General features: G+C 36.3%; 2 protein-coding genes across 2 annotated transcripts in view; both read left to right on the plus strand.

Annotated features, from left to right (window-relative positions):
* LOC129282852 (CUB and sushi domain-containing protein 3-like) overlaps positions 1–15,062 on the plus strand; it is a 16,991-nt gene extending 1,929 nt beyond the window's left edge. Inside the window, exons 2-17 of the mRNA XM_064115171.1 lie at positions 3,450–3,641; positions 4,115–4,315; positions 4,668–4,853; positions 5,007–5,192; positions 5,523–5,708; positions 6,935–7,120; positions 7,281–7,466; positions 8,491–8,676; positions 9,087–9,272; positions 9,563–9,748; positions 10,802–10,987; positions 11,392–11,577; positions 12,130–12,321; positions 13,221–13,424; positions 13,818–13,947; positions 14,766–15,062. Coding sequence (XP_063971241.1) covers positions 3,450–3,641; positions 4,115–4,315; positions 4,668–4,853; positions 5,007–5,192; positions 5,523–5,708; positions 6,935–7,120; positions 7,281–7,466; positions 8,491–8,676; positions 9,087–9,272; positions 9,563–9,748; positions 10,802–10,987; positions 11,392–11,577; positions 12,130–12,321; positions 13,221–13,424; positions 13,818–13,947; positions 14,766–14,946 — 2,960 coding nt within the window. The 3' untranslated portion in view covers positions 14,947–15,062. The remainder of the gene's footprint in view (positions 1–3,449; positions 3,642–4,114; positions 4,316–4,667; positions 4,854–5,006; positions 5,193–5,522; positions 5,709–6,934; positions 7,121–7,280; positions 7,467–8,490; positions 8,677–9,086; positions 9,273–9,562; positions 9,749–10,801; positions 10,988–11,391; positions 11,578–12,129; positions 12,322–13,220; positions 13,425–13,817; positions 13,948–14,765) is intronic.
* Positions 15,063–40,088: 25,026 nt separating this feature from the next.
* Positions 40,089–84,217, plus strand: LOC129282853 (uncharacterized). Its single transcript, XM_064115173.1, has 7 exons — positions 40,089–40,169; positions 40,478–40,643; positions 78,614–78,811; positions 80,334–80,513; positions 81,224–81,409; positions 82,200–82,350; positions 83,984–84,217. Exons 1-7 carry the CDS (start codon positions 40,089–40,091, stop codon positions 84,168–84,170), a joined length of 1,149 nt encoding a protein of 382 aa, XP_063971243.1. The 3' UTR covers positions 84,171–84,217.
* Positions 84,218–144,179: the final 59,962 nt, after the last annotated feature.

Raw genomic sequence — 144,179 nt, forward strand, 5'->3', positions numbered from 1 at the left:
TTACTTTGGGAAAAAACGATAATCTAATATGAATTCAGAAGATATTTTTTAAGTTTTCCTTTGAAATTGTGTATTGAATTACATTGTATAATATCCTTTGAAAAAGAATTCCATAATTTTGGACCAGTAAAAACAAATGTCTTCTGTGCAAACGATGTTCTATTCAGAGGTAAATGAAAGGAACTCGCCTGGCGAGTGAAGTGTTTATGAATTGTATCATTTTTTATAAACATATTATTAAAAGGTAACGGTAATTGTTTATTGATAAACTTGAACATTAACTGTCCGAGTTGAAAAGAATATAAATCTTTAATCTTCAAGACTTTATTTCTCAAAAACAGAATATTTGTATGTGCCCTGAATTCTGCATGACTAATAATACGAATCACTCTTTTTTGTAAAATAAAAAGACTATTAATTTGATAATTCGCTGCATTACCCCACGCAACAAACTTTGATGGAGGCTAACTTTGATGGAGGCTAACTTTGATGGAGGCTAATTCAGTTATTACTTGTCGTAGAAGGTTGATCAAGATATCAAATTACTCAGAATTATATTATTGATGAATTGATATTAAAAAAATGGCGATCCTATGTTGCATAGTGCTGTTACGCGCGAGAACGCGCGCGTAACCGTGCGTGCGCGCAAATTTAGAAATGCTTAAAATGACCTGAATCATACCTTACTTCGGTCAAAAAGTGATTTTGAGCATTTTTAACTTTTGACCTTTACATGACATGGACTGTTGACCCTTGACCTGAAGTTAATGTGATGTAAATATTGTTAATTTTGATAATTAATAATGAAGATAATGATTGATAATGTGATTTTACAAAATGGTGTCTAGACAACGTCCTGACGACTTTTTGACCTTGAACCTGTTTCGTACAAATGACATGATAAGGCCCCATATCTGATGATATTTTGAAGATAATTGATGATGTTGATGTGAAGATTTTGGTGGAACAAGAAAAGGGTGGAAAAATAAAAATTAAGAAATAAATAAATGAATAATAAATAAGAAAGAAAATTTGTACGAAATTAATAGTTGATCTGTCGATTGACAGATCACCTAATTAACAGATGCCTTTGAATTGTTTAAGCATATTAAGCGGGATGCTGGTTTGCGACTCCATGGCGGAGTTGATCATTATTCTGGCGTCGTTGAACATTTTATTTTCGGCCGTTGGGACTCATGAAAATTTGCAGCGCACTCTTCAACTTTAGACGTGGATATCGGCAAGCATGTGTCATTGGTTCTTTATATAAAGGGAGCTCAAGTGGTATGTCATAATTACATTTGCACATACTTGCCAATTTGCCCACTTGACAATTGACCCAGCAATGCGCGTTATTCCTTTGACCACAAAAAAGCTACACGTTCACACCATCATTTGTCAAACAGATTTGTGAAACTTCAGATGCCACAAACCAGGTGAGACCTATAAACTACAACGAAAAAAGGTAAATTAACAAAGCTACAAATTGTTCAAAAGGTAAAAGAGCAGCTCCTCTCAAATTATTTTAAACCATGGGTTTGCATTCTTCAAGTGATGATAATGTGTGGGGTTTTTTTTTTTGAGGATCGGATGCTGTTCAATCATCGTCGATATCAGGATTGTCTTGACCATATTGATATTTCCGAGTTCACGACACGCTTATTGTCCTTTACCCGTCTTGCATAGGCTTAAGAGCGAGCTCTCACAATCTTTGTCCTGGTGAGTAAGAGTAATAGTTGTCCAAGAATATCACCGAGCATTGAGAGTGAGTTTTCGTGGTTTTTCTTGTCGGTTCAACAAATGATACGCGTTAATTTAAGGAGATGTAAAAAAAAAACAGTTGTTCATTTTGTTTGCACACGAACAGAGGTGAGGATAAGGTTTATAAACTCTTTCATTTACTTAGAAATACCTGATAAACTATTTCATTCACATTAAATTACGATATAATCTCGTTCGTTGACTTAAAATTACTATTTCTGGAACCTGAATGATGTATGTTTACAAACAAACTCCAAGCATTGGTCAGATACCACATATCAGATTACGAATTCCATTCAATAGCAAGGACCAAAAAATATGCAAGTACAAGAAACATCAGAAATTATATCACCAATTCATGACAACTATTGGTGAGAGGTTAAGCGTGTTCAATATTCGACATCAGCATGATCAAAGTGGTGAAACTTGGGCCACTACTATTATGATGATTTCGAAACACATTAGCTGTATTGTGCCGCAAGTCTCAAGTCTCTAAAGTCATTCCACATTTGATATAGCTAAGGGGATTTGCAAGGATTATGTTCGTTTATATTTGTATCTACCATTGCTGTTAGAATGAGACACAGTTTGCTTTATGGTGTTTGGTGAGGAATCCGGTTTTTTATCTGCTAGTCCTCAGAACGATATCCTCAAAATAGTCTGAAATTGGTAAAAGTTCTGCAAAATTTGAACACATTCGTCAGACAGAAAGTCCGCAGAGACTGCTCCACTTAAATGCAAAGTTATTGCTTTGGTTAGATATTTAACAGTCCCCCCCCCCCCCCCCCCGCGCCCCACGAGCCACACATGTATGTCCGAAGTGACGAGATGCTTTAAATGAGATTGAAAACTCTGATACTATTCGTTCATCAACTTTAATTCCTAAAGATACCAAGCATTCTATATTGTCAGATGCTTCAAATATATTTACTACTTCATTTATTATGTAATATATCTACAGATTCAGATTCATTAACTTATTGTCCTCAATGGAATTCATTCGGTTTGCATTACAAAGTATACATACATTATTTAAAATTTTACATATATTATACCGCACAATAATATACATCATGCACGCCATATATGTCATTATTTCACTTATTATATTGTTACATTATTATATTATTATTTTACATGTATAATCACTTAAAGATTTGTTAACTGGTTGAAGGAGTGAAATTTGATGAAGTACAGGTGACTGGCGAAGTGACAAGATATGGGCTTATTCAGTGTAGTTCATTATACATGTATTTGCGGATAGGAAGCGAAACAAAGGAATTAAGGAAGTGTGAAGTACGTGTTTTCATTGACCTGTACCGTTTCCTGAGCGCATGGGTGTAGAGGGTGATTATCATTTTCTATTATCTGTGAGACATGTTTCAAGATCATATTATTGCATTCATTTGCCAGATTTGTCACTTCACCAGTCATCTTGCAAGCATAGTTTGCTATTGTCTGTATTTTTTTAGGTCACTTTCCTGCACCCACCGAACCAAACAACACAGCTGAAGAGCATGACACTTTCAATTACGGATTTATAGAATAGTTTCAGAATTACCCTATCAACATGGAATGAATTAATTTTTCTAAGAAAGTATATCCGTTGCATCCGTTGCTGTGCCCTATGAGACTTATAGCAGTTGGAAAATAACAAAAATTGTATTTTTTTCTAAATCTATTTACAGGAGCAACCAACTGTAGCGCCCCATCCACCCCAGCTCATGCACACCTCACAGACCGCCGATTGAACTACAACTACGGTGACAGGATTACTGTAACTTGCAATACCAGCTCGGATAGCTTCACCATTCAGTGCCACAACAAGGGACTATGGAGTGGACCCCACATCTCATGTCCTGCACCTGCATATGCAGTCGGTAAAATCGAAGTTCTTATTCAATATTCGTAGAAGAAAAAGCATGAGCAAGACATGCACATATCACCACATGCAAAAGATTAGCAAACAACAATTGTACTATCAATTTGTTATCACAAAAATTAGTAACAGTAAAGAAGCAATGCATTGATTATCCTCTAGGATCTTATCATTAATACACATGTAAAGCACTCTCTTTAATGTTCTTAAATGAAAAGATAATCCCATACGTAAGCTTTAATGTAGCTTATTACGGCCATAAAGTGTTCGTGAATTTAACAAAATTCATTCAACATGATTATTTCAAATAAAATATATAAATTTAGAAATGCTGTAATCGATTAAAATAATAATCATCATCTTTTTCTTCGAATCTTTACTGTGTTGCAATAAAGTGGAAGCAGTCATGTTTCTCTTGCCAGATAGACCTTGATAATAGATCATGCGTTTTGTTCTTCTTTAAATCTCTTCCAGGTCTTCCAGATCTTCCAGCCAAATGTAGCGCTCCTTTAATTCCGAGGTACTCCGCGATTCAATCACTTCAGTTGAGCTATAACCATGGGGAAAGTGTGACTGTACAATGTGACAATAGCAGTGTTCAACCCTTTACACTTCGATGTAATACCACAGGGTTATGGATTGGCCATATGCAGCAGTGTCCTCCGCCAATTGCAGGTGATTAATTACAGATCCTTCCGTCTAACACCTAAACCAAGATTGATGGAAAGGTCAATCGGTAAAAAAATTACAAGACGTCAACAAAACCCAAGTAAATTAACACTATTAATTGACAGAGGTACATTCGTTAAACTACAGTAAATACCTGATAATATTTCCTAGGATTTGCATCTTGTCCATCAATGATTTAACTTTTTACGTGGACAGAAATGTCGATAGTGTATTTCCTCTTAAAATTTTCGTATCAATTACTGACTCGAGTTGCAAGTAAAATAAATGTCCACCAGTTTAACGTCATGTAATCCTTTTGAATTCCACATGTACTTACAATGTGTATTTAACATTACAGAGCCGGTACGATGTAACAGTCCGTACATCCCGAGGTATGGGTCAATTGATAACCTTCGTCTGGACTACAGTGTTGGCGCCAGTGTAAGAATCACATGTGACAACAGTACAGACAGCTATAACATTCGGTGTAACTCTGACGGATTCTGGACGGGAAGCGTTCTTTCTTGTCCGGCACCAATTATAGGTAGTGACATGATTTCATTCAATTTCACTCGTTGTTTTGTCGTCGATGGTTTGTTTGTGGGTCGGGAGCAACGGAACCATATAATTCTTTATGTCAACTTAAGGTGATAATCACTAATTAACTTACATTTTCAGCCGTTGCTTTTTTTTTCAGACCCAGAGAAATGCAGCGCCCCTTATGTTCCAAGGTATGCAACAATCCAGGGCCTCAAAATGAGCTACGACTTCAATGAACGAATAACCGTAACGTGCGACAACAGTACTACACAGTTTACCCTCAGATGTGACGTGCATGGCCTTTGGAGCGGTCCAGTGGTGTCTTGTCCAGAACCTTACAGACGTAAGAACATAAATAAATTTGGATCTCTGATTGATTGCGTAATATTCATACGTAGAAGTTGTTTGACATATTTCTCTTATTGTGCACCTATCTGAAATATCTTGTTTTCTCTTTCTCCCCCCCTCTCCATTTTATTTAAGTAGGTATATTTTATTTAAGTAGGTATATTTTATATCGATGTCCGCTTTGTTTTGTTATTTTCATTTTTTCCCGACTTATTATCTCTGAAATGAAATCTCGTTCTTCGTGAACGTTCAACATTCATGTGCTTAATACGATTACTTTTCTTACCCTGAACCTAACACAATTTTCTGAAATGTATGTTTCCAGCCCCTACAAGGTGCAACGCTCCTAGCATTCCAAGATATTCATCAGTTCAGAATCTTCAAGCATCTTACGACCTTGGCTTCAGGGTAAATGTAAGATGTGATAACAGCTCGGTTCAATTCGCACTCAGATGTCGCACAGGTGGACTCTGGGAGGGACAGGTAGCAAATTGCCTGACACCTATAGCAAGTAAGTCTGGTTTGTGAAGAATTGAAATTAGGAATATACTTAACAAAATAACGTATGTTACATGTAAGACAAAATCGGAAAAGGCCCATGAGCATTTTTACAGTGTACAAACTTTTAACTGTGTCATTGTATTTTGGAAATCATTCAATTTAGAGAGATTTTATGATTTATATTAATTTGTATTTGTGACTTTGTAATGTTTATACACACACACTCATACCATACTCTGGTAACCATGTGGTAAATACAGGGTTACCACAAATGTTACTCACATGTGTTGCACACTGTGTTAAATAGTGAGGTTATAGTGTGGTCTTTCCATAAGTGTATATACATATATATTTCCAATTCTAATTAAAACCACGACATTTAACTTTTCTAACAGTCAATTATGTCTAAACAATAGAACTCGAACTCTTTATCACTTGGTAGCGCCCCTTACGTCCCAAGATAACAGTAACATTTGACAACAGTGCTACACAGTTCACCATCAGCTGTCACACGCCTGGCCAATGAAGTGGTCCAGTTGTGTCTTGTCTAGAAACTCATTGACATATTTGGACCAATTCAAAGTATTTGTTAAGAATTCCGAATCAAAATCTCTGCAGTTGTCCATAAAATTTGTTAAATTGCCCATTTCTGATCCATAATTCGGTATCATTATCAGATAATGGAATCATAACGTTTAATACATCCCTGTAATGTTGTTAGTATCTTAAAATATACCATGGTAGCTTGTTTATAACCCTTCAGACGCAAGACTTTGATTCAATGAAAATCCCTGTGATTCTCGTCACAAATATACGTTTCAATGATTATTCTCTATCTGGAATTCAGTATATGGTGTGTATAATGCTAATACGTAAACATACACATCAGTAGTTCAATGTTTCGTAGTATTTGGAAAAATAGAAAATGTTCTTTTTCACAAGACTCTTTATTTTGTATGAAATCCATCGTGAAGTACATGAATCGTCTGTCAGAATGATTTTTTTCGAATTTGCCTACTTATTTATCTGGTAATATTATAATTTTGGATCTTGACTATCAAAGATTTAATGTGATTAGTACTTAATACATAAATAAATGTTGTTAAAGGATTTCCATTTAAAATTATCTTATAAATTATTAGCTCGAGTAACATGTCAAATTAATTATCTAACGACTATGTCATGTCCCCATTGCATAAGACATCCTTTATTTACAATGTGTTTGTAACATTACAGAACCGATACGATGTAACAGTCCGTACATCCCGAGGTATGGGTCTATTGATAACCTTCGTCTGGACTACAGTGTTGGCGACAGTAGCAGGATCACATGTGACAACAGTGCAGACAGCTATAACCTTCAGTGCAACTCTGACGGATTCTGGACGGGAAGCGTTCTTTCTTGTCCGGCACCAGTTGAAGGTAGTGATATGTTATTCATTCAGGTTCACTCGCTATTCTGTCGTTACTGTTGATTGTTTATATGTGGGTTGGATTAAAGCTCGGACAACGGATCCGTAACAGTCTTCTTACTTCATGTCACCTGATATTGCTCTTACATTTTCATTTTTTTCCCCAACAGCTCCGGAGAAGTGCAGCGCCCCTTACGTCCCAAGGTATGCCACAATCCAGGCCCTGAGGATGAGCTACGACTTCAATGAACAAATAACCGTAACGTGTGACAACAGTACTACACAGTTTACCCTCAGATGTGACGTGCATGGCCTTTGGAGTGGCCCAGTTGTGTCTTGTCAAGAACCTTACAGCCGTAAGACTTTCATTCGGTTGGATGGAAATGCCTGCGATCGTTGACAAAATAATTGAATTCCTCTTTTTGATCCGAAATTAAGATTTTGGATAAATCGTTATCAAGTTTGATACATGGATTAAACAAACATATAGGATATGAAGATGTTAATTTGTATACAAAGCACCTTGTCACAAAACTTCTAGTTAGCTTTTATTTTCCTCGTACTAATGCATTGTTCCCATGTGACACGTTTTGCTGTTTTGCTTCTTACCATTCACTGAAACTGTTGTAGTTATAGCAGTTAAACATGAAACAAAAATCGGTTGGAATATTACAACGCTAGTTCGAAGGCACAGTGTGTTACTTTTGTAAGGATGTTATATACTTTTATAAATCTTTCGAGCAGGCAACTGGACTAACATAATGACTGAGATCTAGGGCCCACTCATTATCATTGAATCTGAAAATGGCTGTATTTTTTAATAAGTGGCTCGATTTACTGTTCCACATAAATGTTCAATGGTTATGTCATGTCACCCTTGAGCAGGAGCCGCAGAAGCGGGGCAGGGGCTTCAGCCCCCCCCCCTCCCCACTTGTTTTCCAAAACCGTGTACAAAAACGTAAAAATGACCATAGGATTGTGTTTTTGCATGGACAGCCCCCCCCCCCCCACCCCCCACTTTGAAAACCGTTCCGCGGCCCCTGTTAAGTATGTGTTTCATAACTCTGGTGGATTCTGGATGGGAAGCGTTCTTCCTTGTCCATCGCCAATTGAAGGTAATGATACTATTTCATCCAATTCAGTAGATATTTTTTCTTCTTTCTTAATGATTTATATGTGCGTTGAGGTAAAGCAGATCCATGAATACACCTTACTTTTTTGTTATCTTAGAGTGGGCATGCAAGGATACGATGACCGGGGTGATAAAAACATCTTTAAAGCGTTTAGAGACGTCGTTCCGACGTGTTAAGCGCTATGTAAATGTTGAATATCATTATCAATCCCTATTGTTTTTGTATTTTTTAATTCTTTTCTTCACAGCTCCAGAGAATTGCAGTGCCCCGTACGTCCCAAGGTATGCAACAATCCAGGGCCTCAAAATTAGCTACGACTTCAATGAACGAATAACCGTAACATGTGACAACAGTACTTCACAGTTCACGCTCAGATGTCACACCCATGGCCTATGGAATGGCCCAGTAGTGTCTTGTCCAGAACCTTACAGACGTAAGAATCTAAATCAATTCTTAATTTTGTGAAGCTGTCAAGAGTGTGTATCATAATCCCTGTGATTGTCGACAAAGATGATTCAATGTTCGTATTCTGATTAAGAATTTAGCTTTTGGAATCTTCATAACATAATATTGGTATATGAAAGAAATTCAACGCATCTCTATAAATGTATTGATATTTAACAACGTATACATTGTTTTTATATTTCATTTCAAGTAGCATGTATATCGATGTTAGATTTTTGTTCAATTTTCGGGATTTGGTTTTTTCTTCAACATTGTAACGGGTTTTTTTATTCTTATTCAACATCACTTTTTCTTAGACGTTGAACTATGTCCTAATGTTAAAATGTGTAGCAAACATGAATAGCATTTATTTCGATTTTAATCATTTTGTTTCCACAGCCCCAGTGCAGTGCAGCGCCCCTTACGTCCCAAGGTATGCCACAATCCAGGACCTCAAAATGAGCTACGATTTCAATAAAAGAATAACCGTAACGTGTGACAACAGTACTATACAGTTCACCCTCAGATGTGACGCGCATGGCCTTTGGAGTGGTCCGGTGGTGTCTTGTCCAGAACCTTACAGACGTAAGACAGTAATCCAATTATAGAAACAATCTTTCTGCGATCTACCTACTGACCTTCAGGAAAGAAGACAGTAACCAACAGTGTGTTCACGATGTGGAACGCCATGTGAAATCACCTTCACAATATCAAATTTGAGTATTTGAGTAGTTGAACTATGTCCTAATGTTAAAATGTGTAGCAAACATGAATAGCATTTATTTAGATTTTAATCATTTTGTTTCCACAGCCCCAGTGCAGTGCAGCTAACATGAATAGCATTTATTTCGATTTTAATCATTTTGTTTCCACAGCCCCAGTGCAGTGCAGCGCCCCTTACGTCCCAAGGTATGCCACAATCCAGGACCTCAAAATGAGCTACGACTTCAATGAAAGAATAACCGTAACGTGTGACAACAGCACTACACAGTTCAGCCTCAGATGTGACGCGCATGGCCTTTGGAGCGGCCCGGCGGTGTCTTGTCCAGAACCTTACAGACGTAAGACAGTAATCCAATTGTAGAATAAATCTTTCTGCGATCTACCTACTGACCATCAGGAAAGAAGACAGCAACCAACAGTGTGTTCACGATGTGGAACGCCATGTGAAATCACCTTCAAAATATTAAATTTGAGTATTTCGAAAGCATGAATCGCATATTGACATAGTCAATCATGATTGCGAACACGCTGTGAACAGTCAGAGTGTACATATGTTCACAATGTGAAAATATCTTCACACTCTTGAATTTGAGTATTTTAATAGTGTAAATAAATATGTTCGCATTGTGTTTTTTTCCAGCAGGGTATCGGCAAAGTACATGATTTCCTTGATTTTAATACATATCAGTAGTTCAATACGTCTTAGTAATAGTATTTTTATGTTAAATATATATTTATACAGAGAGGCTATAGCCCATCACGATAATTGGTTCAGAATCAAAGTTCATAATAATGACACAGGAATTAAAAAAGAGATGGGATAAAACAAACTTTCTAGTTTATTACACATATCGTCCAATGCATGTTTAAGTGATTAGCTTAATCGCTAAAAAGGCTACAGGAATTTAAATTATAAATGAATGGAGCAATCACACAGCGACACACAGGTCCCGGGGGATGTCCCAGTAGACCGGGGTTATCTGAGCACATTGTGTGTCTGTGTGTGGCCGAGTGGGGTACACGCAGACACATACCTTCTTCAGATTATCCCCGTTTGCCGGGACATCAACAGAATGGTTTGTGTGTGGCTGTGTTATTTTTATCATTCATTTTATTTTTTATGTTAATTTCCTGTAGCATATTTGTGACTGAGCCTATCACTAAAATGTATCCGTGAAGGATATGTGTAATAAACCGGGAATTTTGTTTAATCCCATCGCATTTTCATTTGTCTTTCTTTTGTCATTTGGTATTTGTTGTTTTAAAAAACATGACTAAAGTTAATATAATTTGTTTTTTCAGTCTTAAATTGAATTGATACGCTAAGACTAAGAATATCTCTGATAACTATTATCCTATCATTCCATCATTTATTTATTTTTTATTCACAGCTCCCGTAAAATGCAGCGCACCATACGTTCCACGATATGCAACAATTCAAAATTTTCAAATGAGTTATGACTATAGTGATATAATCACTGTGACATGTGATGGAAGCACCACTCAGTTTATCATACAGTGTGACACAAACGGTCTATGGAAAGGACAGGCAGTAGATTGTCGAGAACCTCCACAAGGTATTTAATGATAAATTCATCAATATTTTACGGCAGTAGTCATTTATTAGAGTTAATACAGAGTCATTGTATTGGTAATGACACTGAGTTCAGATAAAATGATAATATACTGATTTTTTTTTTCTTTTTTTTTGCAAGTTTCATTACACATTTACATTATTTTCCTTTATACCTCTTTTGAATCACAATAGGTGTTATGAAAATCATCACGTTTTTATACACATAATGTATTAAATTTTACTGTCCTTTGTTTCCCCTAAAAGTATCCTGGGCGTATTGGATCATTTCCTTTACTGTGCATATTCGCGATAACTTAGAGATGAAGACAAAACATGATACTTGGGAAATCTATTCTAATTTATATTTCATTTCACGTACATTTATTTCCCCCATTTCCAAAACAGTTCCAAGACAATGCAATGCTCCTGCTATCCCAAGATATTCAAGTATTGAGGGACAACAATTGGTCTATAATGCTAATGACGAGGTAGTTGTATCCTGTGACGGAGGTAGTTCTCAGTTCACCCTTCGATGTAACAATGCTGGAATATGGACTGGACCTACCATCGTTTGCCCTGCGCCTGATCCGGGTATGGTATCTCTTTACTACTTTAGTTGTTCCCCCCCCCCCCGAAATATAGTCATGCTTATTTTCATGTATTACTTTATAATTAATTTTCGCACAGGGCATAATATAGCTGAGTTCGCAAAGGGCGTACAGCGTAATTCTAAACCACAGAGATGTTTCTATTACAAGTGAAACTTTGAAACTTAAAGTGTTTTGCGCGCCTATGTATTGCCACCGATACCTCCTTTGTAAATTGACTATTCTACAATTTTTAGAAAATTTCAAAAATCACCAACGGTACCAATCTTACCCTGATGTAATAGACAGTAAAATATTTGGAATTATACGTCGTTTTACAAGCCCGTGGCTTAAACAACAACAAAAATGGTTTAAACCTTTAACCATTAAAATAGTAGTTGTTAGAGTGACAAGAATAAAATACGTACTTAAAATTCTAATCAGCGTTTTCACTGTGTATTACACCAAGTTTAAATTGCTTGAACAGTTGAATATAATTGTCTAGTAAACCATTTCTTTTTCCATAAAATCGTATTGGCGTTTTTAAAACATACAGGTGCCACTCATCAAACCTTCTGTAGTGCTCCGGTCATTCCCCGTCATTCAACCAACCAGAATCTTCGTCTCTCATACAAACCTGGCGATAGGGTTAACGTGACATGCGATGAAGATCATAGTTCCTTCCTCTTGGTATGTCGAGAAGGGTTATGGATTGGACAAAACATAGTGTGCGAGGAACCAGATGTAGGTATGTAAAGCTCCACATTAGCGAGTTTTTCTTACAAGATGCTGTCACAACCCTCCACCGTTAGGCAAATAGAAAATCGTGTCAGGAGAGGCAAGCAATGTATTAACTAATAACTCGATGTCAAATACAAAACTAGGATTTCAATTTACACCCCCATTTTCGCAAGAACTATTTATGATTTATATGAGCAAAAATAGATAAACATTAAATATATATATTAAATGATGACCCAACCCCGCCTTAAAGGAGAATGAAACCCTTTAAACCAGCTGAATCCATATCAAAGAGAAAAATCAAAGAGACATATTGTTGAAAGTTTGAGGAAGATTGAATGAATAATAATAAAGTTATGAGCATTTGAATATTGAGATCACTAATGCCATGTAGATCCTCCCATTGGCAATGCGACCAAGATCTGTGATGTCACACACGTACAACTCCCTCATTACTTTGGTACTTATTTTACTTATATTCTCACTTTTATAGAGTCTATCACAAGATGAGGTGTTCTCTTTAATATGAGAGGACAAGTACAGATGTTTCACAACATTATATCATTGATGAATCGTTTGTCATATGATTAGAATGAGCAAAAAGAGATGTTTTGGGGTATATTTTCAGTGTCCAAAAGGGGAGAGTTGTTCATCTGTGACATCTTAGATCTTGGTCGCATTGCCAATGGGAGGATCTCCATAGCATTAGTGATCTCGACATTCAAATCCTATTCTTGTTACACAGTAACGAGTTTTAGAAATGCCACACCAGAACAAATTAAATGAGTACTGTGGATTAACCAACTACCAACAGTTTATATAGGTTGATAAAGTGAACAACAACGTCTTTCCTATTTGACTTTTTTTCATTGTAACTTCCACTCTGGCTTCCCCACTTCTCTGTAGAATGCGACCCACCAATCATACCAGCTGTTTCATCTGTCAAAAATTTAAAACCTCGCTACAAGGTTGGCGACGAGGTCAACGTTACTTGCAACGGCGACTCTGATTGGTTCATTTGGGAATGTCACCGGGATGGCAAATGGCGGGGAAGTGCCATTGATTGCCCTATTCCAAGACCATCCCTTGGCCATGTTAGAACCGTTCCAGGTATGTATTTGATCAATACATTTGGCTTTCAAGATTATGAATTACCATAACATACCATGAATGGACATCTATGCTAAAAAGTAAATTTTGTATAAAAAATCATCTTCACTAATGAACTCTAGTAAATTTCATTGTAAATGCAATTTGTTTACATCAAATGAATATTTATTCTTCTTACATTTCTTGATATGTAAAAATTAATCCATATGTATCCATCATTATCACCATACACTTTGCTTGAAAACATCTCAATACATTTACATAATTGAGAAGTTTCGCTTTTTTCTTTACTACCCGGAAAAAGGGAAAACAGTGGTTATTTGAGTGTTTAAGTATAACATAAAGCACCAAATATGATATGGAAAAAAATAAACCTTTTGGTGTTTTGTATAGGAAATACTGCAGATAGAAAAGCTGAGAATGAGAGCACAGGTTTCTTAACTACGGCCCTGCTTGTAACTGCGCTGATCGTTTTCGTTTTGGTGCTGATGTCAATGGCAGGTCTCTCTATCTTCGTGAAACGGTTTGTATTACGCTAATTAACCTTTATCATTATACTGTATATATATATATTTTCACCCGAAAAAGGAAATTATAATTGGTATAGTGTCGAAAATATGTCTATCTGACGGTCAATCGGATCGGGGTCGCCCTAGCCACTAACCCGTCTCTGTGGTCTAGTGGTTAAGGCACCGGCGTTCAAAGCTGGGGGCCCGGGTTCGATTCCCGGCAGAGACATTTTTTCCAAAGGGTAGATAGCTCTGGGGAACCTTGATTTAAGCTACGCCTACCATTGTTCTCTTCATCCATTTCTTTACAATATTTAAATAAAAAGAGTTGCCAAAGCTGTTGTACATGTATAACTTTACACATTTGTATACGTTCCCCCTACGTGTACTGTATCAAAGCAATAGCTTTGATCCAGCTGAAGCATGGCGGCTTGTCATTGTTCGAAACCCACCTTCACCCGAAAAAGGAAATTATAATTGGTATAGTGTCGAAAATATGTCTATCTGACGGTCAATCGGATCGGGGTCGCCCTAGCCACTAACCCGTCTCTGTGGTCTAGTGGTTAAGGCACCGGCGTTCAAAGCTGGGGGCCCGGGTTCGATTCCCGGCAGAGACATTTTTTCGGCATCACCAATTTTTCCAAAGGGTAGATAGCTCTGGGGAACCTTGATTTAAGCTACGCCTACCATTGTTCTCTTCATCCATTTCTTTACAATATTTAAATAAAAAGAGTTGCCAAAGCTGTTGTACATGTATAACTTTACACACACATATATATATACTATAACGTACTAACTTTTTTTCTTTTCGTTTTTCTATTTCTCATGGCAGTCGGGTCCGTTCATCCTCAAACGAATACCTGCATGATAAAAGTGCTGACCGGGGACCACTCCCCGACGTCCCATCGGGTTACGCAGGTTACATTGCAGGTGACAAGTCATTGTACACGGAACCCTACCTCAAACCAGACCGCAACACTCATAACTACGAGGACTATGATACCCCACGTTAAGCTATCTTGCTCGAATCGGCATTGGCAATGACGATACATTGTACGAAAAGATAAAGAAGAATGACAAAAAACATGATTACAAAACGGAATATTTACACAAAGAAACATAAATGATATAAGATAAAAAAAACATAGATGATTACTTAAAATCCATTCTGTTTGTGGTGTGTTTCATTCCTACTATTCGTTTTTTTTTCTAAGGTACAAGACACGAATAAATTTTATCTTGATTTTTTTTTGTAATACATTTTAGAAGTAACTTGCATTTTGTTGCCATGTTTATGAATAATCATTTTATACATCAAATCTCCAAAATAAGCTATTTCGATTAAAATCAAAATCATCTTAATTAAATGTTAACAAGGGCTTTATATTACTAAATCAATCAAATATTAAACCTAAATTCAAATATGAGGAACAAAGACTTGGACAATTTGAATCAATATTTCATCAGGTATGCATTGAGTTGAGTCGAAAAGAAATAAATCAAACTTGAACTTGTTTTTTCCGATATAAGTGAAATAAAAACAAAATAATTACGAGTATTGATCTTGCTTTGTATGTGTGTTTGGATCTCATGTTGATATACAGACATTGTAAATATGCGCACATTAAAAAATGGTATCTGAGTATTTCAAGCGATAGCAAAAAACGATTTTTATACCGTAATGTAGAGTTATTTTCAGATGAACAGTCGTAATGACTTTCATTACATATATTCATTGCAGTTGGCTGGGGAGAATAAAAGCTTTCAGAAGATGTGTTGAAGATATCAAGCTATGATCAAACGCTTTATTGATACAGTAATGCTAAGACACGATAGTTTTATCTCTATTCAAATATTTTAGTTCTTGGTATGCATTTATCAAGCGCCTGTAACTTATTGCAATATAATTTATAACTGTTGGTATTTATTGTTTTAGTCAATATTGGTTAAAGTTAAATATTGAGTATAGTTTTCTAGAGGTAAAGGATTCAAACGATATTTAAAAAAATACTGTATTGCAAAACTATCTGGCCCATTTTAAATGTGATTTCTATAATCAGGAAATATGTTATACTTCTGGAATTGATGGAATTAAGAGAGAAACAATAAAAACAAATAAAACGAAATTGTAGTTCATTGAGTCGTAATAATCGTCGGCGTAGCTGAGTAAAATTGATATTCCCTGAGTCATTACTGCAATTGAACAATAATCAAATTAGATATTAAGTTCTTAAATTATTCGAAATCGTATCATATATATTCCGTTTCTTCACTTCTAAGCCGGCAGATGATATTAACTGAGATGTTATAATCAACAAGTCGCCAAATCCTCAAACTTTTGTTGTCAGCTATGACTCGGAGAAAATCAATTGATACAGAAATATTAACTTGTATTAATGAAATAAATATTGTAATGAAAATTTCTTATTAACTCTTTGCACGCTGAATTAATTTTTGGGATGATAATGACAATTGTTTTCTGGTTATTTTTTTTCATCAAGATTTTCATTTTGAACAATAATTGATACCGATGATTGTTATATAAATGTTGTCCAAGATCTTTTGCCAATTAATAGCTAATATGAAGTTAGGGGAGAAAACTAATTATTACGATTGTTGAATTTGATTGTACGAATGTGCGAAATAGCGACACCAGCGTGCAAAGGGTTAATCTCCTCCCTCCTATCTTTAACCCCCCCCCCCCAAAAAAAAAAAGAGTAAAAAACAATGATGACAAACCATATGTTTATGATGCCATATACTCATAGCGTGCAAAGAGACTTAAACGCAATTCCCTACCTGTATTTTCTCAACCCATTTTGGTGTGTTTTTGCAGGCGTCTTTTGTGTGGGCATGTTCTTTACTCTAACAAAACCCTTTCGTGTGTTACAAATTTGAATTTGTTGCATATTATCATATCTTTTTTACAAACTGAAGGTCAAGCTGTCAGACGGCAGTTAGGATCAACTGTTATATTTGTTTATCATAAAGCCACAAGTCAGACCCAATTAACTTATCATCAGCTTGGATTCAGTATAGAACTCAATGATGGAATACCTTCAAATATACCACCTCGATCAACATGACAACATTGTTCAGTTGTGTTTACGGAATTGTGCATCTCCGAATCTACACATTATCTGCTACAAAAACATACCAAAATATTCGTCGGATGCCACAAACCAGGTGAGACGTTTAAAGACGATGTTGTGATCGTGAACAAATAAGAGGAACACTCTTGGTTCAATCTCCAGCAATATAATATTTAGCTTAAGTAATATCATGACAATGACAATGACAATGACATTTGACAATGACATTTATTCCCATGTCATCCATAGAGTGGGTATTGGAGAAACAATCATACAAATGTACAAAATCATAAATAGTACTTTATCAAGTAATTTACAAATCATTTAGAGTACATTAAAAAAAAAATTAAAGAGAATACAAATTTTAGCATTAAAACTAATTGTATAATTACAGTGAAAATAATACCCTGAAGCTTCAAAATATAATCAAAGTTCACTTATGATTAAAAAAAAAGAAAAAGCATAGTAACGACATCATAACATCGTTGGATATTAAACCACAGCCTTTAAAAAAAGCTCAAAATATTATATTTCGAGCGTAGCAAAGTTTAGAAAAATTTGATAATTAGGCCTTCAGTTGAGATAATGGATTAATCAAAGCTTGAAAAAAACCCAGCTTATTAACATTATAATAAGCATAAATATTTGTCTAATAGAAGGCAAGTAATGGCATCAGCATATCATTGGCTGTTATACCACTATTCAATTAACAGCTCAAAATATTGAATTTCGAGCATAACTTATTTAGAAACGAAGCATAATTTTCTTGCAAAATTGTACAAGGTTGGAACGGACTTCTGGTTTTTCAGAGTTAAATAGTTGATTCATTTTTAGTGTATTCGGTCTTTCAGTGTAATATCTTTTAAGATGAAACTTTCTTTCTTTAGCAAAAGAAGGACAAACGAATATATAGTGAAATTCATCATCAATTGATTGAAGGTTGCATGTACAAAGCCTCATGTTTCTTTGACGGTTTTCATATCTACCTGAGGTAATAGGAAGACGATGACAAAAAGTGATTCTATCTTTTTTATTCATATTGATGAGGTAACTTTCTAGACGAAGATTTTCTTTGCATATTCTGTAGTTAACACACTGAGAGTTTTCGTTTATGAACGTAAACCAATTTGGCAACTGTGAATCCTTTATTCGTAGATCTACAGCTTGCTTTACCCAACATCTGCTCGAGGAATCAGAAATGTCAAATAAATTCGTCATGCCCAATCTATCAAGAGTTGGCTCTATCTTTGTTAACCAACTTGTCTGATATATACCTTGATCAGAAAGTATCTTTACAATCTCGTAAATCATACCAGACATTTTTGTTTTACTATTGTGAACTAATCCATACCAGAAGTTTATCATTCTATTCTTAATATATTTATCTAACTTGAATCTTCCAAGTTCGCCTAAAACCATGCCGTTTGCCGTTGATTTATTAACTTTAAGAATCTGCTTGCAAAATTTCATGTGAAACACTTCTAGATCTCTAATCACATCAAAACCCCATATTTCTGACCCATAGAGGAGTATCGGTAAAACAAGTTGATCAAATAACTCAATTTGGATATCCACTGGTAAATCAAGATGATAAAGTTTTGAGCTCGTTTTGGGCTGATTTGAAGCTGGTTTATCATAGTCCTTTATGTCCTTTATACAAATCCGATAGAATATGTAACAATTCAGAAAGGCTTGGTCGACGTCAAGCTCTCTAATGTATGTGGAATAACCTGTACTTTTCCACTGGATGGACTTCATATTGGGCTAATCTTCTGAAGCCAACAATCATTTATCATCAGCTTGAATTCATATCGGCCTTACTCTGACGACGAATCATCAAACCCTATCAATTTGATTAAAGTGTACAGCTGCAATTACTAAATTATGCTCCTTTAAAACTGCACGTATTCTTCATACTCAACCACTTATCAAGCATTCCTCGGATGCCACAAACCAGGTGAGACGTTTGATATTGTTTCAAATATACATGTAAACATTATTCATCTAATTTTTAAACCGAAGGAGAGATCGGTTTTAAAACAATTTCTGGACTAAATATTCCATGGCGTATTCCCACTTGCCGAACGCATCATACTGCAGTTCTCCCTTGGTCTCTGAAGAGGTTCTTTGCAGTTTCGGTCGCGTTTCGGGGTGCAGTTTACCGATGGTTAGAACTGCGAGCCAACCGATATATTGACAAGCGCCTGCTGCTTCGTTAGCGAGTTGATATAGTTGTCTAAAACAACATGAATCCCAAAACGAATGAGTGAATTAATGGGGAATATCGAACAATGTTGAAATATTCTGCTTGTGGCAAAATATTATTACGATGATGGACAAGATCTAGACAAGTCAGGGCAAAGAATGTGCAATATGATCATGCGCCAATATTGTAATTTGAACCAAAACAATGCCACTGGCGTGATACTCTCATATGATCCATAGAAACGGGTGAATGGAATATTAGGTGGCAAAACAAAAACGTAACGATACATTTGACACTTGCCAGAGTAGTGTATGTTTATTGTTCATTTGTGTTGCATTTCACGTTATCTAATGTATTCTTATCAAGTTCTAAATTAATAATACCAGAGTACCTTTTTTTCATTTCCTGCATGGATGCTACGGATTATGGATTTCATAAGGGTATTTGATCTAGGTCACTGGCGTTCTTGTTGTCTTCTTGACAAAAGAGAGAGAAAAAGATGTGGATTACTATTCCTCCACATGCATGATCATTCATATCACCGACTTATGTTGCAAGATGGGTATAGTGGGTATGTTAAATTACTTCATACGTTAACTAAAAATACATTGTAGATCACCATCAATAATAGAGAGCATGGATTAGACTATAAACCTATAATACCCAGAAACTAGAACGTTTTAATAGGAAAAGAATTATATTGCTACTTGGTAACATACTTAGCGTGGTAAATGATATGGTGTTTTATCATTTAAGTGGGCCTTTATTACAAAACTTCACAACTCAGAATGTTGCATTATTCTGGGCAAATTTGAGTAGTTTAGGATTTGAGTTCGCGCTATCAAGGCTGCTTGTCAGTTTCTCTTTTATTCTAAAACATATGTTAACAGTATAACCTTATTTGGTAAATCATCTTAGTTCACAATGTCGTGATTGTCTTTTACATTGATTTTGTTCATTCATCAAGTTAGTTTATGCTCACTGCACGCTTAAGGCCATTCAGATCATCGCTATGAATAACTTCTAAGAAAAGAACATACATATGTGCCAAAGCGACGCAGTCGGGCTCAGGTGACAATTCTTAACCATGGCGTCGAAACCGATGTCATATTTGGAAGCCGTAGTGAAGATTTATTATGCTTAAAAAAACTTCGGTACTGATTTACATTAAATTTTATGTTTTATTTCACAATAAGGAAGAACTAATTTGTTGATATTTTACTCTCAGGTATGATTTATCTTTAACCATAGTTCTGTTTTGACATCAATCAGGGATTCTGTACTGAGGGTTCTCAAAGCCACAAAAAACCCTTAAACCTTAGGTCAGCAAGACAAACATGTATACTCGATTATCAAAATGGCGTTAGATAAAAACTGATGACACCTTTGCTTCTACGATAATTGCGACGAGCTTAATTTCGTCTAAGATGTACGGTTAGGGTTTGGGTTGCAATAGGGTTTTATATTACGGTTAGGGGAAAGTTAAGGGAAGGCATAGGGTGTGGTGTTTACCCTGGGTTTACCCAAGGTTGAAGTTGGTGCTTTGATTAGTGTGTGGAAGTAAGAGCGGATCAATTGTCCCCGGAACAAATGTCATGGAACCGATAAACTCTGTAACCTATGGTGGCGGTGTGTTTAGCTTGCATGCTCCATATCAAGGGCTTTGAGTAAGTAATGAGTAAGTAAACACTCCCTAGAATATATACTTATTATGCCAACACATTTGAAATCATGAAAGAAATGACACGACTTTATATTGATAAAGCTGTTCTTTTTTCTTGAATCAGTTTCATGTATGTACCAAGCTTTTGAATACAATATATATGTATATATATATATATATATATATATATATATGAGGTCAACTCAAAAGATGACGCAGGATACCATTCTTAGCTTTAGCTTTCGTCTTTACTAAGACTTCGTCAGAAGCGGTCTGAAAAATACAAGAAGATACATCATCCAAGTTTGGCTTATAATCACAAATTAATGCACATTAATGAATTACCATCAAGTTAAATATATTCCATAGTCTCAGACATATGAATGAATTGATAAATTAATTAATAAATAAATAGCAAATAATTAATTCGATTAAAATGATAATTATATAAATGAAGAAAACATACCTGTAATTACAGCAGACTATTGTGCAAGTAAAGTAGGATGCCTACCTATCCTACATGTATCTCGTTCTTAATGAAAGTGTCACAAATTGCAAATTGAAAATAATGGTTGCTAGGTGGTAAAAACGCATTGGTAATGCGCATATAATTCATGTCACAATGATTATGAATATTCATGAAATAGATATTGTATGCTGGAGAATGATGAAGAAAGCATTGTTTCTTGCAAACATTTTGGTAATTAGTAATTAAATCTCTATAAAACGATATAAATTTTGAAATCAAATCGAGATTAGAAATAAAATTGTTGATAATTCGCATAATGACCAAGAGTCTCACTTCTCAAGCTTGGGTAACCTAGAAAGCACCTAACAGATACATAAGAACAATTATCATTAATTGATATCAAATTAGTGACAGTGATTTAAAAAATGTGACACAGGATTGAGGTTAATTAGAAAATATTTATTCTTCTACATTGATGCCATTCGGTACAAGTGTCCTAAGGTTGTATCCAATATAAATCTCGTTTGAGTATGATTGATTCCTGGTGTTTTCTGACAAGTTCTATTCCTACAATTTGAATGTCATCTGTGGAATGAATATTAGAACTGAAGTGGGCAGCAATTGTGGTTTCCTTGCGTCTACTTGTGATATGTATGTACAATCGTGTGTTGCACAGTCTTGTGTACAGTGTATTAGTAGTCTCCCCGACATACCGTTTGTTGCAGAGTTTGCAAGTAATGAGATATAATACCCATGAAGATTTGCAATTGATTTGCTGAGTAATTGGGAATTTCTCTCCTGTTACTGTGCTAACGAAATATCTAGTATTCAGCATGAATGGGCATTTGGATGAACCCATGTGTTCACTTGGAGTGTTTTCAGAGTTGGCTGAAACACGGGACGATACTAATAAGTCTTGAAGAGAGCGGCATCGTCTAACTGCGATTAGGGGCGGTTCTGGATTTTTTTTTTTTTCACTTCAGATTGGTGAAGAATGTCCATGTGTTTGCGAGCAATTTGGGCAACTTTACACAGGTTGGGGTGATAGGTGAGCACAAAAGGTGTTCTCTTCGTTGTTTTGTCTTTCTTCTTGTAATGTAAGAGGTTTTCCCGAGGGATGTCTTTAGCCTTGTTAATGGCTTTGCTCACTGAATGAGGATTGTAATTACGTTTCTGGAGATGTTCTTCATGTTCATGCAGATCTATGATTCTAGATTTGCAGTTGGCTTCTTCGGGACAAATGCGCCTTAATCGGATTGTCTGGCTATAAGGAATGATGTTGAAAAAATGGTGTGGGTGAGATGAATCGGGAAGAAGATAAGCATGGGTGTCTGTCGGTTTGGAGTAGAGAGAAGCTTGAAGAACGTTCTCTTTCATGTAAAGTAGAACATCAAGGAAGGAAACTTGATAGTTAGACGTTTCAAACGTGAATTTGATTGTTGGATGGAATGAATTGGCAGCTTGATGGAAATTTTTGAAGTAACTCCCTGTTTCCAGACAAGAGAAAATTGATATAATCTATGTATCTACACCATGATGATATGTAAGGCTGTCGTGGGACTGAGGAGAGGAGCTTCTCTTCTAAGTCTGCCATAATATATTGGCATAAGAGGGTGCAACTTGAGTGTCCATGGCCGTACCTTGGTTCTGAATGTAGAATTCCCCAGCAAACTGAAAGTTGTTCAATTTCAGAATTAGTTCAAGTAATCGAACCATACCACAAGGAGGGGGGTTGCTCGATCTCCGTTTTTCAAGAGCTTTCTTACAGGCTTGGATCCCATCTGCATGGGGGGTGTTGGTATACAGGGATTTGATGTTAGCTGAGACCAAGAATATCCCATTAGGAATTAGGCCCTCTGAGTTTATTCTGGAGATGTGTTTCAGAAAGTGTGTTGTGTCTTTGTATGGAAAACTTATTTTGTTGTACAAATGGATGCAATACCGCGTCAAGAAAGCGATACATTTGAACAGTAGGGCAAGAGTATCCTGAAACAATTGGTCTTCCTGGATTGCGGACTTTATGTATTTTGGGCAAAAGTACATCAGATTTGCTAGGGATTAGTAATTGTTTGATGTCTTTTGGGACATTTATGTCATTTAGTACTTTTTTCACTTGGTTAAAATGCTACATTTTAGGATCACTCTCAGTTTTCTTGAAATGAATCCAATTTTTTTTTTATAAAAAAGTGATTTTTTCTTTGCCACTTTTATTCACGTTTTAATGCGAATTTCAAATTTTCTTTGGAGTCATCAGAGACTCTAAAAATCTATAAGGTATGAGACAGAAAACTATAGAATTTATGAAAAATCGTCCTAACCTCTTTTGACAAAATGAGCTCTTCAGAAGAGTTTGGTTACAAAAGGGTAAGGTCCACTCAAATTTTTAAAACTATTATTATTCTACCATATTGCAATATTCTTATGCGAAACTATATTTTCATGATACCCTACCATGTGAACATATAATTTGGTATAAAATAAATCTACCTGTCTTCATATTTGTTTTAATATTCTTTTCCAAAAAATATTTGTGAACCTAATCCCTTTTGAAAAAGGTGATTTTTCTTTGCCATTTTTGTTCGCTTTTTAATAAGACTTTCAACTTTTCTTTGGTATTATAGAGCTACTAAATATCAATACATTGAAACAAAAAATCAAATTTGCTGAAAAATGGACCTAACCCCTTTTTTGCAACTGAGCTTAACCGAAATATTGCATTATTGATAGGAAATATCGGGCAACTGGGAAATTGTATTGCCTTTAGCATTCATGGTATTGTAACATATAGTGGATGAATAATAAACTAATACGGATATAACAGATCATATTTGACCTCTAATCGTGTACTCCAACAACAACAAACAAATAAATAAACTGCACTGATACGCCACTGTTAAATGTTTTAGTGAAGAACCATCAATTGCTCGTTATAAACTCGATTATACAGATTGGTCTCAGCACAAAATTGAAATATCTTGTTTTCAGGGGGTCTCGATGCCAACAGCTTAATTTCACCAGAGCAGCGGAAGCTGATATTTCCACTCGTTTCTATGGTACATGTCAGCAGGGGCGGATCCAGTATTTTTCGAAGGGGGGGGGGGGGCACATTTTCCCGAGGGAAATTTTGATAAGCAAATAAAGTAAGGTTTTAACCAAAAATTAAGGGTATTTCGTCCTCGACAAAATTTGACAAGCAAAAAGAAAAAAAAAAAGTGTTTAACCAAAAATTAATGGTATTCCGTTTACGGCAAAAAAATGACAAACAGAAAATAAAAAATAAAAGGTCTTCACTTTTAAAAGGGGGGGGGGTACACTTCTGTTATAACGAAATTTTTACATTACAAATTTTAATTGTGCATCTCAAAGGGGGGGGGGGGGCACGGGCCGGCTGTGCCACCCCTCCCCCTGGATCCCCCAGTGCATGCCATGTTACCCAGACAGAGATAAGGCGAAAACAATCAAAATAATGTAGTCATCAAGCTATTAGGTGGCATTTGGTACAATCTGTACTATAATGCCTGGTCTACGTCCAACTGGGCTACGTATTACCTGAAACCGTCGAATATGTGTCATAGTTGAGATTGTAGGAAATCAATTATTGGGAACTCTTCATAGAAACCATCTATTTTCATATGAACCATGTGTAAAGTTGCGCTTACGGTATTACAAAACTACATAATATTCTTTAACGTCAAGCAGAAATCAAGCATTCGTTGGATGCCATAAACCAGGTGAGACGTTTATCGAATTAATTTTAATTGTGGGCGGTCTTGACGAAATCAAAACGAAAATCATTATCTGATGAGCGGGCGTTCTTATAAAAGTTCGTTAAATGGTAATTGTGTCCAGAAGCATTTCTTCAGCGGATGAATCTAATCCATGTTTAATCTTTGTTCTTCGATTTAGTTATCGGTCGTTTTCTTTTCATATAACCGCTACTTAAACATACATGGTGTATGCTGCAGCTGACGTTTAACTTCTTGTTTAAGTCCGGTAAATTTGCATCGCTTTAGGGAATGTCGTTTTGAGGATAGGCCTACTAAGGCTTGTAAGATTTCATAGAGCCTATGCTCCTATTTGTATTCAGTAGCTGTGGATCAGAATGAAGAACGGTACTGCTCTGATAAAAAAAAATACTCATGATATCGAATCCGATCATGTCATCAGATCAAGTGAGAAGGCAATGTCTGGTAGCTTTAGCGTAGAATATTAGATTTTCAGTGGAAAATCGTTCTTGTCCCTGCAGGTGGCAAAGAAAGATACGAGATGGAGAAATTTTGGGAGCCCTGCGCATTCATAAAGTAATCTGCGACGAGGGCTCTTGTCTCTGTCTCGTACTTCAGGGCTTTGACGTTTGGTCTCCGTGTGCTTATACGAGCGCTAGATCGAACATGACGTCATCCAAGATTTAAAAAAATGGATGAAGACGAAATTAACATCCGAGGTATCAGGGATTCAAAAGATCTTGTAAATCTGTAAGTTACTGCTTGTTATCTACTATTTCATTAAATTTCACGATTCTAGTTTCAGCCCTGCACAAACGGAGGGTAATTAATGTTCTATTTCGATATTTTTGGGGGCTTTTGCGCCTTGCTTCCACGGTCAACCTCCAGGATTTCATATTGCGACAGCGGTCAGCATGACAGCCTGACCCCGCCAAAGTTGTGCAAGTATCTCTTTCGAGGTGCACTAGCTTGCATCTCTCCCCCAAGAACACGGTTTGCAATGACTTTTAACGAAATAATTTAAATTGAACGATTCATTATCTTTATATTTTGAATTGTCTGAACCCTGAAGTTTATTTGGTATAAATTATGTCATCGCATACGTAAAATCATTTTGAGTACGTGGAAAAGTGTTATAGAAAATGTACACAAGTAGTTGCACCGTGAAATCGCCCGAAATGTCTGTGTCGTGATGGTCCGCCAGACCCCCCCCCCCCCCGGCCAAATAGTGGGCCAGGGCCCACTCGCTATCGCGTCTTCCGTATTGTGAAGATTTGGAGTCAAGTCTTATTACTTGTCGGTGGAGACCAGAATAATACATTTTGCTGTAAGGGTGTTTTATTATTAATCTCGTAAATTGCGTGCAATCGCAGACCCCCTGATTGAATCTGCGATGGGATCTTATCGGCTGTGTGTGAAATTGCCGCCAAGTGGGAGCGCAGCCCATGCATAACAACCACTCCAACTCTCAAAAGGACAGTAGAAACGAAGCTGTGGAATTTGGTCATATCTGCTCTATTATCATTATTTTTGGTCTGCGTACGAATGGGTATACATGTAGTGTCTTGATGCCGAAGAATAAGAGCCATATTTGGGATTGAAGGAGCTCAATTATTTGGAAGTATATGTAAAAAACATATCTTCTGATTTAACTCATGTGTACAGTTGCGTTTACGGTATTTGATAACTACACAATATTCTTTAACGACAGAGAGATACAGAGCTTTCGTCGAATGCTCGAACCAGTTCAGACATTCCTCAAATTAATGGTGAAATGATACAACCTCAAATAAATCGATACATAACTTAACCACAATAAAATAGAAATAAAAGTTAAAAGAGGATACATAATTAGACTAAAATGAAAAAAAAATCAGACAATCTGACGATCCCGTATAAACAGTTTAAGTTGCTAAAGGCGTCAAGCATTAGCCGAGTACGGACGAAAAAAACGTGTATCATTGAATGACAAGTTAAAGTGATTGGTATCCATTGGTTTGACTTTTAAAAAATCTGAGCTAGAAGGTCGCACTTGTCACCCGTGTATGTGATATGTTACAAAAATGAAGCCCAGAAAAAATTGCGTTCGAAAAGAATTATTTAGTGCTTCAAAAATTGAAATATAAAGTGACCAAAAACACCATCTTAATTTCATCCCATACACTTATGTGTACTATCTAGGCGTCTATAATACGCCTATTTACAAAATCGGGGTTTGCCTTGTAGTTTTAGCTTTTCATTCTCAATAATGGTTGTTTTCAGGGTGTATTAGTTCTAATACATGCACTTGTACACATGTTTCATCTTGGTTTGAGAATTTTTTAAATCAGCTGCTCACAAAGTTAAACAATACCTTTAACTTTGTTAGTTTAGCTCCTATTAGGGTAGAGGGTAATTTACAATGGTTACAGTCCAAATAATTGGCCAACTATGCAGAGTCCTTGGAACGATAATTGAAATAGGGGGTGTTGGGGTTCCGTTCAGTAGATTACCACAACCTGTTCAATTACATATGCAGAATTCGAGTTTTTTCTCAATAATAAAAACGTGTAAAAAGTAAAAATAAAAAAATAAAAGATACTCACAATGTTATTTATTATAAGCTTGCTTAACCAGTCGAGTTTTCAGGTCGAATATCTCAACATTTTATCCACTCTCACTTCGCGTTCGCTCTATTTGATTGGTGAGAAATATATATCATAATCATGAATCACTGCAAGCAGTCCTTAATATGTCCTTTCTCAAATCAGTTAATTTGAATAAGAGTTTTATACAAAAATAGACAATATAAATAGTTAATGCTTCAAAATCATGTTGCATTTTATATTATTTAAATAAAGATGTTGATATCAAGCTTCAAAATATATTGAAATCCTTTCATGCGAGAATTCTGTTATACTTTACTGATGCCAACTCTTAGTGCACATAATGAATGGTAAAAATGTGATAGTGGGTTCGTTGTGGTCTAGTGGTTACGACTCTCGGCTTTCAATCACACGGACGTTGGTTCGAATCCCAGCCATGGCGTGTTTTCCTTCAGTAAGAAATTTACAGAAACTGTGCTGCACTCTACCCAGGTGAGGTAAATGGGTACCCGGTAGGATTTATTCATTGAATGCTTTAGCCCCTATACATGCTATATGGCGGCTCTGCCACAGCCGGTATTAATATGATACCAAGTATCGAACGCAGTAGAGTATATGCAATTATAGTAGCTGCGCTATATAAATGTATCATATTATTATTATTATTATTATTATTAAAATTATTGTTATAATACAATTATGGAGACATGAGCTGATTTGAAACAACTTTAATATACTCCGTTATGTCCTGTATAAGCCCGCTAGAATATGTACAGCAAACCAAAAGGCTTGGTCGACGTCAATCTTTCAAATTTATTTTTAATGAATTGTACTATTATGATGGGTGGTCTGTGTCTTCTTGGGCTACTCGTCTGAAGCCGGCAGTCATTTGTCATAAGCTTCAAATCATTTTGTACTACTTTTGATGACATATCATCAAACCCTATCGATTTGACTAAAGTGTACAGCTGCGTTTACCATGTTTTACTGCATTAGACTCCATTAAAACTGCACGTATTCTTCACACTCAACCACTTATCAAGCATTCCTCGAATGCCATAAACCAGGTGAGACGTTTGATATGTTTGAAATATACAACACTTTTTATCTTCCCATATAACTGAAGAAGATGTTCTAATAATTTCTTAACAAAATATTTCATGGGTATTCTTCACTTGTCTAATGCATCATTCTGCAATTATCTCTTGGTCTCTAAACGAGAATGAAACATCTTGGAAGTTTCGGCTGCATTTCGAGTTTTAGTTTACCGTTGGTTAGACATGCTCTCCTAGACCGGAATTGCAAGTGAAACCATAGATTGATAACCGTCTACTGGTTCGTAAGCGAGTTGAAGTACGTAGTTGTCGATACTAATATGAAACTTAAATCCAATAACTGGATTAATGACAGGAACTGTTAGATGACTTTTAAATATTCTGCTTTTGGCAAAACATTAATATGATTGACAAGTACTACATCAATTAGGAGAATAAACCAATCATTCCGAATGTACAATATGATCATGCGCCAATAAGTGTATTTTGAATCAAACGATAATTCCACTCGCATGACATTCTGATGATTCACAGAAACAGGTAAATGGAATATCTCCTCTAGGTGTTCTGAGTGCCGAAAGCCAAAACGTATCGATACGTATATTTCATACTTACCAGACTAGTGTAGGCGTATTGTTCGCTCATGTTGCATTCCATGTTGTACAAAATGGGTATAGTGGCTGGTCATTGTGATTTAAAATTGAGTTTGATCTGATTTAAAACTGGTGTATCATAGTCCATTATGTCAATTATAGAAGTCCGATAGAAGATGTAAACACATAACGATGGCTTGATCAACGTCAAGCTTTCAAATGTATTTGGCATAAACTATACTATTCTACTAGATGGGCTTCATCCTGGGCTACTCGTCCGAAGGCGGTAATCATTTATCATCAGCTTGAATTCATATTGGCCTTTCTCTGATGACATAATCGAACTGAATAAAATTAACTCAATTGTATAGCTGCGATTACTGCATTATCCTCCGCTAAATCTGCACGTATTCTTCATACTCATCCCCTTACCAAGCATTCCTCGGATGCCACAAACCAGGTGATACGTTTCAAATATACATAAGATCATTCCCCTTCTATCCTTAGAACTTTAAGAGCGATCGATTTTAAACAAATTTCTTAACTAAATATTTCACTTGTCGAATGAATCATACTGAAGTATTCTCGTGGTCTCTGAACGAAAATAAAACCTTGGCAGTTGTGCCTGCATTTTGTGATTCAGTTTACCAATTGGTAAAGATGCCCACGTGGACCCACATACTGACAAGCGCCTGCGGGCTCGTTGGCGAGTTTAAGTACGTAGTTGTCGAAACCTATTTGAACCCTAAAACGTTGAATGGCTTTTTAATATTCTGCTTATGGCAATCCCAATGGCATGATTTTTCTCAGGTGATTCACAGAAGCGGGTAAAAGGAATATATCTTTTAGGTGTTCTCGGTGACACAACATAAAACCTTACGATGCATGCATTTGACACTTACAAGACGAGTGTAGGTCTATTATTCACTCACGTTGCATTCCATGTTATCCAAAATGGAGGTACATGTATTCTTAACAAGTTTGTTAATTGATTTAAATCTCCATAAAGCATAAGAAACTTATTTAATTTTGTGCATGGATGATATGAATAATGGATTTGATAAGGGCATTTGATATAGGCACTTGCATTCGCTTTATCTTCTTAAAGAAGAAAAAGAAAATATCTAGGACTAACTTAAAATATTCCATATGCATGATCATTCACCTCAACGCCAACGACTACTGTTGCAAGATGGATCCAGTATGTATAATGATTCCATACATTTAATACATATATTTTTTTGGATCACCATCAATAATAAGAAGAATGAATTAGACGTTTGATTTATTCATACTCATAAACTAAACTGTATTTAGGTGAAAAAAAAGTTATTTTGCTACGTGGTAAAATATTTTGGAAGGTACGAAGGTATTTACCAGTCAATTAATATGTTAACATTCAAGTGGATTTATATTGCAAGAATACACAGCCTAGAATGAATAGCCAATATGTTCTTCACTGGGGTCCGTATGACGATGGGCTAGCACAAGACCAATTATGGTAATAGACCGGTCATTTCAAATTACAATATAAATAGGTTGTTTTTTGTGTGTATGTGCATTGTCTACAATTGATTCTGAAATGTTTTATAGCAAGGTTAACTGAAATCCATTGCCACCGGGGACACCTGCATAATAAAGCATGATTTAATGGGTGAAGTGCATTGGGAAGATAATTATTTTGCTTATTATTGTATCATCCGATAAAACATATATCTGACTATGAATAAAAAGGATGTTCCCATCAAGTTTTGAAATTATTTAAGATAGTTTTATAGCATTGAAAACTTGTTTTACTTCATGAATGGGTGCTATGACGAAATGAACATATATAAACATGCGCCCACGAGATGCAAGCCGGGCTCAAGTGGCAATCCTAAACCATGACGTCAAAACGAATAACATGATTTCAAAAACGTAGTGAAGATTTATTACGGTTAATAAAACTTTGATATTGATTTTGAAAAAATCACATGCCACTTTGTTTTCTTTGAGGAAGAACTGACTGGTGAAAAATTTACTCATTAGCATATTCGATGGAATGTTAATGATCGAAGAATAAACTTGCATTTGCACGCAATGCTCCACAAAACGTCTTCGCATGCAGAGGGCAGACGGTCAGGAGCGATGGCGGTCGTAATGCTTAGTAAAGCTTCAATATCAATTTTTTTTTTATGCCACTGCTTTCTTTAACGAGGAAGGATTAATCGGTAAACATTTTACTCATAAGCAGATTGGATGGAATTTTAATGTTCGAATCATTATAAAATTGCATTTGCACGCAATCAACCCTCCCCAATACGTCGTCTCCTATAAGTTGTATCACAGGCAGATGAAAGAACATTTGCTTTCATTTCTTAAAACTGGCAATTTAGACGGGTCAATATATGGTTTGACCCGGAACAAATTGCAACAAATGATTTTTCAACGGTATTTTGTACTATTTGACCTCAGGAATAACATACTAAAAATCTACCAAAATCCGCATCCGGGAAAGTGGTTATTTTCAAGATGGCATCCAAGATGGCCGCCATTCACTAAAAATTGATATAACTCACTCATTATCCACCCTAGAATCCTATTTGGGTTCATATTCCATGGTCCAATGGGTAAAAAAAATTATTTATACAAGTTAGAGTGAATATTAGCACTCCAGGGTACCAGGAAAATCCAAGATGGCGCCCAAAATGGCTGCCGTAGTCTAGAAAATCCACAATTCATCTATTACTTACTTAAGTGGCTTTAATTTGGTTTCCATCTGATTGTTTTAATGATGAAGTAGTACGTCGGGGCAAGTTACAAGGACAGCCAGTGGTCTGGTGTGTCCAAAAATTCAAGATGGCTTCCAAAAATTGAGTTTAAAATGGCTGTTAATCCTTAAAATGGACATAGCTCATATCACATCCACCTGAGAGATATGATTTTGGTGTCTAGACCATGGTTTCAATGGTCAAATAATACATTGGGACAAGTTACAAGGACAGTCAGTGGTCCGGTATGTTCAAAAATCCAAGATGGCTTCCAAAAATGGAGTAAAAAATGCTGTTGCTACTTTAAAAAATCCCAACATAGTTTGTTCAATATCCGGGAATATGATTTTTTGTGCCTATACCATGGTTAAATGGGTCAAATAATAAATTGGGATAAGTTACAAGGACGATTGGTGGTCAAGTATGTCCAAAAGTCCACGGTGGCTTAAAAAATAGTATCAATTAGCCGTGAAGGTATTTAAAAATGGACATAGTTCATGTTTTATTCGTCAAGGGCTTATGATTTTGTTGCCTATATCATGGTTTCAAAAGGCAGAAAATTAGTTACAAGGACAGTCAGTGGTCCAGTATGTCAAAAATCCAAGATGGCTTCCAAAAATCGGAGTCTAAAATGACTGCTGTTACTTTTAAAATGGACATGGTTCACTTAAAATCCACCTAGGAGATATGATTTCGGTGTCCACACTATGGTTTCATGGTTAAAATAATACGTTTGGACTGGTTACATTGATATGCAGTTGTCCAGTTCGCCTAAAACACAAAAGGTTTTTTTTTAAAGGAATCTAAAACGACTCATATCATTCAATAGTGGTCAGAGTTCTACAATATTCATCTGCAAGAAATAATGTTGGTGTCTAAATTGTGGTATGAAGGGTCAAATTATACATTCGGACAAGTAAATAGGATGGTTAGTACTCCATTTTGTCAAATAATCCATGATGGATTCTAAAATTTCATCAAAATGGGTGCTGTTACCAACTCATGAAACAATATGATAACTTGTCCCCATGCATTTAAGTGTAGGCACCAATATTATTTCTAACAGGTAGATATTTTATGTAACAGTAGTCACTTTAGAACCCATTTTTTAAGTCAACTTGGATTTTAAGGCAAAATGGATAGCTGCATATCATGGTAACCAGTCCCAAAGTATTGTTTGGCCCTTGAAACCCTAGTGTAGACACCAAAATAATATCCCCATGGTGAATTTATAATGTTCTACATCCACTTTTAAGTAACAGCAGTCATTTAAGACCCCCATTTTTAAAGCCATCTTTGATTTTTGGACATACCTGACACCTGACTGTCCTTTCAACTTAACCCAATGTATTGCTTGACCCTGTAAACTCTAGTATAGACAGCAAAATCATACCTCCAAGGTGTATTTATAATAAACTATGCATACTTTTAAGTAGCAACAGTCAATTTACACCCCATTTTTTTTTTAACATACAGACGACTGACTGGTCTTGTAACTTACCCTAAAATGAGCTATGCCACTTTTAAGTATCAACAGCCATTTAAGAATCAAGTTTTGGAAGCCATATTGGATTTTTGGTCATACCAGACCACTGACTGGCCTTAAAACCTGTCCTTATGTATTATTTTGGCCCTGAAACCAGTGGTTTAGACACCAAAATTGCATCTCCCATGCCGATATGAAATAAGCTATGTCCGCTTTAAGTAGCAGCAGTCAATTTAGAATCAATTTTTGGAAGCCAACTTAGATTTTTTGACCGACCAGGCCACTGACTGTCCTTGTAACTTGCCCTAATGTATTAATTGATCCTTGAAACTAGTGGTTTAGACACCAAAATCACATTTCCAGGCTGATATGAAAGGAGCTTTGTCCGTTTTAAGTATCAGCAGCATATTTTTAATACCAATTTTGGACGCCATTTTCGATTTTTTTACATACCATACCATTGACTGTCCTTGTAACTTATCCTAATATATTATTTGACCCTTGAAACCAGTGGTTTAGACATCAAAATCTCATATCCCAGGCCAAAATGAAATGAGCTTTGTCCGCTTTAAGTATTAGCAGCCGTTTCAGAATCAATTTCTAGATTCCATCGAGGATTTTTGCACATACCAGACCACTGACTTTCCTTGTAACTTGTCCCAATGTATTATTTGACCCATTTAACCATGGTATAGACACAAAAATCATATTTCTGGACATTGAGCAAACTATGTCTGTTTTTTTTTAAGTAGCAACAGCAATTTTCGACTCCATTTTTGGAAGCCATCTTGGATTTTTGAACATACAGGACCACTGACCGTCCTTGTAACTTATCCCAATGTCTTATTTGACCATTGAAATCATGTTCTAGACACCAAAATCATTATGTCCCAGGCGGATATGAAATGAACTAGGTCCATTTTTATTATCAACAGCCATTTTAAACTCTATTTTTGGAAGCCATCTTGGATTTTTGGACACACCAGACCACTGGCTGTCCTTGTAACTTGTTTCAATGTACTATTTCACCCTTAAAACCATTGAATAAAAAAAAAAAAAAAATTTAGATGAATTGTGGATTTTCAGCCTACGGCAGCCATTTTGGGCGCCATCTTGGATTTGCCTGGTACACTGGAGGGCTTATAATTCATTCTAGCCTAAATCAATTTTTGTACCCCAGACCAGGGAATATGAACCGAAATAGTATTCTAGGGTGGATAATGTGTCAGTTGTATCCATTTTCAGTGAATGGCGGTCATCTTGGACGCCATCTTGAAAATAACCACTTTCCCGGATGCGGATTTTGGTAGATTTTTAGTATGTTATTCCTGAGGTCAAATAGTACAAAATACCGTTGAAAAATCATTTGTTGCAATTTGTTCCGGGTAAGGCTATTTTTGGTCGTATATTGACCCGTCTAATTATAAAACGTGGTGAAACGTATGCGGGAAAAGGAAGGAGCCATGGGCAGGTCATGAATACCAATTGCAATGTCGTCCTTCCTTGCTAGTCAATATATATATGTAAAACGATCCATCATTTGTGACTGCTCTGGTTCAAAACTGGACTCTGATAGTCCGTAATACCAATCGATATAAAATCCACAGGTTTGAAATGTAATTGGAATAGACTGTTCTACACTTCTTGGTCCCAGTCTTCCTGGGCTACTCGTCCGAAGCCGGCGATCATTTATCATCAGCTTCAAATCAAATTGGCCTACCTCAGATCACATTATTGTATCAATTTTACTAAAGTGCATCTATCAATGCTACGATTATAGCAAGTGTAACCATTAAATCTGCACGTATCCTTCATACTCATCCTATTACCTAGCATTCATCGGATGCCACAAACAAGGTGAAACGTTCGGAATGTTTGAGATATTTATGTAGGTCTGCGTAGCAGCACTCGTCTACTCGAATTGAAGGAGAGGTCGATTTATTGAGAAAATATTCCATGGCGCATTCCCCATTTGTTGAATGCATCGTTCAGCAAATGTCTCCTGGTCTTTAGCACGAACCATAGACACATTTAACACACTCCTAGAAGACTCGAATATATTGTGTGACGCAGTTTGTAGATTATAATATATATTGCACGTACATGAGGCAAATAGTGTCTGTTTGGACCTTAACTTCGAACAAGGAGATGTTTGGCAAATGTACCAAGGCCCGTAAGTAATCAAAATTATTATATAGTTTACGAAACTGAACAGAACCCTAGAAGGTTGATGAACTGAATAACCCGATAAATGACAGGACATGGTGAATAATATACTTTGATCAATAAAGTATCAAACTGGTGGAACATGCTCTGATTACAAGTAAGCTTGACTGATTTAATGGTTTGTTGTGTGGAATGCCTGATAGTCTTATTTCTAGGTTACAAAGAGTCCGAAATTCGTGTGCAGGACTTGTCTACCGTGTCCCAAAGTTCAGTTCCACTACACCTCTTCAAAGTGAACTTCACTGGTCGCCTGTACGTCAAATAATTTCATTCAAAATTATTTTAATTGTATATAAATCATTAATCTGTCAAGCACCACATTACATTACAAAATTACTCTAACTTAAAACCCAATCACACAGTCAAAGCTTGCGAGGTTCCACAGATAAAGTATTGTTCCAGATCCCATTTCATGAAGCAAAAGTCACACGTTGTGATCTTGCATTTGCACTTGATTCCCCCAAACTATGGAATAGCCTGCCAATTGACATAAGAAACTCTCCATCATTGACTCTCTTCAAATCAAAATTAAAAACATATCTCTTAAATAAAACAAATGATGTGTAGAAACAAGTAAAAAAAAAAAAAAGAGCTCTAAATATCAGATGCGCTATACAAATTAAAGTAGTATATATATATATAGTTTATTACATATATATATATAATAGATCCAGTTGATGCTATGTGTATCAAATGTTTAGTATAAGCCTCAGGTTTTCGACAATCCTTCGTCTTCTTCTGGAGTAAAACATTTGGTTGGCGAAAAGCATAAATATATGTGTTTTGTTATCAATTGAGCCTAAAATGTGAAAATTATGATATATACATGTGTATGCATATAAATGCATTTATTTGTTGTCATTCACAAATAAAACATCTGCCTTTAAACTATTTCTCCAATTATAGTTTAGCATGAATTCAGTATGTACATGTGCTGAATATTTATAAATTTTCTACTCCTGCTAATTGCCGACCTATTTTGAATGTCAGTGGCGACTTTGCAATCTAATATCAGTTACTGGTTCTCGATCACAGTGTGTCCGTGTCGTTGGCTTTAATCATTACACCACCGTGACCACGAAACCATTATGATAGTGTTTTATATGAAGCTCACATATAAGGCGTTAGGTTTCCTGTTCTATTGGTACGACTGGTCTCCGTCCAACTGGGCTAAGTTTATGTGGCAAGATGTGAAATATGTATTTAAACTTTGATTCAAGGAGGGTTAACTAGTTGGATGGAAGTCTTTATACATAGCGGCTCACGCGATTTGACCTACATGGATAGTAATGCTTATGGTATTGCGGACCACTAAAACTGCACGTATCGTTCATTGTCAAGTGTAGTTCAAGCATTCGTCGGATGCCACAAACCAGGTGAGACGTCTTACCATTGAACCGCTTACTTATAGCAGTAATTGCAATGAATTAATATATTTTTCAAAATTGCATCAAATGCACTGTTTCACTTTGAACAGAGCAATATTACGACGTAAACATGCTCACGGACCTCGTGAAAACCTATGTCTGAATCCGAATTGAGGTTAAGACTTTTCGATATGTAAAGCATTACAATGATGAAATGAGTTTCTTATCTTTACCACGTTTATGTATCGATATTTGCCAAGGTATATATGTAACGAGCCACCCCCAAACTCGCAATAAGTCGTCGAAAATTATTTATTTTTCAGTTTAAAAAACACATTAGAAGCTTTTGACGTGCAAAACAATAGTCATCAACCCAACACAAGCATCTGATTGGATGCTGAGGAAACTAACAGAGAGACTTAAAAATAAGAAGATAGATAGAAGAAAACAACGTTTCGAGTTATGAGTTCACTCAAGCGTCAGATAAGCAAAAAAATTGTGTCAAAGAAACCCTGTATCTTGTTTTCTGTTCATCTTTACAACTTGGAATTTCTACAATTTAAAGAAAAATAATTCCTTTTTTAGATAAGCTGTTTTGCATTTCTCTTTTATTTTTGAGAACCAAATCTCTATTTTCACTATTTGTGACTTTCCCGAGCGATATATTTCCCACTCTTGGGTTAGCTTGTCGCATAATAAATTATGATAGGTCTGTATAAAAACACCACCCTATATGAAGAAAACAATAATCATTAATCAAAAAAGTTTTATATTGTTCGATGTAAGAATGCATGAAGCAAAACGTAATGCAAATGGGCATATGGCAGGAGATTCACTCTGTTCTAATTGTTAGTGCCTCTTCAAATCTGATGTTTAGAAATTTTAGAGTTGGTGCTATGGACATTCATCATGCCGTACAGATCATTGGACCTAGCGAAGGCCGTGACTTCTTAAATGTGTTCGTTTTTCTTTACTATTTTACAATGTACCTATCGCAATAACAATTCAAATATGTGATTTCCATCATATTATAAGCTACCATTGTACGTCACAACTATCATAACCATTACTACTTGAAGGATAGGACTGCTGTGTCTATAAGATTCGTATAATTTCTAGAGACTAAAAGGGACTGCAATGCGACTATCATGTGAGCTGTGCTCGGCGCATGGTCTGGCCGATGCGGTACTTGCGAGCCGAAAGAAACAACAATGTGTCGGATATCTGAGGAGTCCATAAACATTATAAGAACCGATTATTAATAAGACTAAGTGTCCAAAATAGTGTACGTAAGACGTAAGATTAAACGGAAAAGCTAACCTTACGCTTGATCTAAGCTACCAGGTTAGGCCTAGAGATGTAGCTTAGTCCCGACGTGACGAAATAACGTCGTTAAAAGTAGGAGTGGAATAAGTATTGTTAGATCTAGCCGAACTAACTGTTAGTCTTAGTTAGATCTTGCCTCTTTGCGAGCATACTTAAGGGTTGAATACGGTTCATTTTTTACGTCTGTAATAAGTGTCCTTTCAATTCTTTCCAATAATGTGTTTATATTCAAACAAAACTTGATAAAATATTCGGGATAGAGCGTGCAGACTGCAGAAGTCAGAATACATATTGTTCCATCGATACCACATCAACTATTAGTGCACGCGTTTAATAAGCATGTAAATGGGTGAGTTGTTTTAAAATATGTGGCAAGTGGCTTTGGAAGAAAATCCGTAATTGCTGGGAAATTAGCAAAATAGGGACGGAATTCCATCAAATGTCGGGTATTTTTCCCAGAAATATTAATCCACTGTCCCATACATGTTTTTATGTGTCAATGATCATCAGAATGATCGATTTTCAGCTCAAATGTAATGATTTCACAAAGAAAAGTTCATTTCTATGTACCAGATCAAGATGTGTGATAAATGTGACAATTGACCTTGATTTTAAAGACTTTCTCAAGAAATAATTGTTTGCTGCAATTACTGTATTTTACCTTTAATCCTATCAAGAGTAGTGTGTTTTAGAAACAAACGAATTCGTTTGGCTAAATATTCAATACAAAATCAATGCAGCCTTGGCCCATATGGGGGCCCTCGCTTTGGAATTCTCTCCTTTCACAGATCCGCAAAAACAAATTCAAGTGCTCAAGACCTGTGGGTATTTTGATATTTGGCAGTTTTAACTGTGGAACGTCATTAACTGGGGTTGGGTAGAAAAACAGCCCCATAAAAAACAAATAGATAAAGATTGATAAATAAATGAAATAAGAATACAAATAAATATTTCAAATAAAAATACAAATAATATGAATACAAATAAACAAATATGCCAATAAAAGTAAATAATGAATAAATAAAATAACACATACTGATAAATACATTGATAAAAAGAAAATAAAATAAGGACCCCATTATGCCATATAATTGAAGTTTGCGCTGTTTGATTTATCATAGAGAGACCTACTTCCTAAATTAATGAATTCTTTTTTTTTCTATATTTCAAATGTAAAGGTCGTGGATTGTCCAAAGTCCAGGCGAAGTTTAAAAATTCTGGAGCGAGAAATCATTTCAAAGTTTTACTGAATATATAAATTCTTATTTTTGCAGATTAAATGTTTCTCATGTGATACGTACGTCTTTGCGATGGCTAATAGATCCGGATTTTTCATTCATTACTTTAATTTTCGGGGGAAAAATAACTTGGGACGTTTACAATACGTAGAAATGAATACTTATTTAGGAATTAGTCTCTGGAATCGGGAGTTGGGGCGATGATGAAGCTTTGGAATTACCTGTTCTACAATTACGTTTGGTCTTCGTCCAACTGGGCTAGCGTACTGAAGCCGTTGACAAACAGGAACCCAATTTTAGTTTAGGAAAAATGGAGATGGAAGTCTTCACGTATAGCAGCAATGTCGGTATGACCTACGTGTACAGCTGCGCTTATGGCATTGCGGACCAATAAAACTGCTCGTATGTTTCAGTGTCATACAGATGGCAAGCATTCGTCAGATGCAACAAACCAGGTGAGACGTTTTATAGAAATGGCTAAAACGTTATTGTTTATGCGACTGTTCACTCAACGAATACCTAGGATGAATATACAAAATTACAACGATAGCAAAAATGAGCTCAAAAATGAACATGAAAGGTTGTAATACATCAACCGAGAATATTATTCACGTATGTTGAATCTTGCATTTGTTCCATCGATAAATCTGTATCATCAGCTGTCCAGGGTAGAAGTAATGGTGACATTGAGTTCGCACATGATGTACAAGTCAAAAGCAGCCAATTGTGAAAGTAAAGCCTTCATGTCTTTATTTTGTATCAGGTGTTTGTGGTTGTATCTTTCATGGCAGTGGTGAATGGGATCGCCATGGCACGGGAATCAGCAGAAGAGCTAGATGCTGCATGTGTATCTGGAAGTCTGTTCCATATTGGGATGACTGGGGAAGAAACTAAAGCTATAGCTAATAGTCTTGTCTGCAGGGAAGTCGGTGGGAAGGAAGTGGATGCGTAAAAAAAGTCACGTAGTCGTGTTGAGATTGGTTGGATATCAGGTGGAAATGGAGTATCCACTGTGCCCGTGTTCACTTTGAAGAAGTTCTTACACTGGGAAAGTATTCTTCTGGAAAGTATTCTTTACATTCTTCTTGGGTCTTCCAAGCAAGTTGTAATATCGCATTTGTCATACTTGATGTTCTTCTGAAATCTTGGACTACAAAACGTGCTCCTTGTCTCTAGATGCCGAGTTGATATCTCTTTTTTGTGTGGCGATTCCATGCGCCTGATGCATATTCACCTTGAGGTCGCACTAGGGTCTTGTATGCAGCATTCCTTACTTTTCTGCTACATGAACATGAGCCAGTGTTTCTCTTGCGGATCCCGTATGGCATTTTTGTGTGTACTTTAAACCAAATGTATTTCTAGGTGGTTTAGTGTGTCAGAGCTCGGGGTATAGTACGCACATGGAGTATAGCACATTTCGAGACCAAGATGGGGCATTCAGAACGCGCCAAATTTACGCTTGGTGCATTGTTATTGCTTATAATGACATAAATGGAGCAGTTGCTCCTCATTGATTTCGAAAACTCTACAAAATACAACAAAAGCGTGCATGAAATATTCAATTTCACTGTAAAAAGTGAAATTGAACTGCCCCAATTACAAACTCGATCACGTCGATCCCTCGCTTCCAATAAACATTATCATTTTGTTCCTGTATATCAGATCCCTTAAAACATTGCTGTTCCTATCATTATGAACCCACATACAGAGCGTCCAGTTGTGACAACTTCGAAACTAAACGAAACGTCACAAACCTGATAGCATTATAATATTTTTATGAAATAATCATACCTTGTTACCACCATTGTCCTTTATCAGTGCTGTTGAAGGTCATTGACTGAATGCATTGTATTCATAATATTTATGCTGGTGTTGAGTGCAGCGTTTTACTAATTTAAACGAGAATTCTATCAAGATTATTACGTTTTATAAACTAATTGTTTCATTTGGCTTAATATTTGGCTTAACAAAGAGGGGTGGCTTTAGTCCATATGGGGGTCCTTGCTTTGAAACACACCCCTTTGACAGATCCGCAAAAGCAATTATTTTTAATTGCTCAAGAACTTAAGGTATTTTGATAATTTGCTGGATCTTTAATTATATGTCCTTTCGCATTTATTTTTTTGGATATGAAAGAACCACTTTTTGAACATTGACTTCGGCGGACCCCCCAAAAAAAAATTTAATAAATAAAGCATAGGAATACTTAAATAAATAAATAAATGATAATAACTCTAAATATAATGAAAATAATAATAATAACATGTAAAAACAAAAATAAAAATAAAAAAGTAAAATTACAAATAAGTAAACAACCAACCAACGAAAAGAAAAAATAATAGTAAAAGTAGTGTCACTGAAGGTATGTTTTGTGATATTTGCAGATTTAATACTTCTTATGTCATACATAAATGTAGGCCTATGTGATGGCTAATAAATTCGGATTTTCGCTTGAAAACACTTTACGAACAAAGATAACTTTGGACGATTACACTATTTAGGAATAAGTTATAAGTCTCTAGAATCGGAAGATATGGCGCTGATAAAGCGTTGTAATTACCTGTTCTACGATTATGATTGGTATCCGTCTCACTGGGCTATGGTACTAAAGTCGTTGACATACATGAACACAATTTTGATTCAGGAAATATGGTGATGGGAAGTCTTCACGTATAGCAGCAATGTCGCTATGACATACGTGTACAGCTGCGCTTATGGCATTGCGGACCACTAAAACTGCTCGTATGATTCAGTGTCATACAGATGGCAAGCATTCGTCAGATGCAAGAAACCAGGTGAGACGTTTTATTGAAATGGCATTAGCGAAATTGCAATTGAAAGGTTATTGTTTAAGCGACTGTTCACTCAACGGATACCTAAGATGATTAGATGCATATACAAAACAAGCACAATAACATAAATAAACTAGAACTGCAATCGTTTCAGAACGATGTGCATGCATTGACGCCAGTGAATTTCGAAAGATATTACTATAAGCAACCGATTAAAATATGAGACCAAAATTAATGAAAACGAGGAAGTTATGGCAATTCTACATTTTGCAAATTTTCAATAGAGGGTGCTATTTTCAAAAGTAATGGTCACTGATGCGTAAAAAAACAAATTAATTAAAAAACATGTTACCATTACCAAACCCTGAAAATGTCAGACCGAAATAATTGAAAACAAGAAAGTTATGGCAATTTTACTATTTTTGATTTTTCAATAGAGGGCGCTATTTTTTTAAGGTAATGGTCACTGATGCGTACAAAACATGTGGATTATGTGGAAAGATACAATTAGCATACCCTGGAAATATGACACCAAAATGAATGAGAACAATGAACTTATGACCATTTTAACATGTCTTTAGTTTGCAATAGAGGGCGCTATTTCTAAATGTAATGGTCACTGATGCGTAAAAAGAATGTGGATTTTGAAGGATGATATCATTAGCCAGCCCCGAAAATATAAGACCGAAATGAATGATAACAACAAAGTTATTGTCATTTTACTATTTGTTGACTTTGTAATAGAGGGTGCTATTTGTAAATTTAACGGACACTGATGCTGAATTGTTGAAAGGTGATACCATTAGTAAAACATAAAATATGAGACGGAAATGAATAAAAACAAGGAAGTTATGGCAATTTTACGATTTTCCTAATTGCATTTCAATAAATATGAACATTTTGAACGTAGACTAGGGCAAGAAGACGGCATTTTGAAGGGCAAGTCGTGGTATCTATACATGTATGAAAGAGCAACTCTTATACCCCTTTCATAAACCCATCCTCCAATTAGCCGCCTAAGAGTAATGCGGATAATTCAATAAAAATTGCGTTTACAAACTCCGAAAGTAATCCGCACTATTTTTACGAGCGACCGTCCTGAAAAAGGCGGATAATCGTCATGGCAACCGCACACACCCCCTACGATGGTTTTGTTGGAAAAGGGTGACCTTGTGACCGCACCATGGCAATTATCCGCATTACTTTGGATTGCGTTCATAAAGTCAAAGTCTGGTCCCGATGCCGCTATTATGCAGATAATTGCAGCATCAAAATAATGCGGATAACTCTGGTCCTCCTCCGATTTTACGACCAAATTATGCTGCTATTAGCCGCATAATTGGGTTTATGAAAGGGGTATTAAACAATCTACTGCAATTTGTTAGAAGTCGGTAGCATGCAGGATGCGGGAGTTAGGACAAGATTAGTAATGGTGCAAATTAACTTGAAATGGACAAAATGGCGCCTACACTGTCATGCATAAATGATTTTAGAAAATGAAATAGGAGGTACACGATAATGCATCATGGACAACATGTCTACCAAATCGGAATGAATTTGGATGAGAAACGGAGGCAGGGGAGGACTAACAAAAATTGCATGTTAATCAAAGTGGATTTTGGTACATTTTGCCTTCCATAGGAAGTTACATTCTCGAATCAAACAGATTTCGTCCATTTTAGACCATATAGCTGCTCATACGTTAAGTTCGTTTTGCCTGAAACCGATGCCATAGACATTGTGTACAATTATGTGGATAATGTGTGCATTGTGAGCAGTATACCATGTGTTCAGATTGACTTATCTTGAAATATTATGTTGTAACCTATGTCGTATTTGGTATCACTGGAAAGAGCATTCCAATGCGGTGACATTGATACAAATTTTATGCAATCAATAGACCGGAAGTAAATGCCATATAAAGAAATACATTAAAAATGAAAGTTTTGCACAATAATTTTAAGCTGACGTCAGTTTTTTGTCAGTTTCTGTTACAAAAGGTTGACGAACGGTTGAAGTATATATCAATACTCATATTTATTTATTTATTTATTTATTTATGTCTGATATTTTGACAGGGTAGCCCATTCACCAATAAGTAGTGGTCTTCCATGGGGCCCTGAATAACAATTAAAATATTTACAAAATGCATAATGTATGTACAGAATGTTACAGCATTAAGATTCACATAAGGATTTGAATGTAAAACGAAACATTTACAAACTTAGCAGCAAACAAAACGCAGACGGGCACTCGTTTGACGTAAAATAAAATATCAATAAATCAAATTAACTGAGAAGGACATCTTAAAAATACTGATAATATACACCAAATCATCAAGGTCATGCTAACACAAAATAAGTACAACAGTGGATGTTCCGCAAGTTATTTATAAATTACAAGTTCTTTTAAACATTCTCTTAAATGAAATGACAGAAGGAGATGTTCTAATTGAATTATCAAGCTTATTCCATTCAAATATTGAAGATACGATTGGACTACACTTATAACAATCAGTGCAAAACTTGGGCACGCGTAAATATCATCTGTCTCTCTGTCTGGTATGATGTTCATGTACATCATATCTGCCAAGTTAGAAAGAATAAGCTTCAATAATAAGGAAATAAGAGCAAGTTGAAGTTGTGCTGGCATTATAGTGCATTTTTGCATACTTTGCTGATTTTCGGGAGAATTTTTCAGATATATCGTCAGTGATAGGGTATATTTTTCTCCAAATGGCATGAAAGGGCATATTTTGAACACCCTAAATTCAAAAACAGGTACGGGTTTGGCCATGCCTGACGCAATGACGAGCATTCAAAGGTAAGCTTTTTTGAAACTTTAGAGGGCGCTCTTTCAATAACGAATGAACAGTGATGCGTAAAAACTGACTGGTATGTATGATTTGGTACCGTAATCAATTCCTAAAAAATATGATCTCAAAATGAATAAAAACAAGAAAGTTATGGCCATTTTACGATTTTTTGAAGAAAGGCTAATTCGGATTTGAATTTAGGGTATGAAGATAACATTTTAAAAGGTCAGGTTATGCATCGCAGATGATGGAGCAACTCTTTGACTATCTATAGGAATTTGTTAGAAGTCTGTAGCATGCAGGATACGGGAGTTTGGACGGGATTAGGAATGGTATGCAAATGGACTTGAAATTTAAAAAATGGCGCCTTCACGGTCATGCATGAGTGATTTTGGAAAATGAAATATAAGGTGCACAACTAGGTATGCTGGAGACAATGCCTGCCAAAATTGGATGAATTTGGATGAGGGACGTGGCCTGGGCAGAGTTAACAAACTCTATGTGTTAAGTGAATGGGGTTTTGGGCAAAAGAAGAAGAAGATTGCGGAATAGGAATACGGAACAACAACAATACATTGTCGCCATTGATGGCGTCAATGCAATTAACGTACATGGATGTTTTTTTTTTTTATATTAGTCACGTATCTTGAATCTTGAATTTGTTGCACCGATAAATCTATATCATCAGCGTCTAGGGTGGAAGTACTTAATTTATATTTACTTCATGTAGAAATAACATTTGTATTTTTACATTAAACAGTTAAAGGACGTGGCAGTTTACTTACATTGCAGAACTCAGCCATGAATTTCTTGCCAAGTTCAGCTGCCTCTGCATTATCACAATTGGCCTTCGTCTTCATGGTCTTGGTATGCAGTTTGAGGATGTCCTTTCAAGGATCATCTGAGCTGCTTGCTGCGTCCACATCTTTTGGAATGTCAGTTTAGTGAGAAGAAGTCCAAGTAAACTCTCTTGCTTTGGGTTTATCCTATGATTATTCTTTATCAGTTTAAGTTGCCGAAAACCCTATCAATAGCAGCATTCGAAGAGGGAAACGATAACAACACACCGATGACTTTGTTCAGATTTTGATACACATTATTTCCATAGACATCGCGTTGACTGAACTCAGTTTTCCAGCATTCAATCACAGCCATGGTGTCATTCAATGTAGGATTCAGAGTGCATCCTCCATTCACTGTCCACTTCTTGTTTTACTGCCACTCTTTTACAATTGGGCAAATGATTGTACGGTAAAATTGGGGTTCAGGCATTGCAGGAAGTCAAGTTCATGTAGGTTATTTATAAAACCTCTATTGTATTTTACAGACACGTTCAATGAAAAATTTCTTGCAATGGATTTTTAAGATATTGATATATGGATGGTTTGATCCAATATACTCACTTATTATTGGATGGTGCTGGCTGCATTTACTTTACTTTATACTGTATATACTGTATACTTTACACAGGGGAACATGATTGCTTTCTCCTTTACATTCACAGTTAGAGGGTCACTGTTTATTAGTTAGCTGAGTTGTAAGATGTTTGCACAAAGGGCCGCAAGCAATTATAAAACTTATTTCCTTTGTGTGTGGAGAGGTGAAATCTCGCTCTGAAATGTTTTGTTTTGTTTCTGTCTTTTCAGTCTACCTAGATTAAAGCTCATTATTTCCAAGAAAGCAACTACAAATTTGTTGTTCAGGTTTTATCAAAGATGGCATCATTGGTATCAGTTGGATCCTCCAATGAAATTCTCTGGAAATAGAACATAAGCGCGTCGAATTGGTCAATAATTTTTCATGGATAGCTATCTTGTTTGTCCTGCTCGAGAATTCGGTGCTTCTCTGCATTGAACTGTAGAAGAAATCATGAAATTCCTTCAGAGCAACGCAACGTTGTGAGGACAATCTAAAATGCGAATAAATATTCCTACACAGGCCTTCAAAAGACTTGGGAATCTGGAAAGATGCATGGGAGGCACAATGCTGGATGAAGTGGCAAGAACATTTGACAGTTATGATCTGTTCGTGATTTTACCTTAGCAGTTGTGAAACATACCCCAAACATAACATTGCATGTATCGGCACAAAATCCAATGCTATTTTCCACGTGGATGTCCTTTTCTTGCAAACGCTGAGAGACGTTTCATATATAGTATCTGCTTTCCCATCTGGCAAATCAATGAGCTCAACAAAGAAAGTATTAAGAGTGAAGGTTTCTGAATCAAAGTAAACTCCAACCCCAGCCATCTGACTCATTGTAGACTTGTCAGTTGTTTCATCTATAATTAATAAAAAACACTATCGTCTTTCAATTGCTCATCTTGTTCATGCACAGTATTGTAAAGACATCGCATCTCCCGATATCGGCGTGTGTGTTCATTGTTTTAGCAATGGGTAGCGAAGCCTCGGCATTGGCCCGAAGTTTGTTTACGTGTAATGACGTAACTTTATCAACGAGCTATCTCTGCGCAGCATGTGTTTGCTTCATTTTCACCAAAATTAACTTTCTTATATTTAAATGCATAAAGACCACTCATCTGTTTATGATTGAGGACATAGGATGTTTGTTCCAATTCATGGAGTAAAGCACATTTCGGGACCAAGATGGGGGGTTCAGAAAGCGCCAAATTACGCTGGATGCAATGATATGTCTTAAAACGACATTAATAGGCCAATTGCCCCTCGGAATTTTTAAGACTTTAGAAAATACATACAACACCCCAATTACAAACACAGTCGCTTCGCTCCCTCGCTTTCAATATCCATTTTCATCTGCTTTTGTATCTCAGATCCCTTACGCCATTGCTGTGTAAACATTATGAGCTCACATATCGAGCGGAGCGTGCAGTTGTAACAACGTCGAAACTGAACTGAACGTCACAAACCCGATTACATTATAAAAAAATAGGACATCATCATTTCATGTTACACTTGCCCTTCCAGTAATAAAAATAATATCTGGATTTATATAACGCTTTTTTTTCCTGAGGATACAAGGCGATTGCTAGTATTACCCCGGCGTTAGCTCCAGCTACCATGAACGGGTTCAGTGCACGCTAGGAATTAATCCTACCGGGTACCCATTCACCTCACCTGGGTCGAGTGCAACACAGTGTGGATAAATTTATTCCTGAAAGAAAACACGCCATGGCTAGGATTCGAACCCACGACCTTATGTTTGAAAGGCGAGAGTTAGAACCAGAGAGTCAGAAGTAGTGCATTTAAACGCCATTGACTAAAGGCGCTGTACTATGTATACTCATTCTGGCGTTGAGTACAGCATTTGACGGATCAGATTTAAAATCTAATCAAGATTATCAAGATTAATGTGTTTTATAAACTAAAGATTCCGTTTGGTACAGTAGGCAATACCGTAGGGGGTACTTTGGCTCATTTAGGGCACGGGGCCATCTATTTGGACCCCCCCCCCCCCGAATTAACAGATCGGCAAAGGTAACCATTTTTAGTTGTCTCGGCTCGTTGTTCTCTCATATTTATCATTTAAAAGGATATTGAACCACTTTTTGGACGTATGAAACAACCCCCCCCCCCCCCCAAACAAAATGATAATAATAATCGATTGCCTAACGCCTTGGCAAAATTTAAACGTGCTGGAGCTAGAAAATATGTTTCTGAAACTACGGAATGTTTTGTGATTTTTGCAGATTTAATGCTTTTCACGTGATACATACATGTAGGTCAGTGTACAAATTAAATCAATTTTTATTGCCAACCACATTATTGGAGTTTGTGACACATGCTGTAATCTTGGTGTGTTTCTCGACTCGGTCTCGAACATGATGATGGGTAACTCTTATCCAATACATCTGTACAGTATAACTCATAGGGTTCACACGCAAATTTGTTGACTCGTGACGCAAAAGAACAATTTGTTCATTCATTGATCTCAACTCGTCTTGATTTCGACAAATTCATTCACTCTTGTTTAACTTCCCCAGCCCTAAATTATTACTGCTCACACCTGTTCATAAATATGTGTATTGATTGCCCATGACTGTGCTCCACAGTTGAACACTGCTCTCATAAACACCTACACACCATCTCGGCTTCTACGCTCCAGTGACTCCGGTCTTCTTTCAGTTGCAAAATGTAAAAAAAAGGGGGAAAAGTCATCCATCTACTCTGGGCCCACGCTATGTAATTTCCTTCCTAGAGAGATTCAAAGTTTGTCGAAAGATTTCAGATTAAGCTAAAAACAACTCGTTTGTATCATTGGTTTCTGTGTTTCTTTTTTTATTTTGTTTGTTCCTCTTCACTTCTGCGCCTTGAGCATCTAACGAGGTGAATTTGGCGGCTAATTTATTGCATTCGTTACTGTTATTATCATTAACAGCTAGATTACAATTTTATTAAGAGCACTTTCTAAAAATGAGACTATTACAATATTTATGAACTAATCCCTATTTAATAATTAGTCTCTGGACTTGGGAGGTAGGGTTACGGCGAAGTATTGTCATGGTTGCAATTACCTGTTCTACTATTACGATTGGTATCCGTCTCACTGGGCTATGGTATTGAAGCACTTGATATATACGAAAACAACTTTGATTCAGGAAAAATGGAGATGGGAAGAATTTACGTATAGCGGCAATGTCGGTATGACCTCCGTGTACAGCTGCGCTTATGGCATTGCGGACCACTAAAACTGCTCGTTTGTTTCAGTGTCATACAGATGGCACGCATTCGTCAGATGCAACAAACCAGGTGAGATGTTTCATAAAAGAGGCATGATCAAAATTGCAATTTGCGTTTACTCAAATGTCATGCGTAGGATTTTGTTGGTAACAAAGCTATCTAGTACACTGTACATAAGGCAAACTCCGATTTAAGCCGGAAAAAGACCACTCTATGTGCCCAGAGTCTTTTTTATATATTTTGGTCACAATTATGTATTGTTGATCACTTTATGTTATGGCACACAAGTCCTTCTGACAAAACCAATGTATAATGCATATTTGTAGTGCATAGGGAGAGAAAAAACACACACACATACACAACATCAAACTGGAGTCATAAATATTTTTGCGAAATTTAGAGTAAGATGAAGCTAAAGCCATGAAAGTTACCTGTTACATTCATACGGTTGGTATCCGTCTACCTGGACTTCAGGTTGAAGCCTTGGAAATTTTCAAACAGCTTTGACTAAGAAAGGTTGACTAATTAAAAGTCTTCACATATAGTAGCAGCGATATCCGTATGACCTACGTGCAGAGTTGCGCTTATGGCATTTCGGACCACTGAAGCTGCATGTATGGTTCAACGTCAAACTATTATCACGCTTTTGTCGGATGTCACAAACCAGGTGAGACGTTATACAAAAATGTAATCATGATGGCGGGCTATTATTCAAATCTGCCGTGTAGTTTTAATGCTGGATTAAAAAAAAAGGTGATGTCGCTTTAATACATTTTAATACATCCATTGCATTGTTCAGATCATGTCAGAAGGTAGAGCTCATGTCTGTTGAAAGACTTGTAGTTACAGGTTGGGGAGTACTAAGCTCGTATAAAAAGCTTACATTGATATTTTTCGCCACACGAAGAAAGAGAGCGAGTGCTTCATATTTTCTGCTCCCAAAAAGGAATTTACTTTAATATTGCTTGTTCTTATCCACTCAGTCTGGACTATACATTTGAAGGAGGTGGCTCTGCTCGAAGCACTGATGCTTTACATTGTTGTGGATATGCCCCAGCATCTCCCTAAACGGGGGACAACGTATGCTAAAAGAATAACCTATCTCTCTAAGTTCCAGATTACCAATACAGCCCCTAAAGGCGTTGACGACGTTGTTAGGAAGACTCTCCAGATTTTGAGGCGTAGTCCCATGAGTTCCAGCTATGAGGATTCCAGTTTGGTTGAGAAAGTTGCTTGAAATGGGAGATCTGCTACTGTCGTTGTTACCATGGCGGGCTGTATGTGCATTTAATTATCGAATGTATAGCCTGTTCACGAAGAAAAGTAGAAGGAAATAGGAGTTTGTCTTATGCTCAATAGAAATCTTTAACTTTGTGAATTTGATAGATGATGCTGTGTAGAATCCACATTATATTTTTCTTCCAAGACTTAGTTTTAGTGTATCACGATATTTGTTTACGTTCTGGCGTGATGCCATTCTAATGGACTAATTTGTGGACTCCAATGTTTTTATTTAGAGCGTGACGTATAGAAAAAAAAAACCTCTTCACAATCCTCATTAGGTCTGAAATATACATATATTGGCGGGTTCCCGGTCAGTCGCATTACACTTTTACGATTCATTTTTAATACTTGGTGCTGTCAATATTACAGGGATGAGACTTTTTGTCGAGTTTGTATTGTCAATTTATGGAAAAAAGTTATTGATTCTTTTTCGATAGTTCTTTCGAATCAAAATACTCCAGTTTGAATACATGCAAAACATTGCTTACGGTCATATAGAAGTTAAAAAATACATTTGTAGATACAGAAACTCCGGTCAGTCGCATTACGGTCAATCGCTTTACACTGTGTATGGCACCAATTTTTTTTTTCATTTGTTTTTACCCTCCCCGCAACTTATATTTGAAAATTTCCTTTCAATGTGATGTGAAATGATGACTTTCAGATTATCCAAATGAAAATATTACAAATAAACAAAAGTTTTTGTTGGTTAATTGAAATTATGTAATATGTATGTAGACATGTGATGTACATGTATATATTGGACGGCATCTCCTTCATTGTCGTTGCCTATTGTCTTGCGAATTCCTAGATAAGTAATATATTCGGTAGAAACGGTTCACCTGTCTCCACAGAGAGCACCAATCTGGAAATAATTAACAGTATTATGGGTCTCGAGGACGGCCTCGGGTCTGCACATTCGTCCTGGGGGGCGTTTCATGAATCGGACTTGTCGGACGTTTTATCCGACAAGTCCTCTTTTATCCGACAGTTACCATAGTAACAGTGCCTCACAGCCAATCAAAATCAAGGAAAGATGTCAGATCTGACAACTTGTCGGACAAACATCTTGATGAAACGCTCCCCAGGTCTTGTCCTCGAGAATGGAGGATATTCCTCGTTCTCGGCCTCAGACGCCATCCAACGGTCGAGGCCTGGCCGAGGCCGGGAGAATATTGAGAAATGCAAATGCCGATTGTTGTAAGTTTCTCAAAAACGAAATATTATTGAGAGAGAGAAATGGGGGGGGGGGGCGATAGTCCATTGTCGAGTACGCCCTTCTTTTTTGTTCTTGATGTCGTGACGAAGACTTTGCAATACACGCGCGCATGCAAGTATAGTATTGAAAATAAAAGTTTTGCACGTGCACCATTTAGTAATTACAATTTTTTAATCTGTAATTGGTATTATAATTTCCAAATTTTCGTTCAACTTTTCTCGGTGTCTTGAAAATGAATCAAAACAGCATTTGGTTTTATATATTTTTTTAATTTGATTTATTGGTTGTGAAAAAATTAAATATTAAACTAACAATCTCTGGCAATTGTAGACACAACAATTTGGTACAGGGGTGGAAGTTCAAGGCAAGGGAGTGCCACAGTGGAAATGGGGCTCTACTGTCACCCCCCCCCCCCCTTCCCTCCAGAAATTCAATGATAAATGATTTAAGTTTCAAGTTTCAATTAAAAAAAAAAATTATCAAAATTCATCATATTGGATCATTCTCAATTTTCAAACACTTATATTGACAGTTACAGTGAGACACAAAGTTACAAATCAAATATATAAATAAATAAAAATACGAAATACAAAAAAAAATAAGGTTAACAATTTTTATGTGGAGCCCTAAAACGTATTCGATAATTATTCAAATCAATATTTTTTTTTTATTTTGAAAGTTTATTTGCATGATTTTTAAATATGTAAATTATACTAGGCTCAACTCCCTTAAATATAATTAAATAAAACAACCTAGCAAAAGGATGATGATTATCACGTGTGGGAGGAGTGAGAGTCTGCAGTGCAAGACCACAACCCCATCCCTAAATAAAAGAATGATTGCAAAGGACAAATGTTTTCAATTTTAAGATTAGGATATAAACAGAAATATCGTAGTTAAATCGTTTATAATACTGGTTGACGCTCTAATGGTATAATAATTCAAAATAAATAGAATTTGATGATGAATATGTATATTAAATGAAATGAAATTATTAATTAAATTATGAAATTAAATTGAATTAAATGGAATTATTACATGAAATTGAATGAAATGAAATGTATTATTAATTAAATGAAATAACTATAACACAAATAGACTATCTACCCCCCACACCCACTCAAATTGACAAACGCATAAACGTTCAAATTTCATAACTCGTAGCATGTGATGAATCATGGGCGGTGTGCAACGTATTTTCGGGGGGGGGGTGGAAATGAGGCTAATCAGGACACGTATGCGTCTAAAGAGCAATCAGATGCAAACAGGTATATTCATCAAACCATCATATTTCTTGCCCGAGGTAGCTGTGCATTTCATGGTATTGTAAGTAATTGTCAAGCCATTTCTGATTACTGTATGTAAATATATCATGTCACATAAAAGCTCGATCGCGTTTTTTTTTTATGAAGTCATAAAACTTGCTTTGTGGTCTATTCTGGCGCTATTTACAAATTTTAATCATTTGTAGTGTGTATGATAATGTAAATATATACTTTTCTCCTTGAAATGAGTTTGTTTGAGAAGAAAAAGTGGTCGCCGGGAAATTCCCTCACGAAAATTAAATTTGCACTTTTTATCGCTTTAAAATAACATGAACATAGGGTCGTGTCATGGAAAAAATGGAGAGGCGCCTTTTTGTTTTGCCTCCACGACGGCACTACCTGGTAAGAGGAGGTATGCCCTTTTAGGCATATGCTGTTCGTTAAATTGTTTTTTCTCCACTCACCTCTTTTAGATTTACCGCATTTGCTTATTTACATGTATACTATGGTTTCTTCATAATACACCCCCTCTCTTCTATATTTGCTTTTACCTTTTTAGGCAATTTGCTTCCTCTTTTTCACATATACAGTTTTTTATTTTTTTATTTTTATTTTTTTCCTACTATATAGTCTTTTGTTTTTTCCCGTCACACCTAGCGGATTACAATATCAGTTACACCATATGTGTATTTATATTTTTTCATATACATTTCTTTTTTGGATACATTTATATACATATCACTTATAGATACATATTTACACTTACCTTCTTCTCTTAGTTTGTTTAATGCTTTATCATATATGCTTATATGTCTTTTGCACGTTATCAGTTGTTCCCCATTCTTTTCCTTTTTTCCCCCACTCTTATGTACTAGTTTATTATGCCTTTCTTTGTAACCTGTTTGACCCACCTCTCACTAATTCTCTTGTTATTCATCCCATTATCACTGTTTTGTTCCAGATCCTGTTTGATGTTGCCTGCCTCATTATCTTAATCCCTCTTGGCTTGAGGTCTTTTACTGGCCTTACTTACACTTACTTCCCTTTGTGTCTGCCTACTCCTTTTCTTTCATCCCCTTCACTAACCCGATTAGTCTTCTCTACTCACTAATGCCCCTTTTGTCTCCTTGTTTCTAGTGTTGCTGTAGCTTGTTTGTGGTCTATATTATGGTTGTTCCACTTTATATGTTTGTCATTTTGCCTCCGACGAAGATTCTGCTAGGATCGAAAGCTTAGGCCCCTTTTTGACTTTCTAATTTACTCCATTGGCTCTCTTTTATTAGATAAGCAGTTTTCAGCAGCTTCTTTTTGCCGTTAAATATTATCATAAAATTCTCCAAATTGTGTTCCCTCTTTATTGTTATATACTAATAAGTTTTTCACAATATAAAAAAAAATCAACTGCAGGGACGAAAATGCGCAGATTAGATAAAATTGCAAGCTCACAAAGGGCACATTTTCTTAAAAAATAGAAACAATTTTTCCGTTTGGAATTTGTTGGGGAATAAAGTGCCCCACCTCCCCCCTGCCACTACATAAAGGAAAGGAAGCTAATTGCAATTAACTTACATAAACAGACTGTAAAGTTGGAATAAAAATGAATAAAAAAAGTAATTAAGGGCATATTCAAATGATGTAAATGATGTAAAACACCTATTACTGAATATGTTTGTACTTTGCAAGTCTAATTAGGTTCGAATAATTAAATAAACTATTTATTTATCAATCAATAATATATAAATAAGATTTTAGTGCTTCCAAAAGGAACTGCTTCGGCAAACATCCTACACATAATATAAAAACAACTTAACGCGCTCTGTGCGTTTGTGGATTCCGGCCTTGGCCTCGTCCTTGTCATAGATTGGTCGTCCTTGGCCTTGTTTTTTTTTGTCCTAAGGCAATCAGCAATTGCTTTCTCCTTGTCATTGGGTGATCCGGCCTTGAACTGGTCCCGCTCTTGTCCTTCGGTGATCCGGCCTTGGCCCTAACCTTGGCCTCGGACAAGCCGGCCTCGGACACAACACTGATATTGAAGGTGTAGTTCCATTGTTAGCGCAAAGCAGTGAACTTTGTAGGAGAGTGCAGCCTTACAAATTACCTGACGGTTGACAGATAAAATACCATAACCAGCCATAAACCCAATAATGTATAAATACAAGGAGAGTAGAAATGGCATTGGAGCTCGCTGGGGACATTTGGAGCTTCCTGTTCTAATCGTCCATTGGTCTCAAGCCTTCTGGCTTCTAGCATGAAAGACGTAACGCATGATATGTTTGATTCGAAACCCTTAATTATGGGAGGTCTTTGTACATGGCAGAACTTTCGGTATGACCGACGTGCACAATTGCGCTTTTGGTACTGTGTACTGCTAAAGTTGCACCTATGGTTCACGGTCAAACATTATGCAAGTTTTCCTCGGATATAACAAAGCAGTTTAGACGTATTTTGTAGTAAGGCGTTTTAGGTCAAACCCGAGATTACATAGATATATGCACTATCTTTCCAAGAGCTTGAACATCATCAAGACATATTAGTGCAGGATAAATGTATGGTAATACTCGTCTACAAAAATAGATGATACAAAATGAAATTAAAGAAGGCAGCGGGCTTTGACAAATCTTTACCCCTTGTTTCATAGCCCTTGAGAAATTGTCATCATTTATGGATTTCACATGTTTTTGTTGAATTGAAGGAAATGAGGAAACCGTCTAGACGAGTTTTAATGCAGCGAGTTCCGACAAACTGTAAGATATATTTTGTTGTTGAGAATGATCCTAAACAAAACTTTCTTTTGGCTGCCATTCAGTTGCAGTTTTTGTTGATATTAATTTGTTGTTGTATTAGTTGTTTTGTATATGCAAAATTCCAAAGTACCCTTCTCGTTGTCACCGTCTACCATGTCTCCTTCTTAATGGTCATCATAGTGGCATAACTGATGTTATATCCTACATAAATTAAATCCTGTATGCTGATTGGTTTACATAGCATCATGTGACCAAACATATTCTCCCTATTTTGCGATGATGTCGAAAATGAAACGCCCACCGAAGATAATGTGCTATTCCGTGACGTCAATGATGGAATAGTCGACTATTCCATCATTGACGTCACAGATCATGATGGCGCAAGCACTAATACGCATTCCGCGCACTGAGCGCGTAGCTAAGCGCTTCAGGAAAAGTAGGTCAGTTAGCGCCGCGGCGGCTGGTTTGGTTGAGATTAAAAAAAAAAGATGAATAAGATTACAAGAACAAGATTATAAAAGATCTATTGCTTATTAAAGTAGGATATAAAACAAATATACCAGGCCTTTATTTCGAAAGTATAGAGGGAATTATTCATCCTCGGTTGTACTGGCAAAATCACTATTTTTCCCTCGGGGCTTCGCCCCTCGGGAAAAAAATAGTAATGCCAGTCCAACCTCGGATGAATAATTCCCGCTATACTTACTCAAAGCCTGGTATATTTGTATATTAATTTGGATGAATAGCATTGCCACATGTGTCAATGGATACACCTAAAATCATTATCTGTATTGTATTTCGTCCAATAGGTACAATGATTTGGATGAATAATCTACATGATCTGAAACGTATTAAATTACATCATGCAGATTTGATCAATGCCCTACGTATATATGGAGATGGATGTTTCTTTTTTAGCAGCATCCGTTGACAACGAGGTATGATACAAATCATGAAATGCCATAATTATCAGATTAAAGTTAAACTCGCTGGATGCACTTGAAGCTACCTGTTCTATTGGCCACAATTTGTATCATTCTTTATGGCTTTCCTCATTAAACCTGTATAACTTTTAGAAAATGGCCTATGTTTCGATTCGAGAACCTTAGTTGGTGTGAAGTCTACAGATATGGCAGCACATACACCATGACCTGGGTGCACAATTGCGCTTATAACATTGCAGACAACTAAAAATGCACGTATGATTCATGGTCAACCACGTTGCAAGCATTCGTCGGATGCAACAAACCAGGTGAGACGTGTCGGTGGATCACAAGTCAACGTTGAAATTAAGATTACATATATCATATGAAATTTATTTGAAGAGTTTGACTCTTTTATCAGAAGAACACCATTTGAATATTTAAAACTTGACTTCTAGTAATTCAGGGAAATGCCTGCCACCTGTAACCAAAGCGGAATGTCACGTGGAGTATTATACAGCTACAGCGCGCTGTCTTGGTGTAAAAGTTTTAGTTATTTATTTACGTATGTATATGTCCTCTTTTGTCGCAATATGGCTTCGGACAGGATATCTATGGATGGCTATCTATCTATGGATGGCTCCCAGTTGCTGTTCCTGTCGACTATGATTTTTTGAAATGAAGAGCATTACATAAATCCAAACGGAATGCAAGAATGTGTGTAGCAGCTTCTTTGTTCTCGACATGTGAGATATTTCCTAAATAAACCAAAAGTTCCAAGTTGATACTGAATACACTGAAACAAACTAGACACTTAATTTGACATAGATGAATCATACAAAAAGTAACTCCAAGATTGCTACACTTTTTGGTTACTTTAGGTACTGAACACCCTACCTTTATGGAGCACCCATTGCACTTAAATAACGAGAGTCCTAGAACCAAGTAACATGAAATCATAAGCGTGATCACATCCTGTCTAATACGCCATTAGTGTATTATTCTTCATTTTTGTCGCAAAACCTGCGTTTCCTTGACCAGGGGGGTATGATCTATACAATCAACCTTATCAGCGCAAGTGGTACTAAACAACAGAGTGCTTTTGTACAGCATGCAATGTTGCAAGGGTTATGTCATGATACAAGAATATCCACGATGATGATTCGTCATGCTCATCGTGTGGATATCTTCCTTTTAGTGTATCTGTTGTCTACCGTTGCACATCACCTGTACCAAATATGGATCACAGAGTTCACAATTTAATAAGCATTCGGAATAAATCACTATCACAAACTTGTAAATAATCTTGTGTTACATAACAGCAATCAAGATGAAAAAAAATGTGGGTAATGTTTATTTCCAAACATATTTGCAAATTATTAGATTACTAGTCTATCATGGGTTAAGTCGTAGACAGCACGCATTAATTTCCAGAGTCCCTAAAAACACATTACCCTATCCACAGGCATGCGACAGTTTCGATTTAATATCCATCTTTCCCCATATCATCCCTGATTTGGTTCCCTTACCGATGATGTCTATGTGTTGGCAATTCTGTTTGTATCCACAAAGATTGTGTGGTAGCATACTTATCTTAGCAATTATACTGTGGTAGGTCTGTTAACATCATGACTATTTCCAAAACTGTCGTCAATATCAAATTTTGATAGCCTCCAATTCCCAAAACAAGGAGTCTGTATTTGACGGTAATTGCAGGGAGATGTAAACTGTACCATTATTGGTGGACACCGTCCAATTGGGCTTCTCATTTCGTTGAATCCTGGGATATATTAGAAGTCAGCTTGGTTTTATGGAGCAATTGATTATCAAGTTTATACCAGCTCGACCGGTATGACGTACGTGTATAACTGTACTAAATAATTTGCGAATCATTGAATATACACGTATTACTCATCGTCATACCGTTACCAAGCATTCCTCGGATGCCATAAACCAGGTGAGATGTTTTGTGGATTTAGACGGAAGATAATCCTGTAAAATTCGAATCAACGTCAACTATTCATTACGTCAATTGTATATACTAGGATATGATTTTCTTGTTCATAGATACAATATTTGGTGAACATTAAGCTGTCTGCCGCTGTTATATTATATGAGATCATAGTATATTATACAGTTAAGTTCCCAATACAAAAAACGATTTATTTCATACATTATCCATACATTAATATTTTTTTTATAATAATAATTGTTTTAGAATGAGGTACCAATTTTCGAAACGTTTTGTATTATTAGCTTTTATTATTTTGCATTTACTACTACATGCCACACCTGATTCAATATGAGGCTTTGTCTACGTAAATTTCAGCATTTTGTTTCCACTAAATTGTACTCGATTGCTTCCATATTTGAGGCATTTTCAATCTTAAGTCAGTGAGGATTGAGAAAGCTTAACTTGTAAGACCCTTTATGAATACGCCAGCTTAATTTGTATTTAAACTTAACGTAGACTTTTACTTTGACTATTAGTCAAAATTTAAAGCTATCTGATTTGATGGTCAGATGGCCATCAAATCATTAGGTTTTATGTTAAAAACAAGATGACCATCAAATCAGTAGAAGTTATGTTAAAGACAATGTGATGAACCATTTACACAGTTACAATCGGACAAGATTATGAGATTTGATAGGTTTGAATTCATTAGAACTCAAAATTAATCCTTAAACGAGGTATGTGTAAGATTTGATTCAACTTGAGCCTTTATATTATGTCTTAATTATCCCTTGGTTTTTTTTTTCGAAAGCCCCAAATACAACATACATCCAAACAAAGTTTTAGCCTGTAAAAGGGTAATAAGGGTAATTATAAACCCTCTCATTGACGTATTTCATGCACTTAGGAAACGGGTACTTAGGGTTCAACTTAGTGACAAAGTTAAGTACAACTCTTTATGGTAATCATGAGTGAATTGATGGTGATGCAAATGTGATGTTATTGCGTTTCAAATGTATGCAATGTATGACATACTAAACATGATAGTCCCGACCTTTCGTTGGAAGAACGCGAACGCTTATTTACGACGTTAGTTGATTTTGGAAGAGACTTTTGGGCCCGTCGTCATGATCTTAAAACTCTGTCCTGCAATGCAAATTGTGTGACATGAGATTTTTTTTTCGTTTCGCATCTGGAATGGAAACATTCAATTTGCGTTTCGTGCGCAAAATTCTGGTTGCTACTATGGTAACAGCGATATATCCGATTTAGGACGACTTTCCAAATCCACATTTGGTTCCTCCCAGAGTTCGAGAGACCGCCCGGGGGGGGGGGGGGCACTTTAATTTCAGAGTGGATACCAGGCGCAACAACGCGTAAAAAAGGAAAGAGTGGGTAAGTACGTTACGTATAGGCTAATGTAACGTTAAAAAGGTGTCAAAAACGATGATTAAAATACTGAAAAAAAGAGATATATTTCCAATACTTGTAGGGTTTCACAAGCCAAATAATTTTTAAAAGATGCATTTCATAATCTGGAAAAGACTTGCTTCCCTTGTTTAGAGTACTTTTCGAAACCCCATGGTCGTGCCTGGTATCCACTCATCAATGGAAGTGGTCCCCCCGGAATTTTAATCTAACCCCCATTTCTGGGGAAAGTAAAACATAATACCCTTTACATCGTGTGCTAGAGGCGTATCGTTTGTGTAGAAGGAGTGAACAAAAGAAACAAAAAGAAACCCGCATTTTCAAACGTATTGCATACGCTGTGTACATATGCGAAATGGGTTCGGCTTGAAAGGTGATCTGACCCATGGAATCAATTGCCATTCATCCACCAATAATCCACATTAAATGCAATATCGATTCGATGGACTGTAATGATCTATATCTAAGCCTTAATTTAGTAAGTTTTTCCTCACTCAATATGTACTCGATTTGTTTGAAAAACCACTTTCTTATCCATGTCATAATCTATTGTAGGTCCTGCATTTCGAATATCTCCAGCCATCAGTCGTAATACATGCATGTATGGCGCGCGGGTGTCGCGGGAAAGAATTTTGCACACGAACAGCAGATCTGTATGGCCTGTAACCCCCCTGTAACACAAAGCTTAGCATTGATTGTAGAGCAGTTCTCTACGTTTGATTGTATTGACTATAATGTACAATCAATCTTAAAAATCAAGTGTATGATTAAGCGTCAACTTTTGTGTTAGGGGACCCTAATATTAGCGTCCGTGAGGATTGCGAAAGGTGGCAAGTATTGCCTGTTAAAGAGGGAGTGAACTGACTAACACTTTGTGCTGTCTCTCTTTGACTGTTTGTTACAGCATAATATACTAGTCTTAAAATATAACTTTGCGATAAATCTTAGTAATACAGAAAATAAATTAGCCTATAAGTTATTTTTTGTAGAGAAATTAATAGTTTTTTTTTAAGAAAGGTACATGTTCTGCTAATTGGTAACATAATTATTGCGATATGAATGAATTCAGTTTTTCATTGATGTGTTATCATTCATATATACCTTTGCTACAAGACTACACTGTTCAGAATGCTGAATTATGGGTAAGGACCTTGGCCAGGTGTGAGGAGTTGAAAATTTGAGGTGGTGCTGTTAATGCTACTAGGCCGTTCCTTTGCCATTTAAGATGAAGTGTTGACATAAAATACCAAATAGATTTATAGCGTGTTAATGAGATAGATTGCTTGTAAAAATGGTAAAGATAAATCTGTACGAGGCTAATGGAGTAGCCTGATCCTGATTTTTGGGGTCCGACTGGTCTGGTTACCTGAAGCCGAAGATCATTTTTCGTCAGCTTGTATTCGTAGATATCAACTCGTGGGATGAGCATAGGCAGAACAGCTCGCATACATAAATCATTGTTCACAGCAAACGTTTAGCAATTTGAATACCTAAGCAATTATTATATGTAAAAACAAGGGGAAAAAGACACATCGACTTTGAGTATATGGGAATGAGACTTGTGACTAGGAGTGCAAATTTATGAGAAATTAGATAAAACTAATTGATATCATATGAATAGTTGTTGATGATAGTGAATGTCACATGAAATATTTTCCCTCCGAAAAAATGGCATTCGGTAACCAAAAATAGTCAACTAGATATTCTTCATTTGGGCAACAGCTAACGACCATATTCCAAATATTAATAAGACTGAATTCTCGCACATTTCGCCTGAAAACACAGGCGAAATACTCACAATAGTACATCGTAATAAGAATAAGGAAATAACATCTGAACTTCATAATCACGTATAAGTGTATAAAGAGAGGAGATGTTGATGATAACAACTACTTATTTCGTAAGCACTTCATCCTTTCTTTTTATTCTTTATTTTAAGAACGTGGTAATATGAATAAGGAAATAGTAGTAAGTATAAACACGTTTGATAAACAAAAACGAAAATGAATAAAGACTCTATATCATTGACTTGTTACAAATGTAATCCAAATTATGGTATGCGAACACCCCCCCCCCCCCCATGTAACGAATTTGGGAGGAAGTTCTTTTCTGCAAAATTTGAAGAAAAGAATGTTTCAGTATATTTTTGTTACAGTGTATTTCCATAGCCATTAGTTCACTTAAGTTTCATTTTAATTAACCAATGATCCCCCTATAGCGTGCATTTTATTTTACACAATCAGTTGCATTACGTTAAGCGTTTTGTTACGCGGGTTTCTTTTATCATTATCTCTCTAGAACACCAACTATTTTGGCGACGCACACAATTGCTAAATTGAAATTAAACAAAGTCAAGAAATCGAATTCGACGTTACAAATGTTTATTGTGCATTATAAGAATTTCCCGCCAAAGAAATGACCGGAAGTACTTGAATCTTTGGCAATAGTCATCCCAGTACATTGAAGAGTGTAGTTTTGTAATTACTCCTCTTTATTTGAATGACAAGTACTCTTACGCTGACATTGTAGTGTTTGTTGGAGGGTAGCAGGATACAGATCAAAGCATATGATACCTACTTCAACTCTTTAACAATAAAATTTGGCACGTAATATTAGCTGGCTCTGAAAATTATGTGCATAGTATGTCTCACAAGAATCGGATTGAAATGACGAATTGCAATTGATTCGAATTTTAAAAAAAAATGTCTTTTTCGACAACCGAAAATGCTCGCGACTTAATGGTGTTCTAAAAGTTTTGTTTTTCTATTTTGTTTTTATTTATTTTTTCTAAATATATATCGTTTGCCAATTTGCCACATCATTCGATATTAGAATGTATAGCTTTCTTTCAGATCACCAAGTGAAATAAGCCTCGGTTATTCGTCTGACTGATTATCAGTCCAGTTGCATCATCGATCTCCAAACAATTAGTTCATAATACAAAATGCTTTAAAAGTCCCATCACTGAAACGAACTTTTTAAATAAAAACGAGGTAAACACAAAGTGAAAAAATGACACATTGCTCATATGATAACATACTGTAGCTGCCTGCCTTTAACCATAAACGAATGGAAGAAATGTTGACCGCTTCCACATATCCACGGACAATTTGGGAATATACCGAGAGGAAATTTTCGTATAAGGCAGCTCAGCCAGTAAGACCAAAGTGCGGAACTGCGCTTATGAGTTTCGGAATTAATTTGATGGCCTGATTTAATATTAATACAAATGTATTGTATCGGATGCCACAAACTAGGTGAGACGTTTTTAACGTATTTTCATTTTAAATTTCTATGTTGACCGTCTACAATATGTTTGACAACTATCACTGTACTTAAACAACGCCTAGCACTTACTTTATCAGAACGCAGCATAATCACCTTGTAATAGTGCACATTGGCGTAACAGGCTGGGGGGCAGGGGGCATGCTGCCCCCTTGCAGATTTCATCGGATTAAAAAAACGGGGGAAAAAAGGAGGGAGAAAGAAAGGGAAAGGGGGAGGAAAGGAGAAAAAAAGGAGAGGAGGAAAAGGAAAGGGGAAGGGAAAAGTGATATTTTTTTTTTTTTTATGGAAAAGGAAAAATAACGGGAAAAGGTACGAAAGAATAACATTTGACAAAGAACAAATCATTTCGAAATAGGCTTATGTAATGCAATAGCAAGATGGGAAATAAATCAAAAGATGGCAAAATGGCAAACAATAGCGGTAAACGAAGGTAGAATAGAATAAGTCAAAAGTTAAATTAAAAAGCTAAAAAAGGGACAAGACAAAAAAAAGTATTACCGGGCTGCCGAGGATTGAAAATAAAGAGCGGGAGGAAAGATGGATTGCAGACAACATTGTATAATCTTGCTAGATTTTATGCAAATAAGCCACCGGGGCTATGCCCCGGACCCCACGCAGTAGGGGCTCTTCATCTATTACCATCAAATGGCTCTATAACGCCCCGTTCAATGACGTTCAATCACTGGCGTACAAGCGGGGGGGGGGGGGGGGAATAAAAAAAATATAGGAGACAACGTATAATGAAATGGATGGAAACAATGAAATGTGAAATGTGTTATTTGCTGAATATAATGAAAAAATATATCACATATTTAGAATGTAATTTCGATAGGCATTTTTTTTCCAGCTCACTTTGCACAATGGCGACTTTTAAAATAATGACAAATAAAAATATTAGGACCAACATGCAGTGGATGTAGGATGTAAATTTTCCCACATTGCTATGTTTTGCCCCCCCCCCCCAAATATATTTGGTTCATTACGCAACTGGGTTGAATAAATGTGTTGTGTTAAAGCTATGTTCTGTATATACCAGCGATTTGATTAAAATAGCGGCAATCTGCGAGGTGTGAATGGCTTTGATATCAAGAAGTTCCGGGGGCTCCGCCCCAGACCCCAAACGCATAGCCCTGCCGTGTATGAGTATGGAAGGGTTGGGCCATTGGCCGCCAAACGTTCTACAAACAAGATCCCTTCCCAAAAAAAGGAGGAAAGAAAAGCAAAAGAAAAGTGTACGATATCATTTTATTTACTGAATATAATTTCAAAAATATATCTCAAAGTTAGATTCTCATGAAGAGGTGATTTTTTTTTCTCGCTCGCTTCGCTCATTCGGAACTTAAATTAAGTAGCTGTTTAGCACATGTGTGATACTGCCCCCCTCATTTTTTTTTACTCTTCACGCTACTGCCGCAAATAATCCTGTTCACAGTTTCGTAAAGACCACAAAAAAGGAATGGAAAGAGAAAAGACTGAAATATATTTTTTCTGATATCATATCAAAGTCTATCACAAAATTGGATTTTGTATTAAAAATGTCAAAATTTGTGCTCGCTCGCTTCGCTCTCTCGCAACTTTTTTTTCAAAGATAAATTCTGCCCGATACGCAATATCTGGCCCTCTCAAAATAGTCGCCTCATTACAGCATTACGGCTGTTCATACCAATTGAGCTTTGTGGCCCAGTGGATTAGTCTCCGGACTTTGAAACAGAGGGTCATGGGTTCGAATCCCAGCCATGGCGTAATTTCCTTCGGCAAGAAATTTATCCAAATACTGCTGCACTCAACCCAGGTGAGGTGAATGGGTACCTGGCACGAATTTATTCCTTGAAATGCGTGTGCGCTGTAATCTTAGTTATTACGGCTGCCAAGCTACAGCTGGGGTAATAATATCCAAGTCCTTTGGAAGCGCATAGAGACATTGTTTATAATTGTGAATTTGTGATATGCGCTATACAAGAACTGTTTATTATTATTATTATTATGATATGACCGGGATTTTTTTTGCTCTTGACCCCACCCCCCCCCCCCCCTTGCCACCGACCCCTGTTACGCCGCTGAAAGTACATCAACCTGATTAGGACAAAACGTAATTATCATTACACGGAAATACATTGGAAAAACATTGGTATTTGAAGGGAAGTATGGCATACCTTCCAGAAGTCGTCGGGTGGATTCTATACTAACAGTAGAGGGGTAGTGTAAAAATAGGTACATCCATCTGTGTTTTATCATTATTATTAATTTTTGCACCTCAGCTACAAACCGTTTATCGTGTAGGCTATGAATATACAGGAGAAAGATTGGGCCTTGTGAAGTAGATCTACTCATCGGCCATATTTTTTTAGGGGGCAATTTATTTCACAATTACGGTTTGTAGTATAACTATACTTGTAATGCTTATTCTGCGAGGACATAGTTTAATACTGAAGTTACCTTGGATCATTTATATCCACTACAGAAATTTAATATTTCGATGTTTTGAATAGTATATTTTAGTATTTTTTTATATTCAGAAAATATAAACAAAAACCATACAAATTTATTTAAGAAGTAAGAAAACGAGTTTACACACATCACAAACATACGCTATCATGACTATTCAGCCAGTAGACATGTACAGGGGGCGGCAGTTTAAACGTCGCATGTTTCGATTTCTTGTAGTTATCTGGTTATAGCCTTTACAAACTAAATGACGTTTTAATATGCACTCAGTTACGTTATTAAAACTTAACTTATGGTATCCTCTGACATGTTATTCCAATTGCGTAGGCGACGTCACCATGGATGAAATATTATTCGTTCGTGCGGTTTATATGACAAACATTTATTAATATATTATCTTTATGCAATAATATAAACTGTATAGTGTTTATAAGGAAATATAAATCTACAAATGACATAGGGCCATTCAGTGAGGATTTCGAGATAAAAGCAATACATTTCAAATATCTTGTCTTAAAATTAAAAGAAAATGTAGGTCATTATATTTTCTACTAGCAAATTATTTTATAATTTCGATGATAACATTTAGTAAGACAATGTTCAAATCAAGTCAATCTTTCAAATGGCGGTTGGGGCAAACTGTACTATTTCATTTAGACTGGATTAATTGCACTGCATCGCTTACCCAAGCCAACATATGACATGTATGAAGTCGAGTTACTGTAACATTTCACGTCTCAAATTAGCGGCACGGTCATTATGACCATAGTGGAGCGTTGTGCTTAAATAATTGCTGAAACTCCAATATCTGCTCGTATTCTACAATCACAAATAAATACTAAGCAGTCGTCGGATGCCACAAACCAGGTGAGACGTTTAACAATAAAATAAATATTTGCATTGCTCGACACACTTAAAATAAAATGTTCACTACTTAGTAAACCGACATCAATTTAAATGTGTGAAAATCGAGTTGGATGATATTAGTTGAGCAGCTTAAAAATATATAAGTTCCCTGCAGCTGCCTTACCATTAAAAGAAGTTGTCAACGTTTAAGAAATATATATGTTCAGAATAAAACTTAGGTATTTAGCTCTGAGCACTAAAGCATTAACCGTTTTACCATGGAAACAGGCCAGTTATTCAGGCGACTGCAAATGTCTGTACGGATAAGTTAACACACACAAAAAAATAATTTTGACATCCGATCACAAAATTACTTTTGGTATAAGAAGAGACCATCCTACATTGCTCTACGTATTTAAATCTAAAGTCCATTCGAATACACATTGCCTGTCTGCCACTGCTACGTGCATGACGAATGTGTTGCCTTTCTGGGTTCGGGCTTGACTATCCCTACTGGCAAGTCTTCGAGAAATCCCAACTAAATACTATTCAATTACCATCTTTGTCTTCTTATCATGTATATTGCAACTCTAGAAGGGAGGAAGCGAAGTCTGTTTTGTACAATCACATATAGCGTGCGTAACCCAATCTCATGCATTTTTGGGGCGGTTTTTTGTGTGTGTTTTGGGTTTTTTTTCGGGGGAGGAGTGATTATTTGTTTTTGTTTTTTGTGTTTTTTTTCTCTCTCTCTCTCTTGTATAATAATAGACTCCGCACAGGAAAAATTGATAATGGTAAAGAACCGATACAACGAAATGCGTGAAAAAGAGGAAAACTCGACAACCATTCTTGGAAAGTGGCGGCACCAAATATGAGCCCAATTTCATGCATATTTGTGGTGGTGGTTTGTGTGGGTGTGTGTGTGTGTTTTTACTTCGGAGGGGGGGGGGGTGTTTATTCCTTTTTGTTTTATTGTGTGTATTTTTCTCTCTTGTATAATAATAGACTCCGCACAGGAAAAATCGATAATGGTAAAGAACCGACACCAAAAATGAGTGAAAAGAGAGAAAAACTCGACATCCATTCTTGGAAAGTGGCGGCACCAAAAGTGAGTGTTAAAAGTAACCCGTCGTTTACACACGTTGTATAGATATTACAGGGACCAGTGACAAATGATTTCATTTGAATTGATATTAAGCTTGGTAAAAGTAAACTTATTGATCTTGAAAACGGCCGATGGCAGGGTAATGTATTGAATTTCACAATATTTACCCATCCTACTTTTTTTAAGGAAGCATTATTTCCATTTCATCTTTGATTAGCTATCATGATCAAATTTCACCCCCCCCAAAAAAAAAAAAAAAAAAACAAACATAATCGCAATGTTCCTGCCTACTAGTTTGTCATGGGGGCTCCTATAAAGTTTCACACTATTTTCGATACACTGAAGATACATCTGAGTGATCTACATTTACTGGAAGAAGGTCAGTATATCCTACACTTTTGCACGGATCCTCTGGAATGTTATCCTATACCTACTTGACAAATTCTGATAATGCATCGCATGTGGTATGTACGTAATAAGCGGACATCGTTGACAAGTTTGCCAAAGTTCAATAAGAGGTATATGGCATTTTTATTTAGTCTTCATTCACCAATATAATTGTCAAATTGCAAAGAAAAAATAATACTTATTAGGTTATAGTCTTACCATCTAAAACACTGAGCTATTCCGACGCCTTGGAAGACAGGATATGGGCTGATTCTGCCCCACCTCTAAGGATCTCGGCATAGGATAGTGAAAAAATTGGCGCTCGCGCTACCCATGGCATAACGTAAAAAAACTCTAAAATCTAATACCTAGAGAATTTTCATTGTTAATTAATTATGGGAATTTATGCGTCAAAGTTTGTTCTGTCTAACTGAATAAGAACCCTTATTTATTATTACTTACTGACTCTATCAGATTGTGATTTGATGTACTTAAACAAATCTATTTGACGATTATTTTCTTATGTATTCAATTGTTTTTTTTCCAAATTTATCATGTCTCTATGTTTTTCGAATTGTTTTAATGGGAATTGTCGGGTTATTTATTCCGATCGTAATCAAGATTAAATTTAAAGAGTTAAATCAGTCAAAGGTGAAATAATGATTTATTCTTTAAAACGCTGAATTGCATCGGAGTTAAGCACGAATTCGTGCTCTTGGGCAATTTTGGAGTTTGATGCACTTGCGAAAGGTTGTCGAAACCTCGTACACGGGGGTCGCAAAGTTGAACTCAAAATTTTCGCGAGACATACAAATAAAAAGTCAGCGAAAGCGCAGTCAAACAAGAAAAATCGCAGAGAATCTATTTTGAGGGGATGATACAACCCTGCTGTATTATAAGGATTGACGCCAAGATCAGTGTGACCGAAGTGTTCAATTGCGTTTACATGGTGTAATACAATATAGCCAAGCAAAACTGCACGTATCGTTCAGTGTCACAAAGATATCAATCTTTCATCGCATGCCACAAATCAGGTGAGACGTTAAAGATTATACCAACATCTTTGTTTTTGTTTCGAACACCAAGGGTGTTTTCATTTTGTCAAATTATTTTTACCATGATTTGTCATTGATTAAGTGTGAGAACTTGTAATGAGCGGCTGCTTGTTGAATTCCCGCGCGAAAGACGCGGTTCTGACTTTTGACAAGGTACACTGTAAAACTGTGGTGTTAAAACTGACACCAGTTGTATATAGAGGACTACACCATGAGGTGTTAAAATTACACCCTATAGATTGAACATAGCACCAAATAGCGTAAATGTAACAACCAAAGGTGTAGTAATAACACTGTCAATTTAACACCGGAGTAAATTAACGTGTGTGGTCCTCTATGTACACAGGATAACACCACAGTTTTTGCTGTGTACCCTAGGCTCGAGCATGGACGGCTCACAACCTGAATATAACAGTCATAAGACTAATAACCCCACCCCTAAAAGAGACTAAATTTGATGACTAATTTCATGTAAATCTTATTCTCTCTGTTCTAAAATGGGAACATGCAATTATTCTACAGTATGCTTATATATTTGTATTAATCAATCTGGAAATTAAAAAAAATATTGGAAAAGTAATGTATTTAATGCATTGACGATACCCTAGCAAGCATGATGGACACAACATTACCAGCTCCCTTGACTGATGATTATAAAGGTAATTCGACTGTATAAGTGTCGAATACACTAGATTGCACAAGACGCATGAACAACGAATACGTCGATAGTACGGTTTTAAGAACTTTGTTGGACTTTTTGTGGACTCAACAGAGTTACAATTGTTGGTGTATTCACCGAGGCTGTTCCACATTGAGGAGCGTCCATGCACATTGGATCTTTCGCCAATGACTATTTTGCTAAAAATTGGAACTGGGAGAATTCGTTTTGAGGGAAAATATAACAGTAACATCCGCAGCCCTTCGAAGACATCACATCAACTTCATATATATGTTTCTAAATTTCTTGTAAATATAAAACTGTGAAGCAAATCATTAATACATAGGTACATCCCAGCTCAAACAGTCTGACCAAAGTGACCACTTGCGCTTACAGGATTGCGGACAACTCAAAGCTGCACGTTCACTTCACTGTCAAACAGATTCCAACATTTTTATCAAATGCCATAAACCAAGTGAGACGTTTGCATTATTGAAATAATATGAACTTCACACGAATGGAATTTAAAGGAGAATGAAACTCTTGGAGCAAGTTAGCTTTTGTGAAAGCAGAAAAATAAAAAAATAAGATCAACAAAAGTTTGAGTAAAATAGGACTAGCAATAAAAGAGTTATGAGCATTTGAATGTCGAGATCACTAATGCTATGGAGATCCTCCCATTGGCAATGCGACCAAGATCTGTGATGTCACACACGTACAACTCTCCCATTTGGACACTGAAAATATGCCCCAAAACATTTCTTTTTGCTCATTCTAATCATATGACAAACGATTCATCAATGATATAATGTTGTGAAACCTCTGTACTTGTCATCTCATAAAGAGAACACCTCACCTTGTGATAGACTCTATAAAAGTGAGAATATAAGTGAAATAAGTACTAAAGTAATGAGGGAGTTGTACGTGTGTGATATCACAGATCTTGGTCGCATTGCCGATGGGAGGATCTACATGGCACTAGTGATCTCAATATTCAAATGCTCATAACTTTCTTATTATTCATTCAATCTTCCTCAAACTTTCAACAATGTGTTCCTTTGATTTTTCTCTTTGATATGGATTCAGCTGGTTTCAAGGGTTTCATTCTCCTTTAATAATAACTGCCATATAAAACAATTTGGGATATTTGAGCCGATTATGTAAATCTACCCCAAATAGATGACTATCCAATCAATGAAGTCTAGTTTTCTTTTCTTTTTTTTCTTGTCAAAAACTTCCACGATGTGTGTGTGTGTGGGGGGGGGGGGGCAATTACTTTTCTTAAATATTGGAGATCCATATTCCTTTGGCGTAGATGCTAAAGTTGCAATTCATATCCTCTATGAGTGGGATCGTTACGTCACCAATTGCCGCTTTATTAATTCAGAAATGTAATGAATGATGCCTAATGTATAAAACTGGCTGAAACATATTCGCCACACTGCAATAAATGAAATAAAAACAATAATTTTTACCTCATTGGTAAAAAGTGCTGATCGTTTATATAAGCCACTGTCAGTTGAGGCTTTCAAACTACATTCTTGTAAGCCATATCACTGCCTTTCCTCCTTTGTTTGATGTGTGTGTGTTTATATATATATATGTGTGTGTGTGTGTGTGTGTCCTCACGTTTTGTGAGGACGAAGTGTGTGATGTTATAAACTAAACTAAGCTTATGCTCGAATTCACTTTATTTGACATGCTTATTCTTTGTAATTTAATGGTTGAATTTAATAATAATATTTAAAATTACACTTCGAATGTAAATATTTCACTCTACCTGTTTCTCTTTTGGTTTCGTCAAAGACAAAAAGAAATAGTATCGGCGTTTGAAAAAATTCATAACATTGTTAACATTACGTATTATGCTTGATTAACCTTAGGGAAGTATGCACATGGAAAATCTGCACTTGCTTTTGAAATTCGTCGTAAAAATACATAGTCCCTCCCCACTGGGCATTTTACCTGATATTACCCGGGTTGTAACAGGTAATAACATGAATATTACTACGGTAACAACAGTGGGTAATAACAGGGAAACTGTTGACCAATCTTTCCCTGTTATTACCTGAACCTGATATTACTCTATTTACACACTATTTCTCAGTATGATGTAACTAATATTTTTAGCATTTCCATGATATTACCACCTGATATTACTCCATTTACCCAATAACCAGTATGATGTTACTAATATTTCAAGAATGTTCATGATATTACCACCTGATATTACTCTGTTTACCCAATTAATGTGGGGTCATCAAAAAAAAAATTAGTAATTGAAGCACATTTTTACAACTCCTTACTCTAAGCCATATCATCTTATCCTATCCTAAAATTTTACATCCTAATCCTATCCTACACCTATCCACCGAGTCCTGTCATTGACTTGTGTATATTGAGCGAGTTTACAACACTTGACAAATTATGGTTAACAATTATTTAACACTAAAACATTTTTCTAAAATTAAATGTCATGATTGTGAATAATATGATATATAAACTTATCTGGGTGGAATCATTGCATAAACATAGACACATTAATTATTAGAGCAATATTAGCTTTAAAAAAATCAAAAATTTGTAGTGTAGTAATGAATATTCATGAAAAACTAATATTCCCAGCATTATCCTGATATTACCATCTGATATTACTTCATCTACCCAATATTAATCGTTTCCATCTGGGTCCTATCTGGGCCCCATGTTGGTTCAAGTAAATTTGTTTCATCTGGGTTTCATGTGGGCCCATATGGGACCCAGATATCCCAGATAAGAACCAGATCCTGATACTTAACTCTCTGCGAATGGAAGCGTTTCAACATTACCCATTACCCCTTATCGACCTGTTGTAACTCGGTAAAATGTCGGTTTCATCAGGGTGATAACAATAATTTTTTGGAATTGAAGATCTCGCTGGGATTGCTGTAAGATTATTATTACTCAAGTTTACAAGGTTACAACAAATCAAGCCATTCATCATTACCATATTACCCCTCATCACCCAGTTGTAACTCGGTAAGATATGGGTTCCATCGGGATGATAACAGTAATTTTTTGGACTTTGAAAATATCGCTGGGATTGCTGTAAGATTGTTGTTATCACTAAAGTTTGCAATGTTATAACCAATCAAAGTCATTCAACGTTACCCTTATTACCCATCATTACTCTGTTGTAACTAGGTAACTGTCGGTTTCATCAGGGTAATAACAATAACAAGTTGCAACAGGAATTATAATTTTGGTAATAGAGTGGTAATAACGGTAACATTTGGAGTTACTCAAATTTCCGGGTGATATTACCGGTAATATCCGGTAAAATTGGTAATTGGTTACAATTTGCCCAGTGGGTCCTTAGAAATGTCTGTTAAAAAGCAACCTAATTTCTTTCATGTGGATGTGATCATAGAATATGGTAGGTCTACTTGAATTCCAGGTGTCTTCAAATTTCATGAGTTTTCTAACCTGACAGTAAAGTTTTTCGTGATCAATTTTCAATTTTTATGAATTTTAAAAATAACGCTGGAAGTGAGAGTTAAAACTGCAAACCTGTTTGCTTTTTAGCCGAGCATCTTTTGAACTTTCATCGTAAATGTCGTTTGGAAATCACTGTTGATGAAGCCCTTTTTCAATATGCCAGCGCGTTCAATATGACCAAAGCAACTAATTGCGCTTACGAAATATGGCATCTGCACGTATGCTTCATTGACAACCAATTATATAGCATTCCTCGGATACCACAAACCAGGTGAGACGTTTCAATCAACACATATGTTACTGCAATAATTACTTTTACCCATGTCGTCCTTTTCTGTAAATTTTAGAATGTTCAGTCTCCTGCCCTTTCACCACCAAAGCACAAGGCTGCTGCTGTGTTTGTTTGTTTGTTGTTGTTTTTTATATTGGTGGGCTCCCCTGTTCCCAAGTCAACGCATACGAAGGTTATCTATTGGCTTACGGGAAAAATAAAGTAATAAATACTATATCTTATCTCCCCACTTCTTCTCTCCTCCGTCAAATTCGTTATTCATTCTAATTTTAATTTGGTATACCTTTAAACGTTGGTGGGGCAATAATCACCTTGGGGTGTTTTTACCTTTCGTCCATGGTGGGGTCTGTATTTAGACAATGTAGTACTCAGATTGAATCAAATAAATTAAAGCAATGTACTGGCTAACATTGACTAAGTTTGGTTTACATGGAGGGCTAATTTGCTCCTGAATCTTGTTCAATTTCGGGTAAATATGCTATCACGTGGGGGGGGGGCGATAACCGCGCCGAGCCGCAGCTTGGCAAGGTTTTTTTAGTTTACAAATGTGGACCCCTCCCCATTCACGCGTGACATTCAACTTGCAAGCTTCTTTCACCCCCCCCCCTCTCTCTCTTTACCCAATGTAAGGCAGCACACCCAATCCAAATATTGAAATGTGTAAGCCGGATCCAGGCCGCTAATATATTAGCCTGTGCCACGTGGTCTACAGGTCTAAGGCTCCAAAATAAACTTTTTTATTCTAAAGAGCAATGCCAATAATAAGGGCACTGTTTTATTTGGCGACGTCTCCCCGGAGAACTTACTTGATGTTTTTATAAAAAATATGATAGTCGGTGTCGTCTTCGTTCTAAGGGACTAATGATTTATGCATCACACAATCATAGTCTTTCACTGCATTTTTTCACCGTCTTCGGCACAGTTCTATGCAATGTCATTGCTTTATCTTGTTGTATTTGTACTTGCGAGTATTGTCACTATGTAGTTCTAAAAGTGGAATATCAATATATAAAACCACATTAATCAAATACAACTTATGTTTGTGACATAGACATAAATGAGTGCCGAAATAGATACATCGACTAGTAAAATGTATTATCACAGACTGATGAATACACACACACACACACAGAGACAAAAACACGACATTAATATAGAAATATGCAATGTCAGAATCTCTGTAGAACCCAGTGATAAACAAGAACAGCAACCAATGAACATATTTTAGAAAATGATAAACCCCATAAACCCGGGGATATTCCTGAACAATATGCAGGCTTCGTCGAGGTCAAGCTAAGAGTGGCAATTGAAAGATTATAGACATATTTGTCATGTTCATGGAATTCTACTATACTATCCGACGTACTTGTCAATGCTAGAACTGTAGCACAATGGTTGGATCTTGACTCAAATATCCCAGCTCCGTCAGTATGACCAACGTATCTAGGTGTGCTTACAGAATTTAGTGGCACCGAAGCTGCACGTATACTTCAGAGACAAAAATAGTATTCTTCGGATGCCACAAACCAGGTGAGACGTTTGCATCATTACGTATTAGTGGCGTTCAAGTGTCTTCTTCAGGAGAGCGAAAAAGCAAAGCCTGGAAATTGCGTGTACTACTGTATATATGTCAAATTTTCCAATATTATGTACCTGCCACATACATGTAACAGATCTACACAGGTCATCACACAGTTTTCCCTTCGGAGCGATGATGTATTTATTAATATTTTAGCTGATTAAATTGTAAACCAGAACGTTTTTTGTGCACCGGCGCACAATCAACTTGAATTGTCAAACGTACATGATAAATCAGAGTGTTTGTTTTCCTTCAGAGAGTCAAGCAAACTAAACTTATTTATTTTACCGAAACTTGTTATGTCTTCATTGTGAAATGCATAACACATTGGCCTCATTTCTCATTTTTGTTGAGGGCTTATTCAATTTCTTCATTAATGTGTTTCCGTATTTAATGCATTTTGTCTTAGTTATATGTATATGATGTGTTTCTCCTTTCCCTAAACCCCATAACCCATAAATTTGTACTTTCAATAGCATTGTTGTATAACCATATGTGCGATACATGTAAAGTTACTGATATATATAAAGTATGTTTATTTCGAGATAATGATAAACAGATTCATCCTTTACACATTTGCTGTCTATCAATTGTCAAACGCGCAGAAAGTACTCTAAAACGCAAAATGATATCCAGCTTGTAAGTTAAGTTGCATCTTAATACATTAATATGCCAAGGACGACTTTTCACATTTTGTTAAATCCGTTATAATATACATACTTTACTTTGGAGTTAATGTATTTGTGTATGTGAGCGTGTGTGCAGGTGTGTTTTAGTGGGTGTGTGTGCGATAGATGAAACCATGATTCAAGAGCTGTATTGACGAAATCGAGTGCATTCAGAACTCAATGATGCGAACTTAGAGTGAGTATCAAGAAAATATCGCATATTATATAATCTGGAAAAGGGTGTTGGTTTTGAAAGTGCCACGTACCCTCTGGCAGCCGTGGCGCAGTGCGTTAACATATTCCATAGCGACAGCTCAGGCAAAGGTGCACACTCGAATCACTATCAACGAAAATTCCAAGTGAACGGCGGATGAAATTTACAAGGTGAGACGTTTGACTGAGAAATTCAAAGTCTAGCATGGGATGCACTGACTGGCTGTTCGCACTCATTACACTAAAATCATGTGCTTTTTTAGAACATAGCTTATCTGCAATATTTGTTATGCTATTGAAACTAGAGAAAAACAGATGATAACGAACAACTAATGTTACGACGTGTTATCCAAAGTTTGCTCACGATTTCTGAAACCATAGATGATCGCCACAACCAAATAAACGGCACCGACGCAGTGACACCAAGTCATTCACATATATGTGCACACCCACATGAACACACGCAACCCTACCCGCCTTCTTCTGAATAGGGCCTCTTGTCCTCCCCAGTAGGCTAAATGTCATGAGTTCTCTCGTCCCTCTTATCGATACTTTGCAGTTCGTGTAGGTATAATTTGATAATAGTCCAATCAATCCATCCCATATTTACGAATCTATGTAACGAAGACTGCCCCTGCCTCCTTACATAGAAGGCAACAGTTTGACTTGATGTTGAATACCATAATAATAAAGAAACCAACAACTCTAACATGTCTAAACAACATTTATGCCACAATTTGAAATGTAGGCAGCATTCACAGTATCCGTAATACGTATATTCTCGTACAGGTTTTCGTTTGAAGGCTTGAATTAAAATGAGTGGTTTTCAATTTAAAAAAAATAGCTACGACATGTATACATCTATAATAAAAATATCCATTGGATAATAGAGTCCCACCATTTATTTAGATTTGTTTTTGCGTTTGATACTTATTTGAACATTATAAGTTAGTGACAAGCAGGAGGATAATGTTTACTTCTTGTGTAGACTTGTTGTTCCTTTTCGCCCCCCCCCCCCTCCCCGAAAAAAAAACACTTTCCATTGGCTCTATAACATGGGACTTTTTTCAACTTTCAAATAGTATGAACTGGTCGGCTTCGTTGGCAGGCCTATATGTTTAAAGTACGTGGCAGATGACATCCCATAGGGTTTTATTGTACAATCTGAGACTTGGATAACTTGCACTACCGTCGAATTTATTATAAATATACGGAAAAAAAAATGGCATATTATTTCTGTTTTAGCTTGGATTCTAGTACACTTCTCGTAACAATGAGCAGGCGGAGTTGCAAGAAATTGCAACGAAGAGAAGAGCGTTATCTCTTTCCAGCCAATGTGTTCATATGCCTTATTTGCCTTATCTGCTATAAAAGTCATTTGTCTTTATTTCATCTACTAAGTATGCACAAGCTTCCAAAGACATGCTTCTCTGCACTTCTTTAGAGTTTCAAAATTGGCTGGCACTTTGGTGGAAAATTATCAATAGCAAATGCACGAAAAACCTTTCAGTTTATATTTTGTGATATGAAAATAACCATAATCACAATGTGTACTCCTCTTTAAACATTTATTATTCCAAGTGAAGTGCATTAAGGAATTACGACAAAATGCAAACATACACATAATATATATATATATATATATATAATGGTAATTGTGATATCTTGGGGGGAAATGTTGCAGAGAAGCATGTAGGAATGGTTTTGTGAAAAAAAAACGATACTATTATGATCCCCAGTAAATTATTCCATTACGTTCGCATTGCCAACGTTGTAACTTAAGTTTTCTTTTACAATGGGCAGGTCACCTCAACTGCAGTACACCATACGTTCCAAATCACGCCAGAATCCAGGATCCTCGCCTGAACTACCAATTCAGAGACAGAGTGACTGTGACTTGCGACGCCGACCAATCTAGCTTTACTCTGCAATGTCATAATAAAGGCTTGTGGAGCGGACCAGACGTATCTTGTCCAGTGCCTCCAACATCACCATCAAAAGGTAATCCATCCTTGATGATTTCCATGTTGTCATGCAAATGAATAGTTGTGATATATATAACACTATTTTTCACTGGTCTATAACATTGTTATGTAGTATGAATTTAAGTTCCTGTTATCCTTTCAGTCTTTCACTTTCACTTGTTTACAAACTCCCCCAATGTCATCTAAGAATTCCACAACTCCCAATACCCTTTAAATCCTAAACCTTGACCAGAACAGACAAACCCTCAGTGACGTCAGCTTACTTCAAGAAACAAAAGTTCTAAGAAGTATGACTCACATTTCAAGCCAGTCACTTGCACAGAGCATCACCACACCCCTTATACCAGAGAAAGTTTGATAGACAGTTACCTGTAGATCAATCAGAACAAATTTAGATCACTCCCACCTTAAATTGTTACACCCCCAAAACTAATGATACAAATAAGATATCTTGATTACAGAGATAGAGGATAATACTAGACCCACACTCATCCATATAGACTGACTGACTTCAAGACTTAAACGTCCATCCAGTATTTATTTCACAATCTCAGTCTGATACTTCTATTTTTTTTTTATCGTCTCTTGTTATATCCGAATCTTCATGTACTTCGGACTGTAAACTGTAAGTGATTATTAAATACCCTGTGATTTGAACTGTATAACTTTCTCCAAAGTTTCTTCATTATTCTTCCCTTCTAAATTATAATTACCGATCACAACACGACAATATGTTGCACTAATCTCTTTTAACATTAACAAGGAAATGAAGAAAATCAAGAGTATTTTATATATATATATATATATATATATTGCAATGTAGTTGAATCAACAGTTCAATAGCAAGAGCAATTTAAAATGTTATGCACATTGTGAAACCTTGTCAGGAAGCAGTGGATACTTTACAAAATGAGATCCCAGAAACAGACACTGTATATAAGCACACTTTTGATATTATCAATGCATTTCAAGTACATTGCATTATATCATAATTGAGGTATTAACTATTATGATTGTATCTTGCATCATGTGTTCCTCACTTCCGAAAACGTCCTCTTGGAAATATGACTCGGCAGGATGATGAGATAAGGAAATTGCACGTGAATTTAAGTTTATATAGCGGATTTAAATATCATGTTGGAAGCAATATCAACAAAAGTTTTGGGGAGGTCACTCCAGGGTTAAACGGCTTCGGGGAAAGAAGGATTGATAATGACATTCAAGTAAAATAAAATAAGTTGACCATGGAGCCACTGAAGTCATAATCCGTTGGTTAATCGAACCATCAACAATTTAATATTAAATGAATTACCCTATCCTTCGCTAGAAACACACTGATGCCAAGGAGACAAAACTAACAATCTAATTGATGAGCCTCTTGATACGCCATTTGTCTTTAATGCACATGTGTCTGAATCGTGGGCGACGACTAGCTAATGACTATAGTGGATTTTTGATTGTATGTTTTGTATGAATTATTTATAATAATGTTCTACAGCCATATATACTTTGATGCTTATACAATTTTACCAAAACAGTGCTCTCCTGCAATGCCCCGGTAGTGCCTCCCTATGCCACCATTGGGAATTTTCGACTATCCTACAAGCCCGGGGACAGATTGAATGTCACGTGTGATATAAGGGGAGAACCGGTTACATTGGAATGTGATGATGGCTTATGGACAGGACAGAATGTAGTGTGTGATTCACCCGCCCCAGGTAAGTTCTTACATGAAAATAAAACTATTTACTTGAACATATTATGCACACACACCGAGGCATACACACACACTTACGAACCTACACACAAAGGTGTTGTGGCTGAGTGAATACGACTACGGACTATCAACCAAGCGGTTTGGAGTTCGAAAACCACCACAGCTCTTGGGCCCTTTGGGAAGGCGTTTATCTACATACCCCACTTTCCAACCATGTGCAGTAAACGGGTACCATGCAGAAAGTTATTTATCAAATGATTGAGCGCCTATATAGGCAGCCAAGTTGAAGGCGGGATAATAATGGCATCATTCTATAACAAGGGTCCGCTTGGAGTAGTGGGCCACTTTGTAAATCTCTACAGAACAGTATTAGAAAAAAAAAATTATTTCTTGCGGGCTTCCTTTTACACAGATATGATTTTTATTTCACTTTTATCTTGACATTGGAATGTCCTATCAAAATTATGCGGACATTACTATATGTATTTAACGGCTTATTTATTATTCTTCATAATTTATTATTATTATATATATAATTACATATATATGTGTGTATATATATATGTATGTGTGTGTGTGTGTGTGTGTGTGTGGGTGAGAGTGTGTGTTTGTGTGTATGTATGTATGTATTTATAATACGTTTTGGCCCCTAATTGCTTAAGAATTACAAAAATCAGTTAAATGGCAAATTTACATTTATTTAATTCACAGCGTGCAATCCGCCGAACATTCCTTCGATCTCATATATTGAAGCTGTTAAACCACGCTACAAGAATGGAGACCAAGTGAATATTACATGTAACGATAACTCTGAGCAGTTCGTCTGGGAATGCCAAGAAGATGGTTTGTGGCGAGGAAGGTACATCACATGTGCATTCAATGTAACACCTATTGCAGGTAATTACACACATAAAAACCAATGTCCGCATAATATTTCGAACTTTAGCAATAGTTTTGAAGAGCAGTTTAGTTATGACTATGGCAATGTGACAAGCATTCAACCTGATTACTTATTTTCTCTAAGTTATCTCCATTCTTCCTACAATTAAATTCATATTTCAATTACTAAGGAAATACCTGAATTCTTATATTTAATCCCATGGGAAAAACAACGATATAAACTAGCAAACAGCACCGAAATTTAAGTAACAATTTTTGCTATACTGTAACTGTATCTTAACAATCATTGCGAAGGAAATGATTGATAACTAATAAGTTGACTCTGGTTATTTAGTATATCTTAAAATAATTGCTATGAGTTGTTACAATCCTTCTGCAAGCCGAAAAGAACATGAATTGATGGGCTGTGAGAGGGGCTGCATTGTCTAATGGAGGCACTATTGAACTTACCTAATGCAGTGCAATGTAATAGTAGATAATGTTGAAACGAATATTATTGAAGAGATGAAATGAGGGTTTTGCACAATCAAACTTAAAAACGTTCTTTAACATTGCTTGCATTAATAAATCCTGTATTTTGAATGTTTTTATCCTTAACATGTCATATTAATGTATTCGTTGCCGGTTTTTACCTTTTTCTTTTTTAATAACTTTTGAGAGGGAAATTTTGTGTATTAATGCTGACTCATGGACATTCTGTTGGCAAATTCATGAAAAGTTCAACACGTAGATTGCAAGATGCTAATTAAATTTGTTACTTCGATTTTGCTTATTCTAACATGTATAGGTCCGAACCCAGGACCTCCTGCGCCAATAAGAAACCCACCAAAGGAAGTCAGTGGCAGAGAGTATTTTATCACCGGCCTACTTGTAGTAGCTGTCATTTTGTTCGTTCTGGTTTTAATGAGTTTGGCGATGTTCTTCATTTTCGTTAGGAAGTGAGTTTTTATCTTGTTGTTGTTGTTCTTCTTTTTCTTCTTCTTCTTACTAGTATGAACCTTAACCTGATCTTGTTATCTGCGTACAATATGATATACAAATGCACTAAAAATAAAAAATAAATATATATATATAATCTTGATGAGCAAGGACCTAAACATTGCGTGGGTGCTTCAGTGAGTAATATAATGGCGAAGAAGCTCAAAAAGCATTGAAGCTAGAGACGTAACCTGGATTTCTTCAACTTTTATTAGTACAAGCTTTCGGCCATTTAGTAGGGCCTTCTTCAGGTATCTGAAGATGTAAAAGACATAATGGCTTTACAATTACCATGCATATATTTGAATAAATTTACTAAATATAGGTATATCTTAAAAGAAAATGTTTTACATCGGTAATGTTTAATTAGGATTATTATCAATTAAGTTTACGCAGATTTTTATTACAAACATTTTTGTGAAAGTATGTAGACATATTGTGTTATGTGTGCTGTATAATACATATATCCCAAAATGTATAATAATACATATATATATATATATATACCGTATATACATGCATTATGTATATGTATATTTATAATGTATATTGCTAATTGTTCATATTCTTAGATAACTTGTCTAAAACTTGGAAATGCGGCAGTTGTTAGAGTGCCGAGTATGAAATCTTAACATCGCTTTTTACAGAGTACTGTCTCTTATACGATAAAGCTCTAGAATGTAGTTTATTCTTTTAGAATTGAATCATATGATATCATTAATGTATCCTTACGAATGAAAGTATTTTTCGTTTAGATAATTTATTATCTACGATTTCAAGAATAACAAGGAACTCTTATCTTACTTGAAGTATACACGTTATGTGCAATACGTAAAGACATGCTTTACTGTATGATATTCATTATGTGATATGTCTCCATCGAGATTGCCTCGAACACGCTGAAGGTGAAAAACCCACCTACCATCACAACCATCAAGGATGATACATATTCGCCCTTTTTTTTTTTTTAATGAATGTAGCAGGTGTTAACTTTTCAGTGAACCCTTCATGCACTGGGGCTTCTGTAACTTGGGAATGATGTTGATTGTCATATAAGTCTTTCACGAAGCTATTCATATGTTACGCAGGAATTTGAATACGACTGGTAACCACTTTTCGTGTCATGCACTATAAAATAAGAACAAAAATTGTGTTTGATTATGAATTTTTAAGAGCTTGTTTAGTAAATGAGTTATACGTGATGATGTTCATCAGTTGGTTTAATCCACATAGCTCGACATGTGTTCTTAGCAAGTGCTGCAAATAAGTTTTCAAAAGCTCTGATACATTACTTCCTCTTGCCGCAGTGCAAGATACCCTAAATTTGCTTTTTTGATATCAAAAGTTTAGTTCACTTTTTCCCATTCCTGTCACGTTTTGAATGAATGATCAAGCATTTGGCTACTACTAATGAGAATTTTAATTCACAATGATCATGTTTTACGTTAAGATGATGGGGAAAATTTTCAGAATCTGAATAAGAACGTACGAAACTATTGCCAGCCGTCCGAAAATTCGTGCTTAACTTACGAACAGTTTTATCATAAAAAAAAATCATATATCTTTTTTTTTCTTTTAAATCGTATAATTCAGTCGTGGATACGGCTTGGCATCACCATCAAAAGAAGCTCTCAGTGAGAAAGCTCGGGGACCTCTGCCAGATGTTCCGGAAGGATATGCGAATTATGTTGCTGGCGAACAATCACTGTACGTTGAACCTTATCTCAAACAAAATGGAGATCCGAGCCCCAGCTACGAAGTCTACGAAAAGCCTGTTTGAAACAATTGGCTGACCTTATCCTCTTGTTGAAAAATGTACAGAGACATCAGGCAGAATTCGATTTATGTTTATCAATAGATACGATAAAGGAATCCCCATCACCTTCGGATTATTATGTTAATACAATACCTAATATGTTAGAAACCTCTGTCAATACATTGAAGCATACTATTTGAAGCGTGTGGGCTTTTTCAGTCTACAGTATGTTTCTTGTACAACTTATGATTTTTTTTCCTTAGGAGTAAAGAATAGGTTTGGTTGATGTGACAACGTTCGTGTTGGTAATAACGTATTGATCATATTTTACGGTATTAGTAAAATCATTATGAAATTTTGCTTGATTTATTTTCATTATTTAAGTTTCGTTAATGCGTGTTCTCCTTGTAAGGAAAATTCTTTCAGGTAAATCCAATTTTTGAAGGTTTTCTTTTTACATCTCGCCGCATGTTAGAAGTTGATGTGTATGTTTGTAGCATCTTAAAAGAAAATCAAGTGCAACGTTTACTTATATTCTCACGGTAATTGTCATAATATTCATGAAGTATATTTTTTATAGTTTGCCAACCTTCTCTCATTATCTATTTAAACAACATTTTAAATACTACTTTGATGTGGAAACATGTCGTAATCGAAGACTCTCTGTATGCCTCTGAATATGAAAATATGATAGCACAAACAAGAAGTCTCCGGGCTACTATTGGGATTTCATAGATTATTTGATTGACTGTCTGTGTATTATAACGAAAAGATAGGTTTGTAAGAACAAGATATGAATATATTCCAGAATAAATATGAAATGTAAATTAGAAATGTGCAAGTTTGTTACCTGTCTGCAGTCCTAGTTCTTCATGTGTTGGAGTGAAACACGAATTCAATCGTTCGTATACATACTGTAACTCATCAGCCAACATGTTCAAGGCGCTTGCGATCCTTCTGCGTTGTAATAAAAAAAAAAATAAGTAATAACAATAATAATAATTTATATATCCTCAAGCAGAGCACGTTCTTGGATGTTCCGAGGTACTTACGTTCGTATGCACAGTTCTGCAAATTAAAGTTTCATTACTTATCTATTTAATTGTTTGTTTGTTCGTTTCAATTCCCCTTTTATTAATTGTTTATGATTTCCTCTAGCCTTTGAATTATAAATGGCTAGAATAAAATAGAACCCACAATCGTAGTAATGCGAAGCGGGATACGAGTAGTGTAAATGTGTTTGTTTAATAATATGTCACACTCCTTCAGTTTGAAAAGATATGTATCTTCAAATTACCCTGCAACCCAGATTCAATTTGATGAAGCAAGCAATAAAAATTACAAAAAATGAAAATTTCCTTCATTCTACAAGCTCTTTAAATGCAATAAATATATCAACTAATTTCACTTTTGTGAAACTTCCTAGATAACTTCGAGAGTCTTGTTTGGGCATTAGAGAGTTATCGCTCCACAACCCACGACAAAGTCAAGAAAGTATAAAATGTAATGTCAAATGCCCTTCATGGCAATGGGCAACAACTGAAAGGTCTTTGTCGAAAATTGGTCAACCAAAACAAAAAGTTCCGTGTGGGACTCTGGACAAATTACATATTTTCAATTTTTTGATTAGCTTCGAAACTTTGGACGAAACTATTATTCTGGTTCACTAAATTTTCCACAGAGACCTCTCAGCTGTTTATTGTCATTTGGCGGGCCTTTCCAATACATTTCAAGTGTTCTTGAATATGCCGTGCGTCGCGGACCGAAAATCCCCTAATAGCCAGATTACGCTACAGGAGAGCCAAATAATAACAACCATGAAAAATATAACAATACTGATCAACTAAATCGATGTCCTTCCTGCGCATGCAAGCAAGCTACCATCTAATTTTCATTTGTATTTCCATGACGTTATTCAGACGAAACAGCGTTTGGTATTGTATGTAAGCGAAACAAAACCCCTTAACCTTGTTATATGTGTATGTTCGACTGATTTGTATTACAGTGTTTGGTGACTTCATGAACCGTTTTGTATCATTAAGCCCCGATAGATTAGCTTGAGATCTTTCATTTTTCCCCTACTTGGCAAAGTCGTGTTTCACCCCAAATATTGAGTTGCAAGGACTGGCTCTTAACGTTTTAAGCAAATGGCTATAGATCTGATGATAATGTTCATAATGCTGACAAAGACGGTGAGAGCGTTAGGTTAGTCATAATATTGGCGTGACGAAATATATATACATATATATATATATATATATATATATATATATATATATATATATATATATATATGTATATATATATACAAAACTAGACAACAACGGATAACGTGGTTACTTTGTATATTCCAATGGTACTGTTGCATAATAAAGTTTATACTAATACGATTGACAGTATACATAAAAATATTGGCAATTGCCAGTGACGTTCTAATAAATTCAATTCAATTCATCATGATACATTGACAAAAAATGAGTTTATTGCATTTCAGATCAAACAAAACCAAGCTTTATCTTGGATGTAAAGTAACAACATATTACTAAAAATACACTATAAACTCTTTTGATTCGATATAATATTGAGATAAGTGGTTCTAAACATATTCTCTTAACAGTTATAATGGTTAGTAAAATTTCTAAATTGCTTTAGACAGCTTAATTCATTCAGATAGGGTTAAATGTACTAGCATAAACAAATTGCCTAAGAATTTGCCTAAGACAAAATTGATGAAACATTACTTATGGTGATTATAATTATTATTAAAATGTTAACAGCAAACACAGCAATGAAAATAAATATTATCCCAATTTCATGATAGGAAGTAAAGGACTTCGTCACTGGTGTTGTCATTTTAACCTCATTATCATTATTTGCTCTGACATGGTACCTACGATATCCGTATTAAATAAAAAGTATTGTACGTTTTTCAAAATGACTTAATGTGACATTCCTAATCAGAACCCAAAGGTTGTTTTTGTAATGCTTTTATTATGGCACACTATTCGAAAATCGTGTGTATTATGCGTGTATTTATGCTCAGATACTCAGATATATGGCAACATAGAGCAAAGTAGTATGTTAGCTAAAAATGGAAAATAACCCTATTAATAATTTTGTCACTCTACATGAAGTTTATATGAAATAAATTGAATGCATATTAAAATCACTTTAATTTGTTATTTTCTTCTTTTTTCCGGTGTACATTAATGTATAGTATAGTAGTAGTAGTAGTAGCAGCAGCTGCAGCACCAGCACCAGAAGCAGCAGTAGTAGCATTAGTAGTAGTAGTAGTAGTAGTAGTAGTAGTAGTAGTAGTAGTAGTAGTAGTAGTAGTAGTAATAGTATAGTATGCATGTAGTAAATATTCAAAACAAATCAAACACAAACAGTGGTACAAAGCATAACATCATAGAACTCAGAATGATAGGTTTGGGTCCCCAGTGAAGCATAGCTTGTTGAGCATGTTGAGGGGGCCCCTTTACATAGTGGTATATCACAAAAAGTAACATATTTTCAATGAGTATAATTTAAGAACAAATGATGTAAGAATATAATAATAGAGGGGGGGTTATAAATTATTTATGTTTCTGTTTGCCCAGGGTACCAACCTTAATGAAGCAGGGCGTTCCCCGAGCATACTACTACCTCATCAAAATGGGTCTAATATTGTGAATGCATCAACATCGCTCAGGAAAAGACTCCGCATCAAATAAGGAGGCGCCCTAAGGAAACCGAAGCACCGCCCTTTTTTACTCCTGTATAGACAACCTCTGATATTAAATGCACAGATGTAATTCCCTCCCCTTTACACACAGGTGTACGCACAAACACGCACACATCCTAACACACACACACACGGAGACCTCACTCATTGCAATCTACCTCATGATTTAAACAGTCAAACCAGACTCCAATCTATCAAAAAGGGTGTTTTTTACACATTTTTTTTAAATCGAGACAGGATCAAGTTATTTCTAACGTCATGGGGTAATTATTCCATTCTTTGACACAAACTATTCTAAATGAATTCAAAGATTTTGTTTTGCTAGTGGCTGATGGATAAGACATCCTTTTCATGAAATCATAAAAAATAGTCTGCGAGCAGAATACATTTTATAATAGACCATGGAATCTGTTTCTTCTTACTAAGAAAAACACACGCAGTCATCGTGAAAAATCCAGGGATTCAGTAACCAAGAGTGAAATTCGTGTAGATGAGGATTCTTCACTCTTTGGTATCGGTGATGAAATCCGATCAAAATTTACGTAATGGACAGCTCGGTTCTCGACAAAAAGGCAGTTTTTCATTGCCAAAAACAGACAATTACAGCAAAGGGCATCGATCATGTCGATGTTCCGCTGAAAATACTTTCAGTGGGTAGTGGGATTTTATCCAGTTATATTAGACCTTGATGGCTAGTACTTTCCAACATTATTAATTAAAAAAATCAGGACATGAGACAGCGACTCCTCGGTTTGTTCCCGATAACGTATTTCCTACCAGTGACAATAATTTCCTCTCGACACATTCTGAAAACAAGAAGAAAACAAAGAAAACAAAACATCGTGTACAAATTCCTCCTTTTCTCGGGGGGGGGGGGTAGGCCTCCACTTCAAGGCTATTCAAAAAAGCCATACTCATTGACAAAGACATGAAATTGACTGATGCATCAGCCAAAGATTGCGCTTACCCTTCATTGGCAAAACATGGAAATATGACATTCGTGCTGTCTATAAAATCAATAAGTTGATAAATTAATCGTTTGAGGTAAAATTTAGATTGCAATGAAAAAGGTGAAAGGCTGCTTCCCCATATTTGTGTTATTGGTATGCAATAATACATCACATTTTTTCTGATCGTTACTCATAATCACCTACCATCTTGGATGGTAGCCGAGTCTCTGTAGGTAATTATTAATCTGTCTTTAACATTGTTATATACCGATGGTGATACCAAAATGAATAATTTCGCTTAGTAGGCACAACCCTATTTTACCCAACCAACAATGTTTTTATCACTTTCACAGTATTATTTTAAGAACAGTTGATGCAGCATAAGTTTTTTTTTATACCACAACAAGTAGAGCAGGCATTAAACTCACCTACGGACCTGATAAGTATTCAGGCTCAGTACAGGTCAAGCTAACAATTGGCAATTAGATACGTTGTAATAAAAACAATTTGTGATCTTTTTTTCTCTCTCTTATGTCTGTTCATCTGAAATAAATCTCAATCATTAACAATTGGATTTAATTAATCTATCTGGATGCACTGCATAACTACAAAATAACTTATCGTCCATTCATAAACTTTTGAAATTATTATCCGAAGCAAGACTTGCAAGTTTCAAGTGAAATTGGTACCATAATAAGTATTCAGACTTGGTCAGTGTCAAGCTAAATCGGCAGTAAGACTCCAATAGCACAATAACATCATGCCAAGAAAAACTTTGGAAGAAAATTTGACCTAATTTAGATCTGTTCAGTAACCCAAGTGATGCAGGCATTAAACTCATCTACGGACCTGATAAGTACTCAGGCTTGGTGCAGGTCAAGCTAACAATTGGCAATTACGATACGTTATGATTATCATGATTATTAATGATCAATTTTGTTTCTTCTGCCGTGTCTGTTTGTCTATTATAAGTCTAATAATCTAGGTTAGTCCGTAGAATTGAAAACTAGCATGCAAACAAAACTTTGCAAATTCGAACTTAAAATTCTACCACACTCATCTAGAGTCCTGATAATTATTCAGGCTTGGTCTGGGTCAAGCAAACAAATGGCACTTTAAGTAAAATAATACAATTACATCGTGACAAGAAGAGTGTTAGATTAGTATGAGACCTTAGTTCAATTGCCTGAGTAAACCAAGTGAAGCGGGCATTAATCTCATCTACGGTCCTGATAAGTATTTAGGTTGGGTCCAGGTCAGGTTCCATGACAATTGCTCCGCCGACATCTGCTCCGCCGACAATTGCTACGCAAAATACGACAACTGCTCCGCCGACAATTGCTCCGGACAGTTGCTCCGCCGACAGTTGCTCCGTCGACACTTGCTCCGCCGATATTTGCTCCGTCGACACTTGCTCCGCCGATATTTGCTCCGTCGACATCTGCTCCGCCGATATTTGCTCCGCCGACAGTTGCTCCGCCGATAATTGCTCCGCCGACATCTGCTCCGATTTTACGACAATTGCTCCGCGACAATTACTCCGCCGATAATTGCTCCAATTACACGACATTTGCTTCACGACAATTGCTCCGCAGTCTATTGCTCCGCCGTCATGTGCTCCGATAATACAAATTGTTTTGTTGTTGTTTTGTTCTTATTATTTTTATTCATTTATTTCATTCTCCCCTATCATCACAGCTTTCTGCTTTAAAAAAAAAATTGTTCTCCCTGCCGCCGCCACTTGACAAATTGTAACTCAGAAGGGGAATGACACACTCCCCATTGAAATTGTGAATCTGGATTTTTGTTCATATATATTATTATCATTGGTTTCAATCCGGTCTTGAGCGGGGAGAGAATGGGGGGGGTGCTGGACACAATATCTCTTACATAGGTTGATCCAGGGGAGGGGCCGAGCCCCCCCCCCCCCCCCCCATTGGCTGAACAAAAAAAAAGAAAAAAGGAAAGAAAGAAAAAAAAGATGGAAAAGATAATAGTAAAAAGAAAAGGAGGAATAAAACTTAAACAAATGCCCCCCCCCCAAGGAATAAGAATTAAGAATATCTATCCCTCCTTTGTGCTTATCCCCCTTTTCTATTTCTTTCTATGTATCAGGGGCCGCGGAACCGGGGGCTGGGGGTCTTCAGCCCCCTCCCCCCACACCTTTTTCCAAAACCGTGTACAAAAACGTAAAAATGACCATATGATTGTGATTTTTAGCATGGTCAGCCCCCACTTTGAAAACCGTTCCGCGGCCCCTGTGTATGTCATGTAATATATCAAGTTTACTTTGCAATATATATAAATATAATATATACATTTGTAAATTGACGTCTTCATCCTGTGCGCATGAAAGTACGAATAAATAAATGTCGCAATATCGGAGCAATTTACGGCGGAGCAATTGTCGCGATGCAATTTTCGGCGGAGCAGATGTCGGCGGAGCAATTGTCGTATAATCGGAGCAGATGTCGGCGGAGCAATTTTCGGCGGAGCAGATGTCGGCGGAGCAAATATCGGCGGAGCAGATGTCGACGGAGCAAATATCGGCGGAGCAAGTGTCGACGGAGCAAATATCGGCGGAGCAAGTGTCGACGGAGCAACTGTCGGCGGAGCAACTGTCCGGAGCAATTGTCGGCGGACCAGTTGTCGTATTTTGCGTAGCAGTTGTCGGCGGAGCAGATGTCGGCGGAGCAATTGTCGGGTCACCCCAGGTCAAGCTAATAAATGACAGTAAGGGTGTTTTCTTAATGGTGATCACTTTTGTTTCTTCCTTCCTGTCTGCTTATCTGTGATAGTTTTCTATCACTAAATAGTGTAATTTGATGCACCTGTCGTCACAGCTACAACATAATCTAGCGTCCGTTTATGAAATTACCATGCAAAACAAGGTTTAAAGGTCCGAATGAACATGGTACCATACTCATCTACGGTCCTGATACATAATCTAGCTAGGCCCGGGTCAAGCGAACAAATGGCAGTGAGACTGTAATGGCACAATTACATCGTAACAAAAAGACATTCAGATTAGAATGGGACCTAAATTAGATCTGTTCAATATACCAAGTTTATCGGGCATTCAACTCGCCTACGGACCTGATAAGTATTCAGGCTTGGTCCAGGTCAAGCTAACAAGTGACAATTAGGATACGTTATGATGATTGGTGATATTTCTTTTTCTTCTGCCGTATCTTTTTGTCTATTATAAGTCTAATAATCTAGGTTCAATCCATGAAATCGGAAATTAGCATGCAAACCAAACTTTGGAAGTTCGAAGTGAAACTGCACCATATTCACCAAATGCAGTGAGACTAAAATGACACAGTTACACGGAAGAGCTTCTGACCAGTGTGAGACCTAATTTGAATGTGTTTGGTAACCAAGTGAAGCGGGCATTCAACTCGTCAACGGACCTGATACATGTAAGTATTCAGGCTGGGTCCAGGTCAAGCTAACAATTGACAGTAAAGATACTTTATGATTGGTAATCAAGATTGTTTTCTTCGGTCATATCCGTTTATCTGTGATAGTCATGATAATTGAGCATCTAAATATAAAAACGGCCCAATTCCAATTTTAGGCGAAATTGGCCCCACCCACAAGTAACGTGAATATTGATGTTCATAAAAATGTACACTTAAATTTGTTTCCTGATGTTCTCTGGTGTCTTTTGGCCCAATTTAGTTGTTATTGCCCAAATTTGAAAATATCCACCTTTTTTCGATTTCTCGACATAAATTCCTATGGACTGGCTTTTTTATATTCATATATACTCAATTCTCTGTCAGTGAATATCTTCATTTGATACATCTATCGCCAAAACTAGAAAACAATCAGCGTCCATCTACGAAATTGAAAATTAACATAAAAATCAACGTTTAAAGATCCAAGTGAAAATGGTTTCATACTCATTTACGGTCATGATAGACATTCAGACTAGGTCCGGTTAAAGCTAATTAATGGCAGTTAGAATAAACTCATACAATTTTATTTCATCTGTGATAATTCTCTGACAGTGAGTAACTTCATACTCAGTAAAGATCATACTTGTCTACGGTCATGGTTAGAATTCAAACTAGGTCCGGGTCAAGCTAATTAATGGCAGTTAGAATAAACTACGTTCCCTTCACCTCGATTTGTGAAATTGGGGTTTTTTTTTTTTTGTATATCAAAAGTAAATGGCATTAAAACTATAAAAAAAATTAGCAATAGCAGACACAACCGCAAATACATCTTAAGAGCTTTACGTTTACCTTTGCATGGTTGAATGACATGGCGTTCTCGTATTTATCATTGTTTTCATTGTGTAATGAATGCATACATATATATATATGTATATATATATATATATATATATATATACAGATAACTTTTTCAATCGTGCGGTATTGTTCCTCCTATGAATATGTTCAATTAACAAATGAAGCGGGCATTAAACTCTTCAGCGGACCTGATAGGTATTCAGGCTGGGTGTCCGTCAAGCTAATAAATGGCAGTTAGAATATTAATCGCATTGGTCCAGACTTCAACAAGTTCAAGTTACCCGATCATACACAATCAATTGTTGTCGTCAGGAATGTCTGCAATTACTAATTTTAGCAATGATTATTTTCAGTTGCTTGCTTACTTTATATATATATATATATATATATATATATATACATATAACTTTTTCAATCGTGCGGTATTGTTCCCCCTATGAATATGTTCAGTTAACAAATGAAGCGGGCATTAAACTCTCCAGCGGACCTGATAAGTATTCAGGCTGGGTGTACGTCAAGCTAACAAATGGCAGTTAGAATATTAATCGCATTGGTCCAGACTTCAACATGTTCAAGTTACCCGATCATACACAATCAATTGTTGTCGTCAGGAATCTCTGCAATTACTAATTTTAGCAATGATTATTTTCAGTTGTTTGCTTACTTTTTATTTAGGCATATGCCCCCCCCAAAAAAAAAAACACAAAAAAAATTGATAAATAAATAAATGTAAAATTAAATAAATAAATAAATAAAAATGAAAATGAAAAAAAAAAAACATGACCAAGAAACAAGAGAGAAAATGGAAGAAAATGAAATAGAGAAGGGTGACATATAACTGTATAATTTTTAATTAACACAAAATTTGATATTTATATCAACCAGTGTAAAAATTGTTGCTCTCTCGCTTCGCTCGTTCCCAACCTATTAATGATCCTTGCCCGATACGCTATATCTAGCCCCCCTCATTTTTTTGGTAAAGTAAAGGCTATTTGACCTTTACGATATTCAAAATTTAGGAGTAAAAATAACTTCCAAATTCCAAAACTCCATTAAATCATATTTTTATTATCTACCACATATCCTATATTATTATGATTGTTATTGTTTAATTTTAGATTTCAGATAAATGGATTGCAATGGAAGTCGAAATCCTCTTGAAACATGATAACGACTCTACCACGGACCTGGTTATTCTTTTTCGCGTTAAGCAAATATATATTGTACAAGAAAAGTTTCAGAATTATCAGGAAGGAAATTCTGAAATTGACGTATATTCAAAACATGACATGAGAAGGATGTGAACGAGTCTTTTGACAGAAATTAATATTCTTATTTCCGGATCAGAAATCAATTTGATTTGTATATCGCCAAATCAACCTCCCCCCCCCCCCCCTCCATCCCTCAATAATGGGTTGCTGTAGTTTTCAAGTTTCACTAGATTGCGGCTCGTCGACGGACCTAATCATATTCAGGTTTCGTAAACGTATTTCAAATGGCAGTTGGGGTTGTTAGAATGGCTGATTTTCCTGATCTCTTAAGGGTCATGTCCGTTACTATGGTAACATCTCTTAGTCTCGGGGATCTCAAGTGGTGGGAACTTCTTAAATATAGCCGCACGTACACTATGACATTAGTGGAGAATTGCGCTTATCGTTGCAATTCCAGAAAATGCTTTGTCACTTGTATCAACATCTTTGAATCATCGGATGCCACAAACCAGGTGAGACGTGTTTTAGCATAAATGAGAGGTCACTAAATAGCGCTGACAGCGTGCGTTCGGTTTAAACATGACCAACACTCCGTTAACATGCATTGGTTAAACGTGCTTGTCTGAAAAAGTGCAATTTGCAGGCGATCTAGTTATTGGGCCTAAAGATCTCGAAATTCCAAGAGTCCCCTACTTGTTGGCACAACTTTGTCTGGTTGCTTGCCGATCTGCCGATCACACATGATAAATCTGAATCAATATCGCTGAATTGATGATGGCAGACATTGAATGTTGTTGAATTCAGCATCTAAATGATTCTCGTGCTGAGATGGACTGAAAACAGTAAAATTGTACTTTCTCTTCTTAGCATTTAAAAATAAAATTTGAAAAAAAAAGCATGGTCGACAAGATTGTTAGCCTGACTTTGCATTTTATTGGCGAAATAGTAATCAAAATCGTGTTCGTATGTGATGAAAAGGGAAGCGTTCCATCACAGTTGGTTGTCCGGCAATTACTATTCCCCGATTTTATTAGGCTAGATATGGTGCACAGTTCTTATAGGAACTTTGGGATAAACATACATTTCAGGTAAAATTTTCGATGTCCTCCAGAACGCTCTCAAGAACACCCTAGGGTCCGTATCACTTGAAACGTTTATGATATGCTACTGATAGTAAGACATTCAGCATCACGTACCCTATGACCCAAGTGACAAGCTGCGCTTACGAGATTCAGAACTCTAAAGCTGCTCGCTTTTGACTGTACAAGTATGTAAATACAAGCACAACTGTTATCAAATACCACAAACCAGGTGAGACGTTTATGAAAATAAATGTATGTATCACTAAACACGTGGCAGAGTATTGAGTGGCATTTGTTCTGTTAAAACATCACCTATATCCTATCTGCTTTGCTTGTCTGGTGGAGTAGAATAAAGTCAACGATTATACTTTTGTCAGTTTATAGTTACAAAGATGCAAAAAAATTGTATACATTTAGTTTAACTTGCCCATCGCAGACAAGGTATGTGGAATATCAACACCTCAATCTCCCTCAGATTCAAGATCTGTGCCAACGCTCTGAATACACGTACGAAGTTAAATATGCAAAAGTATTCTTTCACTATGCCATATTTATCAGAATATCAACACTAAAAAATTAAATTCTTGGATAAGACATACCTTTCAGGAAAAACATCCGACATATCCTCAAGAGCGCTATTAAGTACTCCATAGGGTCCATAACACATTAAAAAAGGTAAATGATAATTATGTTACTATAATAGTTAAATATTCAGCATCACGTACCCTATGACCCAAGTGACGAGATGCACTTACGGGATTAAGAACTCCAAAGCTGCTCGGTCATGACTGTATTAGTAATTAACTACAAAACAATTGTCAAATGTCACAAACCATGTAAGACGCTTATCAAAAGAAATTTATATATCTAAACACATAACAGAGTCTTGTAAAATTGGTGGCATGTGTTCTGTTAATACTTCACCTACATACTGTCTGCTGTACTTGCCTGATGGAATAGAAGAATGCGAATGATTAAACTTGTGGCAGTTTATAGTTACCAAGGTTCAAAAGGAATTTCTACTTCATTTATTAGTTCCAACTTGTCCATCGAACCCAAGGTATGGATCAGTACGGCTTAAATGGTAGATCTTGCGCAATTCTGTTTAGGTCAACACCTCAATCTATACCTCAGACTCAAGTTCTATGGCCCGCGCGCTAAAATATACTTACGAAGTAACAAAAATACCCTAAAACATTATTTCATTACCCTCATATAAATATCAACTTAGTAAAAGTCAACATGTTTGCCTGATCTGTTATTAGATTGACGAAATACTCCGCTGTCATGATGTAGTCAAGCAAGCTATCGCCAACCTTTCCTGCTCAAGAAATTGCATGACTGTACGCAGCAGAGAGGGAGGGGCAACCACCTTCCTTCCCCTTCCGATTTTTTTGGTAAAATTTACATTTTTACAGAATTTGTTGGAAAATTCCACCAAAAGTGTGCACGAAGTCCTTAATTTTGACTTTAGAAAGTGCAAATGCCCCTTCAGGACAAGCTCAGTCGCTTTACTCACTCGCTTTCCAATTTCTTCGAGAACTGTTACCATCTTCCCCTCCCCCGGGGGAAAATTCTGTGTACGGTCATAGTTTGTAACGGAGTTGTTTTTGTAAGGGTTGAAAAAAAATGAAGAGGGCCAGTGTGAAGTTTTATTGGAATGTCTCTTAAATTCAGCAGCACGATCCCTATGACCAAAAGTGACAAGATGCGCTTACGGGATTGGAAACCTTAAAGCTGTTCGGTCACTTCTCCATACTCATCCAAATATCAATCATTTGTCAGATGCCACAAACCAGGTGATATGTTTGAATGGAAAGTTGAGGAGACCCTTACATCACCCTTATGAACACTGAAAATGTATAATTATGAGTCATCATATGAATGTTTGAATACGGTTTTTTTAACATTGAATGCATCCACTTTGAGTCCCTTAACATTCTGAACTGTGATATCATGCATATTGCCAGTAATGGCAGAACCTTGTAGTGAAGTTTATAAAGAGTGGTCAATATATTTGCCAAAGCGTTGCATTATCGATCAGCAGTATCGAGTAACTTTGTAGGGTTTTTTTCTGTCAAGTTCGTAAAAAAGAGAAATAGGCTGATGTTACTTCTTTTCAACTAGATGTCAGTTGCGATACTTTCAAGTAAATCAGGTACAGTATATGCGGCTCGTCTTTGGCCCTCATCGTTAATCAGGCTTTGTAGACATCAACATTACCAACTTGTTGAGTTTCGAATGGTGATGCTCGCGGGCATAACGGTGTTCTGTGTTTAACCTTTTCCTTTCTCCTTCATCATTTCACTTTGAAGATGTAGTATTTTGTTTCTTTGAAAAAAAAATTAATATTCCTCCTCATATTCAATTTCTGTACGAATACCGGTCCGTTTTCTAAATATAACAGAGCCATCGTAAATAACTTATAGGATATTTTTGCCTCGCTCCTCAAGTGAGTGAGTAGGCTATCAACTATCCATAAATATCTTAAAACAGTACGAGAAGCAATACCAGGTGATTTGGAATTTGAAAAATATAACCCCCCCCCCCATTAGATACGATGATGAAAGTTTTATCATCTGAAAAGTGTGGAAATATATATTAGCATTCATCCTTTACAAAAAGTATGCACTGGTTATCAAGATCATTTTCGATGTACATTCACGAAGGTTCTAAATGGAATCGATTAATGTAACAATGGTAGTGCTAAACACGTGTCGCGGACATTTTTTTAAGGGTTGATGACTGCATCTTCAATAAAATGATATTGTAGGGTTCTGTTAGTTTTGTTTATTACCGGCTCGATAACTATGACCCTCGTGTTGACGTGCACTACAACATTACATACAACAAACTGCATGTTTTCTCCATACACAACCAAATTCCAAGCATTCGTCCTATGCCACAAACCAGGTGAGATGTTGGAACATTAAGAGTTAAGCAAGAAATCCCTTCTCGATTAGCAGAGGTTCATTTCACGGATATACCTTCTTTGCATGATGGTTTATGGGAATCGGCTAACATTTCTTAGAATTTGTATATTTTTAACTTTGGTCTATGTTGTATTTGATATTACCAATATGGAAAAAAATGTCTAGGAAAGACAAAACAAAACAAAAATACATCTATCTGTGCAGACACTTTAAAGGTGGCTTTGGCTTAGATGTCTGTGTTTGACCGTTCAGTTCTGAGGACCTCATATTTGTAACATATCTAAGACATGTGACCTTTGATTTGAGACATCCAAGGGTGAAAGTAACAATTAAAAGATGCCTTTGAATTATTTAGGCATATTAAGCGGGAGTGCTGGTTTGCGACTCGACGGCGGAGCTGATCATTATTCTGGCGTCGTAGAACATTTCTCTTTTCGGCCGTTGGGATTCATAAAAGTTTGCAGCGCACTCTTTAACTTAGACGTTGATATCGGCAAGCATGTGTCATTGGGTCTTTCTATAAAGGGAGCTCAAGTGGTATGACGTAATTACCGTTGCACATATTTGCCACTTTGCCCAATGACAATCGACCTAATTAATGCGCGTTATTCCTTTGACCACAAAAAAGTTGCACGTTTACCCCATCATTTGTCAAACAGATTTAAGAAATTTCAGATGCACAAACCAGGAGAGACCTATAAACTACAATGAAAAAAGTAAATTAACAAAGTTACAAATTGTTCAAAAGGTAAAAGAGCAACTCCTTTCAATTCGAACGCAGTGGTATTTGTTTCTATTAAAGTTTTAAACAATGGGTTTGTATTCTTCAAGTGATGGTAATGTGTGCGTTTTTAAGGATCGGATGCTGTTCAATAATCGTCGATGTAAGAATTTGTCTCGACCATATTCATCTTTCCTACTTCACGACACGCTTAGTGTCCTTTGCACGTTTTGCATAGGCTTAACAGCGAGCTCTCACAATCTTTGTCCTGGTGTTTTGGTGAGTAAGAGTAATAGCTTGTCCCAAATCTCACCGAGCATTGAGAGTGAGTTGTCGTGGTTGTTCTTGTCGGTTCAACCAATAATACGCGTTAATTCAAGGAGATGTAAAAAAAAAAAAACAGTGGTATAATTTTTATTTCTTTTATTTTTCATTTTTTGCACATAAACAGAGGTGAGAATTAGGTTTATAAACTCTTTCATTCACCTAGAAATACCTAATAAACTCTTTCATTCACAAAGGAATACCTGATAAACTCTTTCATTCACATAGAAATATCTAACTCTTTCATTCACATTTTATTATGAGATAAAATCGGTCGTTGACGTAAAGTTACCATTTGTGTAGCCCGAATAATGTATGTTTACCTCATACTCAATCAAACTCCAAGCATTGGTCAGATACCACATATCAGATGACGAATTTCATTCAATAGCAAGGCCAAAAAAATATACAAGTACGAGAAACATCAGAAATTATAACATCAATTCATGGAAACTATCGATGAGAGGTTAAGCGTGTTCAATATTCGACATCAGCATGATCAAAGTGGTGAAACTTGAGCCACTACTATTATGTTGATTTCAAATCACATCTGCTGTATTGTGCCACAAGTAAGTCAGTGCACATTTGATATTGTTAAGGGGATTTGCAAGGACATGTTCTTTTATATGGAATGTCTCAGCCATTGCTGTTAGAATGAGACACAGTTTGCCTTATTTTGGGTGTTTGGTGAGGATTCCGGTTATTTATCTGCTAGTCCTCAGAACGATATCCTCAAACTAGTCTGAAATCAAGAAAAGTTCTGCAAAATGTGAACAGATTCATCAGACAAAAAGTCCATAGAGACTGTTCCTCTTAAATGGGAACTTATTGCTTTGGTTGGATATTTCTCAGTTCGCCCATCCCCCCCCCCCCCGCCCCGCCCCGTGAGCCATATGTCCGAAGTAACAAGATGCTCTATATGAGATGAAAAACTCTTAAACTACTCGGTCATCCACTTTAATCCCTAAAGATACAATCTTGTCAGATGCTTCAAATCTATGAGACTTATAGCTGTTGGAAAATTGAAAAAAAATAATAATTCACAACTTTTTTTTCTAAATCTCTTTACAGGAGCAACCAATTGTAGTGCCCCATCCATCCCAGCCCATGCACACCTCACAGACCGCCGATTGAACTACAACTACGGTGACAGAATTACTGTAACTTGCAATACCAGCTCGGATACCTTTACCATTCAGTGCCACAACAAGGGACTATGGAGTGGACCCCAGATTTCCTGTCCTGCACCTGCATATGCAGTCGGTAAAATCGAAGTTCTTATTCAATATTCGTAGAATATGATTTTTTTTTAAGCGTTAACAGAATAAAAACACGAGCAAGACATGCACATGACACCACCTGAAAAAGATTATCAATGTTGTTTTCACAAGCAAACTATAATTTACTAAAGATTTATAATCATAATAATTAGTTACAGTAAAGAAGCAATCCATTAATTAGCCTTCAAGGTAATCGTTAATATACATGTAAAGCACGCTTTTAACTATTTTAAATGAAAAATAATCACATACGTGAGCTATAATGTAACCTATTACGGCCAGAGAGTGTTCGTAAATTTATCAAAATCCACGACACATGGTTATTTCAAATAAAGTAGATAGATTTAGAAATGCTGTAATCGATTGAATAATAATTATCATATTTTCTTCGAATCTTTACTGTGTTGCACTGAAGAGGCAGCAGTCATAATTTATCTTGCCCGATAGACCCTAATGATAGACAATGCGTCTTTTTATTTCTTTAAATCTCTCCTTAGGTCTTCCAGCCAAATGTAGCGCTCCTATAATTCCGAGGTACTCGTGGATTCCAACTCTTCAGTTGAGCTATAACCATGGTGAAAGAGTGACTGTCCGGTGTGACAATAGCAGTGTTCAACCCTTTACACTTCGATGTAATACCACAGGGTTATGGATTGGCCAAATGCGACAGTGTCCTCCCCCAATTGCAGGTGATTAATTACAGATCCTTCTGTCTAACACCTGAACCAAGATTGGTGGAAAGGTCAATCGGTAAAAAATTGCAACACATCAATAAAAACCAAGTAAAAAAAAACAATATGAAGCAACGGAGGTACATTCGTTAAAGTACAGTAAATGCCTGTTAATATTCCCTAGGATTTGCATCTTGTCTATCAATGATTTATTGTGAATTTTATATAATGTTGGCAGAAATATCGATAATGTATTTCCTGTAATTTTTTTATGGGAATTATTGGCTCGAGTTGCCGGTGAAATAAATGTTCACCAGTTATTGGCAGGTCACCCTTTTAAATCCCACATGTACTTGCAATGTGTATTTAATATCACAGAGCCAGTACGATGTAACAGCCCTTACATCCCGAGGTATGGGTCTATTGATAACCTTCGTCTGGACTACAATATTGGCGCCAGTGTTAGGATCACATGTGACAGAAATACAGACAGCTATAGCCTTCTGTGTAACTCTGATGGATTTTGGACGGGGAGCGTTCTTTCTTGTCCGGCACCAGTTGAAGGTAATAATACGATTCCATTCCTTACCATTTCACTCGCTATTGTGCCGTCATTGTTATGGATTATATGTTGCTTGTGGTAAAGTTAGGACAACGGATCCATGATTGTTGTATTACTTCATGTCAACATAAAGTGATAATACGTTGATTCTGCACTTACATTTTCGATTTGTTTTCTTAACAGCACCAGAAAAGTGCAGCGCCCCTTACGTCCCAAGGTATGCTACAATCCAGGACCTCAGAATGAGCTATGACTTCAATGAAAGAATATCCGTAACATGTGACAACAGTACTACACAGTTCACCCTCAGATGTGACGTGCATGGCCTATGGAGTGGCTCAGTGGTGTCTTGTCCAGAACCTTACAGACGTAAGAACTTAGACCAATTTTAATTTTTGATCACTTGTTAAGATTGTCGAATCGAATTCCATGTATTGTTGACAAAAAGACTAATTCATCATTTGCTTTCTAATCCCAACTTCAGTGTATGGACAGTATTTAAATAAATAATGTTTACTCTAAAGAAATTGGTCAATAGATTTCTGATATCGTATTAGTATTCGAAAACATCGTTGTTTTTGTGTTGTTTTTTTATTGGCGTAGGTAGTGTTTCTATTAATGTAATATTATTTTTAATTTGTAACATTGTTACTGCCACCCCCTGTACATTTTAATTGACACATTATTTTCTTAAACATTCAAATATTACTTTGTTCAGCCCCAGTGCAGTGCAGCGCCCCTTACGTCCCAAGGTATGCCACAATACAAGACCTCCGAATGAGCTACGACTTCAATGAACGAATAACCGTAACGTGTGACAACAGTACTACACAGTTCAGCCTCAGATGTCACACGCATGGCCTATGGAGTGGACCAGTGGTGTCTTGTCCAGAACCTTACAGACGTAAGAATTTATATAAATTGGGATTTTGGGATTTAAGTCCCTGTGAATGCCGACAGAGATGATTCAATGCTCGATTTTCAATGGTGGATCAGTATAATTTGATTGAACAGAAGTTGCTTATCACATTTCCGTAAATGTATTCCTATTTACGATATCTTGTTTTCTATCTTTCTCTCGATTTGATTAAGTAGGTTGTTATTCATATCGATGTCAGGTTTATTTTATTATATACTTTCGGACTTATTATCTCTTAAATTCGTATAAAATCTTATTCTTCGTAAAAGTTCAACTGCCATGTGCTTAATACCATTTATAAATCCAATTCCCTGAACCTAACATACTTTCTGAAATTCATGTTTTCAGCCCCGACAAGGTGCAACGCTCCTAGCATTCCAAGATATTCATCAGTTCGAAATCTTCAAGCATATTACAACTTGGGCGCAAGGGTAAATGTAAGATGTGATAATAGCTCGGTTCGATTCGCACTCAGATGTCGCACTGGTGGACTCTGGGAGGGACAGGTACATACTTGCCCGACACCTGTAGAAAGTGAGTCTGGTTTCTGAAGAATTGGAAAAAGGAATATACTTACCGATTGCGACGAAAATTGGCATGTGCGTTACCCATGGCATAATCTACACAACTATAATATCAAATTCTTGGAAAATTTTCATTGCTTATTAATTATGCTGACGTGACATGTGACAACAGTTCTAGACACTTCACCCTACATTGCCATATGCACGGCATTTGGAGTGGCCCAGTAGTGTCTTGTTCAGAACCTTACAGACGTCAAAATTTAATTCAAATCTTTATGTTCTTAAGATTGTCCACTCAATACAGTTTAATGATCATTCGCTGATCTGGAAGTCAGTATAATATGGTGTCTATAATGATAATACATACACATCAGTAGTTAAATGTTTTGAAGTAGTACGAAAAAGGGGGAAAAATTTTAAAGACTCTTTCATTTTGTATGAAATCCGTCGTGAAGTATATGAATAGTGTTTCAGGATGATTTTCATTTATTTTGTTTACTTATTTATCTGGTAATATGATTTTGCATTTTGACTATCAAACGTTTATTGTTAGTGGTACTTTAAAATAAATGCTGTTAATATATTTCCATTTAAAATTATCTTTGAAATTATAAGCTCCAGTTACAGGTCCAAATAATCATCCAACGACTATGTCATGTCACCCTGGTATAAGTAATGATTTACTTACAATGTGTTTGTCACATTACAGAGCCGATTCGATGTAACAGTCCGTACATCCCGCGGCATGGGTCAATTGACAACCTTCGTCTGGACTACAGTATTGGCGCCAGTGTAAGGATCACATGTGACAGCAGTACCAACAGCTATAACCTTCAGTGTAACTCTGATGGATTCTGGACGGGAAGCGTTCTTTCTTGTCCGGCACCAACTGAAGGTAGTGATATGATTTTAATTAAGTTTCACTCGCTATTCTGTCGTTGCTGTTGATGGTTTATACGTGCGTTGGGATAAAGCTCAGACGACGGACCCATGAACGTCGTCTTACTTCATGTCACTCCCAAGTAATAATCCCTATTGCGCTTACATTTTCAAGTTTTGTTTTTCCTCAACAGCTCCGGAGAAGTGCAGCGCCCCTTACGTCCCAAGGTATGCAACAATCCAGGGCCTCAAAATTAGCTACGACTTCAATGAACGAATAACCGTGACGTGTGACAATAGTTCTACACAGTTCGCCCTCCAATGTGACGTGCATGGCCTGTGGAGTGGTCCAGTGGTGTCTTGTCCAGAACCTTACAGACGTAAGACTTTAATTCAATTGGATGGAAAATGCCTGAGATTGTTAACAAAAATAATTGTGTAGTCCACTTTTATTCAAAAATTCCGTTTTTACAGAAATCTTATTCAAGTTTGATAAATGGATTAAACATACATAAGGGACGTGAACATGTTCAATTGTGTACACAGCATTTAGTCACAAAACTTCTATTCAACCACAACTGTTGTACTTATAGTAGTTAAACATAAAACAAAAATCGTTTGGAATATTGCAACGCTAGTTCAAATGAAAAGTATATTAATATTGTAAGGATGATATATTTTTACAAATCTCGGGAGCAGGCAACTGGACTTAAGTAATAACTGAACTCTAGGGCCCATTTATTATCATTGAATCTGAAAATGGCTGTATTTTAGAATTAGTGGCTCGATTTACAGGTCCACATAAATGTTCAATGGTTATGTCATACCACCTTGAATAGGTGTTACATTTTGTTTTCCGCATTACAGAGCCGGTACGATGTAACAGTCCGTACATCCCGAAGTATGGGTCAATTGATAACCTTCGTCTGGACTACAATGTTGGCGACAGTGTTAGGATCACATGTGACAGCAGTACAGACAGCTATAACCTTCAGTGTAACTCTGACGGATTCTGGACGGGAAGCGTTCTTTCTTGTCCTGCACCAATTGAAGGTAGTGATACCATTTCATTACATTCAGTCGATATTTGTTCGTCATTGTTGATGGTTTATGTACGTTGAGGTAAAGCAGATCCATGAAATGCACCTTATTTTTTTGTTATCTCAAAATGGGCATGCAAGGATCCGATGACTGGGGTAATGAAATATCTTTAAAGCACTCAGAGACTTCGTCCCGATGTGTTAAGCGCTATTTAAAGTATGAATATTGATATCATTATTGATCCTTACTGCTTTTATATTTTTATTATTTTTTTCTTAACAGCTCCAGAGAATTGCAGCGCCCCGTACGTCCCGAGGTATGCAACAATCCAGGGTCTCAAAACGAGCTACGACTTCAATGAACGAATAACCGTGACGTGTGACAACAGTACTACACAGTTCACCCTCAGATGTCACACGCATGGCGTTTGGAGTGGCCCAGTAGTGTCTTGTCCAGAACCTTACAGACGTAAGAATTTAATCAAATTCTTTATATGTGTGTAGTTGTTAAGAGTGTGTATCAAGATCCCTCTGATTGTCGACAAATATGATTCAGTGATCTTCTTCTGATTAAGAACTTAGCCTATGGAATATTTATAATATTCTAATATTTGTGTTTAAAATAACTTCAACATATCTCTCAAATTGTCGTGTTGTTTATTAAAAAACATGTACGTTGTTTTTATATTTCATTCAAGTCGGTAGCATATATATTGATGTTAGATTTTTGTTCAGATTCTGGGGATTTTTTTTCTTCTTCAACATTCTAACGGGGTTTTTTTATTCTTATTCAACGTCACTTATTTCTTAAACGTTGAAATCTGTCCGGATGTTTAAATGTGTAGCAAACATAAATGGCATTCATTTCGATTTTAATATTAATCATTTTGTTTCGACAGCCCCAGTGCGGTGCAGCGCCCCTTACGTCCCAAGGTATGCCACGATACAAGACCTCCGAATGAGCTACAACTTCAATGAAAGAATAACCGTGACATGTGACAATAGTACTACACAATACACCCTCAGATGTCACATGCATGGCCTTTGGAGTGGCCCAGTGGTGTCTTGTCCAGAACCTTACAGACGTAAGAAAGTAATCCAATTGCCTAATGAATCTCCATCCGATCTACCTACTGACCTTCGGGAATAAAGACAGTACCCCACAGTGTGTTCTTGGTGTGAAACGCCATGTGAACTCACCCTCACATTATTTATTGAAGCATTTTAAAGCATGAATCACATTTTGACATAGTTGATCATGATTGCGAACACGCTGTGAACAATCACACTGTCGAGGAATCCACAGTGTGTAAATATATCCACACTCTTGAATTTGAGCATTTCAATGGTGTAAATAAATATGTTCGCATTTAGTTTTTCCAGCAGGGTATCGAGAAAGTACATGGGTTTCTTGATTTTATTACATATCAGTAGTTTAATATGTCTTAATAGTAATTGTACTTTTATGCTCTTTAATGTTTTTAAGGAGCCCATAACATTAATTGGTTCATAATCCAAAGTTTATAATAATGGCAAAGGAATCGAAAATGAGATGGGATGAAACAAACCTGTCAGTTTATTAGATATATCGTTCAATGCACGTTTAAGTGATTGGCTTAATCACATTAGGGTTACAATGAATTAAAATCGAAATTTGGAATGACTGGAACAATCACACAGCCACACACAGATCCCGGGGGATGTCCCAGCAAGCGGGGAATAATCTGAGCACATCGCATGTCTGTCTGTGACTGAGTGGAGTAAATGCAGAGACACATCGTGTTCAGACTATCCCCGCTTGCTGAGACATCACCATTATGGTTTGTGTGTTGCGGTGTGATTGCTTCAGTCATTTCAATTTTGATGTTAATTTTTTGTACCTTCTTTGTGATAGAGCCAATCACTAAGACATGTCCGTGAAGGATGTGTGTTATAAACACGGAATTATTTTTGATCGCATCGTATTTTCATTGGTCTTTCTTTTGCCATTTGTTATTTTAAACATGACTAAAGTAAATATATATTTTTCAGTCTTAAAATGAATCATTAGGCTAAAACTAAGAATATCACTGAGAACTGTTATCCTATCATTCCATCATTGATTTTTGTTTTATTCACAGCTCCCGTGAAATGCAGCGCACCGTACGTCCCAAGATATGCAACAATTCAAAACTTTCAACTGAGTTATGACTCTAGTGATAGAATTACTGTGACATGTGATGGCAGCAACACTCAGTTTGGCCTACAGTGCGACACGAACGGTCTATGGAAAGGCCAGGTGGTATCTTGTCCAGAACCTCCACAATGTATGTAATGATAAATTCATCAATATTTTTTTACGGCAATAGTCATCTATTAGAGTTAATAAAGAGTCAATGGACTGGTAATGACATTGAATTCAGATCCAAAATTATATACTGATTTTTTTTATATTTCTTCTTTTTTTGCAAGTCCGTTGACACATGTACATTATTTTCCTCTATACCTCTCGTGAATAATAATAGGCGTTATGAAAATCATCATGTTCTTAAACACATAATGTATTAAATTTTACTGCCCTTTGTTTCCTCCTAAAAGTTTCCTGGTCGTATTGTATCATTCCCTTTAATGTGCATATTTGCGATAACTTAGAGATGAAGACAAAAAATGAAATTTGGGAAATCTATTTTAATCTATATTTCATTTCACGTATATTCATTTCCCTCCGTTTCCAACATAGTCCCAAGACAATGCAATGCTCCTGCTACCCCAAGATATTCAAGTATTGAGGGACAACAAATGGTCTATAGTGCTAATGACGAGGTAGTTGTATCCTGTGACGGCGGTAGTTCTCAGTTCACCCTTCGATGTAACAGTGCTGGAATATGGACTGGACCAAACATCGCCTGCCCTGCGCCTGATCCGGGTATCTTTTTCCTACTTTACTTGTTTTTTTCCAGAAATATATTCATGCTTATTTCATGTATTAACTCATGAACATAGTTATTAATTTGTTAATGATGAATAATTATGATTAATTTGCGCACAGGGCCTAGTCTGCAAAGGGCGTACAACGTAATTCCAAACCCCAGAGATGTTACTGTTACAAGCGAAACTATGAAAATTAGTTTTATTTTAACGTTTTTTGCGCGCCTATTCATTACCACAGAACCTCCTTTGTAAAATGACTACATTCTACTATTTTTTTGAAAATTTCAAAAATCACCAACGGTGCCAATCTTACCCTGATGTTAACTACTCAGCAAAAACAAATTGTTAGTCGTTTTACAAGCCCAATGCTTCAGCAGTAACTATAAAAAAAAAAAAAAGGTTAAAACCTTTCACCATTTCCAATTTGTACAAATGACCTTAAATAGTAGTTGTTAGAGTGACAAGCATAAACAACGTACTTAAATTTTTTAACAGCACTTTCAATGTGTATTAAACCAAGTTTAAGTTGCTTGAATATAATTGTCTTAAAAACAGATATTTTAATTTAAATGAAATCGTATTGGCGTTTCGAAAACATACAGGTGCCACTCATCAGACCTTCTGCAGTGCTCCAGTGGTGCCCCATCACTCAACCAACCAGAATCTTCGTCTCTCATACAAACCTGGCGATAGGGTTAACGTGACATGCAATGAAAATCCTAGTTCTTTCCTCTTGGTATGCGGAGAAGGTATATGGATTGGACAAAACATAGTGTGCGAGGAACCAGATGTAGGTATGTAAACCTCCACATTAGCTAGTTTTTCGTACAAGATGCTGTCACAACCCTCCACCGTTAGGAAAATAGAAAATCGTGTCAGAAGAGGCGAGCAATGTATTAACTAATAACTCCATAGCAAATTCAAAAGTAGGATTTCAATTTACACCCCCATTTTCGCAAGATCTATTCATGATTTATAATGAGCGAAAATAAATAAACATTATATATATTCAATGATGACCCAACCCCGCCTTAAGTTTCGCTAGCCACCCCCCCCCCCCCCCTTTCCGGTGGTTTGTTTATTGGATCAAAAAGTCTGGTCCTATTCCTATTACACAACAACGAGTTTTCGAAATGCCACACCAGATCGAATTCAAGGAGCACTGTGTATTAACCAACTACCAACAGTTAATAGAGATTGATAAAGTGAATAACAACGTATTTTCTATGTGACTTTCTTTCCATTGTAACTTCTTCTCTGACTTCCCCACTTCTCTATAGTATGCGACCCACCAATCATACCAGCTGTTTCATCTGTCGAAAATCTAAAACCTCGCTACAAGGTCGGCGACGAGGTCAACGTCACTTGCAACGGCGACTCTGATTGGTTTATTTGGGAATGTCACCGGGATGGCAAATGGCGAGGAAGGGCCATTGATTGCCCTATTCCACGACCATCCCTTGGCCATGTTAGTGCCGTTCCAGGTAGGTATTTGATCAATGCATTCGGCTTTCAAGATTATAATTTGCCATAATCATAATACACTATGAATGGACATGTGTGCTAAAAGTAGGTTGTGTATATAAATCGTCACCACTAATCAACTTTGGTTAATTTCATTGTAAATGCACTTTGTTTACATCAAATGAATATTTATTTTTGTTAAATATTTCTTAATATGTAAAAATTAATCAATATTTTACCATCATTATCATCACACATATTGGTTGAAAACATCTCAATACATTTACGTAATTGAGAAGTTTCTCTTTTTTTCTTTCCTAATCAAAAAAGGGAAAACAGTGGTTATTTGATTGTTTAACTATAACATGAAGCACTAAATATGATATGAAAAAAAAAATTAAACCTTTTTTTTAAAACCTTTTGATATTTTGTATAGGAAATACTGCAGATAGAAAAGCTGAGAAGGGGAGTACAGGTTTTTTAACTACGGCCCTGCTTGTAACTGCGCTGATCGTTTTCGTTTTGGTGTTGATGTCAATGGCAGGCTTCTCGATCTTTGTGAAACGGTTAGTGCTATGCTCATTAACCTTAATCATTATATATATATATCACTTTCAATTATGCTGATTTTGATTTTGTAATAACCGAATTACAGAACTCTTGAAATTAGATTTCTTGAATGGTTCGTATGGTGTTTATGTTCAGTGCAGAATCTGATTTACTCAACCCAATGGAAATGCCATACAGTTGTAAGTTTTTTAAACGACCTCTGAAAATAATGATTTGGTTTTCCTGGGACGCATAGTTGAATTGTAAACATTTCTTAGCAATATCATAAAATCAGACGAGGCTATTTGGATTTACTCTGTCCACACCCCTAACACAATTTCGATGCTTGCCTTTGCAATATTCGTTTGTTTGTATGATTTACTGATGTGTTTAAACACACACAAAACAATAAAACGTACCTCACAATACACAAATTGTCGAGGATGGTTTTATCAGTCTCTATACTATAACGTACTAAACTCAGAATTATTTTTTTTCATTTCATTTTTATATTTCTCGTGACAGTCGGGTCCGTTCATCCTCAAACGAATACCTGAATGATAAAAGTGCTGACCGGGGACCACTCCCCGACGTCCCATCGGGTTACGCAGGTTACATTGCAGGTGATAAGGCATTGTACACGGAACCCTACCTCAAACCAGACCGCAACACTCATAACTACGAGGACTATGACACCCCACGTTAAGCTATCTTGCTCGAATCGCCATCGGCGATGACAATACGTTGTACGAAATGATAAAGAAAAATGACAAAAAACATGATTACAAAACGGAATATTTACACAAAGAAACCAAAATTATATAAGATTTTTTTTTAAATAGATGGTTAATATCTGTTTTGTTTGTGGTTTGTTTTATTCCTACTATTCGGTTTTTTTTTCTAAGGTACAAGACACGAAGAAATTTCCTCTTGATTTTTTTTATTAATAAATTTTAGAAGTAACTCGCATTTTGTTGCCATGTTTATGAATAATTATCTTATACATCAAATCTCCAAAATAAGCTATTCCGATTAAAATCAAAATCATCTTAATTAAATGTTAACAAGGGCTTCATATTACTAAAGTAATCGAATATTAAACCCAAATTCAAATATGAGGAACAAAGATTTGGACAATCTGAAACAATATTTCATCAGGTATGCATTGAGTTGAGTCGAAATGAAATAAACCAAACTTGAACTTGCTTTTTTCGATATAAGTGAAATAAAAATAAAATAATTACGAGTATTGATCTTGCTTTGTATGTGCGTTTGGATCTCCTGTTGATATAAAGACATTGTAAATATGCGCACATTAAAAATTTGTATCTGAGTATTTCAAACGATAGCAAAAAAACCATTTTTATACCGGAATGTATAGTAGTTCTTTTCAGATGAACAGTCGTAATGACTGTCATAACATATATTCATTGCAATTGGCTGGGGAGAATAAAAGCTTTCAGAAGATGTGTTGAAGATATCAAGCTATAATCAAACTCTTTATTCATACAGTAATCAGATGCTAAGACACGATAGTTTTATATATATTCAAATATTAGTTCTTGGTATGCATTTATCAAGCGCCTGTAACTTATTGCAATATCAATTATAACTGTTGATATTTCCTTGAAATATGTTTTAGTCAATATTGGTTATAGTTGAATGTTAAATATAGTTTTCTAGAGGTAAAGGATTCGAAAGATATTTCTTTTTTAATTACTGTATTGCACAAGTATCGGGCCCATTTAAAATGTGATTTCTATATAATCTGGAAATATGTTGTACTTCTGGAATTGATGGAATTATGAGAGAAACAATTAAAATAAATAAGAGGAAAATTGTAGTTCATTGAGTCGTGATTTTCAAGAATGCGTCGACGTAGCTGAGTAAAATTGATATTCCCTGAATCATAACTGCATTTGAACAAAAATCAAATTAGGAATTAAGTTTTCAAATTATTTGAAAGCGTAACATATTCATTTCCCGTTTCTTCACTTCCAAACCGGCAGATGATATTAACTGATATGTTATAATCATCAAGTCGCCAAAGCCTCAAACTTTTGTCAGATATGACTCGAGGAAAATCAATTGATACAGAAATATAAAATTGTATTAATGAAAAAAAAACATTGTAATAAAAATTACTTAGCTTATTAATCTCCCTCCTATCTTTCACATATACTGATGACGATAACGATAAATTCATGATGGACTCATAACGCGCACAGAGACTTTAACGCAACTTTCTACCTGTATTTCATCAACACATTTTGGCGTACTTTCGCAGGCGTCTTCTGTTTGTGCATGTTTTTCACTTTAGTCAAACCCTTTCGTGTGTTAAAACGTTGACGTTTTTGCAGTTTATCATTTCTTTTTTTTTTTACGAACTGGACGTCAAACTGTCAGACGGCAGTTGGAATCAACTGTTCTATTTGTTTATCATAGAGCCACAAGTCAAACCCAGTCACTTTATCATCAGCTTGGACTCAGTAATCTCTATGATGGAATACCTTCAAATATACCACCTCGATCGACATGACAACAGTGTTCAGTTGTGCTTATGGGATTACGCATCTCCGAATCTACACATTATCTACTACAAAAACATACCAAAATATTCGTCAGATGCCACAAACCAGGTGAGACGTTTAAAGATGATGTTGTGATCGTGAACAAGTAAGAGGAACACTCTTGGTTCAATCTCGTGCAATATAATCTTTAGCTTAAGTAATATGATTTGGTATCCATGAAGACCGCAGTCGGGTTATGTCAGGTAGGTAGCTGAAACTAAGAAAAAGAAAATAAATAGTAATAATAATGGAATAAGCATTATACTTACCAGAAATATCTATAATTAATTCAACAGCGTTGAAATGGCACCATTGTTCATAATTGTTTATTGCTTATTATTGTAATTTAATATATTATTATTATTTATTCGGACATAAAAACATACAAAAATTGTACAATGTAATTACAAAAATACAATTTGAAATTGGATAATGGAATATGGATAACGTAGAAATGAAAGAAAAGAAGAAAAGAGTAAGAAAACGGTTTTTCCATGGGCCAGGGCTCGCAAAAGAAAAATTCAGTACTATTGACCAGAGGCATGCGAGCTCTCATACATTATGTTTTAGTGGTATATACATGACGTTTGTTAGTACATCGTTATAAACAAGCACACATTTTAGTGAGTTTGTACCCATAAAAAATTGTGTATGCAACTGGTGGAAAAGGCCTGAAATCAAATGAACGACTCCCCTCTCATATGCGAATATGCCTTTTGTACGCGTATGACGTCAAAATCTCATGGCGCAGTTCCTCAGAAGCTATAAGAATGCGAAGAAACAAAATAGCTCCGGATCACCAGTGCATGCAAGATATCCAGTGGCTTCAGCCCCTAAGATGGTTGCGCAATGACGTCAATACATAGGCCCGTATTCTGAATTCAGGTTTAAATTAAACCCTGGTTTTAAGTTGTGGTTTAACTATGGAGAGCCAGTTGGGGCACAGATCCCTGGCAGTAAAAAATCACTACATTTTTCTCATTTGACATTCCCATTGTTAAAATGGAGTTTTGAGCCCGTTTTGGGCTGATTTGAAGCTGGTTTATCATAGTCCTTTATGTCCTTTATATAAATCCGATAGAATATGTAACAATTCAGAAAGGCTTGGTTGACGTCAAGCTCTCTAATGTATGTGAAATAACCTGTACTTTTCCACTGGATGGACTTCATATTGGGCTAATCTTCTGAAGCCAGCAATCATTTATCATCAGCTTGAATTCATATCGGCCTAACTCTGACGACGAATCATCAAACCCTATCAATTTGATTAAAGTGTACAGCTGCAATTACTGAATTAGGCTCCTTTAAGACTGCATGTATTCTTCATACTCAGCCACTTTTCAAGCATTCCTCGGATGCCACAAACCAGGTGAGACGTTTGATATTGTTTCAACTATACATGTAAACATTGTTCATCTTACTTTTGAACTGAAGGAGAGATCGGTTTTAAAACAATTTCTAGACTAAATATTCCATGGCGTATTCCCACTTGCCGAACGCATCATAATGCAGTTCTCCCTTGGTCTCTGAACGGAAATAAGAGGTTCTTGGTAGTTTTGGTTGCGTTTCGGGGTGCAGTTTACCGATGGTTAGAACTGCAAGCCAACCGATATATTGACAAGCGCCTGCTGGTTTGTTAGCGAGTTGATATAGTTGTCTAAAACAACATGAATCCCAAAACGAATGAGTGGATTAATGGAGAATATCGAACGATGTTGAAATATTCTGCTTGTGGCAAAATATTATTACGATGATGGACAAGATCTAGACAAGTCAGTGCAAAGAATGTGCAATATGATCATGCGCCAATATTGTAATTTGAACCAAAACAATGCCACTGGCGTGATACTCTCATATGATCCATAGAAACGGGTGAATGGAATATTAGGTGGCAAAACAAAAACGTAACGATACATTTGACACTTGCCAGAGTAGTGTATGTTTATTGTTCATTTGTGTTGCATTTCACGTTATCTAATGTATTCTTATCAAGTTCTAAATTAATAATACCAGAGTACCTTTTTTTCATTTCCTGCATGGATGCTACGGATTATGGATTTCATAAGGGTATTTGATCTAGGTCACTGGCGTTCTTGTTGTCTCCTTGACAAAAGAGAGAGAAAAAGATGTGGATTACTATTCCTCCACATGCATGATCATTCATATCACCGACTTATGTTGCAAGATGGGTATAGTGGGTATGTTAAATTACTTCATACGCTAACTAAAAATCCATTGTAGATCACCATCAATAATAGAGAGCATGGATTAGACTATAAACCTATAATACCCAGAAACTAAAACGTTTTAATAGGAAAATAATTATATTGCTACTTGGTAACATACTTAGCGTGGTAAATGATTTGGTGTTTTATCATTTAAGCGGGCCTATATTACAAGACTGCACAACTCAGAATGTTGCATTATTCTGGGCAAATATGAGTAGTTTAAGATTTGACTTCGCGCTATCAAGACTGCTGGTCAGTTTTTCTTTTATTCTAAAACATATGTTAACAGTATAACCTTATTGGTAAATCATCTTAATTCACAATGTAATTATTGTCTTTTATATTAATTTCGTCCCTTCATCTAGTTACTTGTATGTTCTTTGCACGCTTAAATATATTCAGATCATCGCCATGAATAACCTTTGAGAAAAGAACATACATATGTGACAAAGCGACGCAGCCGGGCTCAAGTGGCATTTCTCTTCCATGGCGTCGAACCCGATGTCATATTTGGAAACCGTTATGAAGATTCATTATGTTTAGTAAAACCTCGGAACTGATTTAGGTTAAATTTTCTGTTTTCTTTCACAATAAGGAATAATTAATTTGTTGATATTTTACTCTCAGGTATGATTTATCTTAAACCATAGTTCTGTTTTGACATCAATCAGGGATGCTGTACTGAGGGTTCTGAACTCCACAAAAAACCCTTAAACTTTAAGTCAGCAAGACAATCATCTATACTCGAGTATCTAAATGGCGTTAGATAAACTGATGACACACTTGCTCCTACGATAATTGCAACGGGCTTAATTTCGTCTAACTGTCTAAGATGTACGGTTAAGGTTGGGGTTGCAATAGGGTTACGGTTACGGATAGGTTAAGGGCAGGCCTAGGGTGTAGTGTTTACCTTGGGTTTACCCAGGGTTTTAGTTAGTGTTTCGATTAGTGTATGGAATTGACAGTGGATCAATTGTCCCCGGATCAAATGTCATGTAGGCGATAAATTATGTAACATATGGTGGCGGTGTGTTAAGCATGCATGCTACATATCAAGGGCTTTGAGTAAGTAAAAACTCTCCAGAATATCTACTTCTTATTTGGACTTTCAACCTTCAGCCAAAGCATTCGAAATCGTGAAAGAAATTATTTGACTTTATATTGATAAAGGACTTCATTTTTCTTAAATCATTTTCATGTATGTACCAAGCTTTTGAATTTATTTATGTAAATATATATATATATCATCACACACATATATATTTATATAAATGTGTGAAGAGTTTGGTTGCAAAAGGGGTCAGGTCCACTTTGGACCATTCCGATAATAATCTTGTTGTTCATTCTCACTTATTGCAATATTATTATGATAAACTAAATTGGCATGATGTACTACCCTATCATCTGAACATAACATTGGGTATAAAAGAAATCAACAATTTTTATTCTATATACTTTAAACAAAATTATCATTGTGGATTTAACCCCTTTTGCAAGCAAACTGAAATGAATCCAATCTCTTTTGAATAAAAAAGTTATTTTTCTTTGCCACTTTTATTCACGTTTTAATATGAATTTCATTCTGTGGTATCATCAGAGCGACTAAAATCAATAGGTTTTGAGACAGAAAACAATAGCACTTATGAAAAATGGACCTAACCCCTTTTGACAAATGAGCTCTTCAGAAGAGTTTTGTTGCAAAAGGGGTTAGGTCCACTCCAAGAAAATCATTTTTTTTTATTCTACCATATTGCAATATTCCTATGCTAAACTAAATTTTCATGACACCCTACAATGTGAAAATATGATTGGGTATAAAATAAATCTACCTGTCTTCATGTTATTTTAAATATTCTTTAAACAAATATTTGTGGACCTAACCCCTTTTGCAACAAAACTGAAATGGACCTTACCCCTTTTTGAAAGCGGGGATTTTTCTTTGCCATTTTTGTTCGCTTTTTAATAGGAAATTCAACTTTTCTTTGGTGTTATCTTATAGTGCTGTTACTAAAAATCTATACATTGAGACCCCCAAAAAATCATATTTGATGAAAATGAGCCTAACCCCTTTTGCAACTGAGCTGAACCAAAATATTGTGTTGTTGATAGGAAATATCGGGCAATAGGGAAATTGTATTGTAACACATAGCCGATGAATAAGAAACCATTACGGATAGAACTGATCATATGTGACCACTAATCGTGTACCCCAACAACAAACATATAATAAACTGCCATGATACGCCACTATAAAATGTTCTCGTGAAGAACCAACAATTGCTCGGTATAAACTCGATTCTGCACATTGGTGTCAGCGCGAAAATGAAACATCTTGTTTTCAGGGGCTCTCGATGCCCACAGCTTAATTCCACCAGAGCAGCGAAAGCCGATATTTCCACTCGTCATTTTATGGTACATGCCATGTTACCCAGACAGAGATAAGGCGAAAACAATCAGAATAATGTAGTCATCAAGCTATTAGGTGGCATTTGGGACAATCTGAACTATAATGTCTAGTCCACGTCCGACTGGGCTACGTATTACCTGAAGCCGGCGAATATGTGTAATAGTTGAGATTGCAGGAGCTCAATTATTGGGAACTCTTTATAAAAACCATCTATTTTAATGTGACCAATGTGTACAGTTGCGCTTACGGTATTAAAGAACTGTACAATATTCTTCAACGACAAACAGAAATCAAGCATTCGTCGGATGCCACAAACCAGGTGAGACGTTTATCAAAGTAATTGTAATTTTGGGCGGTCTTGACCAAATCAAAAAGAAAATCATTATTAGCGGGGGTCTTTAGAGAGCGAAGTTGGCTCAGTCGTAAAGTGTCTGCCCGTCGAACCAAAGATCGTGGGTTCGAGTCCACCCCGGGCGGATGACTGAAGCCATTGCGTTGTGCAGGGTGTGTAAACGTCTCTCCCCTGTTTTATAGATGCATGCTATGTTACAGTGGAAAAAACTCCGTCCCTCGGATAGGACGTTAAATGTAGGCCCCGTGTAGAAGAGAGTCACCATCTTTGCACGTTAAGAACCCACTGCACTATTCGAATAAGAGTAGAGGAAACCCCGGTGTAGTGGTCCACCTGCATTCCCCCAACCAACCAGTTTTATCGGGAGGAGAGACCTGCGGGTATCAGTTCTGTGTGCGCGCCCTTCTAGGCGACCCAGATTGGCTGGCTCCTCCCGGCAAATTGTGACTTTGAGTGTCTTTGACATATATGTGGCGCTATTTAAATGCTGTGCATCATCATCATCATCTTATAACAGTACGGCAAATGGTATCTGTGTCGTAGAGCATTTATTCTGCGGATGAATCTAATCCATGCTTGATCTTTGTTCTTCGATTTAGTCATTGATGGTTTTCTTTTCATTTATCCTCTACTAAAACAGACATGGTGTATGCTGCAGCTGACGTTTAACTTCTTGTTTAAGTCCGGTAGATTGCATCGCTTCAGGGAATGTTGTTTTGAGGATAGGCCGACTAAGGCTTGTATGATTTCATAGAACCTACTGTATGCTCTATTTGTATTCAGTAGCTGTGGATCAGAATAGAGAACGGTACAGCTCTGATACGAAAAAATACTCATTTGATATCGAATCCGATCATGTCACCTGATCAAGTGAGGGGGCAATGTCTATTACTGGTAGCTTTAGTTTAGAATATTTGATTTTCCTAGAGAAAATCGATATTGTCCCTGCAGGAGGCAAAGAACGATACGAGATGAACAAAATTTGGGAGCCCTGCGCATTCACAAAGCAATCTGCGACTAGCCAACTTGTTCACTACCTAAATATGTGTCTCGTACTTCAGGGTTTTGACGTTTAGTGTGCTCGTACGAGCTCTAGATCGATTATGACATCATCCAAGATTAGAAAAAAATGGATGAAGACGAAATTAACATCCGAGGTATCAAGGATTCACAGGATCTTGTAAACCAGTAAGTTACTGCTTGTTACCATTTCTTTCATTTAATTTCATGATTCATGTTTCAGGCCTGCACATATTAGGGAGGGTAATTAACGTTTTATTTCTATATTTCGGGTGCTTTTGCGCCTTGCTTCTACCATCAGCTTCCAAGATTTCAGCTTGCGACAGCGGTCAGCATGACAGCCTGACCCTGCCAAAATTGTGCAATTTTTTTTGTCGAGGTCCGCTAGCTTCCACCCCCCCCCCCCCCTCCGTCCCCGACACAGTTTTCAGGGTTTTTTCCAACTTTTTTACGAAATTATGTAAGTCGAATAATGCATTACCTTTATCATATTTGGAATTGTATGAACCATGATATTTATTTTGTATATGTCATCACATACGTAAAAGCATTTTAAGTACGTGGAAGAGTGATATAGGAAGTGTTCACAAGTAGTTGCACCGTGAAATGGCCCGAAATGTATGTGACGTGATGGTCTGCCCTACCCCTCCCCCCCCCCCCTCCGACCAAACAGTAGATCACGTACGGCCCGCTCGCTACCACGTCGTTCCATCATTTGAATCTTTTAAATCTGCATCAGTTAGATGCCCTCCCGCCCATCGATGATCTCAGGCCATGCATAACACCCACTCCAACCCTAAAAAAAAACCGGTAGCCACGAAGCTATCAAGTGGAATTTGGTCATACATGCGCTATTACTTTTGGTCTGCGTCCGAATGCGCTACATATAGGTTATTGAGGCCGTCGAATAAGAGCCATATTTGGGATTGTAGGAGCTCAATTGTTTGGAACTGTATGTAAAAACATCTTTTCTGTTATAACTCATTTGTACAGTTGCGTTTACGGTATTTGATAACTACACAATATTCTTCAACGACAAACAGATACATAGCATTCGTCAGATACTCAAACCAGTTGAGTCGTTAATTAAGTTAAGGGCGAAATGATACTACTCCAAATAAATCTATAAATAACTTAACCACAATAGAATAGAAATAAATATGAAAAAAGGAGAAATAATTAAAGTAATATGAAAACAAAACACATTCAGACAATCTGACGGTCCCGTATAAGCAGTGTTTTAAAGTTGCTGAAGGCGTCAAGCATTATCCGAGTTAGGAAGAAAATAACGTGTATCATTGAATGTTAAGGTAACTTTGTTATTTTAGCTACTGTTAGGTTAGAGGGTAATTTAAAATGGTTACAATCCAAATAATTGGCCATCTCTGCAGGGCCCTGGGAACGATAATGTTATTGTAAACATGTTAATTTCAGCCTTCTGGCTGTGTAACATGTGTTTTGTACGAAATAAACCATGTTTGAATTGAATTTGAATTGAATTAAATTGAATTGTTGGGGTTTCGTTTAGTGGATTGCCGTCAGAAAAAAAGGCATGCAATAGAAATAGTTATTGCTCCAAAATCATATTGCTTTCTATATTATTCAAATAACGATGTTGATATCGAGCTTCAAAATAAATTATAATCCTGTTAACTCTTAGTGCACAGAATAACTGGTCAATGTGTAGTAGGTCCATGATGTGATAGTGGGGGGGGGGGGGGTGTGGTCTAGTGGTTACGACTCTCGTCTTTCAATCAGAAGGACGTGGGTTCGAATTGGAACCCGGTAGGATTTATTCCTTGAATGCTCTAGCGCCTGTGTGGCGGCTCAGCTACAGCCTGGGTAATAATATGATACCAAGTATCAAGCACAGTAGAGTATAGGTAATTATAGTAGCTGCGCTATATAAATGTACCATATTATGATTGATATAAAAGTAAGGATAGATTAGCTGATTTGAAACAACTTTACTATAGTCCGTTATGTCCGTTAAGCCCCATATAATATGTAAAGCAAACCAAAGGCTTGGTCAACGTCAAGCTTTCAAATGTATTTGGAATAAACTGTATTATTCCGATGGGTGGTCTCTGTCTTCTTGGGCTACTCGTCTGAAGCCGGCAAGCATCTGTAATCAGATTCAAATCATTTTGTCTACTTTTCATGACATATCATCAAACCCTATCGATTTGACTAAAGTGTACAGCTGCGTTTACCATGTTTACTGCATTAGGCTCCATTAAAACTGCACGTATTCTTCATACTCAACCACTCATCAAGCATTCCTCGAATGCCACAAACCAGGTGAGTCGTTTGATATGTTCGAAATATACAACACTCGTCATCTTCCCATAGAACTGAAGAAGATGTTTTAATAATTTCTTAACAAAATATTTAATGGGTATTCTCCACTTGTCGAATGCATCATACTGCAATTCTCTATTGGTCTCTGAACGAGTATGAAACTTCTTGGAAGTTTCGGCTGCATTTCGAGTTTCAGTTTACCGATGTTAAGAGATGCTCGCCTATATAGACCGGAACTGCAAGTAAACCCATATATTGATAAGCGTCTGCTGGTTCGTTAGCGAGTTGAAGTAGGTAGTTTTCTATACTAATCTGAAAATTAAAACGAATGACTGGATTAATGCCGGGAACTGTTAGACGACTTTTAAATATTCTGCTTATGGCAAAACATTATTAGGATGATTGACAAGTAATACACCAATTAGGGTAATAAACCATTCATTCCGAATGTACAAAATGATCACGCGCCAATAAGTGTATTTTGAATCAGACCGATAATCCCACTGGCATGACATCCTGATGATTCACAGAAACAGGTAAATGGAATATCTCATCTAGGTGTTCTGGGTGCCGAAAGCCGAAACGGAACGATACGTACATTTGATACTTACCAGACTACATGTGTAGGGGTATTGTTCGCTCATGTTGCATTCCATGTTGTTCAACTGAGGGTATTGACACTGGTCATTGTGATTTAAAATTTAGTTTTGAGCTGATTTAAAAGTGGTGTATCATAGTCCATTATACCCATTATAGAAGTCCGATAGAAGAGGAAAACTCATATTAATAAAAACTTGATTAACGTCAAGCTTTCAAATGTATTTGGAATAAACTATACTACTCTAATGGATGGACTTCATCCTGGGCTACCCGTCCGAAGCCAGCAATCGTTTATCATCAGCTTGAATTCATATTGGCCTTTCTCTGATGACATAATCAAACTGAATAAAATTAACTAAATTGTATACCTGCGATTACTGCATTATCCTCCGTTAAATCTGCACGTATTCTTCATACTCATCCCCTTACCAAGCATTCCTCGGATGCCACAAACCAGGTGATACGTTTCAAATATACATAAGAGCATTCCCCTTCTATCCTTAAAACTTTAAGAGCGATCGATTTTAAACAAATTTCTTAACTAAATATTTCACTTGTCGAATGAATCATACTGAAGTATTCTCGTGGTCTCTGAACGAAAATAAAACCTTGGCAGTTGTGCCTGCATTTTGTGATTCAGTTTACCAATTGGTAAAGATGCCCACGTGGACCCACATATTGACAAGCGCCTGCGGGCTCGTTGGCGAGTTTAAGTACGTAGTTGTCGAAACCTATTTGAACCCTAAAACGTTGAATGGCTTTTTAATATTATGCTTATGGCAATCCCAATGGCATGATTTTTCTCAGGTGATTCACAGAAGCGGGTAAAAGGAATATCTCTTTTAGGTGTTCTCGGTGACACAACATAAAACATTACGATGCATGCATTTGACACTTACAAGACAAGTGTAGGTCTATTATTCACTCACGTTGCATTCCATGTTATCCAAAATGAAGATACATGTATTCTTAACAAGTTTGTTAATTGATTTAAATCTCCATAAAGCATAAGAAACTTATTTAATTTCGTGCATGGATGATATGAATAATGGATTTGATAAGGGCATTTGATATAGGCACTTGCATTCGCTTTTCTCTTCTTAAAGAAGAAAAAGAAAATATCTAGGACTAACTTAAAATATTCCATATGCATGATAATTCACCTCAACGCCAACGACTACTGTTGCAAGATGGATCCAGTATATATAATTATTCCATACGTTTAATGAATATATTTTTTGGATCACCATCAATAATAAGAATAATGAATTAGACTTTTGATTTATTCATACTCATAAACTAAACTGTATTTAGGTGAAAAAAAAGTTATTTTGCTACGTGGTAAAATATTTTGGAAGGTACGAATGTATTTAGCAGTCAATTAATATGTTAATATTCAAGTGGATTTATATTGCAAGAATACACAGCCTAGAATGAATAGCCAATATGTTCTTCCCTGGGGTCCGTATGACGATGGGCTAGCACTAGACCAATTATGGTAATAGACCGGTCATTCCAAATTACAATATGAATAGGTTGCTTTCTGTGTGTATGTGCATTGTCTACAATTGATTCCGTATTGTTTTATAGCAAGGTTAACTGAAATCCATTGCCACCGGGGACACCTGCATAATAAAGCATGATTTAATGGGTGAAGTGCATTGGGAAGATAATTATTTTGCTTATTATTGTATCATCCGATAAAACACATATCTGACTATGAATAAAAAGGGTGTTCCCACAAGTTTTGAAATTATTTAAGATATTTCTATAGCATTGAAAACTTGTTTTACTTCATGAATGGATGCTATGACGAAATGAACATATATAAACATGCGCCCACGAGATGCAAGCCGGAAGCCGGGCTCAAGTGTCAATTCTAAATTGCGGACCACTAAAGCTGCACGTATCGTTCATTGTCAAGTGTAGTTCAAGCATTCGTCGGATGCCACAAACCAGGTGAGACGTCTTACCATTGAACCGCCAACTTATAGCAGTAATTGCAATGAATCAATATATATTTCTAAATTGCATCAAATGCACTGTTTCACTTTGAACAGAGCAATATTACGACGTAAACATGCTCACGGTCCTCGGGAAAACCTATGTCTGAATCCGAATTGAGGTTAAGACTTGTGTATATGTATACGCATTACAATGATGAAATTAGTTTCTTATCTTTACCACGTTTATGTATCGATATTTGCCAAGGTATATATGTAACGGGCCACCCCAAACTCGCAATAAGTCGTCGAAAATTATTTATTTTTCAGTTTGAAAACCACATTAAAAGCTTTTAAGGACGTTCCACAGTTAAAGTGAAATCCATGTCATTTTCACAAAACTTTGCACATAGATACTTTAGAACCTTAATATTCGAAATATGCAAAAAATAACATAGGTCCATGTGCTTGATTTTTTGCTATAGAGCTTCAAAGTTCACCCAAATTGATGTTCTTAAGAATTGCGCACTCAAAAGAATTTGGCATTTTTAGACCGCCCAAAATTACTACAATGAGTTTAAACCTCTATTATTCAGTCAATATACATGAAAAAGTCATCAAATTTCGCAAGAGAGTTAATAATTGTATAATTAGAATGGAGAATCTATTTATAGTCCTATTTGTTTGCAATTTTTAGTTTAACAGCACTGTCAGTTCTTAAAAATGGCGTAAAAGATAACAAAATCCCAATATAAAATATTTGAAATTTCAGTAACAAACTACAAACGTACAATAAATGCTGCACTTTATTCAAAATCCATGTCATTTTCACCAAAATTTGCAAAGTTGTAGAGGAAGGTATAACTAAGAGGTACAAACATTAAAAACCAGGGGTTCATGTGCTTGTTTTTAAACTATCAGCATTCTTATAAGAGCAAATGTGTTTTTTTAAACACCAAAAATGCGCCGAATGCTTTGTATCTAAGTGAAGAAAAAATCAAAACCACTCTACCATTTATTCAAACTCGGGGTAATATTCGTGATTCTTGGCAGCACTGCAGAGTAAAGTATTTTGAAATTGTAGAGAATTTTTGTTTAATGGTCCATGGAATAATTCCATTTTTAAGCTTCATGAAATAACGCATCGGATCTGCAGTTAAAGTGCAGAAGATGAGAAAAATCAGCTCATACCCGCAGCTAATTAGTCACCTGTTCATCAATTGTGACGTCAGCGCGCAGAGTGTAAACTATGCGCAGATCATAATGCGCACAAACATAACTGTGGAACGTCCTTAACTTGCGAAAAATAGTCAACAACAACCCACACGATCATATGATTGGATGCTGAGGAAACTAACAGAGAGATTTAAAATATGAGAAGAAAACAACGTTTATAGTTATGAGTTCCCTCAAGCGCGAGATAAGCAAAATTTGTGTCAAAGAAACCCTGTATCTTGTTTTCTGTTCATCTTTACAACTTGGAATTTCTACAATTTAAAGAAAAATAATAACTTTTTCAGATAAGCTGTTTTGCATTTCTCTTTTTTTTTTTAACCAAATCTCTATTTTCACAATTTGTGACTTTCCCGAGCGATATATTTCCCACTCTTGGGTGGCTTGTCGCATAATAGATTATGATAGGGCTGTATAAAAACACCACCCTATATGAAGAAAACAATAATCATTAATCAAATAAGTTTTATATTGTTCGATGTAAGAATGCATGAAGCAAAACGTAATGCAAATGGGCATATGGCAGGATATTCACTCTGTTCTAATTGTTAGTGCCTCTTCAAATCTGATGTTTAGACATTTTCGAGTTGGCGCTATGGACATTCATCATGCCGTACAGATCATTGGACCTAGCGAAGGCCGTGACTTCTTAAATGTGTTCGTTTTTTTTTACTATTTTACAATGTACCTATCGCAATAGCAATTCAAATATGTCATTTCCATCATATCATAACCATTACTACTTGAAGGATAAGACTGCTGTGTCTATAAGAGTCGTATAATTTCTAGAGACTAAAAGGGACTGCAAAGCGACTATCCTGTAAGTTGTGCTCGGCGCATGGTCTGGCCGATGTGGTACCTGCGAGCCGAAAAAAACAACAATGTGTCAAATATCTGAGGAGTCCATAAACATTATACGAACCGATTACTAATAAAACTAAGTGTCCAAAATAGTGTACGTAAGATGTAAGATTAAACGGAACAGCTAACCTTACGTTTGATTTAAGCTACCAGGTTAGGCCTAGATATGTAGCTTAGTCCCGACGTAACAAAATAACGTCGTTAAAAATAGGAGTGGAATAAGTATTGTTAGATCTAGCCGAACTAATTGTTAGTTTTAGTTAGATTTTGCCTCTTTGCGAGCATACTTAAGGGTTGAATACGGTTAATTTGTTTACGTCTGTAATAAGTGTCCTTTCGATTCTTTCCAATAATGTGTTTATATTCAAACTAAACTTGATAAAATATTTGGGATAGAGCGAACAGAAGTCAAGAATACATATTGTTCCATCGATACCATATCAACTATTAGTGCACGCGTGCAATAAGCATGTAAATGGGCGAGTTGTTTAAAAATTTCGATTAATTTGGGCTGACATTAGGGTGATCGCAATAAACGCCAAAGGCAACATTTTGCACAAAAACAAATGGAGATCTCATCCAATTTAACTATGTAAGTTGCCATGGGGCGGATCAGGGGGCACTGGGCAAAAAAGTTTGATAACCTTGTTCGTTACCCTTGGTAATCACCATACTTTGTATTTTTACAGGCACGGTCAAATACATAGCCCAACTTTTGTCCAATCGAAGGATAGGATTATTTGACATTCTTAAAGGAAAATGAAAGGATAGATTTATTATCTGGTCATAAACTGATTACATTTCACTGATTAAAATAAAATTAAAATGAGGCAGAACAGTTTCCTATTTCCCATGATATGCCAGTCAAAGTTATCAATATTTTGATTTTGAAAGACCCGTGGAGATTGCCATTTTGCTCATCCTCCCTATATCTCTGTGAGGGGTTGTGACGTCAGCGACGTACAACTCGGTGTCCGACCTCGGCAATCGCCTTTGATTGCTAGCATAAAATACATGGGCCAGAGTGGATCTGGCTGCCGAAAATAGGTCAGTAAGGGGCACAAAATGCAGCTTTTGCCAAATTCCTGATCCGCAGAAGAGGCCAGAAATCTCTTTAAAAATGATTGGCTGCACTGGAAAAAAACTACAATTCTTCCAAATTCAAGAGGAATGATGTTGTTCGTAGCGAGCATTTTACCGATTTTTTCGGCCGAGTATTGGGGCTCGAAGTCGTAGGCTCTCAGGCCTTCTAACTAAGTTCTATTTCAATACAAACGTCCGATAATACTTAAATCGACGGTAACAAATAATAAACAACGTTAGATATATTGAAATATTATAGCACAATTAACAATTTAACGATATTCAAACGGGATAAACAACCAAACTTCCAACATAAAAGTCAACACGATCACTCGGTTCAGGGGCCGGCGGTCGGCACTCAAGTGTTCATTACATGCTGCCGCGCACAGAAAAATCAAGCCATGGAAGTCGTGTGTTGTGGACACCAGAAGGAAGATCCCAGCACGCGCGACCCACTAGATAGAAATCCACTGAAAAACGCGGTTCACGGTGCTAGCTATATACTAACCTCGCAATACGTGTGATGAGTGGGTGGCTGTACTGTCTACGAACAAATTTAGCTTTGTCAAATTTGCCAATTTGGATATCGTAAATAAATGTGTAAACATTTTCATCAAAACTCATCAATTTGTGTTTTAAACCATAAAATAATTTGAATAGCTTTTTGATAATTATTTAAAGTGTTTTATGTGTATATTATATTCATATCTTGTAAAAAAGTATCTATATTATGCAAACTCGGGGTTAGTTTCAGCCTGTGACTAACTGCACATGGAAGTTAGTACCGAGAGCAGTTGTACGTCGCTGACGTCACGATTTTGAATGAACCTCGCAACAATGGCGATCTCCATTTAGAGACTTTGAACGTGAAGAAGCCCAACTTTGAAGAGGTGGTACTCCACTCTGGGAAATCGGATTTGGGATTAAGTGGATTCATTTTTATTATCATTTACTTATCAATGATATTATGTGGTATTACATTTTGGGTTTCATTCTCCTTTAAAGAGAAGGTTACAAGCCTCTGTCGAGCTCTGCAATTGCTCAAACAATTCCTCTGATGATGGTCCTTCATAGGTAAATTGCTCGTAGATATCTATTTGTAGCATGATGAAACACATTTCGATGCAAATAATACCCAACTGGATAATATATGATTAGATATTAGACATTGGATAATAGCAATATTAATCAAGTGGCGTTGAATTAAAAACTAAACAGAATTATTCGTTCGTGACTCCCTTTCTGCACGGTCTACGCAAACTGCCTATCTGAACCCCCACAAAATTGAGATATACCCTGTAATGCCTGTTGGATGAACACTGCCGCACAGAGTGTGTTAATAAATGGTGATGATGTGTTAAGCACTGTGAGATGCTTAGAAACAGAGTAAAAATAATGTTACACTATGAATACAAAGACAGTGTGAATGTTCACAGTGGGCTAACGTATTGACATTATATTAGACTTTGGCAATTTGTGAACAGCCACCCCAAAACCAACAATTAGTCGAACAAATGAATATTGATATTTTTATTGAGCTTTAACATAATATGTAATATTATAAAATTGACAGACAATAACCATTACAAGTACTTGATTGGATGCAGATGAAATTCAGCAAGAGCGTAAAAAATAAGGAAAAAACAAGGTTTGAAGTTTGGGGTTCACTCAAGCATGAGATGTGCATACTGTGTAATGTCAGTGAAACTTCCAAGCAGTCTGAAAAAGTAGTGTCCAAGAAAATATTGTATCTTTTCTTTTATTCATCTTCACGACTTCGAATTTTCACAGTATGAAGAAGAATCGGTCTTTCAGATAAGCTACTTTTTATTTTTGGATTTTACTGTTTTGGCTATTGACAGAGAACCTTACGTAGCTATTTATTGGTGGTTTTGGGGTGGTAGGTCACATTTGTCAGTCACATCGTTTAAAATGTTTAGATTGGCATCATGACAATAGTTTCACACTTATAATACATTGACAGTTTTTGTTTTCACAGTGTTTATTTGCATAGCGTACTATTTGAATATGTGATTCGCATTGTCAAAATGCTAAAATGTAACATTGTCAGGGAAAATTTGAATATGACTGGAATACACTGTTGGACAATAGAATATATTCTTAAGTTATTATTAAAAAATAAATATTAAGAGGAACCTCGATGGCGGGCATTATTTCTAAAATATGGATGATTTTTACTTTTCGTTTACGTAACATATGTCGAAATACAAACATATTAGCTAATCAGTCAGTAGGAACGTAACTTGGACTCTAGTTCTGCCTTATTTAGATTACTGCGACGTCTTAGTTTCATTTTTCGTTCAGTTCATTTTGAAATTCCACACAGCCCTTTGTAAGCAACCAACCTAGTATTCCTGTATCTCAGATCCCTTGTATCATTGCTGTGTAAACATTATGAGCTCACATACCGATTCTCCAGTTGTGACAACTGCGAAACTGAGCTAACGTCACAAATCTGATTACTTTATAATATCATTATGATCTCATCATATCATCTAAACTTGTCCTTAAAGCAGCACAAGAGACGGCATTGATTGAATGCGTGTATTCAGAATAGTCCTGCATGTATAGAGTACACCGTTTTATTATTTAAATCATTAATAAATAACCATTTTTGGTAACGATCTCAAAATGAGTTCTAACGGAATCCAATGAAATTAAAACCCAAGTGTTTGTATGTATCAATAAAAAGATATGCGGCAAGTGGCTTTGGAAGAAAATCCGTAATTGCTGGGAAATGAGCAAAATAGGGACGGAATTCCATCAAATGTCGGGTATTTTTCACAAAAATATTAATCCACTGTCCCATATGTGTTAGTGATCATCAGAATGATCGATTTTCAGCTCAAATTTCATGATTTCACACAGAAAAGTTCATTTCTATATACCAGATCAAGATGTGTGATAAATGTGACAATTGACCTTGATTTTCAAGACTTTCTTAAGAAATAATTGTTTGCTGCAATTACTGTATTTTACCTTTAATCCTATCAAGAGTAGTGTGTTTTATTAGCAAACGAATTCGTTTGGCTAAATACTCAATACAAAGTCAATGCAGCTTTGGCCCATATGGGGGCCTTCGCTTTGGAATTATCTCCTTTCACAGATCCGCAAAACAATTTCAATTGCTCACGACCTGTAGGTATTTTGATATTTTGCAGTTTTAACTGTGGAACGTCATTAACTGGGGTTGGGTAGAAAAACAGCCCCATCAAAAACAAATAGATAATGATTGATAAATAAATGAAATAAGAATACAAATAAATATTTCAAATAAAGATACAAATAATATGAATACAAATAAACATATATGCCAATAAAAGTAAATAATGAATAAATAAATAACATATACTGATAAATACAGTGATAAAAACAAATAAAATAAGGACCCCATGATGCGATATAATTGAAGTTTGCGCTGCTTGATTTCTCATATATAGACCTACTTCCTAAATTGATGAATTCTTTTTTTTCTATATTTCAAATGCAAAGGTCGTGGATTGTCCAAATTTCAGGCGAAGTTTGAAAATTCTGGAGCGGGAAATCATTTCAAAGTTTTACTAAATATATAAATTGTGATTTTTGCAGATTAAATGTTTCTCATGTGATACGTACGCCTTTGCGATGGCTAATAGATCCGGATTTTTCATTCATTACTTTAATTTTCGGGGGAAAAATAACTTGGGACGTTTACAATACCTAGGAATGAATACTTATTTAGGAATTAGTCTCTGGAATCGGGAGTTGGGGTGAGGATGAAGCTTTGGAATTACCTGTTCTACAATTACGTTTGGTCTTCGTCCAACTGGGCTAGCGTACTGAAGCCGTTGACATACATGAACACGATTTTGGTTTAGGAAAAATGGAGATGGAAGTATTCACGTATAGCAGCAATGTCGGTATGACCTACGTGTACAACTGCGCTTATGGCATTGCGGACCAATAAAACTGCTCGTATGTCTCAGTGTCATACAGATGGCAAGCATTCGTCAGATGCAAGAAACAAGGTGAGACGTTTTATAGAAATGGCATTAGCGAAATTGCAATTAAAAGGTTATTGTTTAAGCGACTGTTCACTCAACGGATACCTAAGATGATTAGATGCATATACAAAACAAGCACAATAACATAAATAAACTAGAACTGCAATCGTTTCAGAAAGATGTGCATGCATTGACGCCAGTGAATATCGAAAGATATTACCATAAGCAACCGATGAAAATATGAGACCAAAATGAATGAAAACGAGGAAGTTATGGCAATTCTACATTTTGCAAATTTTCAATAGAGGGTGCTATTTCTAAAAGTAATGGTCACTGATGCGTAAAAAACAAATTAATTAGAAAACATGTTTCCATTATCAAACCCTGAAAATGTCAGACCGAAATGATTGAAAACAAGAAAGTTATGGCCATTTCACTATTTTTGATTTTTCAATAGAGGGCGTTATTTATTAAAGGTAATGGTCACTGATGCGTACAAAACATGTGGACTATGTGAAAAGATACAATAAGCATACCCTGAAAATATGACACCAAAATGAATGAGAACAAGGAACTTATGACCATTTTAACATTTCTTTAGTTTGCAATAGAGGGCGCTATTTCTAAATGTAATGGTCACTGATGCGTAAAAAAGAATATGGATTTTGAAGGATGATATCATTAGCCAGCCCTGGAAATATAAGACCGAAATGAATGATAACAACAAAGTTATTGTCATTTTACTATTTGTTGATTTTGTAATAGAGGGCGCTATTTGTAAATTTCACAGAGACTGAAGGGTGATACCATTAGTGAACCATAAGAATATGATACGGAAATGAATAAAAACAAGGAAGTTATGGCCATTTTACGATTTTCCTAATTTGCATTTCAATAAATATGAACATTTTGAACGTAGACTATCTTGAAATTAAATTTATGGCAAGAAGACGGCATTTTGAAGGGCAAGTCGTAGTATTTATATGAAAGAGCAACTCTTAAACAATCTACTGCAATTTGTTAGAAGTCGGTAGCATGCAGGATGCGGCAGTTAGGACAAGATTAGTAATGGTATGCAAATGGACTTGAAATGGACAAAATGGCGCCTGCACTGTCATGCATGAATGATTTTAGAAAATGAAAAAAATAGGAGGTACACGATAATGCATCATGAACAACATGTCTACCAAATCGGAATGAATTCGGATGAGGAACGGAGGCAGGGGAGGACTAACAAAAATTACACGTTAATCAAAGTGGATTTTGGTACATTTTGCCTTCCATAGGAAGTTACATTCTCGAGTCAAACAGATTTCGTCCATTTTAGACCATATGGCCGCTCATACGTTCAGTTCGTTTTTGCTTGAAACCGATGCCATAGACATTGGGTACAATTCTGTTGATAATATGTGCATTGTGAGCAGTATACCATGTGTTCAGATTGACTTATCTTGAAATATTCTGTTGTAACCTATGTCGTATTTGGTATCACTGGAAAGAGCACTCCAATGCAGTGACATTCATACCACTTTTATTAGTGTGCAATTAATAGACCGGAAGTAAATACCATATAAAGAAATACATTAAAAATGAAAGTTTTGCACAATAATTTTAAGCTGACGTCAGTTCTTTGTCAGTTTCTCTTACAAAAGGTTGACGAACGGTTGAAGTATATATCAATACTCATATCTGCTAAGTTAGAAAGCTTCAATAATAAGGAAATAAGAGCAAGTTGAAGTTGTGCTGTCATTATAGTGCATTTTTTGCGTATTTTGCTGATTTTCGGGAGAATTTTACAGATATTTCGTCAGTGGTAGGGTATATTTTTCTCAAAATGGCATGAAAGAGCATATCTTGAGCACCCTAAATTAAAAAAAGGTACGGGTTTGGCCATGCATGACGAGCATTCAAAGGTAAGTTTTTTTGAAACTTTAGAGGGCGCTTTTTCCATAACGAAGGATCAATGATGCGTAAAAACTGACTAGTATGTATGATATGGTACCGTAATCAATTCCTGAGAATATGAACTCGAAATGAATAAAAACAAGAAAGTTATGGCCATTTTACGATTTTTTTTACTTTTTACTGAAGAAAGGCTATTCCGGATTTGAATCTAGGGTATGAAGATGACATTTTGAAGGTCAGGTTATATGTTGCAGATGATGGAGCAACTCTTTGACTATCTATAGCAATTTGTTAGAAGTCTGTAGCATGCAGGATACGGCAGTTTAGACGGGATTAGGAATGGTATGCAAATGGACTTGAAATTTACAAAATGGCGCCTTCACGGTCATGCATGAGTGATTTTGGAAAATGAAATATAAAGTGCACAACTAGGGTTGCTGGAGACAATGCCTGCCAAATTTGGATGAATTTGGATGAAGGACGTGGCCTGGGCAGAGTTAACAAACTCTATGTGTTAAGTGAATGGGGTTTTTGGCAAAAGAAGAAGAATATTGCGGAATAGGAATACGGAACAACAACAATGCATTGTCGCCATTGATGGCGTCAATGCAATTAAGGTACATGGATTTTTTTTATATTAGTCACGTATCGTGAATCTTGAATTTGTTGCACCGATAAATCTATATCATCAGCGTCTAGGGTGGAAGTATTGAATTTATATTTACTTCATGTAGAAATAACATTTGTATTTTTACATTAAACAGTTAAAGGACGTGGCAGTTTACTTACATTGCAGAACTCAGCCATGAATTTCTTGCCAAGTTCAGCTGCCTCTGCATTATCACAATTGGCCTTCGTCTTCATGGTCTTGGCATGCAGTTTGAGCATGTCCTTTAAAGGATCATCTGAGCTGCTTGCTGCGTCCACATCTTTTGGAATGTCAGTTTAGTGAGAAGAAGTCCAAATAAACTCTCTTGCTTTGGGTTTATCCTATGATTATTCTTTATCAGTTTAAGTTGCCGAAAACCCTATCAATAGCATCATTCGAAGAGGGAAACGATAACAACACACCGATGACTTTGTTCAGATTTTGATACACATTATTTCCATAGACATCGCGTTGACTGAACTCAGTTTTCCAGCATTCAATCACAGCCATGGTGTCATTCAATGTAGGATTCAGAGTGCATCCTCCATTCACTGTCCACTTCTTGTTTTACTGCCACTCTTTTACAATCGGGCAAATGATTGTACGGTCAAATTGGGGTTCAGGCATTGCAGGAAGTCAAGTTCATGTAGGTTATTTATAAAACCTCTATTGTATTTTACAGACACGTTCAATGAAAAATTTCTTGCAATGGATTTTTAAGATATTGATATATGGATGGTTTGATCCAATATACTCACTTATTATTGGATGGTGCTGGCTGCATTTACTTTACTTTATACTGTATATACTGTATACTTTACACAGGGGAACATGATTGCTTTCTCCTTTACATTCACAGTTAGAGGGTCACTGTTTATTAGTTAGCTGAGTTGTAAGATGTTTGCACAAAGGGCCGCAAGCAATTATAAAACTTATTTCCTTTGTGTGTGGAGAGGTGAAATCTCGCTCTGAATTTTTTTGTTTTGTTTCTGTCTTTTCAGTCTACCTAGATTAAAGCTCATTATTTCCAAGAAAGCAACTACAAATTTGTTGTTCAGGTTTTATCAAAGATGGCATCATTGGTATCAGTTGGATCCTCCAATGAAATTCTCTGGAAATAGAACATAAGCGCGTCGAATTGGTCAATAATTTTTCATGGATAGCTATCTTGTTTGTCCTGCTCGAGAATTCGGTGCTTCTCTGCATTGAACTGTTGAAGAAATCATGAAATTCCTTCAGAGCAACGCAACGTTGTGAGGACAATCTAAAATGCGAATAAATATTCCTACACAGGCCTTCAAAAGACTTGGGAATCTGGAAAGATGCATGGGAGGCACAATGCCGGATGAAGTGGCAAGAACATTTGACAGTTATGATCTGTTTGTGATTTTACCTTAGCAGTTGTGAAACATACCCCAAACATAACATTGCATGTATCGGCACAAAATCCAATGCTATTTTCCACGTGGATGTCCTTTTCTTGCAAACGCTGAGAGACGTTTCATATATAGTATCTGCTTTCCCATCTGGCAAATCAATGAGCTCAACAAAGAAAGTATTAAGAGTGAAGGTTTCTGAATCAAAGTAAACTCCAACCCCAGCCATCTGACTCATTGTAGACTTGTCAGTTGTTTCATCTATAATTAATAAAAAACACTATCGTCTTTCAATTGCTCATCTTGTTCATGCACAGTATTGTAAAGACATCGCATCTCCCGATATCGGCGTGTGTGTTCATTGTTTTAGCAATGGGCAGCGAAGCCTCGGCATTGGCCCGAAGTTTGTTTACGTGTAATGACGTAACTTTATCAACGAGCTATCTCTGCGCAGCATGTGTTTGCTTCATTTTCACCAAAATTAACTTTCTTATATTTAAATGCATAAAGACCACTCATCTGTTTATGATTGAGGACATAGGATGTTTGTTCCAATTCATGGAGTAAAGCACATTTCGGGACCAAGATGGGGGGTTCAGAAAGCGCCAAATTACGCTGGATGCAATGATATGTCTTAAAACGACATTAATAGGCCAATTGCCCCTCGGAATTTTTAAGACTTTAGAAAATACATACAACACCCCAATTACAAACACAGTCGCTTCGCTCCCTCGCTTTCAATATCCATTTTCATCTGCTTTTGTATCTCAGATCCCTTACGCCATTGCTGTGTAAACATTATGAGCTCACATATCGAGCGGAGCGTGCAGTTGTAACAACGTCGAAACTGAACTGAACGTCACAAACCCGATTACATTATAAAAAAATAGGACATCATCATTTCATGTTACACTTGCCCTTCCAGTAATAAAAATAATATCTGGATTTATATAACGCTTTTTTTTCCTGAGGATACAAGGCGATTGCTAATATTACCCCGGCGTTAGCTCCAGCTACCATGAACGGGTTCAGTGCACGCTAGGAATTAATCCTACCGGGTACCCATTCACCTCACCTGGGTCGAGTGCAGCACAGTGTGGATAAATTTATTGCTGAAAGAAAACACGCCATGGCTAGGATTCGAACCCACGACCTTATGTTTGAAAGGCGAGAGTTAGAACCAGAGAGTCAGAAGTAGTGCATTTAAACGCCATTGACTAAAGGCGCTGTACTGTGTATACTCATTCTGGCGTTGAGTACAGCATTTGACGGATCAGATTTAAAATCTAATCAAGATTATCAAGATTAATGTGTTTTATAAACTAAAGATTCCGTTTGGTACAGTAGGCAATACCGTAGGGGGTACTTTGGCTCATTTAGGGCACGGGGCCATCTATTTGGACCCCCCCCCCCCGAATTAACAGATCGGCAAAGGTAACCATTTTTAGTTGTCTCGGCTCGTTGTTCTCTCATATTTATCATTTAAAAGGATATTGAACCACTTTTTGGACTTAGCGTAGGAAACAACCCCCCCCCCCAAACAAAATGATAATAATAATCGATTGCCTAACGCCTTGGCAAAATTTAAACGTGCTGGAGCTAGAAAATATGTTTCTGAAACTACGGAATGTTTTGTGATTTTTGCAGATTTAATGCTTTTCACGTGATACATACATGTAGGTCAGTGTACAAATTAAATCAATTTTTATTGCCAACCACATTATTGGAGTTTGTGACACATGCTGTAATCTTGGTGTGTTTCTCGACTCGGTCTCGAACATGATGATGGGTAACTCTTATCCAATACATCTGTACAGTATAACTCATAGGGTTCACACGCAAATTTGTTGACTCGTGACGCAAAAGAACAATTTGTTCATTCATTGATCTCAACTCGTCTTGATTTCGACAAATTCATTCACTCTTGTTTAACTTCCCCAGCCCTAAATTATTACTGCTCACACCTGTTCATAAATATGTGTATTGATTGCCCATGACTGTGCTCCACAGTTGAACACTGCTCTCATAAACACCTACACACCATCTCGGCTTCTACGCTCCAGTGACTCCGGTCTTCTTTCAGTTGCAAAATGTAAAAAAAAAGGGGGAAAAGTCATCCATCTACTCTGGGCCCACGCTATGTAATTTCCTTCCTAGAGAGATTCAAAGTTTGTCGTAAGATTTCAGATTAAGCTAAAAACAACTCGTTTGTATCATTGGTTTCTGTGTTTCTTTTTTTATTTTGTTTGTTCCTCTTCACTTCTGCGCCTTGAGCATCTAACGAGGTGAATTTGGCGGCTAATTTATTGCATTCGTTACTGTTATTATCATTAACAGCTAGATTACAATTTTATTAAAAGCACTTTCTAAAAATGAGACTATTACAATATTTATGAACTAATCCCTATTTAATAATTAGTCTCTGGACTTGGGAGGTAGGGTTACGGCGAAGTATTGTCATGGTTGCAATTACCTGTTCTACTATTACGATTGGTATCCGTCTCACTGGGCTATGGTATTGAAGCACTTGATATATACGAAAACAACTTTGATTCAGGAAAAATGGAGATGGGAAGAATTTACGTATAGCGGCAATGTCGGTATGACCTCCGTGTACAGCTGCGCTTATGGCATTGCGGACCACTAAAACTGCTCGTTTGTTTCAGTGTCATACAGATGGCACGCATTCGTCAGATGCAACAAACCAGGTGAGATGTTTCATAAAAGAGGCATGATCAAAATTGCAATTTGCGTTTACTCAAATGTCATGCGTAGGATTTTGTTGGTAACAAAGCTATCTAGTACACTGTACATAAGGCAAACTCCGATTTAAGCCGGAAAAAGACCACTCTATGTGCCCAGAGTCTTTTTTATATATTTTGGTCACAATTATGTATTGTTGATCACTTTATGTTATGGCACACAAGTCCTTCTGACAAAACCAATGTATAATGCATATTTGTAGTGCATAGGGAGAGAAAAAACACACACACATACACAACATCAAACTGGAGTCATAACTAGTTTTGCGAAATTTAGAGTAAGATGAAGCTAAAGCCATGAAAGTTACCTGTTACATTCATACGGTTGGTATCCGTCTACCTGGACTTCAGGTTGAAGCCTTCGAAATTTTCAAACAGCTTTGACTAAGAAAGGTTGACTAATTAAAAGTCTTCACATATAGTAGCAGCGATATCCGTATGACCTACGTGCAGAGTTGCGCTTATGGCATTTCGGACCACTGAAGCTGCATGTATGGTTCAACGTCAAACTATTATCACGCTTTTGTCGGATGTCACAAACCAGGTGAGACGTTATACAAAAATGTAATCATGATGGCGGGCTATTATTCAAATCTGCCGTGTAGTTTTAATGCTGGATTAAAAAAAAAGGTGATGTCGCTTTAATACATTTTAATACATCCATTGCATTGTTCAGATCATGTCAGAAGGTAGAGCTCACGTCTGTTGAAAGACTTGTAGTTACAGGTTGGGGAGTACTAAGCTCGTATAAAAAGCTTACATTGATATTTTTCGCCACACGAAGAAAAAGAGCGAGTGCTTCATATTTTCTGCTCCCAAAAAGGAATTTACTTTAATATTGCTTGTTCTTATCCACTCAGTCTGGACTATACATTTGAAGGAGGTGGCTCTGCTCGAAGCACTGATGCTTTACATTGTTGTGGATATGCCCCAGCATCTCCCTAAACTGGGGACAACGTATGCTAAAAGAATAACCTATCTCTCTAAGTTCCAGATTACCAATACAGCCCCGAAAGGCGTTGACGACGTTGTCAGGAAGACTCTCCAGATTTTGAGGCGTAGTCCCATGAGTTCCAGCTATGAGGATTCCAGTTTGGTTGAGAAAGTTGCTTGAAATGGGAGATCTGCTACTGTCGTTGTTACCATGGCGGGTTGTATGTGCATTTTATTATCGAATGTATAGCCTGTTCACGAAGAAAAGTAGAAGGAAATAGGAGTTTGTCTTATGCTCAATAGAAATCTTTAACTTTGTGAATTTGATAGATGATGCTGTGTAGAATCCACATTATATTTTTCTTCCAAGACTTAGTTTTAGTGTATCACGATATTTGTGTACACTCTTAAAAATGTTGGGCAACATACGGTCCACACAACAATTGGTTAAAACTTTATCCAATTCTGGGTAGTTTTACACCAATACTGTGTAGTTTTCACCCAAAGCACACATTATTGGTGTAAAACTACCCAGAATTGGATAAAGTTTTAACCAATTGTTGTGTGGACCGTATGTTGCCCAACATTTTTAAGAGTGTACGTTCTGGCGTGATGCCATTCTAATGGACTAATTTGTGGACTCCAATGTTTTTATTTAGAGCGTGACGTATAGAAAAAAAAACCTCTTCACAATCCTCATTAGGTCTGAAATATACATATATTGGCGGGTTCCCGGTTAGTCGCATTACACTTTTACGATTCATTTTTAATACTTGGTGCTGTCAATATTACAGGGATGAGACTTTCTGTCGAGTTTGTATTGTCAATTTATGGAAAAACGTTATTGATTCCTTTTCGATAGTTCTTTCGAATCAAAATACTCCAGTTTCAATACATGCAAAACATTGCCTACAGTCATATAGAAGTTAAAAAATACATTTGTAGATACAGAAACTCCGGTCAGTCGCATTTAATACGGTCAATCGCTTTACACTGTGTAAGGCACCACAATTTTTTTTTCATTTGTTTTTACCCTCCCCGCAACTTATATTTGAAAATTTTATTTCAATGTGATGTTAAATGATGACTTTCAGATTATCCAAATGAAAATATTACAAAATAAACAAAAGTTTTTTTTTTTTTTATTGAAATTATGTAATATGTATGTAGATATGTGATGTATATATATTGGACGGCATCTCCTTCATCGTCGTTGCCTATTGTCTTGCGAATTCCTAGATAAGTGATATATTCGGTAGAAACGGTTCACCTGTATCCAAAGAGAGCACCAATCTGGAAATAATGAACAGTATTATGGGTCTCGAGGACGGCCTCGGGTCTGCACATTCCTCCTGGTCTCGTCCTCGAGAATGGAGGTTATTCCTCGTTCTCGGCCTCGGACGCCATCCAACGGTCGAGGCCGGGAGAATATTGAGAAATGCAAATGCCGATTGTTGTAAGTTTCTCAAAAACGAAATATTATTGAGAGAGAGAGATGGTCGGCGATAGTCCATTGTCGAGTACGCCCTTCTTTTTTTCTTGATGTCGTGACGAAGACTTTGCAATACATGCGCGCATGCAAGTCTAGTATTGCACTATTTAGTAATTACAGTTTTTTAATCTGTAATTGGTATTATCATTTCCAAATTTTCTTTCAATTTTTCTCGGTGTCTTGAAAATGAATTTAAACAACATTTGGTTTTATATATTTTTTTAATTTGATTTATTGGTTGTGAAAAAATTAAATATTAAACTAATAATCTCTGGCAATTGTACACACAACAATTTGGTACAGGGGTGGAAGTTCAAGGCAAGGGAGTGCCACAGTGGAAATGAGGCTCTACTGTCACCCCCCCCCCCTCCAGAAATTCAATGATAAATAATTTAAATTTCAATTTTAAATTTTAAAAATTTATTTATCAAAATCCATCATATTGGATCATTTTCAATTTTACAAACACACATTGACAGTTACAGTGAGACACAAAGTTACATATCAAATATATAAATGTATAAATAAATAAAAATACGAAATACAAAAAAAATTAAGGTTAACAATTTTCATGTGGAGCCCTAAAACGTATTCGATAATTATATAAATCAATATTTTTTTCTTTTGAAAGTTTATTTGCATGATTTTTTAATATGTAAATTATACTAGGCTCAACTCCCTTATTAATTGAATAAAACAACCTAGGAAAAGGATGATGATTATCACGTGTGGGAGGAGTGAGAGTCTGCAGTGCAAGACCACACCCCCATCCCTAAATAAAAGAATGATTGCAAAGGACAATGTTTTCAATTTTAAGACTAGGAAATAAACAGAAATATCGTAGTTTAATCGTTTATAATACTGGTTGACGCTCCAATGGTATAATAATTCAAAATAAATAAAATTTAATGATGAATATGAAATGAAATGAAATTATAAATTAAATTATGAAATTAGATTGAATTAAATTGAATTATTACATTAAATTAAATGAAATTAAATGTATTATTAATTACATGAAATAACTATAACACAAATAGAATATCTACCCCCCCCCCCCCACACCCACTCAAATTGACAAACGCATAAACGTTCAAATTTCATAACTCGTAGTATGTGATGAATCATGGGCGGTGTGCAACGTATTTTCGGGGGGGGGGTGGAAATGAGGCTAATCAGGACACGTATGCGTCTAAAGAGGAATCGGATGCAAACAGGTATATTCATCAAACCATCATATTTATTGCCCGAGGTGGCTGTGCATTTCATGGTAATGTAAGTAATTTTCAAGCCATTTCTGATTACTGTATGTAAATATATCATGCCACCTATAAGCTCGATCGCGTTTTTTTTTTTTTTGATGTAATAAAACTTGCTTTGTGGTCTATTCTGGCGCTATTTTTTAGCGTGTATGATAATGTAAAAATATAATTTTCTCCTTGAAATGAGTTTGTTTGAGAAGAAAAAGTGGTCGCCGGGAAATTCCCTCACGAAAATTAAATTTGCACTTTTTATCGCATTAAAACAACATGAACATAAGGTCGTGTAATGGAAAAAAATGGAGAGGCGCCTTTTTTTGCCTCCACGACGGCACTACCTGGTAAGAGGAGGTATGCCCTTTTGGGCATATGCTGTTCGTTAAATATTACTATAAAATTCTCCAAATTGTGTTCCCTCTTTATTGTTATATACTAATAGGTTTTTCACAATATTAAAAAAATCAACTGCAGGGACGAAAATGTGCAGATTAGATAAAATTGCAAGCTCACAAAGGGCACATGTTCTTTCTAAAATAGGAACAATTTTTCCGTTTGAAATTTTTTGGGGAAGAAAGTGCCCCACCTCCCCCCTGCCACTACATAACGGAAATGAAGCTAATTGCAAATAACTTACATAAACAGACTGTAAAGTAATTAAGGGCATATTCAAATGATGTAAATGATGTAAAACACATATTACTGAATATTTGTACTTTGCAAGTCTAATTAGGCTCGAATAATTAAATAAACTATTTATTTATCAATCAATAATATATAAATAAGATTTTAGTGCTTCCAAAAGGAACTGCTTTGGCAAACATCCTACACATAATATAACAACAACTTAACTCGCTCTGTGCGTTTGTGGATTCCGGCCCTGGCCTCGTCCTTGTCATAGATTGGTCGTCCTTGGCCTTGTTTTTTTTTCCTAAGGCAATCAGCAATTGCTTTGTCCTTGTCATTGGGTGATCCGGCCTTGACCTGGTCCCGCTCTTGTCCTTCGGTGATCTGGCCTTGGCCTCGGACAAGCCGGCCTCGGATACAACACTGATACTGAAGGTGTAGTTCCATTGTTAGCGCAAAGCAGTGAACTTTGTAGGAGAATGCAGCCTTACAAATTGCCTGACGGTTGACAGATAAAATGCCATAACCGGCCATATACCAAATAATGTATAAATACAAGGAGAGTATAGATGGCATTGGAGCTCGCTGGAGGCATTTGGAGCTTCCTGTTCTATTCGTCCATTGGTCTCAAGCCTTCTGGCTTCTTGCATGAAAGCCGTAAAGCATGATATGTTTGATTCGAAACCCTTAATTATGGGAGGTCTTTGTACATGGCAGAACTTTCGGTATGACCGACGTGCACAATTGGGCCTATGGTTCACGGTCAAACAATATGCAAGTTTTCCTCGGATATAACAAAGCAGTTTAGACGTGTTTTGTAATAAGGCGTTTCTAGGTCAAACCCGAGATTACATAGATATATGCACTTTCTCTCCTAGAGCTTGAACACCAGCAAGACATATCAGTGCAGGATAAAGGTACGGTAATACTCGTCTACAAATATAAATGATACAAAATGAGATGAAAGAAGGCAGCGGGCTTTGACAAATCTTTAACCCCTTTTCATAGCCTTTAAGAAATTGTCATTTATGGATTCCACATGTTTATGTTGAATTGAAGGACAAGCGGAAACAATCTCACCGAGATTAAATGCAGAGAGTTCCGAAAAAATGTAAGGTATATTTTGTTGAGAATGAGACTAAACAAAAACTTTATTTTGGCAGCCATTCAGTTGGAGCTTCCTGTTCTATTGGCCATAATCTGTATCATTCTTTATGACTTTCCTCATTGAATCTGTATGACTTTTCGAAAATGGCCTATATTTTGATTCACGAACCTTAATTGGTGGGACGTCTACAGATATGGCAGCACATTCACTATGACCTGGGTGCACAATTGCGCTTATAACATTGCGGACCACTAAAAATGCACGTATGATTCATGGTCAACCACGTTGCAAGCATTCATCGGATGCAACAAACCAGGTGAGACGTGTCGGCGGATCACAAGTCAATGATGATTTTAAGAGTACATATATCATGTGAAATTTGTTTGAATAGTCTGACTATTTTGACCAGAAGAACGCCATTTCAATATATAAAACTTGACTTCTAGTAATTAAGAGAAATGCGTGCCACCTGTAACCAAAGCGAAATGTCACGGGGGATATTATACAGCTACAGCGCGATGTCTTGCTAAAGTTTTATTTATTTATTTGTTTATGTATTATGTTCTCTTTTATCGCAATATGGGTGAATTGTATATTCGCCGCCCCAGTTTATTTGGGGGCAGGATATGTATGGATGGCACCCAGTACATTCAGTTGCTGCTCCTGTCGACTATGATTTTGAAATGTAGAGCATTACTCAAATCCAAACGGAATGCAATGATTATGTGTACTACCTTCCTTGTACTAGACCTGAGAGATATTTCCTACATAAACCATGAGTTCCAAAGCTGATACTGAATAGAATGAAACAAATTAGACACTTAATTTGACATAGATACATCATAATAAAAATGAGCTCCAAGATGGCTACACTTCTTGGTTACTTTAAATACAGAACACCCTACCTTTATAAAGCATCCATTACACTTAAATAACTGGGTCCTAGAACCCAGTAACATGAAATCAGAAGCGTGAGCATATCATGCAAATACGCCATTAGTAGATTCTTCTCAGGGTTCCCACAGTCATGAAAAATCCTGGAAAAATTCATGGTCAAGGAAAGTCAGGGAATTTTGAAAATTTGTGAAAAGTCATGGAAAATCATGGAATTGCATCTACCTCTTCGCTATGGTAGCTTCTCAGTTTATCATGTCTCGCAACTCTCTTACTCTGTGATCATACTCTGTTATTATAATTGGTGTCCATAATTTCAATTTTTCCCAGTTTTGTGACATTCCAAATTCTACATAACTCCCGGGACGTCACGGGAAGTCATAGAAAGCAGCAATGTAGTCATGGAAAAGTCATGGAAATG

This window comes from Lytechinus pictus, unplaced genomic scaffold (genome assembly GCF_037042905.1).
Source record: "Lytechinus pictus isolate F3 Inbred unplaced genomic scaffold, Lp3.0 scaffold_20, whole genome shotgun sequence".
In the NCBI taxonomy this organism is placed as follows: Eukaryota; Metazoa; Echinodermata; class Echinoidea; order Temnopleuroida; family Toxopneustidae; genus Lytechinus; species Lytechinus pictus.

What these genes read in the sequence shown, in the direction of transcription:
- LOC129282853 (XM_064115173.1), top strand. Translation starts at nt 40,089, where the DNA reads ATGGCATTGCGGACCAATAAAACTGCTCGTATGTTTCAGTGTCATACA. An exon ending in CGTCAGATGCAACAAACCAG is followed by an intron (nt 40,170 to 40,477) that starts GTGAGACGTTTT and finishes ATTTTGTATCAG; the next exon opens with GTGTTTGTGGTTGTATCTTT. An exon ending in GTGTGATTCACCCGCCCCAG is followed by an intron (nt 80,514 to 81,223) that starts GTAAGTTCTTAC and finishes TTTAATTCACAG; the next exon opens with CGTGCAATCCGCCGAACATT.